At 35.0% G+C, this 101,106-nt stretch overlaps 8 protein-coding genes and 1 long non-coding RNA gene across 12 annotated transcripts; 5 read left to right on the top strand and 4 right to left on the bottom strand.

Annotated features, from left to right (window-relative positions):
* Window positions 1-15,819: 15,819 nt before the first annotated feature.
* Window positions 15,820-21,060, top strand: LOC121268202 (homeobox-leucine zipper protein MERISTEM L1-like). 2 transcript variants are annotated; one of them, XM_041172352.1, is made up of 12 exons: window positions 15,820-16,518; window positions 17,148-17,416; window positions 17,513-17,630; window positions 17,793-17,981; window positions 18,082-18,522; window positions 18,608-18,709; window positions 18,849-19,049; window positions 19,142-19,316; window positions 19,424-19,695; window positions 19,838-19,933; window positions 20,074-20,458; window positions 20,622-21,060. In XM_041172352.1, exons 2-11 carry the CDS (start codon window positions 17,187-17,189, stop codon window positions 20,437-20,439), a joined length of 2,190 nt encoding a protein of 729 aa, XP_041028286.1. In that variant the 5' UTR covers window positions 15,820-16,518; window positions 17,148-17,186; the 3' UTR covers window positions 20,440-20,458; window positions 20,622-21,060. The 2 variants fall into 2 exon arrangements, with proteins under 2 accessions (XP_041028286.1, XP_041028288.1); XM_041172354.1 differs by having other exon boundaries at window positions 15,821-16,517; window positions 17,143-17,416.
* A 12,803-nt stretch (window positions 21,061-33,863) lies between these two features.
* Window positions 33,864-38,417, top strand: LOC121268203 (tryptophan synthase beta chain 1-like). The gene is made up of 5 exons (XM_041172355.1): window positions 33,864-34,335; window positions 36,746-37,102; window positions 37,250-37,683; window positions 37,837-37,932; window positions 38,042-38,417. Exons 1-5 carry the CDS (start codon window positions 34,156-34,158, stop codon window positions 38,220-38,222), a joined length of 1,248 nt encoding a protein of 415 aa, XP_041028289.1. The 5' UTR covers window positions 33,864-34,155; the 3' UTR covers window positions 38,223-38,417.
* Window positions 38,418-39,656: 1,239 nt separating this feature from the next.
* LOC121268204 (polyadenylation and cleavage factor homolog 4) lies at window positions 39,657-48,346 on the bottom strand. Its single transcript, XM_041172356.1, is given in 9 exon segments — window positions 39,657-39,889; window positions 40,112-40,660; window positions 40,773-40,960; window positions 40,963-41,731; window positions 42,733-43,292; window positions 43,407-43,551; window positions 46,205-46,459; window positions 46,549-46,650; window positions 47,812-48,346. Coding segments are annotated over 9 exon segments (2,955 nt in total). The 5' UTR covers window positions 48,151-48,346; the 3' UTR covers window positions 39,657-39,841.
* Window positions 48,347-55,712: 7,366 nt separating this feature from the next.
* On the top strand, window positions 55,713-57,794 carry LOC121267036 (glucose-6-phosphate/phosphate translocator 2, chloroplastic-like). Its single transcript, XM_041170918.1, has 5 exons — window positions 55,713-56,228; window positions 56,498-56,723; window positions 56,850-57,072; window positions 57,298-57,511; window positions 57,783-57,794. Exons 1-5 carry the CDS (start codon window positions 55,713-55,715, stop codon window positions 57,792-57,794), a joined length of 1,191 nt encoding a protein of 396 aa, XP_041026852.1.
* Window positions 57,795-58,147: 353 nt separating this feature from the next.
* LOC121268205 (RNA pseudouridine synthase 6, chloroplastic-like) lies at window positions 58,148-62,592 on the bottom strand. Of its 2 annotated transcripts, XR_005941130.1 has the most exons (10): window positions 62,287-62,592; window positions 61,623-61,751; window positions 61,261-61,515; window positions 60,869-60,950; window positions 60,416-60,531; window positions 60,278-60,332; window positions 59,932-60,043; window positions 59,200-59,369; window positions 58,888-59,087; window positions 58,497-58,637 (listed from the first exon to the last, which is right to left on the bottom strand). XR_005941130.1 is itself a non-coding variant. In XM_041172357.1 (9 exons), the coding sequence occupies exons 1-9, from the start codon at window positions 62,571-62,573 to the stop codon at window positions 58,353-58,355; spliced, it is 1,491 nt and encodes a 496-aa protein (XP_041028291.1). In that variant the 5' UTR covers window positions 62,574-62,587; the 3' UTR covers window positions 58,148-58,352. The 2 variants fall into 2 exon arrangements, 1 of the variants encoding a protein (XP_041028291.1); XM_041172357.1 differs by lacking the exon at window positions 58,888-59,087 and having other exon boundaries at window positions 58,148-58,637; window positions 62,287-62,587.
* A 2,215-nt stretch (window positions 62,593-64,807) lies between these two features.
* Window positions 64,808-67,895, top strand: LOC121268206 (N6-mAMP deaminase). Its single transcript, XM_041172358.1, has 11 exons — window positions 64,808-64,989; window positions 65,104-65,174; window positions 65,492-65,583; window positions 65,671-65,730; window positions 65,837-66,070; window positions 66,155-66,231; window positions 66,338-66,407; window positions 66,487-66,600; window positions 67,088-67,154; window positions 67,346-67,450; window positions 67,545-67,895. Exons 1-11 carry the CDS (start codon window positions 64,913-64,915, stop codon window positions 67,667-67,669), a joined length of 1,092 nt encoding a protein of 363 aa, XP_041028292.1. The 5' UTR covers window positions 64,808-64,912; the 3' UTR covers window positions 67,670-67,895.
* A 9,755-nt stretch (window positions 67,896-77,650) lies between these two features.
* On the top strand, window positions 77,651-89,839 carry LOC121268207 (phospholipase A I-like). Its single transcript, XM_041172359.1, is given in 22 exon segments — window positions 77,651-78,470; window positions 79,337-79,484; window positions 79,648-79,726; window positions 79,872-80,025; window positions 80,125-80,334; window positions 80,416-80,661; window positions 80,752-80,905; window positions 80,978-81,238; window positions 81,330-81,451; window positions 81,957-82,118; window positions 82,309-82,501; window positions 82,654-82,703; window positions 82,705-82,791; window positions 83,308-83,446; window positions 84,298-84,504; window positions 84,603-84,944; window positions 84,947-85,073; window positions 85,168-85,384; window positions 85,487-85,576; window positions 87,171-87,285; window positions 87,288-87,567; window positions 88,453-89,839. Coding segments are annotated over 22 exon segments (3,930 nt in total). The 5' UTR covers window positions 77,651-77,936; the 3' UTR covers window positions 88,466-89,839.
* LOC121268208 lies at window positions 87,445-91,773 on the bottom strand. 2 transcript variants are annotated; one of them, XR_005941132.1, is made up of 3 exons: window positions 91,236-91,773; window positions 89,031-90,068; window positions 87,445-87,580 (listed from the first exon to the last, which is right to left on the bottom strand). It is a non-coding gene; the product is annotated as an uncharacterized LOC121268208 (long non-coding RNA). The 2 variants fall into 2 exon arrangements; XR_005941131.1 differs by having other exon boundaries at window positions 91,244-91,772.
* A 1,483-nt stretch (window positions 91,774-93,256) lies between these two features.
* On the bottom strand, window positions 93,257-94,890 carry LOC121268210 (pentatricopeptide repeat-containing protein At1g61870, mitochondrial). The gene has a single exon (XM_041172360.1). The coding sequence runs from the start codon at window positions 94,815-94,817 to the stop codon at window positions 93,606-93,608; it is 1,212 nt and encodes a 403-aa protein (XP_041028294.1). The 5' UTR covers window positions 94,818-94,890; the 3' UTR covers window positions 93,257-93,605.
* Window positions 94,891-101,106: the final 6,216 nt, after the last annotated feature.

The raw sequence follows: 101,106 nt of genomic DNA on the forward strand, positions 1-101,106 counted from the left end.
GCCCAAAAGTTTTTGAGTATTAATGATAGACACCAGTTTTTAAATAATAGGAAAGAGTTTTAGGATTTGTAAGTTCTGTACAATATTTCTTTTAAAAAAGTAGAGTATATTATTAAAAAATAATTTTTTTATTTAGATTCTAAATTTATTCATTTTTTAAAAAAAGTGTACAAAACTTACACGTGTTAGGACTACAAATATAATTTATCTTTAAATAAATAATATTTTTATAAAATGATTATACTCTTATAAATTTAATTTATTAATTGTAATATATTTATCTAAAATAAATTAGAAAATGATTATACAAAATTACTTCTTTACCATTTTTCAAATCTTTTAAAATATCTTAAAGAGAAAGGAAAGAGTGGTGCAAAGGACAAAATCTTTCCGATGGTGATCTCCATGCAGATGAGTGTCGAGTATTTTAATTAATACAAAAGGCCGATATAACAGTAGTAGATGATATTCGCAATTTCTAGCTGCACATGCACGGCCATATATATATATATATATATATATATATATATATATATATATATATCAATTGGGAAATATTTTAAATACAAAAAAATTATATAAAAATAAATTTATAAATTAATTTGATTTGATATAGTACGTCAGATTGTAAAGTTACTTTTATTATAAAATATATCTAACAGATTTTATAAAATTATATCAATTTGTAAATTTATTTTTATATAATTTATTTGTGTATGAGTTCTCATATCAATTTATACTTCCCTTTCAGGGCCGGCTCAATGGTAAGGCCATTTAGACCATTGCCTAAATCTCCCACCACGTGTAAGGCCACCAAAAATAAATAAATAAAAATGAGATTTTTTTTAAATTTTTTTTAAAAAATAAAAACCATTTCATTAAATAAAATTTTAAATAATTTTTATAATTTTCAATGTGTGCAACGTCCTATAATACTAAATTTAATATTTAATACAATAAATTTTTTTTATAAGTAATACAATGAATTATTTTTATTTTAAATAATTTTTTAAGATCTTGTTAAATTGAGGACACAAAATCTACATTGAGACCTCATTTTAAGTTGTTGTTGTAAATATAAATTCACAAAAATTTTATTTAAGGATTTTAAATAAAATCTCATTTTATTGAAAAGTTTACAAATATTTTATTATATTATAATTATAAATAACTCGCTTAAATTTTGAGGTACACCTCAATTTATATTGAGCCGCCGTTGTTCCCTTCGGTATGAAACGCCAATGCCCATATATGGTCCCTGATTTGCAGAGTTAATTATGCAGCATGCAGCTAGCGCCTCTCTCTGCGGCCCGTGACAGCGCCATAACATGTTTTTGGACATAAAGTACCGAAACGAAAAAAATGTAACATTCATGTTTTGAGTGGATCAAGGGTGGAAGTAATTAACTTCCTTTGAAACAGTAAAGATTTTAGTTTGTCGTGTTAACAAAGGGACTTGTAAATTAATATTTATTAACTTGTATAATAATCGAGAAATAATGAGAGAGATTAAAACACGTACGGATAATGTTTGGGTAATGTAATTCACTATTATTTTTATTATTAAAATATATATTATTATTTTTACTGATCATATCAATGATCATTTAAATGCAATATCATGAATAGAAAAAAGCAATAGAAATTATCCAATTAATCATCAATATTAAGAACTCAGCATAAAGAATAGTACAATCTATCATTATAATTAAGGAAAAAATTACTTTACTTTCCAAGTTGTACAGCTATATATATTTAATCGCTTAGATTTTTTTTTATTTTTTTATTTAATAATTAAGGAAATAATTTTAAGTGTATTGATATATATTTTTTTTATTTTTTTAAAAATATTTAAATATATTAAAAAATATGAAAAAAAAAATATAAAAATAACAAGCGGTGAAAGTGATCGGAAGAGTAGTCGACTCAGTAATTAATGTGCGCGGCGTGCATGCTTGTTGAAAGGGACCGCAATATGTCTATAATTGCATGCTATAGCAATTGTTGATTTTTGGAAAGGACTAGTACACTCAAGCTCACTACACTTTACAAATGGAGTACTGCTAGCTATTACGGCGATCGAGCTGGATGCATGCATGGATGGTGATCGATCGATCGAAGTAGTAAATTAGTAATTAAGTACATGTACACTACAGGCTACAGCTGGTAGGTCTGAGATAGCTAGAAGCCAATATAAAGAGGTCCAACGTATTGCATTGACATTAATCTCAGATGCAGTGTTATAAAATATAAGTTCCGCGCATTATTTTTCAAAAAGAAATAAAATTTATTATTAAAAAAATAATTTTTTTATGTGAATTTAAGATTTATCTACTTTCTTTAAATAAAATGCATGAAATTTACATATGACCTCGACCTATAAATATCGTTTTTTTTTTCTGTTCACTAGGCAGCTTGCTAGCTTTCCTTACTAGTAATATTGCATGCGTGCTATATATATATATCCTAAATTTTGTACAAGTTATTTTTTTTTTAATAAAAGAAAATATGTGGTTAAAATGCATGTAAGAATATCTTTGGGGTTGGTTTCACTTTTCTTTTAAAAGGTTTGCACAGACGAGAATTAACTAATTTCATAGTTTTGGACTTGCAGAAATTATTATTTTTCTTGAATACATATGTCCTGTGACAATTAAAGGAAATTCAATTCTTAACATTAATAGTTTTGTTCATTTAATTTTTTGTTTCTCTACTTTATACATGCATGCATTTTGTAAATTTAAACCATTGATGAACTCGTCTTTCTTATATATATATATATAAGAGAAACAAATTAAGTTGTTTAATAGTTAGCCGCAAAAAGTACCTTTTCAAATTATCATGAACATGATTATATATATGAAGAATATACAGTGAGTACTAACTAATCTTAAAAGAGATATGTTGTTATTTATTTTACATTTTATCATTTTCGCTCGTATTTGTAATGTGATATATATATTAAGTGATTGATACATAAAATATTATACTTTAAAATTTGTCTAAAAAATTAATGTGACCAATAATAACGAAATTTAGGATGAAAAGTAGTACTATTATTATTTTAAAAAACATAACAAGCTCTTAAGTTCGTCTGATTTGGATGTTGAGATGAGATGAGATGAGATGAAAAATCTATAAATAATAGTTAAATAGTTTGTGTATAATAGTGAAATAATTAAGTTGAGTTAATATCTTATTTTATGGAGTTTTAAGAAAAGAGAGAAAAAAAAATTAAATAAAAATATTATAAAGTTATTACTTGAGAGAGTGTGACAGAAATAAATCATAAAATCATGTATCTTACATCATTTATTACTCATGATTTAATATTGTCCAAACAGTTATACCGACAACAATAAATATTTTAGGATCCATTTGATCACGTCCGTGTCTTTCTCCCTCTCTCACTTGAGGCGTAAATCAAAGTGGACTAAAAATATGAGAAATCTGTTTTCCTCATTAAGTAGTCTTATAATCTACAATAAATTGTCATAAAATTTTACATTTGGCATCCAATGATAACATGCAAACACCATCATATATAATATATATATATACATATGTATGTATGTGTATGTCCATATTTCGGACCGGAGTACTGCCTTAGCTAAAAATTGACCAACATGTTAAATAAGAGATCTCTGTATATGATTTCTTTGTCCCCTGAAGAGAAATTATGTACGTAGCTAATTCAAACTTCAAAAGCTAGCTTGTTTTAGAATTGGGCGATTTTAAGTTAAAACTTTTAACCCCAATCATATTATAATTTCAACAAGCACTACAATATAATTTTTTTTTAGTGACGGTTAGGAAATTATGACAGTCCTCAAACCGTTACTAAAAAATATTTTCTGGAAACCGTCACTAAAAACAGAGGAGTTTTTTTTTTTTTTTTTACGTTCGAACGGAGAGTAAATTTACGTTCGAATGTCACATATACGTTTGAACATTGTGGCTACTTACGTATGAATGTGAAATGTTTTGCCGCCAACGTTCGAATGTTAGTAAGTAACGTTAGAACATTAATTGTAAATTTAAATTAAATATGACTCTAATTTAAAATTTATGTACTTTTTATAGTGCATAATTTGTGAACAAGTCTAAAAAGTTGTAATATATATATTTATATACACACAATTTGTAAAATATAATTATAAAAATTATATATACATATATAAAAATATATTTATGTTTATATATATTTGAAGTGTAGTGATTTAGTATTAAAGTTGAAAAATCTAACATTAAAAAATATTGAGAATTGAAATTAAAAAACAATAGATATATTAAATAATATTGATCCTTATATATATTAAAAGCAAAATACAAAATATAATAGAATTTCGTAAACAACACACAGATGAACGCGTTGTTCACGAAATTCTTACTCCGTATTTTCTCAATCAAGCTATCAACTTTCTCGTTGAGGATACCTACACGATGGGCTATCTCGGCGACATACTCTTCTACAACCATGATTTGTCGATCGATATGCACAGTCAATTGTGAGATCATCGCATCAACCCAAACAGGCTGCGGCCGCGCATCTCCCGCTGATGTACTCGTCGGCTACTGACTACTACTCCCCACACCTGGCTCTGGCTACGTCGGAGGAACTAGAATCGCTACAGGGGGTGGCTGACGTTGATGATACCCCGCGCCTGTCCAATGTTACATCGATGCATGCTTATGTCGAGGGGGCTTGTATGATATGTGACCCGCTCCTGCGGCTGGAGTGGCACTCTTCAAGCAAGTAATAGCCGGCTAATGATGACTTCGTATGGGAGGTTGTCCGTGGAGACGATGCTCACCTCATAATGGATCCTCTCAAAGATGCATAGTGGCAAATCGATGGGATCTCCACATGCCACACGTATCAAAAACTGTGCCCGAGTTTGACTAAATGTGGTCTTATGTGCCACAAGATCCAGATTTGTTGAAACAATAAACTGCAACATGCGGAAGAGAGGTAGCAGATGTATTTGGTTTAAGGCGTTCTTCCTCTCGTTCTTACTTTTAAATGGTCTTGTATTTTTAATTGGGCATAGTCTCGTTTTTATTATAGTACAAGAAATATTTTTACAGAAATATTACGGTTTATAATTATGTTGTTTAATATTAATTTTATAGTTAGATTTTGGTAATAAATAAATTAGGACTTAATTAGTCAGAGATTTTAAGTGAATATCGAGGTATTTAAGAATTTATAATATTTTAAGGTTTCGAGAAATTTAGATTTTTTTTTGGGAAATAGGTATTTTAGAAGCTTAGGTTTAAATATTTTAAATATGTGTTCGATTGGAAATTTATGGAATTTACGTGATTATGTTATAGGTGACGATTAACATTTGTTCGACATTTTTTAGGAAAATTCTTAAAAGCTAAGAAGTCCAGGTAAACAGGGTTCCCATGCTAGACTTTGCATAAAAAATAAAATGGATTGAGGTCAATTTTGAAAATATGCATGTTCGTTTTGAAAAAAAATCTGAAAACGACCTCAATTATTTGTTCTATATCACGCATGAAATTCTATATAAAAATAAATTATTTTCTGTCATGACTGGTGGAGATATGGGCTAAATTTTGTGCATTCTGTTTTTGAATCATGCAAAAGAGTGAATTTGAATTTTTGGTGCATAAAAAATATTTCATAAACTGATTTCTATTTTGTTCTAAAAAATATTCTGTAATCTGTTTGATAAGATGTGGTGACTGAAAAAGTCTTTGGCATGACTATCTAGTTCTGTATCTGATTTTGTTACTGCTCTGTTTAGTATGAGACCCTACCATGGGGTTAAACATGGTCTCTGTTTCTGATGTGATATGATATGGCCCTACTACGGGTAAGAATAGTAGCATTCTGTTTCAATGATGATATGTATCTGTTCTGTTATTCGCAAATGCGCAACCCTTCCACGAGGGTTAAACATGGACTCTGTTATGATAAGATGCTTTGATATGATGATGATGATGAACCAGATATGTTATGCTAAAGTATTTTTGGAAGCTTGATTTCTGTTATGTTTGGTTCTAAAAATATTTTTGTACTCTGATATGATGTGAAATGATTTCTAAAACCTCTGGCATGTTATTCTGTTTCTATTCCGTTCTGACCTCACCACTAGTGTAAAACTGTGGGCATTATTCAGATTTGGTGCCAACATTTTTTTTGGTGCACTCACTTTGAAAACAAAGTGATTTTTCTGCATGGCATTTTCTGTGTGCACACTCAGGGCACCGAGAATAATAAAGGGAAGTGTCCACATTCTGTTTCTGCTCGGTTGGCTGCCGGAGTTTGCATAATCCTACCATGGGGGTTAAACATGAAATTTCTGATGTGATGTAATTTGTTCAGTTATGCTATACTAAAGGAATTTTTTATAAGGTTATTTTCTGAAAGCTTCACTCTGATATTTTTGATAAACTGTTCTGATTCAGCATTTTGAAATAAAAATATTTTGTTCTACATTCTGAAATCTGTAAATGTTCATGTTTGCACGCTGTTATATGTTATTTGCTTACTAAGTTGTTGATAACTCACCCCTTATCTCCACAATATTTTCAAATGATTATGATGGCCCTGTTGGCGAGTAAGAGTAGGCTATGTTAGAGGAGTTGTGAAGTTCATAAAGGAATATGTATCCGAGAGTACAAGTATTTATTTGAGAGTATTTTTAGTTGATTTATGATTTTATATTATTTGTGGTATTGTAAGTCGTAGAAATTTTGAGATTGTGTATTTTGATGGAATATTAGAGTGTATACATCTGTTATGGAATACATTGTTTAGGTTACAAGAGGTAACTATCCGGGACCCTCAGATGCGGGGCATTACATCCTGTGTACTTGGGCTTATGTCTATTCTTGTGCATACTTCAACCATTACAAAAGTATATTTGGACAAGTTACCAACATTTTACAACTTTGAAGTAGAACCTTGATTTGATATTTTTCAGATATTATATGTTTTGATATGGAAGTGTTTTTAAAATGAAATCAATAGTTTGGTTATCATGTGTAAATAACTTGATATGCTAGGGGGTGGAATGAATATGTTTGGATTAAAAACACCTAGTACCAGACTTATCATTAGGGTGTGGAATGAATACATGAATATGTTGGAAAGACATAGGCAGATATAGCATTAATCCCTATCAAGTCACATCTTTCCATCCTTGCTATCATATTATGTTCTTTTATTGTGACAAATTATGTACTCCATCTTTAGAATAAATAATGTTGTCCATTATTGAACAAGTTTTGGCAGACTGATATTTCTTCATTCCAAATAGTAGTGATCGTCCAAAACTTAAAAGGAGGAAAAATATCAAAAGTTCATTTTTTTTTTTCTGGTATTAGACTATTTCTTTTGAGTATTTTTGTCTCAGTATCATTTACTTGCTTTTTAAAAAAAAAAAAAAAAAAATCTGAAAAAGCAAGAAGAACCTACATGCATTGTGAGTTTTCTATTTTCCTCATATCGAGTTCTATCTCTATTTTGACTTGTGATTTTGATGTGATTTTTGACTTGCCACTTGTGGGCGTTTTCATGATGGAAGAACTGAAGTAAATAGTTCTGAAAATATAAATTTGAAATAGTTCTTTTTCCACTTGAATGTTCTTATTAGTATCAAAGCACTAAACTCTTTATTGCTCTTGAGCTTTCATTAGGAGTTTTTCTTTAAAACATGTTAGCACAATTTTACTTCTTTTTTTGAAATTGTTATTAGTGTCAATTTGAATCTCCAAGATTTGTATATAATTTTTTAGCCTATGTTAGACAATTTTTGATGATCATATTTGGCTCATTCCCATCTTTTTTTGCTTTTACAATTATTTTTTTTCCTTAATTTTTTTAGCATTTGCTGCGAAAACAACTCGCGGCAATACTTTTTTATTTATTTTGTTGGAAGACGTTTTTTCCACCGAATGTTCTAGTGGGTAACACTAATACCCACCAGTACCTCTCACGGTAATTGCTTCTATTCCCACAAGTATAGACGAAAATAGATGTGCTTTTACGGTGAACTTCATTAGCTCTTGCCGCGAGAAGTGTCATGGGAAAAGATAGGTATTGATCACGATTTAAAGTTTAAACCTTTCGTGGGCTATAATAATTTTTCCGGCGAGTTTTATCCCACGAGCTTCGAACGACAAAATTTTTTGGGAATATGATTTTTCCCACAAAAAATCTGCTTTTTGCCACAAAACTTCTTCATGGGAAATTGCAGTTTCTATTGTAGTGGGGTGGAGTGTTGATACGGCGTTCTCGCGTTCTTCCACGACAGTAAATAATAAGTGAAATATATAAATAAAAAAAAAGAACAAATAGATTTACATAATTTGACAAAAAAACTACGTCCACGAGATATTTGGAGGGCAGTTCATCCATTATAGGCAAATCCATTATAATGGATGGTTTGCATAGTCTCTCATGACCTCTTATATCTTATAGTATAGTGGAGGTTGAGGACCCTCTTGCCTAGAGGAAGAAGATAACTTCTCTGGAGTCCAATGTGAAGGTAGAAAAAGCATTCCGAGAGCCCCCTTGTCTTTAACAGGGAAACCCCTTTTATTGAGGTCTTTTAAGAGTGGTCGGCGAGATGATAGTTTTATGTCCCTTCCACCTTCCCCTTTATGTGTCCACCTTTACCTTCCGTTCTAGCTAGCTCTTGTCTTGTCTTGTCTTGCCTCTCTCTTATTTTTTCTCGTACTTTTAATGAAGGTCACCTAGTGGGCTCTAGAAGATTTTATGCCTAACATTTTCACTTTCCATCCATGACAGGATGAACCCAATAGACATTGAAGAAAGGTTTGATCCAAGGCTTGAGAAAAATGGTTTGATTAAGTCTGATTCAAATTGAATTGATAATAAACCAAATTGATTTTAATGAATTTTTTGAATCATTCATTAAACTGCTTTAATCGATCAATTTAGGTTGATTCTAGCCGATTTTAGACCAATTCAAAATTGTTGTATCTATTTTTAAGTTGTCTAACAAGGATTTTTTTTTTTTTTTAATTTCTTGTACCAAAATATGATAGAAATAAACATACATTAACTTTTCCATCATCGTATTCAATAAGAATTAAGAATTGCAAAAAGATTGAATGATAAAACATATGGTTCTTAATTTTCTTTTAATTGAATAAAAAATTAAAAGATGAAAAAGTATTTTGTATAAATATGTGAATGTGCATAAAATATTACATTTACCATGTATTTATAACTTAATGATATCTTCTTTGGATATAAGGCAAAAAATGCCAACAATTGAGGTTAAATACATAAATTATATATTTATTGAAATTATTTAGATTCATATATATTATATTTTTATTGAAACTAGTCAATAATTTATATTTTATAATATTCTATACATGATATTAAATACATGAAAGACATTATATATAATTTTCTAGTATTTTTTATCAGTATTAAAATAACCGATTCAAAATTATCATGAATTACACAATTCATTAAATTGGTCATCATCTGATTTGGAACCCGATTTTAATTTTTGGAGCCATAGTTTAATCTATAAAATCAAGGAAAATATCGTATTTTAAATTTTTTTCAAACAAGTGAATATATTATATTTTTAGTTACACTACAACAAAATTGACCTTTAGGGATGAAATTATTTAGGGACGAAATAAATTCCATCCCTAAAAGTCATTTTTTGGGATGAAATTTAAATTTCATCCCAAAAAATTGATGACTTTACAAAACCGTTCAAATTGTAAAATATCCATTCAAACAATATTTTTTGTGACTTAAAGCGTCTCAAAAATTTTTTTACCGTTCGAATGGAAAAAATACGTTTGAACAAAAAAAACTCTTAGCGGGAAAGTAATTTATTATGCTGGAGAAAGTTCAAAACTGTTCGAACGGAAAATATTTGGTGGCAAAACCTGGCAGAAAGGTTTCCAAATCGTTCAAATGGAATATATTTAGTTCGAATATATTTAAGCACCACATTTATACATTCGAACATATAATATTAATCTCGGTACGCAACTCAAAATATAAAAAATATATATCATATATACAAATTCGTTAATTAATTTTATGTAATTAATTTAAAAATATTTTAATGATTTCTTTTATTAAGATTTTTAGTTAAATAAATATTATCAGCCATACACTATATAATATAAATCAATAATTATTCAAGAAAAGATAAAATATTTAATTTACAACTAAAGCAAATTATCAAAACACCATATATACTGTCCATAACTATAACAAAAAAAATATAAATAAAAAATAGAAACTACTGTGATGCGAGGTCTTTGCACACATCCTCGACTGTAGCTAATTGTCTCTCTACCTATGCAAATCGAGTACTAAGCGTGACCTGAGTTGCATTATTGACATTAATCTATGTACGTAGTTCATTAACCTCTGTATGTAACTCAGAGACGCTAGCCATAATCTCTGTACGCAACTCAGTTATGGCAGTATGCACTGCATCGATCACCGTTGATGTGTGTATGCCGATCTCAGCACGCAGTATGTCAGTCATCTCCTCGTGAGTAGATGTGCATGATGCCTCGGCCTATGTAGATGCCTCACTAGCCGATACTTCAGTATCTCCAGGCTGTGCATCTCTCTAAATATTAGCCCTGTCGTCAGAAACAGGTCCATGAAAACGAAATCTCGAGTGCCCCGTGCTCCGTAACAGGTGGTGCTGTTGATCGGTTCCATCGGCTGCCGTGAACGCTCGGCAACATTTGCCACGATCCCAGAATGTAGCAAAAATCGAGTGATCAAGATCCCAAATGGTAGTATATCTGTCGTAATGTACGGAGCCTCTGATCGGATCCTCTCAAATATATATCCCATGAGGTCGATCAGAATGTCACGAGCGACCTGTATCATAAATCTCGCTCGATCCATGCTAACCTCGATCTTGTGCTGCCGAGTGTCAATATTATTAGCGATGATCAAATTCAGGATCTTGAAGAAAGAAGATAAATCTGTCTGCCTAATGCTTTTCGTCCTATCTACACTGGAGCATCTGGACCAACATGATCCGCAAGTGTATCGATCTCATCTGTGTACGATGGGATATCGTCCCGAGACATCTCTGCATCACCTAAAGGATCAGACTCTCTAGGCAGCAGGTTCGAATAGGCATCGACCAGCCTAGGAATACCGAGATATGCAGTGAGTCTGTCCGCTAAAAATATAACAGGAGCTCCTCGGACACAGATCCTGTATGCCCCTCCATCGTCTGGGCTAGCACCATCGAGCTCTTTATAGAACTCAGCAACGATCTCAATGCAAAAAATGAGCTCCATTCATTCTTCTCACTGATCTAAGATTGGTGCCTAACCACGATCATTGAATACTGATGGGAGAGAATGACACTCCTTTATAAGAGCCATAAAATCAGACAGTTTTACCTGCTGCTCAAGTAAAACAGTCCACTCTCAAACTATTTGGATGGAAGGTTCCCTTGATTTACCACGTTTATGGCCCTTATAAGACATTATTATGAATATGAGATTTTAAAAATAAAATATATATTCAGCATTAGTGATAAAATCTAATATGAGAAAAGATTTACAAAATTATATACTAATAGCAATTTAATAAATTAATTGATAGAACAATTTAATGAAAAAAAAAGTGTTCAATTAATAGCAATATAAAAAAAGTGTTCAATTGATAGAACAATATAAATTAATTAATTGCAATTTTACATTCGAACGATAAAAAAGTGTCGAACAGAAAATTGTACAAGCCGTTCGAACATTTAAAAGTGTTCGAACGGCAGGGTTAAACTCGTTTGAATGCGTTCAAACAAAAAACAGATCGAGCTCGCCCATGGCTGAGTCAACTCAGCGGCCATGAAAACACTTAAAAATGCATCGATTCTGTGGGTTTCTTTGACAAAACACATACTACTCTTCATTTCTAAACATTCTACAGTGGATTTGTCGTGTTTTACGGTGACTATTGATGAAAAAATACAATTTTTCTATAGAAAACGAATAAAACCATAAAACCATATAAAAAATAACTGTAAAATAACTTTTAAAGTGCATACCTTCACTTAGAGGAAGAGTGTTCGACATAGGTGGTGATTACGGCGGCAGACGGCGGCGATTGATGGGCGTTCAAACGGTGAATCTCGTTTTCAAACAGTGGGGACGGCGGCGTTCGAGAAAGTTCTGCCCGCGATAACTTATATGTGCATAACCGTTTGAATGTTATATTTAACCATTCGAATAGTTTTAAATTAATGTTCGAACGTTATTATTTACCGTTCGAATGGTATTTGTTTCAAGTTTAGTAAAAATTTATATTATAGTATATTATATTTATAATCATATAATTTAATACAATATATATACTATTATAGTAGATTATATATACTGTAATATATATGTAATATTATAGTTATAGTATGAAATAATGTATATATATTATGATAGTATAATACTTTAAATGAAAACATAATAACTTATATATATTTTCTTATAGTATAATAGTAATATATTATAATACTTTACTACCAAACTATTATATATGATAATAGATATATATGATAGTATATAGTACTATATACTATGAGTTTATACTTAACTAATATATATCATACTATATATTCTATTATACTTTACTATATATGTTATATATGATACTATACAACATATATATATATATAGAGAGAGAGAGAGAGTATAGATTACTAATATACTATCATCTTATAAATTTCTCTATACTTTACTATATGATCTTAGTATATTTGAGGCTATACATATGTGAGTATATATTACTAATACATATGCTCTTATATTTTCCTTTATACTTTAGTATAGTATTAAGTATATGATACTATGTATATGATATATAGTATACATTACTATATATCACACAGTATAAATTACTAATATATATCATCTTACATTTTCCTTTATACTTTAGTATAGTATAATATATATATGATACTATATATATGATATATAATATATATTACTAATATATATGATAGTATATATTACTAATAGATATCATCTTACATTTTTATAGTATACTTTGTATAGTGTAATATACTATGATACTATATATATGATAGTATATCTTACTATATATATGATAGTTTATATTACTAATACATATGATCTTATAGTTTTCATATAATGATAAAAATAAATATATTTAAACATTAAGATGATGTGTTCGAACGGTATCCGTAAACCGTTCGAAGGCTTTATTTACGTTTGAATGTACGAAAAAAACATTCGAACGGTTCATTGAAGTGGTGGGAAAATATCCCACCAATAATGACTCATGGATTACCGTCGAATGACATTTATAATAGTTCGAACAATTTATTGCAGTGGTGGGAAAATATCCCGCAAATTAAATATTCATGGATTACCGTTCGAATGAAATTTTTCCGTTCGAACGTAATTGAAGAAATTTGTGCAGGCAGGAAAATTGGCGCGCTAAAATTTTTTCGCGTTCGACCGCAATTTATTTATGTTCGAACGGTTAGTGACAACTTATATTGTTCTTGCACGCCGTCAGTCCCTCATTTTTCTCTCCTCTTTTCTTTTCTTCTCTGTTTTCTCTCCAAAATCTTCAATTTTCTTTACACAATCATTCATTCTATCATCTTACAAAGAGGAATACACACTTATTTTGCTTAAATGTATGATTTTCTTTTTCGTTTTACTTCCAAATCTATTATTGATTCTATTTATATATATATATATATATATTATATTGTATAGATGTTTATTGGAGAAATCTATACTTTAATATAGTTATTTATTGATTTTATAGTATATATATATATATTGTGTAGGTGTTTATTAGATTAAACACAAAATATATTTGTTAGAGAGTTGTTATTCGAAGTATATATATTGTATGTTTGTAGTGTGTTCTGAATATGAGTTTGTGATATTTTGTAAGATTGTGTCTTGTATGAACTAATTGGTGTTTGGAATCTGGGTTGAAACTGTTCGAATGCGGTAATATTCCGTTCGAACGCATAAAAGAGTTTGAACAGTCATTTAAGTGTTCGAACAGTTGTGCTCATGAGTTATAATATAAATAACTTAAAAATAATAAACATAGAATTATTAATACTTAAACTCATATTAATACTTTAATAGATAATAGTTGTAAAAACTATCTTACAATTAACTTCAAAATTAATAAAATTAAATTATAAATAACTTAAAAATAATAAACATAAGAATTAATAATACTTCAACTCATATTAATACTTAAAATATAATAGTTGTAAAAACTATCTTACAATTAACTTAAAAATTAATAAAATTAAATTATAAATAACTTAAAAATAATAAGCATAAGAATTAATAATATTTAAACTCATATTAATACTTAAAAGATAATAGTTGTAAAAATTATTAATACTTAAATTCATCTTTATATTTAAAAGATAATTAATTAAAAACTATGAGTACTAACTTAACAAATAATAAAATTAAATTTTAATTAATACTTAAAAATAACTATAATGTATAATTAATCAAATAAGTATCGATGATATATTTAGGATACTTAAAATACCCATGATATATATAGATACTTAAAATAGTTTGATAATTAAAATTTTTGCTTAAGATTTGGGGATTCTCGTATATTCTATTCTTGTATAATCTTGATGGCAAAACAGAAGGAGTTAGAAGTTCAATTGACGAAACAAACAGACATGAATATGCGCATAAAACAACAAGAAGATCAACAAAGAGAGATGCAACTCTAAATGCAAGAACAACAAAGACAGATACAGCTTCAAATGCATATGCTTATGTAACAATTCAGGCCTCCAAACAATTGATTTTCATTATAAGTGTTTTTGCATATTAAACAATTATATATCATATATTGATAATTTTATTAGTATTATTAGTATTTTATTTATTTAGTTCTGACTTATTAGATTAGTTTTATTTATATTGAACAATTTGTAATTTATTTTTAAAATATAAATATCTATTTGGTTTTAAATTAGTATTGTCCAAGAAAATAATAATCGTTCGAACTCTCATCAAATATTTGAACATATATAAATCGGACACAACCGTTCGAACATCACAAATTAGACTTCTAACGGTAAAAAATTGCACACCGTTCGAACAGACAATTCATTATTAGCGTACGATCATCAATTTTTTTTGTTCGAACGTTTCTTCATATATATTTGGTCGAACGAACTGATATTAATCAACCGACCATGAAATATTCGTTTGAACAGTTCATCATTGTTTGAACGTTATTTACAACATTAGAAAAAATTTTTTAGACGAATTTAAATCGTCTAAAAAAAAATCCGTTCGATCATAGCTTAATTTTGTTCCAAACAATATTTTTTGAGATAAATTTATAATCTTTTAGGACAGTTTTATTGAAATGAACTTGAGACATTTTTTTTCGTCTCAAGATATATTTTGGGTCAAAATATCAATCTTTTGAAACGAGAAGACCTTATTTATTATAGTGTTAATTTTATATATGATTTACAATAATAATATTAAAGAAGGATTATCGTTGCTCTAAAAAAGGGGCAGTATAGAGTTTGAAAACCGTAATTTCACCGCATACTTCGGGCTCTCTCTCTCTCTGTCTCGCAATTACACCACCCTCCCTCCATAAATGCTTATTACATCTTCTCGAGACGCTGTGCATGCATTAACTCCATGCTGCCAAATACTCTCCCACCTGTTGCCCTTTCTTGTTCCCTTCTCTCACGTGCATCAAGGCTCTCTCTCTCTCTCTCTCTCTCTCTCTCTCTCGATTTTATCTGTGCGCGTTGTCCTCGTCCATTTCTTTCCCTCCGTACGTGTCTATTTTTCTCTCTCATCTTCCTCACAGAGTTGTTCTTAAACACTGTTTACATTAAGTACCGATTAGTATTTCATGCCCCCAGCTTAAAACATTGAAAACGGATCTGGCCCTTCTCCATCGTTCTTTCCTCGCAACTTCTAAAGGTTTTGGTGCTTCAAGCTCATAAAAACCAATATCGAATATATTTGTTGTATCTCTAAGCACTTTACGTTACTTTTAAAATAGGAGGGAGATAGAGATAGAGTGAGAGGGTGCTTGGATGGGACGTTCACCGTGATCTTGTATGCGTTATAACTCTAGTTTTTATTGTTTGAAATTTGGAGTGTCAAAGACCTCCTGAGGGTGTCAACTTTTCCTGCCATGACTTTCGGTTAAAAATTTTCTTTTGGCACGTAAGAACACAAAGGTTGAAGACTTTTGGAAGCCCACAGCCGTAGTCATTTTTAGTCCTTCTGCAACATGTACTATTCCTATTAGATTTCCTGAAACAGTGTCAGATACTCTATTAAATGCAAGAAACCAAACTTCAACCTTCACAGAGAGAGAGAGAGAGAGAGGGTCAGTGTAGAACTAGAGAGATATGCTAGCCGGAAAATGCTCCCGGTGAATTACTTAAAGGGAACACAAAAGCTAGCTGCTGAGCTTCTGCATCTTTGTGACGAAGCAGCAATCAGGTGAGGGTTTTTCTTTTTTCTTGTTTTTCTTTTCAAGAAAAATCCTTCATCTTTTCATTCGCCCATGCATGAGATGATCAAGATCTTTCCCAGGACTGCTTAAGATTAAGTGTTTTTGTATATACGTTCTTGCTCGTTTAGTATTTCTCACGTATGGATGAGCGAGGGATTATATCAGCTAGCTAGCTAGACAAACTTGGAACCAACCAGATTAGTAGCAATATCTAACTTATAAGGATATTAATTAATATTATCTCAAAGAGACATTTCTCTTTATGGAAATAGCAGAGAGAATAGTAAAGAGAATTTGCATATATGGTTTGCAAGTTTACTTCCTTGCCTTGTACGTGCATGTATATTTTGACATGAGCGGGATACAGATTTGCTTGTCGACCTAGACTTATTTACCATATATTATTCACATATTTTATTCGTAGTTTTCTGTCGCCCGGGGTGTGGAGGGGGAATAAGCTAGGGGTGGTGACCGTATATTGATCCTTTTCACTGTTCTAGAAATTTGCTTTGTTGTATAAACTCAGCGCTCAACTGCGTTCACATAATCTTCTAATTCACTTGAGTCCTTAACTCGATCGCTTCTATTTCCCTTTCAGATGATCAAAAGGCGCTAGCACACAGTCCAAGTCGATCGTACGTAGAGAGTTGTAGAAATGTTTCAGCCAAACATTTTCGATGCTGATCACCATCACATGCTGGATATGACCCCTAATTCCCCCGAAAATGAATTTGGAAAGATCATTAGAGAAGACGATTTCGAGGCTAGATCAGGCGCCGAAACCATTTTAGAAGCTCCCTCCGGTGAAGACCAAGACCCCAATCAACGCTCCAAAAGGAAGCGCTACCATCGCCATACCCAGAGTCAAATCCAGGAAATGGAAGCGTAAGCGTTCATGCGCACTATTACATGAAGAGATCGAGATGTCCACTTTTGCTAGCTCTTTGATATTTTTTTAGTGGTTTAAACTTTGTTTCTCAGATTCTTCAAGGAGTGCCCTCACCCAGATGACAAGCAAAGGAAAGAACTGAGCCGTCATCTAGGGCTAGAGCCTCTACAAGTCAAATTTTGGTTCCAAAATAAGCGAACGCAAATGAAGGTAGGAACGCCTTATACACATATAAAGATTATGCAGTTCAGACGATCTATAAATATATACGTACTGTACATTCCAAAAACATCTTTAGTTCAAAATGTTCAGGTGTCTTGTCTTTCCTAATGTTGCTCCTGCTCTATAACTGACATTTCTTCCATCATATAGGCCCAACATGAGCGCCATGAGAATGCAATTTTGAAGGCAGAAAACGAAAACCTTCGTGCAGAGAACACGAGGTTCAAGGAAGCCCTGGGGAATGCATCATGCCCCAACTGTGGAGGTCCAGCAGCTCTTGGTGAGATGTCTTTCGACGAACAGCATTTGAGGATCGAGAATGTTCGTTTAAGAGAAGAGGTGACGGAAACGATTATGCCTTTAGCAATATTCTGTTATTGTTGCAGTAGATTAAGGAATAGTATTGTGATTTTCAATGCTGCATGTTTTCGGGTCACAGATTGATAGGCTATCTGGGATTGTGGCTAAATATGTTGGCAAGCCTTTGTCTTCGTATTCTCAGCTTTCGACTCATGTGCCTTCCCGCTCCCTTGATCTTGGGGCTGGGAACTTTGGGGCACAGTCAGGATTTGTAGGGGAGATGTATGGAGGGTCGAATGATCTCCTCAGGTCAATTTCAGGGCCTACAGAGGCTGATAAGCCAATGATTGTTGAGCTCGCGGTGGCAGCAATGGAAGAACTGATAAGGATGGCTCAGGGTGGAGAGCCTTTATGGGTTTCCTGTGACAACTCTGCTGAGATACTGAATGAAGAAGAATACTTGAGGACTTTCCCTAGGGGTATAGGCCCCAAACCATTGGGGTTAAAATCAGAAGCTTCAAGGGAATCTGTGGTAGTTATTATGAATCACATGAACCTTGTTGAGATTCTCATGGATGTGGTAGGTACTTCTCCTATACATTGATATGAGTATCCGCTTATTATGTATATACTTAAAATCATTCTTCAACTAATGCTGTTTTCAGAAACGATGGTCAAGTGTGTTTTGTGGTATTGTTTCAAGAGCAATGACTTTAGATGTCCTATCAACCGGAGTGGCAGGGAACTATAATGGAGCCTTGCAAGTGGTATTCAAGGAGTCTTTCTACTCTTTAAATTTGTTGAGGATATGAATCTAACTAGCTTTCCTTGGCAAGAACATGAGATAGTTCTTGTAGCAGGAAAATCCAACACATGGACCTAACTATGTTCTTCAAATATCTACAGATGACAGCTGAGTTCCAAGTCCCTTCACCGCTTGTTCCAACTCGTGAAAATTACTTTGTAAGGTATTGTAAACAGCATGTCGATGGGACTTGGGCAGTTGTTGATGTTTCCTTGGACAACTTACGCCCTGGTATGATTTCAAGGAGTCGAAGAAGGCCATCAGGTTGTTTGATCCAAGAATTGCCAAATGGTTACTCAAAAGTACGTAATGAAAATTCTCCTTTAATTAAGTCAACCTTGTATATGTTAATTAATTTAGTCGATTAATCTGCCATACTTTCACTATTCCTTAGGTTGTATGGGTCGAACATGTAGAAGTAGATGATAGAGCTGTCCACAGTATGTACAGACCATTGCTGAATTCAGGTCTAGCTTTTGGAGCAAAACGTTGGGTGGCTACATTAGATCGTCAATGTGAACGTCTTGCAAGTTCAATGGCCAGTAACATTCCAGCAGGAGATCTATGTGGTATGAGTATTATTTCAATTGTTTTCCCTCCTTGCTAAAACTTATATATGTTCCAATTAAGGACACAGAAACTCTCTTTCTAATTCATCATCAACTGAAATGTTCAGTGATAACAAGCACAGAAGGGAGAAAGAGTATGTTGAAGCTCGCAGAAAGAATGGTGATGAGCTTTTGTACTGGTGTGGGTGCTTCTACTGCTCACGCATGGACAACATTATCAGCAACAGGTTCGGATGATGTAAGGGTTATGACCAGAAAGAGTATGGATGATCCAGGCAGGCCACCGGGTATTGTACTAAGTGCTGCAACTTCCTTCTGGATTCCAGTTCCAGCAAAAAGGATTTTCGATTTCCTTCGCGATGAGAACTCTCGACGTGAGGTACAAAATGAATTAGCATTTAATCTAAGGAACTTGCAGCATATAATATTCGCGTTCTCATATTATATATATCATGGCCTTTTAAATCATTTTATTAAGGCAAAATTTAGACTTTTGTTCTAAAGGGTTTTGAGCTTTACAGTGGGATATCCTTTCGAATGGTGGCCTAGTTCAAGAAATGGCACACATAGCCAATGGTCGCGACCCAGGCAACTGTGTCTCTTTGCTGCGAGTAAACGTAAGTTTCAGCGTGTGCTCTACCAACACACACACACACAAGTTCCTGCTTAATATAACTGAGTTTTTTTTTATGCATGGGAACTAGTCTTATATATCTCATTATTTAAACAAAATGGTCTCTGTCAAATCGAACTGCAGAGTGCGAATTCAAGTCAGAGCAATATGCTGATACTACAAGAGAGTTGCACTGATTCTATCGGCTCATACGTAATTTATGCACCAGTTGATATCGTTGCAATGAATGTGGTTTTAAGCGGCGGGGATCCAGATTATGTTGCTCTTCTACCATCTGGTTTTGCTATACTGCCTGATGGGCCTGGCCTCAATGGTGGGGGCATTCATGAGGTGGGATCTTGTGGCTCTCTATTGACAGTAGCATTTCAGATCTTAGTTGATTCAGTCCCATCGGCAAAACTCTCTCTCGGATCAGTGGCTACAGTAAACAGTCTTATAAAGTGCACGGTTGAAAGGATCAAGTCTGCAATAATGTGTGAGAGTTCATAATTCACAAGACTTATTTATGGTGAGCGAAATCTTTGCACTCCGTTTTAAATTTGAATCATGCAGCATATACCGACGAAAATTTAATATTCCGAATACGTTATCATTCATGTTGCCGTTAATGGTTATATATAGATCACAGAAAGGGCCTAACTTTATTTTGCTCTTAAAAATGATCAATGCAGCAAGAAGATCAAAAGAAGGGAAAATTCCAAAACAGAGCAAAGAAGTCAAGAACGCACCTTATAATATCCTTGCCTCGTGGTGTTTGTTAGGGGCAGAGAAAGCTAGAGAAGAGCAAATCACCACCCTGAAAGGGTAATAGGTTCGGGTATTGACTTCACCTTAATTACGAAGACGAAAGTAAAACCAGACGTTGTTAATGTTGTTGCCTGTTGTAGTAGTACTAATCCCCATTGATCAGCTTTTGTTAATTTCCTGTTAGGTTTATGATCGATTAGGTACTGTTCTTGGAGTGGTTATCTTAAAATTCCCAATCTTTTTCAAATTATCATGGTGCGTCTTGAAAGAAGTATTAGTAGCTAGCTCAGTCCCTAACAAACATTGGTTTTTTCTTCCCTCATCGTGTATTAGTATTTTTTAGAATGAATAAGTTCTTCGTTATGTGCAATTATCATAATGTATCAGATGGGATCTAGTATACAGCAATTATACTTGTAATTCAGTGTAGAGGGCATACCAGCCTCTACATCGCCTACAGGACATAATTTAATTTTCAAGATAATTTAATTTTAAATTTTTCTTATAAATTGACTATTCTTGTTAAGTATGCAGTGTAGAGATGAATTCTCCACATCGACTTATAAATAGAAATACTTATATATATATATATATATATATATATATATATATATTGAGTTAGGTATTGGAAACAATGCTAGGAGATCAACACATGATCATTAATAAATATATGGAAATTCAGGGAAGTGCAATGATCATAAATTAAATCAGATACAACATTAATTTAAACTTTGCATAGTTATATCCAGCTATCGAAAATACACAGGAAATTTTGAAAGCCAAGTACTAATATTATTTTTCACAACTAATTGTTGCGAAACCGATGGCAATAAAGCAGAAGTAAACAAGAAATAATTAAACAATCAATCATACAATATAAATTTACGTAGTTTGGAAACGTGCCTACGTCTATAAAGCTGCGGATGATTTTATTATGTTGAGGAATCACAATATACATTTTTAGGATAATTTTCACTATTCAAAATGATCGTACTGTACAAAATAAACATATTTATAGAGTTACATGACAAAACTCTAATTTTCAATTTTCTACGACATTCGCTCTAGTAGAATGTTGAGCACGCATGGAGCGAACTCTTTGTCTGGGCTTCGCTCAAGCCTACTATCGAGGGAGACTCGAGCAAACTTTCTGTATGATCTTTGCTCGAACTGAAAGTCGAGTGAGCGTTAAGCTAGCGAACTTTCTGTCTTGGCGCTTCTTGAGTAAAAAATAATGCCTATCGGCCCAAGCATACGCTCCATGGCACAAGCCTCATTAAAAATCTACTAAAAAATCGTAACGAATCAGTGTTGAATTGGATCATTAAGTCAAGGCGCCGTAACAATAAACCAAACTCCACAAACTCAACACCAATGACAACGTTATACGTACATTATTTCCTAGTTTTCCTCGCCCAAAATCTCAAATTAATTGCAAATTAGAAGCTAGCTAGGGATATATTTCTGCATCATGTAACCTCAGTTTGCACCAGGTAGCTAGCTAGATCCTAAACTTAAAAAGGGTTTCAAGCTGCTTTCAACAGAGAATATTGCACGCAAGCTATGGGCAATATTGATTAGTGTCTGTTGCTCCTGTATTTGCTCAGTAGGCTAGCCATTATTATATATGGATGCCACCGAGGAGCTAGCGCGCGCAAACAAACATGTATATATATATATATATAGAAAATAATACTTATAAGCTAGCTCCATGGATTCGTCTCTCAAAATTATCGGTATTTTAATTTTTTTTTAATAGTTAAGAAAGTCATGAATATTAGTGAAGTTGTCATTTTTTTCTTAATATCAAGAATGTTTAAAAAATATTTGAATGAAAATTAAAAAAAAAGTACAATTTGCACTAGTGATAACTTAATTTGAAGAAATAAATCCATGAGACTGAGTAGCAGCACATTATATATATATATATATATATAGATAGATATAAGATAGATATATAGTTTCATCGGATGCAGCATATATGCCTCCTATCTAATTATTTTGATCCAAATAAAGCAACAACCTAGCTACCATTACCTACCACTGATCTCCCAGCTTGCAATACTGAAACTTCTTGGACTTTAGACTTCTTCGAAGAAAACATGTCCCTCATGTGAGCTGTTATGAACTAATTATGAGACATGCAGTACGTACGTACGTACGCGTTTCTCTTTCAAGAGGAGGGGCGGAACTATGTTGTAGGTTGGGGGCGGTAGAATTTTAAAAATTAGTCTTATATATAATATAATTTTAATTTTAAGTGTAAATATTCTTAAAATATTTAAAATTTCTCCCAACACTCAAACACAAAGTATATCACTCAAATATCTTTAAGTCCATTAATATAATAGTCTTGATTTGACATATCTATCTCTCTTTATTTACCTTTGGTATATATTGTGTGGTTTGTTTAGTTTCATATCAATGATAATATATAAGTTTTTATTGTCTTTCTAAGCATACATATATAGTTACATATTTTTTTATTTTTTATTTTTCATTCGGATCATTCTCGACTTCATTAAATTTCTTATCTATCACTTGTACATAATCTTCCTTTACAACCTTTGAAATGTTTTTAACCACATATTAATCAGTTAATTAGCTAGAAGTTTCAAAAGAGTTTATATAATAGTTAAAACAAATCTGGAAGATTCTTGCATATTAGAGGTAGCAAATTTATCTAGTTAGATGATTGATGAGACGTTTCTAGAGAGATAGAGAGTATGTGAAGAATTTATTTTCTTTTGTGAAGAATTTATTAGTTATTCAAATGCTTTTTTTTATTCACTTATTAATAGTAATACAATTATACAATAAAAAAATCTAATGACTTTTATATTATTAGATACTTTTTCAGGTTTATTCTTAATTTATAAATTTTCTTAAAATTTAGAAAAATATGAGTAAATCGAGAAAAATTATATAATTTTATGACGTATGATTGTTTTTTTATATAATCACATGCAAAAAGTATATATTACTTATGTTGACACATACTGCACACTTTACCGATCGCCCTCCCAGACATCAAATCCTAGTTCCGCCCCTGTTCAAGAGGTCCAAGTTCTCCAACAAAAAATGGGACTGAATCCAAATCCTTAATTGGCTACGTACTGATAATACTTGTCATTGTAGTTGTACCCCCTGATCTTAATTTCTCTCCTCTCAGCTCATAATTACTGAAATCCTCCTCTCAAGTACCCCCTGGCAGCCCGATCGACGTACAGATTAAGCCTGATTAGAGGAATAATTAATTATATGTATGAAAATATTAATTGGTCGTAAGAACTCCCCGATCACTACACGTTGGTTTCTTCTGTTCTTTTAAATTATAGTTTTCGCAAGGCTTTCTTGTATTGCTGCGAAAAATTTTTGAGACGGATTAATACCGACCATCTCATTTTTCACTTTTTTGCGGTGATTTAAATCGCGGCAAAAACATGGTTATGTTGTACTAGTGCAAGTTCTGTACTCATGGATCGGAGTAGGATTTTTTATTCTGTTCAGAACAATAATCAGCTTATACTTTATGTATTGATCAATTATATATATATATATATATATATATATATATATGCGGTTGTCCAGGCCAGTTAATTATCTATCTCAAACCATAATCAGGGACGTAAATCATTAGGTGATCAAATACTAGATCAAATATTCGATATCAAGATCATAGATTCAAGCTTTTAGGCTGGACCCAGATTTAAAAATATATATATATATATATATATATATATATATATATATATATAATAGAAATTGAGAATATTGAGAAAAGAGATCAAGGAGAACGAGGAAGCTGGGGTCAAACGTCTTTTAGGGTTGTATCTTTACCATTCCCATGCAATTGTGATTGAATATAAAGTATATTTGTAAAGAAATTACGTAGAGATGAAATAAGCTGGTCGTAAATATGTTGATCATAATAAAAATCAAATATCTTAATTTGATATTATGAAAATCAAAATATTTAACTAGGATAATATTATATCAAATTAATTTTTTATTGAAAGTATCTCTGATTCTCTATATATATAACAATACCCTTTTGATTGGATAGTATGCTAGCTCTGAGACAGATGACTACCACTGATGACTCGCAATTTTAATTGCAATAAAAATGCTTTGCAGCACAGGAGTCTCTCATTTAAATAGTACTGAACCCTCGTATGATCAACGTGCCATGCACTTCAGACCGCGTTGAGTGATATTAGATAAGTACTCCAGTTTTTTCTTTCTTTTGATCTCTCACTTGAATATACTGATCATGATCTACAGGCTACAGCTAGCCCTAGCTATATATATATTATATGCGCGCGCGTGTATTAACATGATATTATGGGATTAATAAAGTGCTGAAGGAAGTTTACAAATTCATGAAGAATATTGGCGTGAAAGTTTATATGTATTGATTTGGTCTGAATCCCGTTCAGGCTTTTTCAGCTGATGATGATGATCTGCTTCCAATTTAATCCGCGATAGTACTACTCATGTGCATGCCTCAGTTCAGCTTTAGAGCACTATCATGATTCATCCGGCTACCTAGCCGGTTGCCATAAATATTAATGGCCGTCATGTACGTACTATACATTTAAAGTTAATTACATTAATATTATTGGCTAAATTAAGAATAGATTAGGTACGGTTACAAATTTATATATATATATATATATATATATATATATTTGGCTACAACTCATGCTCATCATTACCCAATGATCAATGAATATAAGTACCGAGTAATTAAAAACGTACGTGCAGCATCTTTCAACTAAAACGATAAATTAAAGATCTTATAATTTTAATTAAAAATGTTTAAGTTACGTATAATAAGAATATATATATATATATATATATATTCTTCTTATCACTCATTATTCACCATCTCATACCTTATAAAAAACACTCTTACATCTTATAAAAAAATTATAAGTGTAGAGTGTGGAAATAAGTAGTGGATGATGCATAACATTCCTCATATATATATATATATATTAGCAAAGTAAAAAGATGGAAAACGATTGGATCTTAAATATTTTAATACACATTTGAGAAATATGACAGTAGTAGTAGTACTTGGGAAATGATGAACTTTTAAAAAATTAAAATGATTGTTGGAAAAAATTATTAGGGAATAATTAAAGAAATAAGAAAAGATAAAATATTTAAATTGAATAGTGAAAATAGACTGCTAAAACATATAATGTGGGGATAGCTAAAATGGAGAATTAAATGTATCCTTTAAATTAGTAAACTTTAGCTAAATATTTATCCAAACGTGTTCGTGAATGCTCTTATAGGATCCATGCATGCATGATCGATATATATATATATATATATATACACGTTGAGTTCGTGATCTTATCTAAAAATTACCCCCATTTTCTTCAAATTAAGGGACAACATCATGATTAAAATGAATTGTATTTCAAATAGAAATTACGAAAGTTTTTCAAACTATCTAATTAGTACTAATTTGAGCTCAAAAATTGATCAACTTAAAATTAAAGAGGATATTGATATGTTTATTAACTTTTTAAAGAGGACACATCTAAATATAAAATAAAGAACTAATTAACAATTAATGTGGAACATCATGAACAGATCATGATCATCGAAGTATGATCATATTCTCTATAGAGTAATAATGCTAGATACAAGCTGTTTTAAATAAATAAATCTCGCGTAAACTTTTTGTAAAAGTGTCGATCTTGCTAAAAAAGAAAATATTTTTTTACAAAGAAATTACTTAGTACTTGTATATTTAGGATTTGTAGAAATAATTTATCTTTCCTATAGTGCAGATCATCACCCTTATCCCGCACGGTTTACAATGAATATTCATTGATTCGGAGCCTACGCCCAACGACAGTTATAAGTAGTTGTCATTGTAAATATTAATGCAGCAGACACTTATGCATGCAGCTACCTAGCTCTAATTAATTATAAGGAACGTTGTGAATTGCAGAAAGCCATTAATTTTGTGGAAGAAACTTACCGGCCCCCCAGAGTTCATAACCTGTCGGCGAAACTAATGTTCTATACTTCAAAAGAAAACGTGCGAAAATAAAATATAAATGCATGCAGCGTTTTTAATCATGGATCAGAAGACATAACGAGATCAGAGCTAGCAAATATATATGCAATATTTATGGCTTTTGCCAGAGTTTTCACTACACCATATGCATTCATATGTGGTTTCGCAGGCATTTATATATACTAATTTCTGATCAGCTGGCTAGCTGAGCGCTGCATGCATGCTGCTTCATTTAATTTGTTTCTTGTTCTTCATAATCATCTCCATAAATATATACATATATATATATATATATATATCTTAATTTCTCATCCTCGTCATCTCTGGACCATGTCTCTTACACGAAACGCATGCAGGCATGCACGAAGGCAGAGAGATCGATAATAGATATCGGTGGTTGAATATACCGCTGCGCTTTTATTGACTTCTTCAGAGAAATGAAGGCGTGGTCAGTTTTCCTTAACTTTTATCAATGACATGATAGATTGATTTCAGGATATACAAGCCATGTTAGTGTGCCGGCACTGCGGGACGTGCCCACTTGTACAAAAAACAAGATTCATTAATGTAAAATGTTAGTTTTTTAAGTGCTTCTAACTTTTTTTGTTTTTTCAAAACACATACAGGAATATTGTAGACTTGCACAAATCATTTTTTATTTTTTAAATTCAACTAAAAATTAGAAAAGTCATTTCTAAATCATGAAATTTTAAAAGAAAAATATCTGTCTCAACTCGAGAATACAGATCAGTGAAAGAAAGATAGACACATAAAGTGATTCATACAACATTGATCAAGAAAATATTCTCCAAACCTTATGTTTCGATGAAATTGATGGAAAAGTTAAACAAAATCTTGTCCATTCATTTGTATTAAATATATCATCACATTTTCGAGCATAAATTAAAAGAGGCATTCAAATGGAGGGGGGGAAACCCATGGAAGCATACATTAATTGGAGCTTGGGTTCGGTTGCATTTTATGATGCCTCAACAGAGGCCCAGTCCCAAATACGGGCAGGTTGGGTTTGCTATCCTCAAGTGAAATCCATTTAAAATAAACAATGACAAGAGATTTAATTGCTCACAATCTGCGTTGAGCATGAGTTGGGCTAGAATTGGGCCTACTCTATTTTAATCTCTGATTAGGCCCAATGAAAATAACAGTATAGATGTACACATCCAAACCTTTTTTTTTTTTTTTTTTGAGTTGAGGAAGGGGGTTTCAAACTCCAAATCTCTATTTTGAAAGCTGCGAATTATGCCAATTAGGTTGCTGGCTCCAGATAGATGTATTTCTTGGTTTAATTTTGCAAGTTTGAGCTCGAGCTCTTATCTATATAAAAATCAATACCGATGATTTGCGTTGGGAATGGGGAACAAAATCATCTTATCTCAAGTGATTGAGATTAAAAAGAAGAGATATTTTGATCATTTCACTTATCAGTATAACATGAAATGATTAAATTTATAAATAAATATTATCTATTTCACTGAAGAATGATTTGTCATAGTATTGATAAAAGAAAAATGCTTTAAGACATTAAGTTCGTGTAAATGATAGAATGGTACTTGTCACTTGTGAATGGCCATGGGTCGATCTAGGGACGCCACGACCCATTTGAACAATAATTTAAATGTTACTTGGCAAAATTGAGTTGTCCCCTTCCTTATTTTTTTTTAGGTAGTCTATATATACCATGTGAAAAATGTGTTATTTTGAAAAAGACGAAATAAAAAAGTTGATATTGACGGACAGACCCAACGAGAACGTCTTTCTATTTGCTTTGACAAAAGGGTTTTAGTTCAAATCCAAATCTTAAAGTTCTTTCACCTCAAAAGTCTTTTTTGATACCACTTCAGCACATTATATATCCCAATCACCAACATGCAGTTAGAACTTGTTCGATTATCAAACACATTTTCAACATTTCTGACTGCCGGCTTCATCTACATGCATGAGAATGTAATCTCTCGAGCATAAAACGTGGGAATTGCATGTATGCTTCTAGAATATATTATGCATTTTCCCACACATTTAATTTAGTCAGATTTTCAGAGGAAGATTCAATCTTCTGTTTCAAATCATTATAAATCATCAGTTATCAACTAATTAAAATTTTGTATATATTGAGCAAGAATAATATATAAAATTACTCATTTAATCGATATTCTAAAATTTAATATTGTTTTTCTTATCATTTCTAATTTTATTGCAATTACTTCCCCAAAAGAAAATATTCTAACAATTATTTTGCACGTCCTAATTATACTTTTGGAAAAAAAAAAAAGTTTATTCATTATTTATAAATAAAAAATAAAAGAGAATTCGAAGAAATTGATTAGCTTTAATTCATATTCAAGTAAATAGTCGGCATGCAGCTGTGGTGTTCACCCGATCACATGGTCACAGCTAGACCCACAATTCGGTCATGTTTTTTTAAAGACGCTGCATGTATGTCAACGATCGGTACTACTGTCTGCACTGACAAGCTATTTTTGTTGTTTCCGTTATTTTATATGGAAAATGATATAACCTAATTTTGAAACTTCTTATATTTTAATTCTTTTTATTTAATAGTTAAGAAAATAATTATTAGTATATTAATTTTTTTTTTATATTTTTAAAAATGATAAAAAAATGTGATTAAAAAATTTTAAAAAATAAATAAATAAATAATAAAATTAATTTATGCTAAACTACATGTCCCGCGGTCAATGTTGGGCGATAGCCTAACAACGTGAACATACGAGGAAAAAAATAGTGGTCCATTGGAAACGAGCTTCTTGCTATAGATGTCAATTGCTATGTCGTTTTGGGTCGAAGACCGGGGTACCGCTGCTCTTTTAGATGTCAATTGTTGTAAAAAATTATCTAATATATATAATATTTTACGTACATACAAAAGTCTTTATTGTTTTGTCAAGGAAAAATCTACAAAACTTCTTATTATTTACTTAATTTTTATTCATCATATTTTTTTTAATTTTCTTAATTTTTTTCTTTTATCAAATATTTAATATATGAATAATAAATAGAAGAATTGAATTAATTTAAAAAGAATAAATTCAAAAAAAATTTAAAAATTTAAAAATTTAACAAATTGTGACGTGGGCAGGTCGGAGAAGTTGCCTAGCATTACTTTTTGCCAAACCATTTCGAAAGTGGTCCAGAAAAATTTTGCATGAACCAGATTTCAGCAATATTTGTCAAAAAAAGATCACGAAAGGCGTAAAGAGATTAATTGCCAATGGACATGACATGACATCTAGCTTCTACCTATATGCATCCTGCCACTATATATGCCATAAATTAGTATGTAATAGCTGGTGATCAGATTATCACCAGTAACTCCAACACATCGATCGAGTTAGGTAAAATGCATCCAAAACTACTAAATATATCAATATCAAAATCAATGTCAAATAACAAAAAACATTCAAATATTAAAACATTCAAACTAAAAAAAAAAAAAATCCCGGATCGTAAACTCGAGTTCCGGACTTAAAACTTGAATTTATCTAAATTTTGGTCCGAGTCTAACCCGAGCTAACCTGGTCAGGATTCCGATTCGAATTTAAAACCCGAGTTCTAGTTTGGATATACTCGAGTTCCTGGATCGGAACTCGAATGAATAGTCCTATAATAAAATGCACTAATCAGAAGAATTTCTCAATAGCTATAGTGCTACCCTATTTTATATATATTACGAATTCTTATTATACGATAAAATAATTTATAATTTAACATATCATATCAATATATAAAATAAATTATATCATTTTTTTATATATCTAGTATATATAAAAATGGGTGGAACCATGCACATATATATCGTTGGTTGGAGGGCATGACCCCCAAAAAATTTTAAAAACCTTGTTCTTTGTTTGTTCATGAGTTTTTTATGCCATTTCTTTGTTTTTTATTCCATTTATTTTTTTATCTCTAAATTTCTTTTAATTTCTTAATAATTTTTTCATACTTGCACCTTTTTTATCATTAATAAAATTTCAAATTCTCATCATAATTTCTTTTTTTCACATTTCATCAGCCAAGAAGATTTGTTGGTCTCTTTTTACAACATTTTTTTTTATTCTTTTTCTTTGGTGCCTATGCAAGTATATACACTTTCAAGGAAAAAAAACTATCTAATAAATTTACAATGTCATTTCTCCAAATTTTTTTTTTTTATACTTTTCCTTTCAAGTCTTCCACTAGCTTATGTCGGCTGATTTTGTTAGTTACATAGGTCACTATTAAGTTAACAATTAGAGTGAAGGCAACAAATCTTTAGTGGTTAATATATATATATATATATATATATTTATGGTTATTCCTAATCTATATTATATATAGGATTTACAACATTCAATCTCAACATTCAACAAAGAAATTTATTTTTTGTTCTCTTAATTTTGATCTTCACTTGTACAAAATTCATGAGATGGATTTATGGAACATTGTTGGGGTTTTTATTAATTTGATCAACTTTGAATGAGTTTAGTAATGACTTTTTACCTAAAGCTTTTTGAATATATGATCTTTAATAATGTGCATATACTCATATAAAGGGAGACTACATAAATTTGCTACTTTTGAATTTATCTCGATTTGGATCCCTAATAAAAAAAATTCTAATTTCGCCCTTGGTTGGAGGGTACAAGTTAATTAGGACTGTTCATCCAAGTTTTGGCCCTGAAACCCGAGTAGACCCAGACTAGAACTCAGATTTCAAACCCAGGCCAGAACCCAAAACGAGTTAGCTCGGTCGGGACAAAACCCGGATCAGAACCAGGATTTACAACTCGGAACCCTTTTTTTTTTCTTTTAGTTTGAATGTTTTGATGTTTGAATACTTTTTGTTATTAGATTTTGAAATATTTAGTAGTTTTGGATACATTTTACCTAACTCGATCGATGTGGTGGAGTTTCTGGTGATAATCTGATCACCATGTATAGTGATAGGATGCCTATCAAAGCATTCACATTAGCTTGGCCAAATAGGAAAGTTATCTAAAATTTACATAATTGATCATGTCAAAAATACCCCCACATTGGAATTTGGATTGGCCAAATCTAAAATAAGATGGACTTCTGCTATAGTGGTTGGCCAAAGATGGAGAACCACAATTGATTCATCAAATATTAAAATACTAATTTCTCACTCCAAGCAAACATTAAAATATTAGTTTCTCACTCCAAGCAAAAATACTATTTGGTTTGTAATTAAGAAATTTATATAGAATTTTAGATGAGTTTAATCAAATATTTTTTGTTATTAGCATTAAATATCTTTTGAAAATATGATTTTTTTTAATATTAATTTAATTAGAATATCATTATTATTAATATTAAATTGGTAGAATTATAAAATGTGATACAAATCAATTAAATAAAAAATTATTAATTTAATAATATTTTATTATTATATATAGAGTGAATAGCTACTCCAATGTGGGGATTGAATTTAAATAGAATAGGCAAATGTAAAAAAGTGTAATATTAGCTAAATTTTGAAAATGCATTTGGCCAAGCCAATGAGAATGCTCTCATATCATGCATCCAAATCGTTGCAAAAAGTTACTTATTGCGGCAATTTTATTTGTAACAAAATAAAGATCGCCGCAATAGATCATTTTTCTTCATGTAGTGCTAGCTATTACGCACTAATTTATACCATATATAGTGGTAGGATGCCTATCATATCATGCATATAGGTAGAAATTGGATGTCATGTCATGTTCATGGGCAATTAATCATCTTTTACGCCCTTAGTGATCTGTTTTGACCAAATATTGCTGAAATCTGGTGCATGCAAAAATTATATATATTTGATAATTTCTTATAGCAATTGTCATCTAAACAGAGAAACGGGACCCCGGTCTTCGACCCAAAATGACAGTGGCGGAACAACAATTTTTTTTAAGGGGGCCAAAATCTCTAGTGTGTGATACATTGAAATTTGCAAATCATAAAAATATAACTATATATAAAATTAGATCTTGATAATTTGTAATATACATGTAGGAAAAAAAATTCTAAAAATACAACGTCCTAATATATATTTCAGATTTTTTATGATAATGTTTCATGAAATAATATTCATCTATTATCATTTTTGTAATGAAATATTTAAAATTTATTTGTTTCATAGAAACTATCAAGTGATCTTTTAGAATGTCATCTTTCATTCTAGTATCTAAACTAGTTTATTAAATTTCATGTAACTTTAGATATTTTCGTGTCACATTAAGCATATAATACTATAATAGAGACTTTAAATAAGTTTTTTCTTGCTTAATGAAGTCTAGAGAATAAAACCTCTCAACTATTTTCCATATAGATCACCAAGCTTAAATGATTTTTCTTATATTTTTATTTTAGACTCCATATTAAGAAACCTAATATTGTATAACAAAAAATTTTGAGATTTATATATATTAATAAGTTTGAAATTTTATAAAATTTTCCAGAACATATGGGGATTATAAATTTTTTTTTTTTGAGGGGGGTATTTTCTATATTTATAAAATTATGATTAAAAACTAGGGTAAAAAATTGGGGGGCCAGATACACCTAGATCCGCCACTGCATAGGAATTGACATCTATAACAGAGAAGCTCGTTTCCATTGGACCAACTATCTTTTTCCCTGCATGTTCTCAGTCATTTTTGAAGAAAAAAGAAAAATATAAGCATTCAAACATAAAAATATTCAAAAAAAAAAAAAACCGGATTCTAGATTTTAAACCCGGTATCTTAACTGAGTGTATCCGAGTTTTGCAACTTAGGTTCCAGACCAGGCTGGAAAAAATTCGATCCGAATGAACAATCTTAGGTGTAATTAATTAACTAGCTAGCTTTGATGCATGCCATGGAATGACATTGATATATATAACGTTTGTATGTCCACTCACATATCTATCATGTGATGATGACCTTCGATCGATTATTGATCGCTAGGTTGCTTATCCAGCTCGTGGCTTTAATAATTCGTTTCATGACATTGACCGCATGCATGCATGTGTTCCTCGTTCGCTGATCTAGACGTACGTACGACGTATGACTATTATTATAAGAACCTCAGCATCGAAGGCCTTTCGGCACCACAAGAAGGAAAAAAGAAAACCTTAATTCTAAGCTGCCAAGTTCGCCAACCCCACCCCAAGTTTTTATTAATAATATTACGACTTGTAACATGAGAAGCAGTACCCATCTTCTTACTGCCAAAATTATATGTCCTGCATCCAGCACAGACGTTAGGAGATCAAGAAATGGCAATATTTCCTCAAAGCTGCTGGTTCGTGCAGCAGTACTTAGTACCGTTGATCACAAGACTACTTTGGTTAAGGAGGTTCCGGTGGGTTGAGTGATTTGATCCTGAGGAGGAGGAGGAGGAGGATCAGGACATTGACAATGCCACAAGTTGTCGAAACAGTAGACGATGAAGATCATGATGAAATTAGAAAAGTCGGGAGGAATAATGAAGGAAGGTTTGGGAGGTTTGGAGGCAAGTACGTGCCTGAGATATTGATGGCTTCTTTGAGCGAGCTTCAATCCCAATTCAACTTCATCTTACGTGACCCCGAGTTTCAGGTAATAATTAATTAATTAGTTCCTTCATCAAAAGAGGAATGCTATTTATTGTCATTTTATTTAGCATTCTCTCATTCTTCCATAATATGGTATTATATAAGTGAAAAATATATTTTATATCAATCATTTGATGCTACATCAATTAATGTTGAGTGGATGATCGTTAAAATGATGGTGAATAATATTTATGAATTATATTGTACAAATTTAAATCATACATCTTTTAGCTGTAAGCTCTCTCTCCCTTTTCTCTCCAAAGAGTCACCCCAGCAAAAACCCAACCCGAGTGAAACGCCAATCTGCAATTTTCCAAAACCCAACGACCAATACGTGCCCCTCCGCAGGATTCCCAAGATGCCGATCCTTCGAACAGCCGAAAGCTTTCGTTGAATGGAATGGCATGTGAGTTACACAAGCGGGTTATAGCAGCGCGTGAGATTCACGTGCCACCGTACCAGAAAGCTTCTACTATCGCCACGCGTGGTGTTTCTGGGACTAGGGATCTCAGTTTCTTCAAACTCGACTAGGCGTCACACTCCTAGTGTGGTGCATGTCCCTCACGCTCCACCACAGTCTCTTTGTTTCTTGTATTTTGCTTTCCTTCAAACTGAAAATTCGAATCTACAGTTGTAATCCGTCATTTTCACATATATCTTTATGTTTATTGTTATTGCCTTCTGTTTAGGCAAAAATAAAATTAAAATTAAAATGAAAGTCTCTTGGACATTTTGTCCATAGAGTAGTGAAAGTCCTCTCCTCCTCTGGAGGTAGAGTTTGAAATCCCTGCTTTAAGCAGAGTGTGATCTCTCATATGGTTTGTCTTTAGAGAATTATAGAAGTTAAAACCATACCAATCACAAAGAAATTTGTGTACTGGTGGAACTCCAACTGTGAGTAGTTGGCTTGTAATCTGATATTTTTTTTTTTTTGTATGTATCAAGTCACAATTATAACTTCATTTTCATGAATGAATGAAGTCTATTTTCTATAATAATAATAAAAAAATCATACATCTTCAATATAATAAATATTTGTTTCACATATCTTTTAATTTTAATTTTTTAAATCATGATATGTCAATATGTAGAATAATAAAGTTTAGGGTTCATTGGTTTTCACTATTTTATAAAGGTCTAAATATCTCCACCAATCTTTTATTAAGAAATGAACGAAAAGATTGTGACGTGATATTAGCATGCGGTTGTCAACTTTTGAATCGCTGACATGGTATATATTGATGTCGTATGTTAGTCAATTAAAAACTAGCAAATGGCCTTCCGTTAACCTTTTAACGAGAGATTGATAAATATGAGTATTATCGATCTTTTATTACTCTTCTATTATTTTTTTTAATTTTTAATTTTTTTTAAAAAAAAATTATTTTCTTTAATGATTAAGAAAGTAACTGAAATTATATATTTTTAAAATTTTTCTTAATAATTAAAGATAATAAAAGAATACTTAAAAAAACAAAAATAAATAGACTAAAAATAATAAAGTGGTAATAAAAAGCGATAAATATGTTATATACCTAATTGCAAATTCTTTTAATTTTAATTTTTTTTATAAAATTAAATATTAATTTTTTTATTGTCAGAAGCATCGTCTGGTACCATGGTCCATGAGGTCAAAGCCAATTTTCTTTTGTTGCATATTCATTGTGTTGTCTATTGAATCGTCCTAGAGATATTAAATTCTATGGATCCCATCATTTTCAAGGTACGAGAATGAATGTTCGTTCAGATTACATTATAAAAAATTCTTTGTTATTCTTGCACCATACAAAATAAATAAATAAATAAAATAAAATAAAAATTATTCTATTTATTATTTTTATACTATTCATCTGTTAAAAAAATATTTTCTTTTAACAAGAATATAACGTAGAGATAATGAGTAAAATTTTAAAAAAATAAAGATTCATGTTAAAATTGTGTGATATAAGTTTACTGAATAGAATAACTCTCATGTCTAATGGATAATAATAAGTTTATTATCCTCTTACTATTATTTGACTACTCTATAATATATTTGAAATTTTTATTTTTTATTTTTTATTGTTTTTTTTTAATTATTTTTTTAACATCTTTAATCATTACGAAGAAATTTTAAAAAAATATATACAACTTTATTAATAGTTAATTTTTTAATCATTAAATAAAAAAATAAAATGAGCAGTAAATAGATGGTTTGAGGTAGTAAGCCTATAATTATCAATTTCTTAATATATACAATTAAAATGACATAAATACCCTCCATTAAGAAGATTTTAGAAAAAAAGCGACCGAGTTCCGACATGGGAAGCTCAATCCTGGCTATGGCTCCTCCATCGGCCTCAGCGCCCATCACCACGGGAACTCTGAAAAATAATGGAAAGTTTCATTCTTATATATGAATGTATTAATTGCAGGCAGAGCTCGCAAAAGCACTAAGAGACTATGTTGGGAGGGAGACACCTCTCTACTTCGCTGAGCGGCTCTCAAATCACTACAAGAACAATGAAGGAGAAGGGCCAGATATATATCTGAAACGAGAAGATCTCACCCATGGTGGAGCACACAAGATCAACAACGCTATCGCACAGGCGATGATTGCCAAACGCATGGGCCGGAAACGCGTGGTGGCAGCCACTGGTGCTGGACAGCATGGTGTGGCAACAGCTGCTGCTTGTGCCAAACTTTCTTTGGAGTGCACCATCTTTACGGGCACCAAAGACATGGAGAAACAGTCTTCTAATTTGCTCTTGATGAAATTGCTGGGTGCCCAGGTATTATAATTACACTTCTTCTTTTAGCTCCAAACTCTTCTACATTTATGCAATTCAGTTAATCTTTCCATTAACGAAGATCAGTATAATACGTGTCTCCAACTACAAAGTAAACTTCATTGTTTCTATATGGCCATACTGTCGTAGGTTAAATCCGTGGAGGGGAGTTTTAAGGAAGCAACCTCGGATGCAATTCGGGAATGGGTGGGAGACATGGAAACCAGTTATTACTTGCCTGGCACAGTCGTGGGGCCTCATCCATGTCCAAGCATGGTCCGAGAATTTCAGTCAGTGATTGGAAAGGAAACAAGAAGGCAAGCAATGGAGAAATGGGGTGGCAAACCAGATGTATTGCTTGCCTGTGTAGGGACTGGTTCTAATGCATTGGGGTTGTTCCATGAATTTATTGAAGATAAAGATGTGAGGTTGATTGGAGTTGAGGGTGCTGGGCTTGGCTTAGAAAGTGGTAGGCACTCTGCAACTCTGGCTAGAGGTGATGTGGGTGTTTTTCATGGAGCCATGAGCTATTTGTTGCAAGATGAGGAAGGCCAGATCTTAGAACCATACTCAATTGCTGTGGGGTAAGTTAAAAAAAAAAAAGAAAAAAGCATCAGGTTTTTAATGCATGAAATTTGTACCAACTGGCTATGGAGACTTTGTCTCTGAATCTAATATTTGAAAATGTTAATTGGTAGCTGTGATACATGTGAGCCGAATCCACTAATTAAATGCAGGTTGCAGTACCCTGGGGTTGGCCCGGAGCTGAGCTTTCTCAAAGATACAGGACGTGCTGAGTTTTACACTGCCACAGACCGGGAAGCCATTGATGCTATACAACGAGCTATCAACTCATGTACTTTCAAGAAAAAAAGTATACTTTTTTATGTATTTTCCTAAATTGAAACCATTAATTTGGTTCTCTATTGTTGGCATTGCAGCATGTCAATTGTTATGCAGATTGGAAGGTATAATTCCTTCATTGGAGGCCTCTCATGCATTGGCATTTCTAGACAAACTTTGCCCTACTTTACCTGCTGCCACGAAGGTTGTAGTAAATTGTAGTGGGTGTGGAGATAAGGATGTTGCCACACTTTTCAACCACAAACATCACTCAATGTAGCAACGGTTGCGTTTCTTTCTGCTTGTAAACACATGATTTAAAGCACAAAAACAAAGATGCAATACCCTTTTTTAAGTGTTGGCAAGGCCTAACTTAGAAAATCAGAAATAGTTAAGGGAAGTGCCTACAATAAACGGGTTGTACACGACTAAGAGGAAATCCTTTGCGATTGGATGATACAGATGGTTTTACTTACAAGTACTGCAGGTTATTTTTGTTTCTTTTTTCTGATGATACAGATGGTTTTACTTACAAGTACTGCAGGTTATTTTTGTTTCTTTTTTCTTTTCTTCCCCCCATCTTTAGTCGAAGAGGTATATGGATTTAAAGAAATGATAGTTGCAATTGTGAGTATGCAAACGCCACACAATCACTTTGAAAAAAGTGAATATATACGGAATCAACATGAAAAAATTAATTAATTTTTTAATAATAAACTTCACTCTTTTTCAAAATAACTGTATAGTACTTACACACTCCACGACTATATGTAACATTGCTCGATGTTTGTTAACATCTATGTCACAAAATTACTAGGAAGTAACGCCTAAATAATGAGGCTGAAATATCGAACTGCTGCTAAGTTTCTCAATCTACTGAAAAAGATTCAGTCATTCTCTTGATTCAGAAGAAAAGCAGAATGCATGTGATAAATTCATAAGCAGAGTTGTATAGAGTGAATGTAGCATCGTTTCCAAACTTGCAGAGAAAATTCCGCAGAACACAAATATGTTGAGAGAGAGAGGCAAACAGGCATGATCTTTTGTTGTCAAGGTATACATACACATTGCAACCATGAAAGGCAGGCAAGAAAGGCCAAAGGTTCAAGGAGATAAATGCATTCAACTTAATCAAAGAGCAAGTACACACCAGTTAAAATCGGAAGAGAACAAGCACTTCAAATAGGAAAGTAAACAGTAGTGCTATTACAAAATATGAAAAATAGAACAGTACCATCTGAAAACAAGAGTCTTAAAGCTTACACAAACCCACCACCTTTGAGAATAATTCTTAATTACATTATAAATGAACCCAAAACAATCTAAAAAGGAAAGAGGCTCCAAGCCTATTTGTAATTTCAACTGCAATTGGTTTCGCTCCCATCGAACCTTGACTTTGATGAGAAATAAGCACGGGAACCCTTTGCTTAAAGTTACAACTTCTCATCCTTCACCCTGCATAATGTTTAGAGAAAAGAGGTGCAGAGAAAAAAGTGGATCTAATACTCCGGCATGCCCCACCCTCTATTTTCCTTTTTTCTATTGCCTTTTTTATGGTGTCGTCGTTTTTTTTATATTGTTCCATGGTGAATGATACCCATTCCCTTTCAAGATGTTTAAAGTATCCTTAAGAATACCTGTTTGATGAACATGAAAAATGTATTCAATGTCCTTGATGTTTTGAGTGAGAGAGAGGAAAAGCACACCAGAAAGGTAACCTGGGAATTTGTAACCTCTGCTGCAAGATAATGTCGTATGATACAATCCAACTATACACGTACAACGTTCTGGCATGAAGCCAAGGTACCGGAAGCTCTGATGCTACTGTAGAAGTAAGTTAAGAGCATGCCCAAAAAATAAACAAAATCATATTAAGTTACAGACAACAATGAAGAGGGTCTAACTAAGCCGCATTCGTTTGCTTTGACTACCCTCTGCAGTAATTCCCTGCGTATGACAATTGTAAACAATGAATATAGAAAATAAAAGTAGAGCTTTAGGCATAAGAATTCGATATACACATATACATATAGCTCATTGTTCCCATACATGAATGAATGGCAAAGACCAACAAAATACTAATGAAAGTGACAGTCTTAACAAAGTCAGACTTTCTGCAGCATGTAAATAAATAAAAACAATGAAAGGTTCGTCGAGAGAAATGCATACCATTTCATCTTGTCTAAAATCTTCTGGGGAAACCACACTAGATTCAGACCGGCACTTAGCATGCACTATAGGACCTAACTGAGATCTATCCATGCCTGCTGTCAAGCCGCTGGGCATATTTAAGTAGACAGCCCCCTTATACATCCACTCTTCTGTCTCATCACTGTAAAAATCATCAAAAGGCTCCCCACATAATGCACATGCATTCTGGTCGTCATCAGCAGGCACAGCCATTTCTTCATCATCCTTCTTTTCTACAATGACCTCAGTAGGCAAAAACCCAGGAACTGCTTCACTTCCCAATGCCTCTGCACCACTGAGCCACATGCTCGCACTTACAAACCACTTACGAGAAGGTTTCTGCTTCCGGTTCTTAGACATTCGATTCTTGGTTACATGCCAATCCATATGACTACTGTGCTCTTCTTGGCATTTGAATCGGAGGCCACAGGTTGTGCATTGTCTTGCGAGATCAGTATATAGGGCACTTATTGCAGACTCATGGCGCACCTTAAGAAGGTCAGCATCAAATTCAACTCCCACAGAATCCTATATATTGAATGACTTGGCTTAGAAACAATCTAACAATTGCATTTTAAGGGGGAAGAAACCAATCTTTCAACATCTAAATCATACAGAGAAACATCAATGCAGTAGATACCTGTACAGGGGTGGGTCTGGTCAATGAGATCAAACCCTGAGCCATGAGAGAACCGATCAATCCAGAAATGCTTGTCTGCTGATTAGCGGCAACTGGAACTGCATTTTGTGTGAGAGGTATCATTTGCGATGAAGTGGGAGGGACACCTGGAGGTAGTGGCAAGGTTCCCCCTGTAAATGTAGTGAGCTATTTGGGATATTTTGAACAGGTAACACAAACTGAGCACCAGTTACGGGTTTTGACAGAACTAAGCTAACAGCAGCACCATGCATTTGTGGGTTGTATCCATGATTCAAACGTGGTGCCACTAAATGAGGTGGCACTACAGCTGCTGAAGATGGATGTGCCCCCTGGGATGGAAGAAATTGTGGCTGTAAAGGAGTGACTTGAACCTGGTTTCGCTGATTCAGAGAAATTAGTCCTGCATGCTGATTAGGTAATTGTGACAGTTTCGTAGCGCTCAGCTCCTTGTTTCCAAAACCATCCAACTGCTGATCAGGCATATATAAATACCCATTTGGACCACGATTATTGACATTGTTGCTAGCATTTATCGAGTAAAATTGGCTCCTCATCTGTTTCTTCTGTGAAAAAATAGGCTGCTGGGGTAGTGGGTGAGAATTGTGCACATTTAGCGGAGGCCTTACCCCCACATATGCTGGTACAACTGTCGGTTGCACCTCAACACTACTAGAGTCAAGATTGGAAGAACCAAATCTTGATATAATAGATCGAGGTCCGTGAATTTTTGAATCAGCATCAGGAAGCTTGTCAACAAGAGATTTTTCACCATCTGATGAAGACATACCACTTGCCAGTAAGGGCAAATGGAAATTCCTTCCTCTTCCTTTGGCGAGATGGGGAGGCATATTCCAGGCCTCCTGTGGATAGCGAGAATCCAGAATGTGATTTCTCTCAGCTCGGAACCCCGGTATCTTCCCCATTGATCCACGACCAAACTGCAGTAAAAATATCAGAACTTCAAACATTAAGGTTAGGTTCATTTCTCTCTTATAAGTATAATTCCCAGAACATATTAACGGTTTCCACAATAAAATAAAATAGTGACCTCAAAAATGTGAAATGAGGTTGGACAGCACTATGGAGGATGTCTACCATGACTAAATTAATGGGTAAAGGTTAGGAAAAATCAATGGTTTCGGGTTTGTGAAACAGAAAGAAGAGTTGTACAGTTTGAGTTTTAAAGTTGGTTTAATTAGGGGGAAAAGCTCTGGTATTCCTAAACAGCACTAATTATAGCCAATAAACATATGCTGGGCTGATAGGGAAATGTGATCCATGACAGCAGGAGACATACGAGAGATTATTAAGTAAATGAGTGTCCACTTGAACCTCCAAGATAAGGGTGCATGAACGGGCATGCTGCTTATGAGATCAATGAGATTGATATTCAAATATTTTCTTCTTACTTCAGAAAACAGACGCTCTTACCTCTGTTGACATTTTGGGGTACTGGTGTTTGATGGAAGAATGAGCAACAATTTCTAATTATTGTTTAAAGGCCAAGCCAAAAGAAATGGAAAGCGTGGAAGGAAAGAAAGAAAGAAAGAAACTAATTTGACTGAGATCACAACTTCAAAGAGTGCTGCCACCAATCACTAAAAGAAAACATTGTTTCTAATATGCTTGATCAGGTTATAAGAACTGAAAGAAAAACATAAGAAACTACTCAATTTGAGACTCTGAAATCATAGATTTTTCCCCTTTTAGATCGGTGACCCTGAAATATGTAGATATACATTGCAAATGGCTGAAAAGGACCAGGGAGAGATTGTAAAACCTTATAGTCTAAAGGAAAGCACTAGTCAAACCATAAGTAGGGAAAAGATTAGACTAGTATAACTAAGGAATACGCTGCAAGCAATGAATTCCATATTATCTAACAAAGCTGCCCAAAAAGACAAAAAGTATGGCCCAGCAAACAAGTTGAGAAGCCTACACTTAGTAAGGGGACTGCATCTTCAGCAATCATAGAAGAATTGTCCAGTGCAGGAAGCTGAGCCTGATTAGCCTCTAGAGGGGAAGCTCTTTGTACTCCAAAGGCAGGCCTAACACTGATTCTTCCAAAAGGTGGAACAGATGTTGACAAGAAATCATTGCTCCTGCTACGGTCTACTAAAGGGCGGCTCAGATCTTCCCAATCAAACTCTTCCTCTTCAGTATTCTGCCATGATGGTGTAACAACCTTATTGTCTATACCATTTATGTCATGGCGCTGATCAAGCAGAGGCTTATCGTTAAAAGATCTCTTCCCAGTGTCATTTCCATAAGCATCAATCAAAGCTCTTGGTTGTAGGTGCTCATGTCCATTACTGACATTGTATGTGGTTTTAGTTTCAAAGCAGGTATGATTACTACCGGCATAGTGTTTTCCATGCAGGCTACTCGTTTCCTCATCACCACCAGTTGCTCTACCTAGGCCATACTTGAATTTAAGATGAGCTGTAGAGCTCCTATCAGCAAGCCTTCTAGAAGAGTGATCTGCGGCAAATTCTTCAACTGCCAATGATAAATTCCTATCAGGACCAGGTCTTGATGGTGAAGAGGGTCTCCCACGTCTGACAATTGAAGGTGGATACACCTTATTAACCCCAAAAGCAAAAGGTGCATTACCTGCATTTCCTGTTGAGCTAAATCTTGGGTCTCCGGCCCGCGAGGATACAAGCTCTGCCTGACCCAAATCAACTTCATCATACCCAATGAAAGGTTTTTGACCATACATTTTTAAAGCTGAAGTTCCCCTAGCTTGCTGAATATTCTGCAAGGTTACAAATTACAAATTTGAGCGAAGTAGTCCACCTTAACAACAATTGATAACAAAATTAAGCATTTTTCATCTTGGCAGGTTCTTTAGCTTAAGGTACTATGAGATAATACAAAATAATTATATAGACATGAAAAACATGTAAAACAGCACATTAGTCTTCCTACGTTTACAAAAAGAATTGAAAAAAAAAAAAAAAAAAACAGGGAATAATCCATGCAGACCAAAAAAATGCACGCAACTACACAGGTAGAACAAGTGTAGACAGAAGGACATATTCAGATTTGATTAACATCTAGAATCAAAATATTTGAGGATATCGACGGGCAACCAGGTACATGCCCTCCCCCACCCAAAAAAGGGTTCTTAATTGGACCATTGTTTTTCAGCACACTGAAGCACTTTTTCACCTTACCACTTCAACCTCAACCCCATTCTCAAGCAGGGTGGAGGTACCTTCTGAGCTAAAGCTCGTTGACAGTTTGTTTCAAGTATAATTCAAAAGTCTATCATCATGAATGGGACAATTATAAAATGGAAACATATCTCTCTCTAGCAGAAGACAGAATCATTCTTGAACTTTCATAAAATGCTACTATTTCAAGCTTCTTATTATGAAGATTACAAAAGAAAAAGTGACGGATGAGGCCTGTCAAATTTCAAGGACAACAAATCATGCCCCAAGAAAATGCCAGATTGCTAAACTGCGCCAGATCCTGCAAATATCTCAGTTATGAGTACTACATGACGGCATACCAAAAACAATCATTTGGCACTGTTCCAGCTAGAGAAATAGTCCTCAAGGGATATAGGCATGACCAGTTGTGAACTCAGCAAAACTCCCATAAGCAATTTGTGGAGGAGAAGAATCTGTAGGCCTGATCATTAAATCACATTCACTCCATGTTTAGGCATCTCTTCTTTGACCATCTCCTAAAGTAATCTTCTTTTTTCTCCACCACAATGAAGAAAATTCATAAGAAAAACACTACTATGCCGCCTCAAATGTACCGCTCGGTTTGACTGCTCGGTGAATTTTTTTTTTATTTTTTTTACTTAATGATGAAGGAAGTGATTTTAAATGTATTGATGTATTTTTTTTATTTTTTAAAAATATTTGAATACATTACAAAAATGTGAATAGAAAAATGAAAAAAAAATTGCTTTTGCAACTAACGGTAACATCGAGCGGTGCTACTCGGGCAGCAGAGTAGCACCGCTCAATTCCTAAATATTCCAATTAACTACTAGCAAACTTAGTTTATTTTAACCAAGATTTTTTTTTTTTTTTTTTTATAAGTAGTTTATTTTAACCAAGAATTATAAGTCAAAGAGGAATGAAAGTGAACCTGCCGCCTAGTGTGCATGATATCTATATTCTTTTCATTTTCCTATCAACTAAGGCATATTTTATTTGAAGTGCAAAAGGGCGCAATCCAAGTACATTGGAAGTACACAATATCAAACACCCATCTCTATAGGGATGAAGAAAAAGAACAAAACTGCATTAAATCTAGGAATTATAGGAACTGAAACTATTTTGCACCGCCATCCATACACAAAGGGAATTGTTAGCGCTCTCCTCTCACAATCTCCAAAAGTTCAAGCATTGTGTTCCCACCAAAGACACCACATTAGACACAAGGGCTCTATGTTCACAAGGCAAGAACCTTGCTAACCTTTCCACGGAAATACTAAAAGTATTATCACCAACTCAAAATGCCATATATCATAACCACCCAAGGAAGAACCAAGCCACATTTGGGCTCATACTCCAACAAGACTAGCCAATATTACAATTGGAGCCCCTTGGAATCATTATAACAGGCATGAACTTCTTATTCACAAGCAATGTGGAATCTCATTCACCGCCTTTTACTCGATCCAGGATATTACAGTCTCCCTCTTAAATTCCCGATGTCCTCATAAAGCCATTACATCATATGTGACAAGGTTGAAACTCCTCACTTCTGGTTGGACTTGACTCTATTATCATTGTGACAACCTAAGGAAGGCCAAGTCATATCTTGGCCCGTACTCTAAAAAGACAAAGCATGAACTTCTCTTTCCCAAGCAATGTAGGATCTCATTCACCACCTTACTTCTACTCAATCTGAGGTATTACATATATTATAAGGCCATGTTCCTCACTCAAAGGTCAGATGTACACACAAGTTGTCAAGCTTTCTTTTTTTGTGGAAGGTAGGAAGAGGGGATGTCCAACTCCGTTTAAGATCAATTGACCTCTTTTTTTTCCATTGTCAACCTCCAGATATCAAATTAATTATACCAAACTATGATATCCAAATAAATATTTCCATATAAATCAACAATTTCTAGCCACAAGTCCCACAAAAAATTGGGATATCTGACTTGCATGACTTTATAAAAATCAAAGATACAGATATTAGTATATTCCTATAAGATAAACTCTGGTAACACATACAGAGGCTTTTACTAGTCCAGAAAGAGGGTCACTAGAATATGCAGCACAGCATTTTAGAACGGATATCTCAATGCAAGCCTTAATTAAGTATAACATCTTGATGAGTAAGCAGAATTTCTGTACTAAACTAATAAAAGAAGTCTAATCCTTGTCTTCAGATTAAAAAACAGAGGAAGCGAGAGAATTCAACAGATAACATACACCATCCACAGTTGAATGTTCCAACTGACGCAGATACTTTGGATTGACATGTATGCCATGGGTGGGTCGAGGAGATTCAGAAGCTCTCGAGGGAGTTAAACCAGATGATTGATGGTTCGCTGAAGGAGAGAATTGCAGTTGTGCCTCAATCTTACGAAGGACAGAAGGTGGAAATACTGCTGACCAGGTGCCAAAGAGATGCCGCATGGCATTATGCTGATTAGGGTGTACTTGCCTGTATGCCTCACAAAAAACCTTTCAAATGTTCAAGTAAAAAAACTATCAGAATCTTGATTTGCAAACTAATGAGTTATAAAAGCACATGCAGATAATGCAAAACTCACCTCTGGCAGACAAGAAGAGAAGTATGTAATGTACTCTCGGCCAATATTCTTGACAATACTGTCTAAGAGATATAATGAAGGCAGTTTTTGTTCAACTGGGGCCTGCAGAATCAAGTACAAAATTATGAAGGAGGTAAGGACATCACATGACAAATAAAAATTCCCCCTACTTTCCAAAAAAATAGGATCATCCAAAACCCTACCAAGAAAGTTAAAATTTTGGCGAATGCACTTGAGGGTTAGATAAAGGGGGCATCCCAGACACAAACAATAGTTAATTTGTGCTGAATCCCAACAGTATTAAAAAGAAGGAAAAAACTGAACATTTAAATTTTTATTAGAGAGATGACTTGGTATGCTGCAAGTTTTGTTTGCAAATGCCCCGCAAAAACTGTAGGGTTCATACCCCACCCCCCAAACCCTCAAGTTTCACAGATCCATCAAAGCTTTGGGAGAACTTCAATTAATAGCATAATATGTACGTTTACATAGAAATTCTCCTTTCAACAAGTTTTCAGAAGAAAGTCAAGAATCAGAGATGTTAGAAACGGTAACCATTTTACTTTTCTAACTCCTGCCAAAATCGACTTTGGTCAAACTCAGAAGCAATCATATACAGATCAAATAGTATTCATAATCATATCGATATCTACTTCCAAGCCGCGTCCTAATAGGATACGGACTATAAATCCTGTTAATATGGAAATCCTATAAGCAGCATTGACTACTTTTGAGGCAGAAATCACGGATTTGTTCGTGTCCGACTACAGTCAAATCTTTCATTAGATACGGAAATCACTTCTTTCAATTTTCAGAGTGCCCGTACAAGCCCGTGTCGCTTCTTAGAAATCTATCACAACATTAGAGGCATTGCGCTGCCCGTGCACCACAAACCATTTCTGAATATTAACTTTCTGAAAACAAAATGTACTCCAGCAACCAACCAGAGGATAAACGAAAAGGGACGGGAAAATTTAAAGTCCAAGAGCATTTCAATTCAATGTAATCGAGGCTATAGTCTATAAGAACCAACATATAACCAAGTATCGAAACTCAAAATTTCTCCATGTTCTCCCCAAACCCTCTTGCTCTTGGAAACCAAACAAGTACCAAATTTCAACATTCACACTTCTCAAAAGCCAAGAATTACATCAAACTAAGTTGCGTACACGAGATATACGAAAACCCTAAAATCCCATGACTATACAAATTCAGCGAAAACCTTCTCCCACTCCCCAGGATTCCACAAGCACCCAAACGAACCTCGAGAATCCGAGCGCAAATGCCTTCGGCAATGCCCTTTCCGTGCTCCTTCTGGTCGCCAGCAATTATGGTGAGATCCGTGATAATGGGCTTCGAGTTTAATGTTAACTCCGACAACAATAGATCGTAAAAATGCACGATTTCCTCTGCGCTCGGCGGCGTGACAGTGTCGACTTCGGCCGAACCCCTAAGCTCGTCGTCGCGCTGCCTCAGCAGAGCCTTGAACCGGTCAAGAATAGTCAGCGTTGGTTTCTGAGGCGGGAGCTCAGTGGCCACCACCTTCGTCGCCGTGACTAGGTTTCTTGGGTTTTCTCGGTTCTCTGAGCCCGTGGATGCCATCAGAGAATAACAGGACCGTAGTTAAGGGCTAGGGTTTTGTCCCACCACTTGAGGGCGAGAATCGAATTAATACTTCCCACCATAGAAGAACTTACACAGAGATTAGAACTAACGAGCGAGCGACGGAACGTCTGAAGGAAGATATTTCTTTCCTTATCGGTGCGGCTTTCGGCGGCTTCCTTTTTCGAGGATTTTATTAAAATAATAATAATAATAATAATATATACAAATCTCAAATATAAATTTCGTATAAATCTTTATAAAAAAATGAATTTTACATTAACAAATTTAAAAAAATTATTTTTTATTAGTGAAACCTGCTTTTTACAAATAATTTATATGAGATTTATTTATTTAAGATTTGTATCTAACATTACTCTTAAAAATAAATAAATAATAGAATTTAGAGAAAAAAATCATTTAATAATAGAACAGAAAGGTATTTTTAATTTAAATTTTTTCAATTGTGATATTTGAGATATTATTTTAAAAAAAATATTCGACAAAATAAATTAAAAATTTTCAAGTTATTCGTTTTAAATAATTTAAATGTGTTACCACAATTTTCCCTGATATTAAATATACTATTCTTCTTATTTTGGTCGTAAGACTTCTAACATAATGTGTTACAGAATGCTGCATATTTATCACAATACCCCAATCCTTATTAGACTTTCAGCAAAAATCCACGAATCTAGTCGGTTTTCTATTAAACAATGTAGTATTCTTCTTCAGCAATATGATGCCTTGCTTAGTGAGAGAGAGAAACAAAACATACCAGCATCAGCCATGCAGGTCTCTTTACTTTGGCTCTAACGTATGAATCATAACTCCCCCTTCACTGTCTCTACAATCTTTATCATCATGCATCTTTTCCGTCTTGATGATGATCTTAGCATACCGCTTATCACAATACCATATGAAGTATAACCCGGTTTTTTTTATTTTTGCGGATGAGATGAGTTAAGATTAAAATTAAAAATTGAATAAAATATTATTAAAATATATTTTTTAATATTATTTTTATTTTAAAATTTTAAAAAAATTAAATTATTTATTTTATTTTATGTAAAAATTTAAAAAATTATAATAAATACATTAGATGAATTGAGATGAATAATAATTGAGGAGGTCGGTCTTCATGTAGATTGGCAGGGCCGCAGGAAGATGATCGGATAGGATACTATAACCGGTGCCTCCGTGTTTTTCATGCTCAAGAATGCAGTGGTCTTTGGACCAAGAATACTTAATTTGGAGTAGTTTGCAGGGTACTTAGAGTTGGCAAGAGAAGGTTTGTGAGTATCAGAGCTCCCTAATTAGTAAAGGCCAAAGGGTCAAAACGATATAAGGTACTTATCATTTCATTATGAGAAATGTTTTATCCAAAAAAAAAAATTATAAAAGTAAATTTATAAATTAGCGTTGCTTGTTACAGTATGTTAGATTTTAAAATTATTTTTATTATAAAGTAGATCTAACATATCATATAAAATCATATTAGTGTGTGAATTTATTTTTGTTGAATTTTTTATAGTTGTAACACTTCTATTTTATTATACCTTGGACTTGAAAGAATTGCAGCTAATATTTTGAATATTGTACCGAAAGTCGTACCGGTCAAGGCATTGAAACGAAATATTTCGATACCAGTACCGTTTCGGAATAATATTTCAGTACCAATACCGTTTCAGTACCAGTACCGTTTTGTATATCATTTCGGAATAATTTATACTTGGATAAATTATATATATACAAGCATTAACTGTATTCTAAAATAACAACAAAATAAGTCATAAACTCAATACTTCTCAATACAAGTCTTAAGTTTTAAGTTACAACTAACATAAAGTTATAAACACCAACATTATCATGATAAAATCATTAACGTCACCACGTCATCAAAAATATTCATCCTCATCAAAAAGACAATAAGGATCAGGATTCAATATGTTAATCAAAATATTTTCATCACCGTCATCAACATTAACACCAACATTATCATTGTCTTCCTCATTTAGTGAGGCTAATGGCTCCTCAATACTTGCCTAATCCAAATCTTCTCCATCAAGAAGTTCAAATTCTTCACCCACTCATTCTTCCATCAAATCAATGTTTTCAAGATTGATTGGATCTAAAGCATCTCTTCCATTTTTATGCTCCTGTCAAAATAAAATCAAACATAAGTAAAAATGTTATATATTTTTCAACAGTGAAAACATTAGTATTAAAAAAAATTTACCTCTCTCTCAGCTTCAAGTTATAATGAACAAATACTAAGTCATTCAAATGTTTATACACTAATCTATTTCTCTTCTTCGAATGAATAAAATTAAATGTGCTCCAGTTTCTCTCACATCCAGTTGTACTACAACATTGATTTAGTGCTCGAATAACAAACATTTGAAGCGTTGGAACCTCGCAACCAAATTGGGTCCACAATGCAACTATAACAATAATGCAATTATAAATTATTAATTAAATACAAATAAAAATAAAATAAAATTTAAAGTACAAAGTCATACTATTTAACAAATGATATTGATAAATGATAATATCTGGATTAATCTTATCACGCTGGCGGATTGCTAAAGAATGTCCAAACTCACCTACTGCATTCTTATACAAGTCAAGTTCTGCAATGATCTTGTTTTGATTATCGGGATCAAGTTTCATCTTCAAAACACAGCTGTTGAAGCCTTTCACAACATCATTTTTATTTTTAAAGTTGGGGCTATAGTAAATTTCAGGGTTAAGAAAACAACCCGCCGCATGTAATAGACTGTGAAGCTGCCTATCTCATCTAGAATCAATGATCCTGGTGAATGGACTAAATAAACTAACTTTGTTATTGCATCTTGCTTTTATGTTCTCTTTGGCTCTTTCCATTGCATCATACAAGTATCCCATTGTAGGCTTCTCATCCCCGTCAACAAGTCGTAGAACACGAATTAAAGGCTCACTAACTTTAACAAAAAATTGACATTGAGCCCAAAACTCGTTATCTTCTAAAATGATCTCAGTTATCTCATTCTCTATGTTGCTCTTAGAATGACTTAATGCAATCCATTTATCACAAGTATACATTTGTTTAAGTTCTTTCTTAAACAAGAGCAAACATTGGATACTTAAAAAATTTGTCTCAAACCTTGTAATTGCAGGACAACACAAATCATGACATTTGGTAAAGTCTTTTCCCATCAATACCAAAACCCAACCATGTTTATAGATTAACAGTTATCTTTTTTGTCTTTTTTATAGTGTTATCAATAAGGGGAAAATATCTTGGATCAGAAAAATTCTCCAACATTAAGTCTATGCAATGAGCTGCACATGGGGACCAGTAGAAAGAGCCATACTTCTGTTGTAACTTTTTTCCTGCAGCTTTATAACTTGCATTATTGTCCGTTATGAACTGCACAAGATTCTCAGCTCCAATTTCTTGAACAACCTCATCAAATATATTAAATAATGTTTCAACATCTTTTCTAAGGCCAGCTGTATCAATAGACTTCAAGAACAGTGTACATTTCGGACAATAAACTAGAAAGTTGATTATTGATTGTTGTTTCTGGTTTGTCCAACCATCTGCCATTAGTGAACAATCGGTCTCATTCCAAACCTTCTTAATTTGTTGCAAATAATCTTGAACCTCATCCACAACCATCTTTAACAAATTTCCTCTCAACTCATATAAAGATGGGCCCTTAAATCCTGACCTGATGGCAATCATGGCATCGATAACTGGTTAATAAAACTTGGATTAAGCCGTATTGAAAGGTAGATTAGCATTATACTACCAGCATGCTACAACCATCTTTGCTCTTACAATCATCTCATTTGAACACATAGAACTCTTAATTAAAGGTTGGGCTTCAGGTGTTGTTCTTGGAGCAAAAAATCTACTCAATTTCCCCACTGACTTTCCAGTTCCAGATTTTTCCGACTTCCCCTTACCTTTTGAAAGCTGAGACTGTCCCTCCATACTATTACTATCATCAATATCATCAGATGTTAAATCTATATCACTTCCAATCTCTGAACTTATTTTTCTTTTCTTTTCTTTACTTTTTTTCATTTCATCAAGCAACTCTTTCATTTGCCATTTGACATCTTCGGATACCTTTTTACATGCTTCTACATTGCTTGGAATCCCAGCTAGATGATACTTCAACCGAGTGATCCCGTCACATCTAATTACTTTATTACAATATAAACATTCAGTATTATTTATTACTCCTGACACTGCACGTGCATGGGCCCATGCTAGATCTTCTGATCTTACAGGAGCAAGGATTGGAGTTGAAGTCATACAACCGGTTGATTGACAACTAGACATTTTTAACTATTAAAGTATAAAAAATTAACACTTATAAGTTATAAGTAAGCAAAAGTTATAGATAGTATACAATGTAGAAAGTAGTAACTATTTAAAACTAAGCTTCACAAATGAATAATTTAAAACGAATCAAAATTCAACATGTTGTACAAAAATCCCTAACCAAGATTTCAAAAAATTCATAAACTAAGCTTCACAATAAGTGGCCAATGAATTAAAGCAGTAACTATTTACAAAAATTAGATTGTATGATACTAAATTAGACTATTTATAACTTCATATTTACCCAATTCGTTCTATCAAAAAAATTAAAAAGCCTATCAAAATACTAAAACAGCAATGGCTCAACTGATAATCCATTGATTTTCCAGATCAATTTGATTTTCTATAATTTTATCAGTTGTAAACTGACAAAAACATAGCCAAATAAACACAACCCAACATATTCACAGACAAAACAATAGATCAGTTTCACTGGAATCACAACCAAATTACCAATAAATTGCTTTCAAAGAATCACAAACAATAGATTAGTTTCATATAATCACAGATTCACAACCAATAGATCAGTAAAAAAAAAAAACTTACTCTTCCTTGATATTGAGAGAGGGACAGAGAGATGCGAGTCAGCCATAGGGAAAAAATTCAAGATTCCAAGAGACCAACTTCGATTTCGAAACCCTGTATAATCTTCAGAGAAAATAAAACATCAGATTCAAAACAAGAGAGAGAGAGAGAGAGAGAGAGAGAGATAAGAGGCGACGGGAGAAGAGAGATGTTCAAAAGAGGGAGTTGAGAGGAGCTGACGGAGACGCTGCGGCTGGGCACAACGGCGACGTGCGACGAGACGATGGCTACGTGTGGCGAGACGGACGGCGCTGTGCAACGAATGGGTGAAGGTCTGGGCGAGGGAGACGATGTTGCTGCTGCTGAGCTGGGGAAGAAAGGAAAACTGAAATGAAAAAAAAAACCCTCAGTTATGAAATAATGAAAGTCTGAAATAGCCCTTGCATATTTACATAAATTACGAAAATGCCATCACTCCAAACCGGCTGCTGAACTACTGAAGAACCTGTACCGGCCGAAATACCAAATACCGGCCAATACATATGTGTACCGGCCGGTACAACCGATATCTTGGGCGGTACAAAACAGAGAACTTACTTGTATCAACTACTGTTCTGGTACGACATGTACCTGTCGGTACGGTACGATACCAAAAACACTGATTGCAGCTCTTTCTAACCTTCACTTTATACACAGTTATACCTAGGTAACTTGCTATATGGATTGAAGAATAAGGCTTCGTTTGGTTCCCAAATTTAGCTGAGCTCAGTTGAGTTCAGTCTAATTTTAAGCTGAATCTAACATCCAAACGTCCAATTCTCAAATTACTAAAATTATTCCAACTCAAAACCTTCTTACACGTGGGATCTACAACCTTTTTCAATTTAAAACATTTTTATACATGGGACCCACAACCTTTTTCAATTTTCCATAAAATGTATTAAACTCATCGTAACATCCAAACGTATTTTAAACTCAGTTTAGATAGGCTCCACATAACTCTCTCCACTACTCAACTCATTACTATTCATAAAGAACTCAACTCAAAGTACAAACGGTACATAAATCCTTCCACCTATGAGCTGTCACAGATAAGGAATCTTCAGTTCTTCAGACAATCAGTCATATGATGGCAATTGATCCCCAGATGAAGATCTTCCTATAAACTCCCGAGAGTTGCTCTCAAACTTTTGTAATCTTTATCATATGTAATATGTGTTGATAACTCTTGTATATATGTTTTAATTTACTTATACAGTATACATATATACATCAATGGAAACAACTGTTTTGGTTATGAAACCAAAATAGACTTTCCAAACTTTAAAATGGTATCATAGCCTTTAGAGACTAACCCACAATGGCTGATCATAGCCTTTGAAATGGTTCTTCACCATTCAGCTGTATTTTCTTTACCGAACCTTGCTCAGCTGTACCCATCAAACTCGATGGTACAGAATATCTGGCATGAGCTGTTCACTTTTTTACCTATCCTTCAGAGTCATGAACTCATGGGGATTATGGATTGTTCCCAACCATCAACACCTTCCTGAGGTTGTTTTCTTTGCTATCGGCATACAAACAAAATCTGTGTAGAGAGTTCACGTGCCCTAAATCAGAATCAAACACACCCCACCTAGCATGAAAGTGACCTAAAAAAACATTGGTGTCCCCCACATGCAACGTTGGATTCACAACTCAAACAAATGCCCTATATATAAGATCAGAGCTTTTCTTCAATTTCAAATGAAAAAGACACCCTTCTCAACTCGAAACATAGTGTTAATTATAAGTAACAACTAAACCAACTCAATTCACAACTTGCACCAGCCCTCGAATAATCGTCTGAAACTTGAAATCTTTCTTTATCCGTCCAATATAAAAAACATGAAAATTACTTTTAAATACTTGCCATCTGGGGAAACATTGGAAATCAGCATCAACGTGTACCTACTTGGGAAACAACTTGGCATGTGTTTCATGCCAAACAAATTCCAGGTTTCTGTATGTCTCTGTCTTTCTCCATGAGCCTTAGGTGGCTTGAATGAAGAAACTGGTTTGGGAAAGACCAAAAAAAAAGAGGATTCGTGGGGTAGGAGGAGAGAAGTATAGAATAAAAGAATATTTCTCTCGCCCAGCAAATCTGAATTGATCCACCAAGTGGGGAAGAAACTTTGGCAGGAAAAACTGACCAAGATCTGGAAAATTTTGTCAATGAAGTTCTCAAGTAGTCCATAGTAAATAAAATCTTCCAAAGCACAAAAACAATGATAATAGTAATAATAATAATAATAATGTCGAAAATTTGAAATTCCCAACGGCTCCTCGGCTAGCCTATATATGTACTTCTTCTGCCTCCAACTTTGTCCAAGACGGTTCAAAAACTCACATCCATATCCTACTTTCCCTCACTTTCTCGTTGATTTTCTCACTTTCTAAATCAAGCTCAACGAGTTCTTACTCGTCCAACTCATGTTTCCTAGTCATCTTCTTTAATCTGTCGGAATTCCCTCAAAGCTCTAACGTTTTCTTAGTTTTCCCACAAGTATCAGCCAACCAATCCCAAGAAAATGTTTCTTGAACCTCTCCTTTGCTTCCGGTGTATTCAGAGTCCAATCTAAATTTCGGTATCGAGTTTAGTTTTGCATACACGGACATCATGATCTCTTCGGTGAAGTTGACAGCCTCATCCTTCACGGCGTTAGATTTGACAACCCGAAAGCTTCCTTTTTCGAAGCCTCGGTTTCCTTCCCAACCCACCACTCAGAATGCGAAACAGAGCCTTAACCGCTCTTTCTCTTCCCAGAAACCCATTTACATTTCTTCCATCGAGAATTTCGCATTGCCAACGGTGACCCAAAAGCGCGGAACAGAGTGCAATGCCTACGAAGACGACCGGTCTCGGCCACTTGAGATTAACATCGAGTTTCCGGACGAGCTGACCCGATTTGAGGCGGCTCAGAGGCTCAAGATTAGAATATATTTCGCCACCTGGTGGGCTCTTAATGTGGTTTTCAATATATACAACAAGAAGGTTCTGAATGCTTTTTCATACCCGTGGCTCATTTCCACGCTTTCGCTCGCAACTGGGTCGCTCATGATGCTGATTTCGTGGGCCACGAGGATTGCCGAAGTTCCCAATACAGATTTGGAGTTCTGGAAGAGACTTTTTCCGGTAAGAAAGCTAGTAACTCTTCAATCAGTTAAATATATCCCGGTTTTCTCTGTTTGTGTGAATATAGGGCGAAAGAAAAAACATAAACGAAATGAAATCGTGAATATCAAGTAGAACATGGCAAATTAAGAACTTTCGCTTGTCGGATTAGTGTAACAAACATGACAACATTTTTTCTGTTCTTCTATGATTTTTCTTAGTTTTCTTGGCAACAAACAGAGCATTTTGTGGTTTTGGGACTCTGATTTTATATTTCCGGAATGGTGTAGGTTGCGGTGGCACACACCGTTGGGCATGTTGCAGCGACTGTGAGCATGTGGAAAGTTGCAGTTTCGTTCACCCACATCATCAAGAGTGGCGAGCCTGCTTTCAGCGTCTTGGTTTCAAGGTTTTTGCTTGGTGAGATGTTTCCGGTGCCGGTTTATCTGTCACTCTTGCCAATTATCGGAGGATGCACCCTTGCCGCAGTGACCGAGCTCAATTTCAACATGACTGGTAAGAAAGCCTACTCAATTACAGATAGGAATTTAATGTCTGTCGATGTATTGCAATGTTTTTAAACTAATGTGGTCTTCCTGATGTTGGTGTTTTGGGATTGAATATGTCTCGCAATATGTGCAGGGTTTATGGGCGCCATGATATCAAATTTAGCCTTTGTGTTTCGCAACATATTCTCCAAGAAAGGGATGAAGGGGAAGTCTATTAGTGGGATGAACTACTATGCTTGTCTGTCTATGTTGTCTCTTTTGATTCTTACACCTTTTGCCATTGCCGTGGAGGGCCCCAAGATGTGGGCGGTTGGCTGGGAAAAAGCCATCTCTCAGAGTGGACCACATTTCATATGGTAATCTCATTTGTATAAGACATCGAATTTTAGCCATTTGTATAATATCAGTGTTCTGATTTTCTATTTGCTCTAAAATCCGAGTACAATTACTTGAACGACAGTCAGTCAATTTCCTTTTGCTTCAGTTTTTCGTTTGATTACAATATATTTGTAAGTATTTTTTCTTTTAGGTCAACTTGCTGGTTTAACCTGAGAGATGTGTGTGGCTTGGAATTTTTGCAGGTGGGTGGCAGCGCAGAGTGTCTTCTATCACTTGTATAACCAAGTTTCATACATGTCTCTCGATCAGATTTCTCCATTGACTTTTAGCATAGGAAACACAATGAAGCGGATATCTGTTATAGTCTCATCTATCATAATCTTTCACACACCAGTCCAACCCATCAATGCTATTGGAGCTGCCATTGCAATTCTTGGCACCTTCCTCTACTCACAGGTAACAACATCTCATCTCCTTGTAGATTTAGGTTTGATAGTTCAGGTTTCTTTCAGATTTCTCTTGGGACCAAGATGCATAATGATTTCTATGGACAAAGTTGCTTTTTGTTTTTAATCTTCATGTGCAACTTGCTTGTATGGCGACAAAAACACTACAGGATAGCCTTTCCATCTCCCATAGGGCCATTAAACAATTGGGTAAGAAGTAGGCATATCATCTTATTAATCGTCTGCTTATGCTGACAACCTTTCATCCTATTTTTGAGCAGGCCAAGCAGTGAGATGTTTAAGGATTTCCTTGTAATATAGTGAGAGGAGAGGATTGAGCATCGGCTGAAGCTGTGCACACGATGTCGATAACGGTTGATTAAGAGTCATTGACATTATAACTGACAAAGTTTCCTCTTCAAGATCATATAAATGACAAATCAGAACATATTACAACGAGGCTGGCTGTAGAAGATAGTTTTCCTTTTCCTCTGTCACAAGTTGAGATAATTATTGTAGCAGACAAGATCAATGGATGAGAGCTTTATGTTTTCAAGAAACGGTATTGATAACTATGGCTTTGTTTATTATCAATTTATCTTTTCATGGGGTTGAGAATATAAGATTATGAGGAAAAGATGCAACATGTTAAATTTCTCAGGCGATGTGGTTCTGGTGCCTCTGGACAATGTTGGGGTTTTTGTCTTTAGCTGTTTTCAGCTGAGGACTAACCAAGTTCTCTTTTCTTCTTACAACCCTATCAAAATTGTTTCCATGAGATGAAGTGAACCACACAGCATGGACCATTTAGTTTTCATCCTTCCTTTGATCCTTATCCACAAGTATCTATTCTAAGCTATTTCACATCTCCACCAAGGAGATCCAGCCTTATATGTGTGTGCACCATTATCCCATGAGATCTGACATGCCTGAAGACCAATAGCAATCTTTGGTTCCTTCCCATGCAGTGCAATCCATTCTGTAACAGCCGTTGAGTTATCTGTCTCACTTGTATAACCTTTCTTGCATTTGCCAAATGGGTTAAGCCCAGGATTATTCATCTCTGCAATTGCAGCTGGCATGTACATCAAGTCACCCACTAACGGTGCACCAGAGGCAGCCAGCTGTGCTCGAATCTGCAACATGACTTCAGTTATTTTCATAGTAGTAGATCTAGTCTTCTCTCACATATATGACAAAAGTATCTGAAAACTCTATGATCCTTTGACTCCTCTCCTTTATATAGTATCTAATACCATAACAAAGCTATATGTGGATAATAAACTGCCATAAAGTCTGGCTCCATATTGACTTTCTAATAGCTTCATTATTTGAACCAAAGAACAATAAAACTGGTAAGAACAAAGTTTAGAACAGCAGGCCTACCAACAAGAAGTAATTTTATCAAGCAAACGTCATCAGATATTCTGAGTCAAATCACTGAAATTTCAAAATCCATCAGACTAGATATCCTCAGAATCTAAAGCCCTATTCCCCATGAAATCTTCTGCTTTAGAGGGAAATTTCAACTTTTTCTTCAGAATCAAACGGCAATTGCTTCATAGGCAACACTAGAAGAAGCACATCTTTGGGAGTGCAGGAAAGTTGCAGAAGCAATCATTATCTGTTGTCTCCACAGGAATGAGGCTAAAAATGGAAAAAAAAGGAAGAAAAAGAAAACATAGGACAGGTGAGAACCTGATGAGTCCGACCAGTCAGAAGGTTGATTTTACACTCATATGCAACATCTTTGGAGGGCCAGCCGCAATCTTCGATACAATATTTATTTTCAATGACAGCATTCGGCCACGGAACCTCCTTGCATTCCAAGACCTCAAGTTGACAAAAGTTCCATCCTTCAATGAAATCTGAATGCCACAAAAGCTTTGCGGTCAATCCACACCGTAAACCCATAAAAAACAGAGATTACTTACTTAACCGTATAAATTGCAGAAATAGATTTAAGAATGGACTTGCCAAAAAATTAGAGTAAGAGAAGAAAATGCATAAAAAACTGGAGTTGTGAAGAAAGTATCCTCACAAATTTAGCGATCATGTTACAGGGGGCAAGAGTCAAGCATGCATGAAGGAGTCAAATGCTTCGTTTTATTCTTTAATTGGCACAATCAGACCATCTTGGAACTCACCAAGATGTAAATCATCTGGCTTATGGTCCAACCAGTTGATTGATAATCTATAGATCCCTTTTGGGGAGAAATTCATTTTTCCCTAACGCGAACTAGCCAAAAAGTTTAGACCCCATGCCTTTGCATGCCTCTTGGATGCTCCAGCATCAAAGTCTTAATTGAGCAGTACATACCTCTCCTGTCCATGTCTGTCGTCCTCAAGATAAAAAAAAAAAAAATGCAACTCATCAAAGGTTTAATTCAATTTGCCATAATCACTGTGAGGCTTGACCAAGATGGCTACCTTCTGAAATGAGTCTTGGCGCCATGCTTGTTGGACGCATGTAGTGCGTAATAATCCCAATTGGCACAGGAGCAGCAACAAGAGCAAGATAAAGTTTCTTCACCTTTTTCTCCTGTTGACAGGAAGAATCATATGGTTAAGAATAAATTACCTATTAATTAAAAATATGGTGAATCGAAAATACATATACATTCAGTATTGTAAATTTGCTCAGTGTGGAGGGTCCCTCACAGAGTGGAGCACACCATGTGAGGGGCCCTTGCAGCTCCAGGGGAATTGGAGTCTTCGGTAAGTAGGACAAGCTGAGTCCAGAGCATGCACCTAGAAAGGATATTAAATAACTTACTCTGATTTTTCCATGAAAAACTGAACAGTAATCCTTTGTCCTTGCTAACAAAACACTGCAAGAAAATTACTTGCCATTACTCATTATCAACCAACGATAATAGTTCTATATGATAATAAATACTACAAGCTACGGTACCAGCCTTCTGTGCAATTATCAATCTGGTGGGTGGTCAACAAAGGGGTTGTTAAACCAAGGGCACGGGTAGCAAAGGTTGCACAAGTTTCTTCAATATTGTTCGTAGTTCCGCCCACCTAATCAAAACTGACATAGAATCAACAAGCCATAGGCAATCAATTAACTAATCACAAACATTCCGAAATTTCATATGAAAGATATCGAGCAACTCAAATATCATAAAGAATGTCAATCTTCTTTAGAGTGAAATAATAATGTCAATTAATCATTGTTTTGGACTTTCTTTACTTGGGAGAGAGAGGCCAAAACACAAGTACAGAAACAATAACGTAACCATGCAGCTCTAGGATTTACAATCATGTAAATATTGACATAGAAGATCCATTCATTTGAGGCACAAGCTATGAGATGTCTCGTAAACACAATGGAGAGATTCATGGATTGGTTACATACTGATGTACCCGAAGGTTTGTCCAAAACCACGTAGGATTCAGCCACAGCTATGATCCTTGAGTTCCAGTCAATTTCATAGCACCTGATTAGGATTCAAATTTCAACAGGTATCATGCTAGTACATAGAGAATTGTTACAATTTTATGTTGTATAGAATAACCATTTGTTTTGGCTTAGTATGAATAGTAGTACATGTTATTGATTAGTTTACAATTTTCATAAAGCTTGGTTTTGGGATTTTTATAACCCTTAAGCTTTCTATTTGCAAAAGGTATCGCTGCCAAAAGTGAGGGTAATAAATAAAATTTGGAGATACCGTCTCTCTTCTTTTAAAGAAAAAAAAAATCATGCTAGTACATATGATAGTAATCTCAGAAAAATCTATGCTTTACCTTGGAAAGCGTCTTGGGTGCACATACACCCGTAAGTATGATCCGGCTTCAAGGAACTGATCTACATGAGTTACCCTAAAAGTCTTTTGTGCCGCTTGTATTGTTTTCCCTTTGATGGAAGCTCTCTTTCTTAGTACTGATGGTGCTGTAACAACTTCAAATATCCTAAGTTGCTCTGGGGTGGCACTTGGAGGAGGCTTTGGACATACAAGGGCATAATATACAGCTCCAAAACGAATGAGATCTGCAACGAACCTTCAAATAATAAAATTCATCATATATTTTCAATTCATCCTGATTAGTAACACAAAATGACGTCTCATACAACATAATGTCGACTCTGGAGTGATGAAAAGACTTACAGAGGAGGAAGATCCAGAGTTTTACAGATATATTCCAGAACAGGCCCTTCTTCTGAAACAACCAAGTGTTCAACTCTGGGCGGGCCCTTGTGTGTGGTACACGGAAGCAAGCGATGATATTCGGGGCCGCTTAAACAAAAGCATACGTCTTATTGTCAGCAATCCAATGGACGGGAAATATAAAGGAACTAAAAAACACAACCTATGAAATTCACTCCGATCCGAAATAAAAGTAAGAGCAAGAAGGTTCGTCAAAAGCAAATAAAATCACCGAACATGTGGGGTATGGCGAGAGAGAAATAATGTTCAAAACTTCATTTCTCAAGCCTTTTCTAAGTTTTCTCATCAACAAATAAAATAAAAACAAAACTTACGATATTTTAGCTAAAATTCTATCGTCAACTAAGAAACAAGCCAAAATTACAGACACCTAACAAAGTATAAGCAGTAAGTATGGGAAACTAATATTAATGCAGTTTATGAAATAGAAACAGTTGAAAGTTGAAAGTTGAAACTTCATATTCCGGAGCTTTCCTCTGTTTTATCAGCAACCAATCAAAGTGAAAGCAAAAAATTCATTGCAAGTTTGCAACCCACAAAATGTAAGTTGTAACCTAAAATTACATGAACACATAATTTAACAATAAAATCATGCTCTACGTACCATACAACAGGAGTTATGGCGGTAACGTCTGGACTCGAGGATTCACATGCAAACGTTCTGCCATTGCTTTGTGGAGACCCAGAAGTCGAAGACCAAGCAACCAAGTGATTGTCGTTGTAGTGCTTACAGAGCGGAGCGTTGGTGGTTGCTAACGTGCGCACGAAAGCCACTGGCGAACTGAAACTCTGCCAGCCATTGGCTAAGACTGAAGCAAAACTCGCGGAACCCATCTTGATTGGGGTCCCCCTTGCACTGGGTTCGATGTGATGACAAGATATTTTGACCATCGATGCCAGATTTTGGGTTATGGATCGGGTTTATGTTTGGGGATGGGCTTTTGATACGATCGGCCACGATGACTGGGCCTTGTAAAAGATCCAGGACAGGCATTGAAAATTTTTTAGCCCTTTTCGTGATTCGAGCTCTTTCATTAATAACATGAGAAATAACGTCACACTTGTAATATTAAATTAAATAGAAAAATAATTTATATAAATTTTAAATAGATAAATCTCATATAAATCATTATAAAAAAATAGATTTTATCTAAAAAAAAGCGTAAAAAAAATTATTTTTTATTAGTAAAATCTACTTTTTTTACAAAAGATTGAGATTAAATTTATCTATTAATATGGATGGTATACAACATTCTCTAAACGCCATATCGGTTACACACACTTAAAAGAAAGTTCAATGAAACGTTTAGATAATGAGATAAGATTAAAATTTTGTTAATAATTATGAAATAATTTGTGAAATACAATGGTTTGAAGTTAATTTTTTATTAAATTTTGAAAAATTAAAAAATAATTAAAATATCATAAATTAAAAAATAATATTATCTTCTTAAAGAATTTCTCATCTTATATAAATCCAAACAAGCCAATAATGACGGAGTAAGACAAAATGACACATTGGGTAGGAAAAGTAGTTGATTGTAGAAATGAATGTGGTGGGTGTCTAATAAGTGGCACAATCAGTGACATCTGTGGCGCATTGATTGCTTCTTCCAAAAAGACAAAATACACATCATATGAGAGCCGATCACGTCACACATTTTTGTGGTAACATAAAGGCCTTATTTGTAACTTGCAGCCGGTTCTCTTAGGCCATCTATAGGATAAGTCTAGAGATTAAAAATTGATATGATTATTACCCTCTTATTATTTATTTTATATTTTTTTAAAATTTTTTATTTTATTTAATAATTAAAGAAGTGACTATCAATAAAATTATATATTTTTTTAATTTTTTCTTAATGATTAAGGATATTAAAAAAAACTTAAAAAATGATAAAAAAAAATAAAAAACTTGAAATGAACTATAAATAATAAATAGATAGTAATAGAATAGTAACCTTATCACTACCCTTTAAAAAAACAAATCATCTTAATTTATATGCCGTAGATGATTAATTGGTATGCATGTAATATGGAGTATGAAACTTATTCACATATCTGAATGAAGATTTTTCACATTTTTTTTTTATCTTAAACATTTTCTATAATTTGGAAAAGATATAAATTCAACACAGATTTCAAATATTAAATATCGATAGATTCATATGTTATGTCTGTCCCTCTTCAAATTATAAAAAAATGTTGTAAAAAAAATTGTATTGAATTATCATTAGCATCTATATAACCCTCTTTTATTAATTATTCCATTTTTTCTATAATTGGGAGGGCAATGCTTGGTGAAGTTTGCATTCCCATGGAAGAGTTTGGTAGGTAGTGTGCACAAATAGGTGTGTCCCTATAATAGATAGATCCATTAAACTCTTTATAATTATAACGGTCTACTAATCAAACTCATCTTGCATCTATATTCACGTATGTAGTAGTGTTCTATTTGAAAAATTCTTGATATCTTATAAAAATGAATTTATAAATTGATATGATTTTACGTAAGATTGTAAAAAAAAAAATTAGAATAAAATATATCTAATGTCTCACGTCAATCGTTAATTTATAAATACATTTTTAGAAGATATTTTTTTAACTGTTCATGGAAAATATTGCCAAGCTGCTCTAATGGTATTTGCAGTAGGAGCAGGAAGGAAGTGGAGATGAATAAATAATCTCACATTATTGTAGATAAGGTCTTTGACATATTTATAAGAAATTGACAATCTTTTCTTATAGAATCTGTTTTATGAGATGAATTAGGCTCATGAATTCCTTCATGGTATCAGAGTCTATTACAGGACGAATGTGGGTCACACTACTTATCCCTTGACAAGAACCAGAAAAAATACTGACCTGTACTTGAGAGAAGGTGTTGAGAAATAATTTTATATTATCTGTAGATAAAATTTTGAACATATTTATAAAAAATAAACAATTACTTTTTGAACTGATTTCATTATATAAGTTAGATCAAAAGAACACAAAAGAATATGGAGGAGACGCAGAAAATAGTCTTGATGACGTAGGAGCCAGCCCGCTATTTTGTTTATGGGGGCCTAGGTGAGAATCTTGGCCCAAAAGACAAAAGAGTCAACCGAACACAAAATGCTATGCTATATCATCTAATTGGCAAAAAATTGGTAGTACAAGCAAACCGGGGCGATAAGAACACCAGGCAGAGAAGAGAAAGTAAGGGAGGAAGCAAAAGAGGGAGAAAAATGGAGTGGTTTGCTTCAATACCAAAGGTGGAACTACACGCTCACCTCAATGGATCCATTAGAGACTCCACACTGCTGTAATCTCTCTCTGTATCTGTCTATTCTTCGTGGCTAAAATGTTTAAGCTTTTGCTCTAGTTGCGGAGCTTAGTGCAATATGTCTCCATATACTGAGGTTTTCTTTTGCTACAGTGAACTTGCTAAAGATCTGGGTGAAAAGGGTGTCATAGTTTTCTCAGATGTGGAGCATGTAATCTTGAAAAGTATGCCCATTGCCCTTTATTCTAATTGTTTGGCGAGAAAACTTAGGAAAGAACAGAACTTGAACTTTTCTCTATTTTTTTTTTTTTTTTTTTTTGGTATCCCTTGAAATGGAAAGCGTCAACTCAACTGTGCCAAGCACCGCCCAGTTGGCTTAGTTGAGTTGGGTTTCATTTCTAAGATACCAAAAAGTGTAAGATTATTATTTTTCTCTTTGCCTCCTTTGTTTTAGTTGCTTGACTTTTCAGTTGTCTCACTTGAAAGAGTTACCTTATATCATTATATTCTTGACACTGAAACTCTATATTCTTCAATTCAGATGACCGTTCTTTAACCGAGGTGTTCAAATTGTTTGACCTGATCCACATTATTACTACCGATCACGCAACCGTTAAAAGAATTACCAAAGAAGTATGACAACTTCCCTATGCATTCAAGACCTTCATTTCAATGCTTTTACATTGATATGTTTTTTTTTTTTTCCTTCGTTATTATCAGGTTATTGAAGATTTTGCCTCTGAAAATGTTGTATACCTGGAATTAAGAACGACTCCAAAGGTAATTAGATATATAAAAAAAACTCGCAAAATCTTGTGATATATTCCTGTAAATATGACAAGTACATACGATTAATTAAGAAAATCATGGATTTTGTTTTACACAGAGAAATGATTCGAAAGGAATGACTAAACGCTCTTACATGGAAGCAGTAATGGAAGGTGTAAGGGCTGTTAGTACAGTTGATGTGGTTTTTCCACATAACAATGTGGATGCTGGAAGTCATATAATATCTGTACCTGTAAATGATATGTGTAATGGAACAGCAAGAAAAAAGATATATGTTCGGCTCCTTTTGAGTATTGACCGTCGGGAGTCCACTGCAGCTGCAATGGAAACTGTATGTCTAGATATATTGTCTGACAATCTTGTTAAGCTACGTTGTGACAGGCGGGTTTTTAACTGTATTTTTCACCTATTATAGGTTAAGCTTGCTCTGGAAATGAGAGATTTAGGAGTAGTTGGTATTGACCTTTCTGGAAATCCTGTTGTGGGTGAATGGTACATACTCACACGTCATTTAGGCAGAGTTTTCTCTAGTAGATTAGCATTGTGTTTTATTGGTTACAAAAATGTCATCATCCAGTTCACTTTGTATCTGAGACAGGATCACATTTTTGCCGGCATTAAAGTTTGCTAGAGAACATGGTCTTGATATAACTCTTCACTGTGGAGAGGTATGTTTTCTTTCTGATGCTACATCTGTTACTTTTGTAGATACCCGACTAGCTTATTTTCCTGACTTAGTGCATATAGGTACCTAATCCAAAAGAGATACAAGCAATGCTAGACTTTATTCCCCAGAGGGTTGGCCATGCCTGTTACTTTGGAGAGGATGATTGGAAGAAGTTGAAATCCTATAATATCCCGGTTAGTTGTCTGTGAAAGTTATTCTTATCTTGATGATGACCTTCACTGCCCTGGGATGGTAGGGAATATCTTCTTGTGACTTCTGTGGGATGGATGCCACGGGAGAAGAGGCAAAAGCCTGATTAGTTTGATTATTTTGCCAGTGTAATTTGAAAACACTTTGCAGGTATTAATCGTATGAGATTAAATCAATGAGAGGTGAAACTTAAAAGAGTTCTAGTTGATGACAAGTCCGGATGTCCTTGGTTCATCATTATTTTTTCGGCAAAAAGGATTTTAAACTGATTATATCTTAAAAAATTGTTTTTTTTTTTAAATATATGTGAATAAAACTCACTCATATGAGATTGAGCCAGTGGTCTCGCCCTCCATCTCCCTATGGATAGAGGGGATGCCATTTGATTCAAAGATCATTGTCAAATTTGATGGTCTTCAATCATTGGGCTGGCTAACTTATTTAGTCTATGTGTCTGTTCAATTTTTTCAGGTTGAAATTTGTCTGACTTCCAACATCACGACTGCATCAGTTTCCTCACTAGATGTTCACCATTTTGGTTAGGTCTTCTCTTCTGCTTCTTGTTTAAATTAAAGATTTAAAACCAAAAGGAAAACTAAGCCGACTAAAAATGCACACTTGACTACCTCTTCTGGATAAACCTTATTCTTAAGTAATTAAAGCATCTGTACTACTTTGCTACGATAGACTTGAAATCTCTCTGTTGTAACACTGCATTCAACCATGCAGCTGACCTATACAAGGCAAAACATCCATTAGTCCTCTGCACTGATGATTCTGGGGTGTTCTCCACCAGTCTTTCCAAAGAGTATAATCTTGCTGCTGCTGCATATGGTAGATATTATTAATGTAGTGGTGCTGGTAAAGAGAGTTCGATCGAATAGCTATCATTACTGAACGATTTTGTTTTCATTTATTAACTACCCAGGTCTTGGAAAAAGGGAAATGTTTGAGCTGGCAAGAAATGCAATTGAATTTTTATTTGAAAATGATGAAGTTAAGCAAGATTTGAGAAGCATTTTCGATTTGGCAGCTAAGAAGCTGGATTTGTGATTACATTGCAGTTGGGGGCATATTTACAACCTGATGATGTGGGTAGCGAGGTTTTAGAACTCTTTTATTCAGTTTAAGCTGTAAAGACGATTAATTTGTAGCTGGATTTAGACTAGCTGTTCTTTGAAGGTTTCCTAGCTTGGTCTGTCAAGCAGTTGTTCCTTGTCTCTGGATGATTTCTCAGATATTTAATGGGATCATGAGTAGCTGTATGATTAACATGCAACTTCAGTGACTCAGAAGTGCCATGCATCTATAGGGTCAAGATGCTTAAAAGAATGAATGATCTTAATTTTTTTTTTTTTTTTAACTCATGCTGTGAAATGATCTCAAGGAGTAACGTTTGGTGCTATTCCAGAAAAAACAAATTTCATCAGAAAAAGCAGGAAGTTGGAATGATAAAATTTTCCTAATGCATTATTAGTCAGCATGGCAACCAATGATGCGTCTTTCGAAATGAGCAAACTCGCAGAAGTCAAAAGGGAAGCGTTAAATCTATACTGAGATTTTACACAACGATGACGAAGTTTAATGTTTTTTTTTTTTTTTTTAATATTTTAAGGAGGACGGAGCCTCTAAAACTTTACTAACCCACTTTATTAACGTTCACTTAAGGCGTAGAAAAATCTTCAAATAAACAACCTAATCCACCTTCACAAAAAAATCAACCTCACCCAACAAACAGAAAAAACATAAAAAATAAAAATCTAACACTTCACCATCTACGACTAACATAAGTCATGCCCATTTTGTCTAATCTATACAAACCTCTCAAAGAACGTGGAAGTCGAGAAACATCCGTGAACAAATTATCCTCCCCCAACGCACCACGCCTAGCCAAAGCATCTACTACTTTATTTTTTTCTCTGCATAAGTGTTTAATAGAGAAGTCAAAACCTTCCAACAAGCCCATCAACTGGTCCCAAGAATCCCAAAGATACCACACTGTATAGTCTTTATCCACAAGCCATGAAACCACCACCAAAGAATCACAATCTATATCGATTAAAAAATGACCCAATTATTGACAAATCTTTATTCCCTCTATAACCGCCCGAAGCTCAGCTTCGTTATTGGAACATGTACAAAAATGATGAGAAAAAGCAAAGACAAGATTCCCTACATGATCTCGTAAGATACGCCCTCCTCCACTAGGCCCTGGGTTGCCAAGACTGCTACTGTCTAGATTTAATTTTAACCTCATTGGGCTCAGTTTCAACCAATGGACAGCTTGCACCTTCATAGTTCTTTGTTCCACAACCAAAACCTCCAACAAGTTTTCGTCTCTGCCTTCCATCCTCACTGCACAGCGTCCAAGCCAAAGTCTCCATGCCACAATGCAAGGAATCAAACCCATTAATGTCCCAAGCTGTGACTGCCTAGATGCCATGTTAAACCAAGCCTGGACCCTCTCTCGCCAACTCTGTTGAGCTACAAACGGGATCCTCACCTCTCCTGAAACCTTCTTACAGACGGCCATGGCAAACTCTCTTTTACAAAGCACATGCTCCAAGTCTTCCACATGCCCCGCCATACAACAATTACAACAAGATACTAACGAAATCCCCAACTTACGTGCCTGCTCATCCACACTTAAGCAATTAAAAGCCGCTTTCCACATCCATATAGAGATCTTTTTTTGGCAACAGATTATTCCATATCTACTTTGTCCAAGCAAACCTCAACATTTTAATTCTAATAAAATTCCACGCCGACTTTGTTTTAGAAATTTTCCTTCTTCTCTGGTAACTAGATTAATACGTCCTTCGCATCCCTCAACGCACCAACCTTAGCCACCACATCGCTAGCCTTCTACGCCCCCAATAGCATGTAGTCTCTCAATATCCCACCAATCATTAACAACGAGCTCTTGAAGTCTAATGTTCAGTTCTTCAATCACTTCCACTCCTTCACATAGAGGGTCATGGCCTATAAAATTATCAAACCATAGCAAAACATGACCCTCTCGAACCTTCCATCTTGAATTTTGCAGTAGCTCAGGCAACCCCTCAATAACTCTCTTCCAAAATGCCGAACCTGTATTGCCACCAACCCTTAAAGAGATATTTTAATATATTTTGCCGGAAAAACCTTGCCCATAATGAATTCTGCGTCAATAACTACCACCCAAACTTAAAAAACAAAGATCTTTGCACTTCTACAAGGTCTTGCACCCCAATTCCCGCTTCCTCCACCGGAACACACATCTTCTTCCATGATATCTATTTCCTCTTACTTCTGCCATTTTGCTCTCCCTAGAAAAAATTAGCAAACAACCCATTTAATTTTTTAATCACAGCCTTAGGGTTTTGAAGCACATATAGTAAGTGAATTGGCAAGCTCGAAAGCACATGTATCAACAAACGACTCTTCCAACTTGACAACTTTTTTCCAACTTGTTCAAGCAACAACTCAAAGTGTCTAATCTTCAACCTACCATCTACAATCGGAACACCCAAATATGTAATGGGAATTGACCCTCTGTGAAACCAGTGTCCAACAACATCTCCCTAGTTCTACTATAAGCCAAATTTTTAGAGAAAAAAATAAAAATGGCCGACTTATCATAGTTCACCTGTTGGCCTGTCCAACTCTCATATTCCCTCAAGACCTCCATTAAACACAGAATCAAGCCTTTACTCACATTAGCAAAAACCACCACATCATCAGCATATAACAGATGAGAAACTCTGGGAACATTTACAGGATGAGAAAATGGCAAAATCCTCCCCTCAAAAATTTTCTTATTTATCATCCTTGACGACACTTTTTCCATAATTATAAATAAATACAACGACAACGGATCACCCTGCCGCAGACCCCTTTTAGGCTTAAAAAACCTCTATATGTATCATTTATCATAACAAAAAACCACGATGTCGAGACACAATTGTTCATCAATTTTTACAAAAACAATTAGGAAATCCAGGAGTACGTAAAGCATGATCCAAGAAACACCAATCCATCCTATCGTACCCCTTCCTCATATCAATTTTCAGCATAATATTACCACCCCTAGTCTTCCAATGCAACATCTTCATCATCTCTTGAGTAAGAGAAATATTCTCAAATATATTTCTACCCTTCACAAAAGCTCACTGTTCAGGCGAAATAATATTTTCAAGCAGCAAAGATAGTCTAGATACCAAAAGTTTGGAGAACCTTATAAATAACGTTGCAAAGACTTATCGGCTGGAACTTGTCAAAACATTGGCGGATGATTCACCTTTGGAATAAGAACAATGAACGAGGACGAATAAAATCTGGGAAGATCATTTACCTTTAAAGAACTCTTTCACTGCCTCCATCACGTCAACTTTAACCATATGCCAGCTAGCCAAATAAAAAGCTGACCCAAAACCATTCAGCCCCGGGCTACTGTCCGCCACAATAGAAGAAAGCGCCACAAGCACTTCTTTCTCCAAAGGCTCCGCCCTCAAGCTCCTAACCTCACTATCCAAAACAACATGCTAAAATAAATGATCCAGATTCGGCAACAAACTCATCCCTTCTTAAGAAAGAAACCCCTCAAAATACCGCACAGCCTCGGTTTATCTACTACTGGGTTTCCCTGTATCTCCCATTGTTTATCCTTTAACTTCAATTGAGTCCCAACATCGTCAACATGCATCGCTAAGCTCTACTGATTTTCTTTACGACCAACTTCCTTCCAAACTTTTTTCCTTTCCTTCCTTCCTTAACACTCTCGGCCCATCCTTCCTTAACAATTTTATCTTAGCCCTATCACCAGACCTGCATATCACCGCTGTATGATCTTGTCGAAAACATTTGTTACAATAAAAACCTCTTTTCTCATCAACTACGTCATGCCACAAATGGTTCTTTTGTCCCATCACCATCGGAAAACTAGAAATTGGCTCATCTTGAAGATCAACCTCTTCCATGCACAACCTCGCTCTCGTGGCCCTCATTCTATACAATGTAGCGTAATCCGTGCCCATAAACTTGCCAAACTGAGATGAAAGAATTTGCAAGCAATCCAACCTATACAGATGCAACGACAACCCTAGCCAAAAAACCCATTGTGGTGCAATGGACGGCTCCTTCTTCACGTCAAAATCCACAGACCAATTAAACAACCGAAATTGGCACCCTGCCACCACCCTACCCTCTCTCGCCATGCATGTAGATAATCCTTCTCATTAGCCAGATGAAGCAACACATGGAATTCATCCATAAAGCTAATCATCAGGACCTCAGCGAAACCCTAGATCTTAATTATCTGAAGCACCAACACATCGATTGACGGCCTCAACGACAGAAACTTCAACACTAAAGTGTATTTGAGGTCTTCCGCCACCTTATCCATCTCAAAATTAGAAAACTCTCCATTAATATGTTCTAGTTTCCTCAGAGTTAGTCGAAACTTGGCTACAGGCAAAAGCCTGTGAAGCACTTGAACGAACGTACGTCGATCACCCCAAAATCCATTCACCGTGCAAGTCACCTCCTTCTCAACCCTCTCTTCATCGTTTTCGTCCACCGAGACTCTAACACCACCTTCAGAGAACCTTTGACAGAACCCAAACCAAACCTGCCAGCAATGTTGGCGATCGGAGGGCCTCCCAGCATGGGTATAGGCCAAACCCTAGCACACGCACAAAAAACTCACACAAACCCTAGCAGAGGAAAAAAATCGCCCTGCCACGTCAGCTCCCAAAAATTGCGACCCACTTACATATGTTATGTATACTTTACAACAAAAATAAAAATGTTTTACAGTATGAGATATCACATCAAGATATGTTAGTTTGTCAGTTTAGTTTCGTATGATTTATGTCTAGATCAAGCATCTCTTTTTGCATTAAACACCCATCTCTATTCATTTCATGGTCCCTTGGATTGTCACTACAAAGAGTTAAAGCAATGTCACTCGTTTTCTTTGTCATTTAGAAGAAATTAAATTTTACTACTCATCATCTCCATACACTACACTTTTTTTTATTATTTTTTTAATTTTATTTTTCCTAAAATAATTGAATTCTTCAACTCATCATCCATATACTACGCATTTAATAAGAGAAAAAATAAGAAAATTATGTGTGGTGTGTAGTGTATGGTGTAAGGATGATGAATATAATTTTTTCATTGATTAATATACTATTTATCACGTGGATCAATCATAGAGTACTATGTGATAAGATTTTTTTTATTTAAAAAATAATTTTTTTTTCAAAAAATAATAAAATATATTGTTATAATTAAAATCGCGGATAGCCAGCTTCGGCCGCCCGTGTGGCCAATCTTTACCATTTTTGTTTTGTTTTTTCAAAAAACAAAATCTAAAATCTGATATAAAATTTAGATTTTTAATTATAAAAATAATTTTTTGAAAATATTATTTTATATAAAAAAATAACTTACCTCGCGGCACTGCCACTATGTGATTGATCCACATAGTTTTCTGTTAACAGTGATGGAGGTCATATTTTTAAGAGTAATGTTACACAACCTCTCCAACCTCCACACACCACATTTTTTTAAATTTCTTTTTGAGTTTATTCTTTTTAAATTAATTCAATTCTTCTATTCATTATTCATATATTAAATATTTGATATAAGAAAAAAAATAAAAATTAAAAAAAATGTTGTGTGTGGAAATTGTGTGAATAGTAAGAGATTGTGCAGATTTTTTCTATTTTTAATAAACACTTAATACATAGATTTATTATCAAAAAAATACACAAAGGGCAAGATCAAAATAGATTTAAGAAAAGGGTGTCCATCAAGATTTCTTTATAAATTATTAAATATCAATGAAGTAAGAAAAAATCTAATTGTAAACGATTTTGTATACTAATACGCGCACTCATTCAATATGATTGGTCAGAAAGTAGATTTTATTGAAAACAGTGCTAATTTAAATTTAGAATATAAAAGCAACAATATTAGTACGCAAATTGATACGCAAACTTGTTTGTACATAGCAAAACTCAGTAAGGAATGACGATTACAATGAAGTTAAGGGAAACTATGATAATATCCCATATGTGTGTGTGTTTTTTCTTCTTCTTTTTTTTAACAAATCAATGCGAATTGTGACTAGGAATTTAATTTCAAATTTAACAAAACTCAAATCTTAAGTTAAAAAACAAAAAAAGGGAGAGAACACAAAAGTATGATTATAATTCGTAAAATTAAATCTACACCCTAAAAAAAGAGTAATGCTAGATAGCTTCGTTTAGATAGTGATATGAGATGAAATGCTTTAAAATGAATTGAAAATTGAATAAAATACTGTTATAATATTATTTTTTAATATTATTATTTTTTGAAATTTGAAAAAGTTGAATTGTTTATTATATTTTGTGTGAGAATTTGAAAAAATTATAATGATAAGATGAGATGAGATGAAACCATTTATGCATCCAAATGGAGCCATAATCTTAGAGTATGCAAGTCTCATGTACTCCATTTGAGAAAAAGTGAGTTCACCATTAAAAAAATTATTTTTTACATAGATTCCAAAGTTACTAATTTTGTTTTAAAAAAATATGCGAAACTTACATACCTAAAACTGCAAATATAATTTCTCCTTAAAAAACCATAAATAAAAAGGACCTCTCTTATTTTTCAATGGATTAGAATATAATAAAGGGTTGTCATTGTAGCCGATGCCTGTCGTGATCTCTTTTGTTCTTTTCTATCTTTGATGTTAGTATGAGTGATATTAGTGCCTAATAATCTAAAATTTTACTTTTTGACACACAAGAAGATCTTACTTACAAAATTTCTTTTTTAAAAAAGATATTACTAAATCATGATCTTTTTATATAGTTTTTTTTATTTTTTTATTTAGAGATAATCTTTAAACCAATCCGTCTATCATTTACTAAAAAATAGTCCACCAATAAGTAAAGGCCACGTAGGCGATTCATTGGAACACCAATGTAACTGCATTGTAGGAGATAGCCTCGTAACCCCTTCTAGTTTGCGTCACAAACCCTCTTATGAGTCATCTCCCTTCATTGGCAAACCCTTCATCTTTGTGAGCCAACGAACGGAAGCATCCGCACCTCATCTTTGTGAGCCATGAGCTCATTATCCATAGAAAACTCATCCAATTTTTGGTCTTCAATCTTAGCGCTTCACAACCACAACTTTTCTCAATCAAAAATAAAACTATAAAATACAAGAAATACAAACCTTGACCAACAAATCTAGAATACAAATCACAACACCCAAGTCGAGAGTCAATTTTCCTTTTTCTTTCTTGTATTTACTTTTACACTACAATCCCAACTCCAAAACCGAAAATTCAGTTTTTTAACGTAGACAGTGTCCAATAATAATTGTGTGGAATCTCCTCAGGAGGGAACTTTCATGTGATGATCCTCATTTCTGAAGTAGACGTCTAGATAGATAGAAACCTGATCTCATTTCTTCAATGGAACCTCCTCAGGAGGGAACCGAGAAGAACGAGAGAGCTTATCTATGGATTTCGGCAAAATGTAGAAAAACAAAGAAGCTGGTAAAAGTGGTGCAGATGGGAATTTTTCAACCTAAATTATGAGAATTCTCACTTGTCATGTATCATTTCAGAACTCTAGAGAGATTTTTATTTTTATTTTTATAAAATTATTTGAATTGGTCCATTGTTAACTCTTTCTCCTTTACCATATGAAAACATTTTTCTTCACTAGTTTAACACCATTAGTTTTATTTTTTTTTAAAAAATCATTTTTAGAGAAATTTGGCTAGCAATCCCTATGTTGGCTAGTTTGAGATTTTCTCTTTATATATATATATATATATATATATATATTTTTTTTTTTTTTTTAAAAAAATCATTTTTAGAGAAATTTGGCTAGCAATCCCTATGTTGGCTAGTTTGAGATTTTCTCTTTATATATATATATATATATATATATATATATATTAAAGAATAACAGTCAACTTATGACAAGTTCTCGATCAGTCCCTTTATTACAAATAAATTGGGAAATGAAAATACTCTAATCATAAAGAGATTATTTAAAAATAATCTTACAAATTAATGTGACTTGATGTGGTTTATCAAATTATAAAATTATTTTTATTGTAAAATCAATCAAACGGATTAGATAAAGGCACGTTAATTTATAAAATTATTTTTACATAATTTATTTGTGAATGTAGAAATACTGAGCATATTCCTTAGGGCCTGTTTTTCTGTTGGACTGGTTTTATTTGCTTTAGACTGTTGCTAATTACATTGTATTTGGGACTGCCCATGCCCTCTATTGCTTGCTTTCGGTTGTATTGCCCGACAATATATATACTGAAAGCTAAGTATTGTAAGAATGATTTTGGAATGATATTTTCTCAAAATCTCTTCAATCTTCTTCTTCTTCTTCTGTCATACAGAAGTGCTCCCTTGAAGTGAGCTGTTATCTGAATTTTTTTTTATCAACCGTTGGGCTGCGTTACATCCATTCAAAGTTTGGTGGTCTAGCGAGGAGGGGAGAATCACGTCATTCTTTCTTCTGTTTTTTTATGTTGTTTTAAATAAATTATAAAAAAAAAATCATTAAATTGAATTTTTTAAATAAGAATAAATAGCTTTTTATGTGGTAGCTCATGAAATTACAACGTAGTAACTTGGTCCAAAATTTATCACAACACAACGTGTTATTTCAAAAAAGGAAAGTACTACTCTTACTGAGATGTCCACCAACTAGGGCTGTACAAAAATCCATCGCATTGGCGGTTACCGATGCGAACCGATCAAAATCAACATAAAACCAATCGGCCAGCGACAGAAAAATAAAAAAACCAACATCGGTCAATTCGGTCTCAGTTTGAACTTAGTCCAAATCGTTAAACCGGCCGACTATATATATATTATACATATAGAAAACGACGTCCTTTCACTCACGACATCATTTCACTTAATGAGTGAAATGACGTCATTTTAGTTCTAACATTTATAAAAAAAAATTATATGAAACAGTGTTGTTTCGACGTAGAGCTTAATAACCCCACCCCTCCCCTCCCCTTCCCTTATTTTTCTTCTTCTCTCTTATTCTTTCTTCAGAATCACTCTACTCTCTCATACACAGCCCCGTAGCGCCACACCCTCCGCTCCCCTCCTCCTTCGTAGCTCCATTGATGGGAAAGCAAAGAATTGACCGAAATCACGTCGGCGACGAGGCTGTTAGTTTGCTCCCCCCTAATTGGCCGATTCTAAACATTTAAAAAATGTCGGTTCAGCGTCAGTTTTGGATTGAAATCACACCAACGACGTCATTTTTCACCCCTACCACCGACATCTTATACCGATTTTTTATTATTATTATTATGGACACTACTATTATGCCGTCCAGATTTAACCGATGGGCGTGCCCTCTAGTATAAATTATATATATATTTTTTTTCATTTTTCTTTTTCATAATTTTTAAACATGTTTAAATATTTTTTAAAAAAAAAATACACAAGTACACTAATAGTTACTTTCTTAACCTTCAAGTAAAAAGAAAAATTAAAAAAAATTAAATACATAAAATGTCAAAATGAGAAGGCAAATCTATGGGGCATACTATCATTTTTATTCTATTATTATTATTTTACTTAATGATTAAGAAAATATTTTTTAATAAATTTGTGTTTTTTTAATGTTTAATGGGTTTAAAAAATATTTGAAAAACAAAATTACACAATCGGTGGGTCAATCTCGTAGTATGATCCTTCAAAATAAGATGTACAGTACTTATATCTCGAATAATGTTATATAGTAGTAGAGTATATAAACGTTGTATAATTATTTTAAAAATAGTGAGATTCATTATTAAAAAAATAATTTTTTGTCATACAAGTATCGCATTTACTTATTTTTATAAAAAAAATTAAATAAAACTTACAATTATAAATATTATTTCTTTTAAAACTCGGCCTAACTAAAATAAAAAAGTAATGACCAGTTTTCTTGTGGGAAAAGTGAAAAAGAAGTAAAATCAATACGACGACGCTTCACAAACCATCCATAAGTAACAGCAATACAGATTACAGACCTTCGGTTTGTTTCCGTTGCAAACTTCAACATCGGCGTTTCTCTCCCGCCATTGATGTCATCGTCTTCCTCTCAAATTCCTCGCCCTAATTTCCATTCCTAGGATTGCGAATTTATTTATTTTTTTCTCTCAGACATAGAATGTCATCGCGATGTTATGTTAGTATTTCCCAAATGCCAGTCCATCTCAATCCGCGGCCCTCCAATCAGACCGTCTGGAACAGTGGAACCCCTAATCTAGGATATTATTAACAACAATGTCTTGGGGATTGGGCTGGAAGCGACCCTCCGAGACCTTCCACCTCAGGCTGAACTACGGCAATGAAGAGTCTCAGGAGAATCCTGACCGTACGTCGTCGGCATCTTCGTCGAGCTCGTCTTCTTCGTCTTCGGCATCGATCATGTCGAAAGATCAAGAGCTAGGGTTTCGGATCGAATTGGACTGGTCTGCCGCGGATGACGAGGATCAGGTGGCTTTGAGGCTCCAGTCGCAGCTGATGGTGGTGCTGCCGATGCCGCAGGACTCAGTGGAAGTGGAGTTAAGGCCCGAGGAGGAGGAGGCAGTGGGGGAGCCAAATGTGAGGGTGGTGCAACGGAGGGAGGATCTAAGGTCCGTGACGATGACTAAGTCAGCCGGGTCGGGGCAGCAGAACGATGGGACCGGGGTGTTGACGCGCTTGTTAAGGTCGAATCTTGCCCCGCTGATGCCGGGGGTTGCCGACGGTGTCTCCGACTGTGGTGAGCATTGGAAGAGCGTCACTGTGCTCAGTCTCTGTGGTTGCGGCTTGTCGGCGAGTTCTAAGTGGGAACATCAATTTCTGTTCTTTTTATTTTTCGCCGCACTGATCGTTCACACGAGATGATTTGATATGCTTACTGCTTAGGGTGCAAGGAAAAAAAAAAAACAAAAACAAAATAAAAACCGGCTTCCGCTCAACTGGCTTACATGAACGATATGGCTTATGGGTTACATGAGCTATATGGCTCTAATCGATCTGAGATCGTTATTGACTCGAGCTTGACTCAAAATTAGAGCTCCAGGTCGGAGCTCATAGAGCTGAACTTGAGCTAATCAAATTACGAACTCGAGCTGAGTTGAGTTATTTTTCGCCCTTTATTCATATTCTTTAACGAGCTCAAGCCAAGTTGTTTATCCAACATTGCTCGTGCTCTTTTAAAATAATTCTATTTATTTTTTAATGAAATTAATTATATGCAACTACAGACCATAGACCAATTATAAGCATTTTAATTATGTTAGTGGTGAAAAGTATCTGTAACTCATTCTGTTATCTCTCTCATTAAGTGAATTGGCAATATGGAATTAAGTTCTTGTTTAATATTTAAACTTTGGTGCAACTGTAATTGGCTGGTGCTTGATACTGTCTGCTCTTAATTGCTCTTGCCTATTCTTATGATCAATAAAATCTTCTTTACCGATAAAAATAATACCTTCTTAATTGAATCATTATGCTTCTAGTAATAGTAACTGAACAAAGCACAGACTGCATAATTTAGAGAGTGACATTTTCAAATTAAAAGGTGGCAAATGTTGCGGAGGTCAACCTGTATAATTTTGGCCCATATTGGTTTGTTGGGCTGGGACGGTCGTTCAAGTTAAGCATATTACAACCTATGTGTTGTCTACTATTGACAGGCATTCCCTATAGAGGTAACTCGTTTGCCTCATCTTGAGAAGCTTTCCTTTGATAACAACAAGCTTACGCTTTTGCCACCGGAGCTTGGTGAGCTGAAAAGCTTAAAAGTGCTTAGGGTTGATTACAACATGCTGGTTTCAGTACCTGGTAAGCATGTAATCATTTTGTATATCTAACTAGTATCCTTTAATGACTTGTTTAATTATGTTGTTTGCATGTTGAATATACAAAATTAACCCATGCTTATAGAGGTCAAGCTAGTAACGATGGAACTTTCCGTTTGTCTGTTTTTGGTTGGAATTCTAAGCAGTGGAACTAAGACAATGTGTTGGACTAGTGGAATTATCATTGGAGCATAACAAGCTTGTTCGGCCTCTCCTTGACTTCAGGTCATTTTATAACTAATTCAGCATTTGTAGTCTATTCTTTGTTCTCCTTTCTAGTCCACAAAGGTGGTGAAGTCCAAAATTTTTCTACATTAGTGTTTTATTATTATTATTATTATTACTACTACTACTACTACTTTTATGTTAGGGCAATGGCCGAGTTACAGATTCTAAGACTCTTCGGTAATCCTCTTGAATTCCTTCCTGAAATTTTGCCATTGCACAAACTTCGCCATTTGTCTCTTGCAAATATCAGAATTGTAGCTGATGAAAATTTAAGATCAGTGCATGTGCAAATAGAGGTATTGATGATACAGATCTAATGGCAGTTTTTCGCTTTATCTTTTGAGTGCAGATAACATATGGAGTTGAATATATATATCTTCTTTTGGTAATTGCAGATGGAAAACAGTTCTTATTTTGTTGCATCTAGGCATAAGCTAAGTGCCTTCTTCTCTCTTATATTCCGTTTTTCTTCTTGTCATCACCCTTTACTAGCATCTGCACTAGCAAAGATAATGCAAGACCAAGGAAACCGGGTAGTTGTTGGTAAAGATGAGAATGCAGTGCGTCAGCTTATAAGTATGATCAGCAGTGACAACCATCATGTGGTATGTATGATAGTTCTTGCTCTTGTAAGTACAATATTATTTGTTTCTGTTGCTATTTTGGGTAATAATTGCTTCCTACAGGTTGAACAAGCATGCTCTGCTCTTTCGGCTCTTGCTGCTGATGTTTCTGTCGCAATGCATTTGATGAGAGCTGATATCATGCAACCCATTGAAACAGTGCTGAAATCTGTTGGTCAGGAAGAAGTAATATCTGTATTGCAAGTCGTGGTGAAGTTAGCTTTTGCATCTGACACTGTAGCTCAGAAGATGTTGACAAAGGATGTATTGAAATCCTTAAAATTTTTATGTGCCAATAAAAAACCTGAGGCAAGTTCTCTACTTCTCATAATATATTGAGTCTAATTGGTTCCATTCTATTGCATGGTGAAGTAATATTTAAGGTTTATCTTTAATTAGATACAAAGGCTGGCTTTATTAGCAGTTGGAAATTTGGTGGAGAACAGTCGTATTCTGGTAACATCTGAAAGTTTGCGGGAACTGCTCTTGCGTTTGACAGCTGCCCCTGAACCACGTGTGAATAAAGCTGCAGCTCGTGCTTTGGCAATTCTTGGTCTGTTTCTTGATCTAGGTTATCTGTTTTGAGCTTGTTTAACCTGATAGATCTTTTGTTGTGTCCTTTTAGGGGAGAATGAAAATCTACGACGTGCGATAAATGGTAGACCAATAACAAAGCAAGGACTACGCATCCTCTCAATGGATGGTGGTGGCATGAAAGGTATGGCAACCGTGCAGATTCTTAAAGAAATTGAGAAGGGAACTGGAAAGCGGATACATGAGATGTTTGACCTTATATGTGGAACATCAACGGGTGGCATGCTTGCTGTTGCCCTTGGTGTCAAGCTAATGACCTTGGAACGGTGTGAAGAAATATACAAAAACCTTGGTGAATATGCTAAAGTCAGAAACATAGTACACATGATTTTTTTTTACTTGTTCTGCAAATTATTTATCTCACTGAATTGTTGGAATCTTAGGAAAACTCGTCTTTGCTGATCCTGTGCCAAAGGACAATGAAGCTGCAACTTGGATTGAAAAGTTGGATCAACTTTATAAGAGTTCATCACAAAGTTTTAGAGTTGTTGTACATGGATCAAAAGTATGGGTTACTTCTCTCATTTGTGCTCTTTTTTTTTTTTGACATATATATTTTCATTTTAATATGCCTTTTCTTCCTTTATTCCTCATAAGTTTCTTGATAATAAATAATTCTTACTTCTAAAAAAACATTTCCTGATATTATTGTTATGTGGAGGTGTGCATAGGTTAATTGTTCTTGAAAGAAAAATAATATCCTTCAGTTTTTCTTTTGCTTTGACAAGATATTTTCTCCTTTCTGGGTGGGGGAGGGCATAGGAGAATGACTTGACAAGAAAAATACTTCCGAAAATTGCTAACTCTCTAAATAATTTGCACCTTGTATTATAACTGTGATTGTTTTATCTTTCATGAAGCACCTGTGATTCTCATGAGTTTGGAATTTTACTCGATGAAGGAAAGTCGTTATTTTATACAAGCAAGTCCACTGCTTATACAAAAGTTTTTTGTTTTATCTTTACCACTCCCTGTTCATTAGTAAAAGACACTAACACATTATCTTGCAGCACAGCGCAGATCGGTTTCAGAGGTTGTTAAAGGAAATATGTGCGGATGATGATGGGGACCTTCTAATAGAGTCTGCAGTGAAAAACATTCCCAAAGTATTTGTTGTATCAACCTTGGTGAGCATGGTACCGGCTCAGCCTTTTATATTTCGTAATTATCAGGTTTGATACCAAGAGTTCCTGTTGTTATTACATTTGGACATATTATTACTTTTTTAAATTTTGCAATGCATCATAGAATTATGTTGCATAGGTATACAACAGTTGTGGTAATTATGATAACTGTTGGTGGTTCCATGGTTTTTGTTTGTGGTAATTTCTCTGAATAATATTTTTTCCTCTCAAATTGCAGTATCCTGCTGGAACACTAGAGGTGCCTCTTGCAATCTCAGAAAGTTCAGGAATTACTATGCAAGGATTGCCTCCTACAGATGATCAAGTTGGCTATAAGCGCAGTGCTTTTATTGGAAGTTGTAAGCACGAAGTATGGCAAGCTATAAGAGCATCTTCCGCTGCTCCATATTATCTTGATGATTTCTCAGATGGTATTCTTTACCTGTACTGTACTTGTTTAAATTGGATCATCCTTTGGCTGTTGTCACCATTTTTCTCGACTAAGTTCAGCATGGTAGGCATTTTCCCTTTTTCTCGTTCTATTGTCTCTTGATCATAGAATTTTTCCTGCTAATTTCCGTAGATGTGCTACGCTGGCAAGATGGTGCAATAGTGGCAAACAATCCAACTATTTTTTTCCATAAGAGAAGCCCGACTTCTTTGGCCTGACACAAGAATTGACTGCTTAGTTTCCATTGGCTGTGGTTCTGTTCCAACAAAGGTAATTGCTCACGGCTTCTTTTTGTTTTTAAGGTCCCGTTATAAAACTCCTACTTTATTGGTTAAATCTCAACTTTTTCAAAGTAGTCATAATAATTTGGTGAACTTGAAAAAGGGAGAATATTTTACCTTGGGATGTCTTAAATCCAAACCCAAACATGGCCTAGATCTCCATGTTTCTTTTACCGTCCCTGATAGTGAGAACCTGAACTTGACGACCCATGCTCTCTTGGCAATTCATCATGAATGCATAATTTATTTTTGGTAAGTCAATTGATGCATAAAATTTAGGGGATGAGGACTACTGTTATGTTATCTCAGAAGTACTAGGTTTTCCAGATATCTTCCGGTGTATACAGAGTAGTCATCTCTCTCTCTCTCTCACTTGGGGCAAAGACATTGAAAAAAAAATAGTCAGTAGAAACCATGTTGAAACTTTGTCAAAGAATTACAGGGATTGTGAAGTTGCTTTCATGTGAATCCTAGTGATTGGTCTCTAAAATCTCTGCTGTTGCAGGTGCGGAAAGGTGGTTGGCGTTATCTGGATACTGGGCAAGTGTTGATTGAGAGTGCATGCTCTGTAGATCGGGTAGAGGAAGCTTTAAGCACACTGCTGCCTATGCTCCCTGAAATACAATATTTTCGATTTAATCCAGGTACAGTGATGTCTTTGGAATTCTATACAAGCTAAAAAGGGCGGGCTTGTAAATGGGCTTGGTGTGACTGGAGCCTCAGTTGGCTTAGACATTTATAGAATAAGCCAAGCTCAAGCCATATCTGACTCAGCTCATTTGTTCATGAGCCTCCGTGGAATGGTAATTTTGTAGCACTTGCAGCTAGATGTCTGTATTGAGAAGCTCGTTATGCCTGCTGTGTCCTTGGTCTACATATTAGTCTATTGATTTGAATTAACACGAGAAAGAAAATGAAAAAAGACATGTTATGCAGTCCTTTATTAGAGTAATGTTATATGCAGTCGTAAAGTGCGCAAGCGCCGTGCAATCGTTTTGAAAAAGAGTGGGGTCTACTATTAAAAAATTAGTTTTTTTTTCATGTGGTTTCAGCATTAACTCACTTTTTCCAAAGAAATTGAGCGGCGCTTGCATACTTCACGACTGCAAATATCATTTCTCTTTTTATTATGTCCTTTCCAGACTCCATAGATATTTAGAGGTCATCCTGAGAGTTGACACTTGGGTTCACAGTGATCATTTTTGTGAGCATCCCTAACTTGCCTATTGAGCTGAGTCATAAAAGCTAGTGATTCTGTTAGTTTATTCTGAGCACACATGAGCTAGAATTTTATGGCTTTTAGTCAAGTTGGAACTGAGCTTGAGCTCTCTCAATTTTCACTGAGCTAAGCTTGACCTGTCAGGTACCCAGGACTGCTCTGGTGCAGCCTATACATGAATGTAAAAGATCTCCTTTGTTCGATTCCTTAAATAGTCTTTTAGTGAAATCTCTGAATCTTGAGTCAGTATTCTACATGGTCTGGTCTTCCTCACAGTTGATGAACGTTGTGATATGGAACTGGATGAGACTGATCCAGCTGTCTGGCTGAAGTTGGAAGCCGCAGTTGAGAAATACACCCGAAATAATTCTCAAACCTTCAAGAATGTCTGTGAGAGACTGCTTCTTCCTTACCAAAATGATGAGAAATGGTCAGAGAATATGAGAACTCAGCATTACCCCAAGGTGAAGGGGTCTAGTGTAGGTACTAGTGCTGCTATTTCTATTATTGGTTTTAGTAGGAAATCATCTTGGTACTTGTTTCTCTGGACCTTTACTTCTTCTGGTCTTCTACTGTGCTAGATGTCAGTGGACCTTCTCTGGGGTGGAGGCATAATGTACTACTTGTTGAAGCTTCACATAATCCAGATTCAGGCAGAACTGTGTGCCATGCTCGAGCACTCGAGTCATTTTGCTCCCGCACTGGAATATGGCTATCCCTTATTCAAGGGATTTCAGGGATAGTGAAGACTGCGCCAGCAGCAACATTTCCAACACCATTTGCATCACCTCTGTCCACTGGAAGCTTCCCATCAAGCCCATTTCTTTACAGTTCTGATTTTGGCCCACAGAGGCTTGGCAGAATTGATGCGGTCCCACATTTAAGCTTGGATGGTGAATCTGGAAAGGCAGCTGCATCTCCCCAATATCTCCTCCAGGGCCCAGAAAGCTTTCTTTACCTGTTCGATCACTGCATGAGAAATTGCAGAACTCACCACAAGTGGGCATCATACATTTGTCCCTTCAAAATGACTCTTTTGGCTCAATATTAAGGTATACAAGCCCCTGTTGTTTCAGTTGCCATTTTGTGCTTGTTGACGTTGCTTGAGTCTATTATTCCTAATCTGCTGGTTACTTATTGCTCTAGTTGGCAGAATAATGTCTTTGTGGTGGCTGAACCTGGAGAGCTTGCAGATAAATTTGTGCAGTGTGTTAAATTTAACTTGTTTTCAGTTATGTGGAGACGTCGCAAAAAGGAGGCATCACTTCTTAGCAATATTTCAACTGTTGCTGATTTGGTTGCATTAAGACCACAGTTCCAAATTGGAAGCATTGTACATCGTTATATAGGGCGGCAAACCCAAGTAGGTGCCCCTTAATTTTCTTTCTCGGTATTTTCTTATGTTACTAGTTGGAACTTGTCAAAATACTGAATTTGGTCTGATCTTTGTTTGACATTTTTGAAGGTTATGGAAGATGACCAAGAGATTGGGGCATATATGTTTCGGAGAACAGTCCCTTCTATGCACTTAACTCCTGGTGACATTCGTTGGATGGTATGTTATGTTCTTGGCCATCACTTACTCCCAAATAGTTTGCCCTTTTCTTCTAAATCATGTGGAGCTTTAGAAGGTATTATTCTTCCAATGATCATAGTACCAAGTACTTCTTGGCAAGCTCTTATACGATCAAACTGATATGTAGTAACATGAGTCCCTCTAATGTAACGATCCAAGGAAAGCACTAGTTACATATTTGCTTATACTCCAAAAGGATTAGGCAAAGTTACTGTAAGAGCTATTTGGAGTTATTATAAGCCGAACCACCTAGAAAATAACTAATACGGCCGTTGGCTCATATCGAACTTTAGTGCCCAAGCGCTGATGGTGTTACTAGGCCTGCTCTAATACCATTTGTAATGGTGGAAAGAAGACGCTAGCCATATTCATGCTCATACTCCAAAGGAGTAGACAAGGTTACCATTGGAGCTATTTGGATTATTATAAATCTAATTCCACATAACAAGTAACCGTTGTGGGACTTGAAATCCACATAACATTCATAATTCACTCACTCAATGTGGAATTTGAGGTGTTACACTCTAGAGTCTGCACCTCCATTGCTCCTACCTGTTGTCCTCCTTGCTTAGCCTGACATTTCAGTTATTGTTGCTGGGTTAGCTGTTGGTCTTGCTTCTTTTGGACCTGGGGTTGGTCAAGATACTATTGCAGGTCAACTGTAGAAGTAACCGTGAGACAGCCCAAGGCAAACTAACAACAATCCTTTGGAAACCAAAGAGAATGATTTAAGGCCCAGTTTGTATTCGCAAGTCATCTCAACTCATTTCAACTCATCTCAACTCATCTCACTACTATTTATTATTATTCATCAATTTTAACTCACAAATCGCACTATTATTCACAACTCATCTTACTACTATTCGCAACCCATCTCAACTCATCTCAACTCATCTTCGAATCCAAACGATACCTTATTCTAGTTGTGGAACTTTATGAAATCTGTGTACTTGGCTTGCCTATTTACTTGATTCAGTAAAATATTATTTTACTTATAAAAAAAAGTAGGTTTGGATGTGGTCCTTCGTATCATTGCAACAGCAAAATTATGAATAACAAGGGCAGCTTATGGTGTTGTATGCTGTGCTTCGTTATTACTCCTATTAGGTCTTTGCTGGGCTTATAAACAAGATCTAGAGAGTTTTTGCTTTGACTTAAAAGGGGAAGTGACAGATAGAAAAGTCGTAGTTCACTAATAGGAATAAAGCAGTTCACATTGTCAAATCTCATATTTTTACATAAAAAGTGTTGAGATGCGATACAAAGGTGTTGATTTTGATAATTATCCCTCATAAAAATAAAAAATAATAAAAAACAAAGAATTAAGTTTCAAGTCTCTTCATTTCCTGTACTTCGCTTATAATCTTTGTGGACACTCCCTTCTGCCTGGAGAGAGAATTGCTCCTTGAAGGCACATTGCTTGTTGTTTGAAGTGCTCTCTTTTATATAGCTCTGCAAATGTTGCTCTAAATGTAGTCAAATAAAGTTTTACTCTTACCTATAAAAAAAAGGTTGCTCTAATGTTCCTCTTTTTCATTGATGTGGCCAATGCCTTTGTCTTGAATAATTGTAGGTTGGAGCTTGGAAGGATAGTATCATAATTTGCACGGGAACATATGGGCTTAATCCAACTCTGATTAAGGCCTTTCTTGACTCTGGTGCTAAAGCTGTTGTATGTTCTTCCACTGAACCCCTGAAACGCAGCTGACAAACTTTCATGGATCAGGGGAGTTTAATATTGTTGAAAATGTCAAGTTTGAGATTGGGGAGGACGAGGTAGAAGATGAAGAAGCTGAACCTGCCAGTTCAATGAGTGACCCTGAGAAAATTGGAGACTGTTCCACTTGTTGGGATGAAGATGAGGAGGAACTGTCAAAGTTTGTCTGTGAATTGTATGACTCATTGTTCCGGGATGGTGCGAGTGTTGATGTTGCTCTGAAACATGCTCTAGCCTCCCATCGAAGGTTAAGGTATTCATGTCATCTTCCCAGTAGACAATAGTTTGTTAACCAAATATCATACATATAAATAAAAAGTCATTGGCAACAAAAGAGAAAATAAAACAAGAATGAGCACAGGAGCATGTGTAATATACTGTAGACGTATACAAGAAAATAACAATTTTGAGGCTTAAGAAAAACTTTCTTGTCTGTAACTGATTTTTTCATGAAGGTGAGTATTACAATCTTCATTTTGAACGGTACAGACCATATGTAGACAGTATGGGATTGAGTTCCCCAATTTCTTTTTAACTCATTTTTGTGCAAGCCTTTGATCTCTTATTCCAAAGAGTAGTGCTATATAGCATCCACGGTAGTGGTGCACACAATGCACACACTACAATCCACTAACTTCTTCTGCCCAGATGGATGGTTGGGATGATGCCACACAGGGTGTGCAAAGTGGCTGCTCTCAAACAGTGGCTTCTCTCAAGATTATTTCTATTCCAAATGGTCATGATTTCAATGATGCAATGCGATTTTTTTAGTAGAAATAATGTGTTGACAATGGTATCACAATTAGAGAGTACCTGACTGATTCCTCATTTGCATTCACAATTCCTCTCAATTCATCTCATCTCATTTCATCTAATCATTACAACTTTTTCAAATTCTCACACAAAATAAAATAAACAATTTAACTTTTTCAAATCTCAAAACAAAAATAATATTAAAAAAATATATTTTAACAATATTTGATTCAACTTTTAACTTCAATCTCATCTCATCTACAAAAACAAACGAGACCAGTTAACAAATGAGCGTCTATTTCAAGGAACCTAAAGCTCATTGACATAACCAATGGCTTCCTTGGCCTTAAATAATTGTGTCTCATTTAACTTTTTTTGACTTTAGATTGCAATCTTGAACACAATGGGACCTATTCAAAAGGCAAAAGAATGGAAGAGATATATCAACAACAGTTGGACCCCATACTTAACAAGCACTCAAGCAAGACAACGAAATCAGAAAGGAAAAGAAGCAGTAAGAGAAAAGAAGTTTACCAAACACATATGATGACTAAAGAATCAAAAGCACAAGGAATTTAATTTTGTCAATACATGATGGCTTAGCACAGAACAGAGTATAAACTTTCAGAAAACTTGCCTCATTCGTACCAGAGAAATGATCAATCATTAACAAAAGTATACAGCCCCAAAGGTTGCTCAAACGAAAAACTTGATTGCATGGTCGAAGAAGTCAAAAGGGTTAAAGATTTATCCGGAAAATACGCATGCTTTCATTGCAATGTCCCTACATAGAAATTCAATTATGCAAAATTTCATGGTGTCACACTTAAAAGATAAAGCAGTTGAATGAGTGTCTGTTTGGGGGATTAAAGCGGAGATGCTCCAACTATATTCAAAGCAATTCCCCACCTTGATAAAGACCAAGGACCTAACTTTCTTCATCCACAAGCCTCCATAATATACCTTACAAAATGCAGTATAAAGCCAATACCAATTCCACCAAGTTTCCCGAGAAAATGGCTGCAATTGCTCCGGTTTCGATAGGCACACGGGGCACCGTCGGATCACTTGTCAGAAAGGAAATTGAGTACTTCGGGAAGCTCGAAATAGACCCATGTGGAAGCTCACAAAAACCTCAGGGACAAATTGTGGACATGGCTTCCACCAGCGGTCACTCCAGGCCTAGTTTCTGGCTCTTGCTAATGACATGGAAAAGGAAGAAGGGGAGAAGAGCCACTGGTTCTCACCTGCCAAACATGTGCTCTGTTGTTGAAGTTTCAGAAAGGAATCGGCTGAACAGAATTCCTGGTTACAATTACAGAACCCTCAAGAATAACTTGCACATTTAGATGATGCTCCCAAGCTTTCTGAGCCAGTTTGTTCTATGGCTCAACAATGCCTTTTTCCTATGATGATAAGATTACTCTTGTCAGGTTCCCCTATGTTGTGCATAAGGATCCATTATGCAGCTTTTTTTTAACATTGTGCTGTTTCTGGTGCTTCCCGATTGCTTCATCTGATAATAATCTTCGTAATTCTGCTTTCTTCGAGAAATGCCTTGGAGTTGGGGAACACAGAACTCAGCAGTCTCTCTCTCCATCTCTCAGCCGAAACTTCTCACACAAGAAAGAAGGATTGATCAATGTAGATAAAAGTCTGTGAACTTCTAATACATAATTGACACTACAGTCTACTCTTGTACTTATTTGATCTGTACAATGTTTTCATGTACCCGAAAAAGAAAGACAAATAGAAGTAGAGATTTTCTTTTAGTTGTATTTTATTTGGATGAATCTGTAATACCTTTCTCATCATTTCTCAGCTTGTCTAGATACTCAAGAGTGGTTACAACATCACCCATCAATGGTCGGGTGCCAGCATCGTCTTGGAGACGTGTTGCAGCAACTGCTAGAGCTTGATAGAGGCCCTTAACATGGAACTTTCCTCTTAGCATGGGGTCATTAATGTGAACTTTTTTCTGTGTTTAAACAGTGGCTTTGCCTGCAAGTGAAAATGAGCATTACATGTTTATCAAGCTCTTGTTCAACAACGAACTACCTCAAAAGCCTAAGAACTGCAAGGATCTTGACATTTCATTCAACGTTCAAAATACACACACACGTATTTTGATAGAGAGAGTTGATAGAGGCTGTTCTTGCAGAAACGGGCGTCGTGTACTTGTGACAGACGTTCATCATTCTCCCCAAAACCCCTAAAAAAAAACACACAAGAGAAATGGTGGGTTTCAGGTACTGGAGCATATGGAGTGCAACACATGCAGAAAAGATCTGCCATGATCAGTAGGAAATCTTAATTTGGATTTCTAGTTTGCAAAGAACTAATGAAAGTTGAAACACCATCAGGTCTGGGATATTTTGATGGGCAGAAGCGTTTAAAGATAAAAAAGAGTAATGGTGGCATTAAGCTTGTGGTGTCTCCACACAGAAGACGGGGATCAAGGAGTTAAAACTTTTCCATAAGGACATCTTTTACAAGTTTCACATCTGTCGGAGATTATCACAATCGTTGGAATTGCAAGCAAGCTGCAAGCCGAAGTTGGCAAAACTTGGTCAAGCAGTGAGGAGTGATTGCAAAGGCCCTTTGAAGCCATCCAGTTAAACTATATTTCTATCGATCTTTTATATAAATCCTGACCAGACGGGCAGCAAGAGTTAAGACTTTTCGGTTTAAAGTTGCTGTATCCCTGAATCTTCCATTATTAAGAATTATTAGCAAGTCAGCAAGGGTGCAAACAGTTTTGATGGCCACATCTTATGGTAAAAGTCGATAATTTACCTTATCCGTATGACGTATTTATATTGTACTAGTTATATTGTACTAGTTCGAAATTAACCAACTAAAAGGTATGTGTTTGCATGGTGCATTGTATCACCTCAGCACTTGTTTAAGCTGGATATCAATAGAGAAGCGTTTATTTGAAAGAAATTCAGGATTATATAAAAGTAAACTCACAAACTGATATGACTTGATGTAGTATGTCAGATTGTAAAGTTATTTTTATTATAAAGTAGATCTAACGGATTTCATGAAGTCGCGTCAGTTTGTGAATTTATTTTATATAATCTCTTCTTGTCTATAACAGTTCTCTTATTTGAAACCCAGATAATGCATCTGGTGTTAAAACCAAAGGATGATTTGAGTCCTAACTAGCATACTCTTTGCTCTTTCACCAAGTCCTGTTGAATAGAGTGCAAGAAGTCCAAATCAGCCTCTCTTTTATCTTCTGACCAGATAAGATGCAATTGTCACAAGAGACAAGGGTTGAAAGCTTCAACTGAAATTAGATTCAACCGGAAAACAAAACTGGCGTAGCCCTAATCGGCTGGCCAGAAGTATATAAGAGATGCACAAAAAGAAAGAAAAAACAATTAAGATATACATACAATTACAAACTTCTAAAAAGAGACCATAAAATAACCAAAACTCCCAGTCACCCTCATCCAATTGATAAGTGATCTTAGATAATCGCAATTCGAACTAGAAAAAGCACATGCAACAAATAAATGAGATACATTTCAGCAGTACATTTTGAAAAAGCCATGATGATACCAGAGTGTCTGAAATCAAAATTCAGTCTAGCAGGGGATAAAAACTAACTTGTGGATGTCCAACCGCAACCAAACAAAATTTCGTGTTCAGAGGAAAGGTCCAGATGTAATCACAAAAGTACTCTTAATGGCCATTTAATAAAATATCAGACTTGCCCCGGATACTGAGATAAGTTTCATTCTATTTCATCTCAGCACACGAACACCATTTAAAAACAAAAATTTTCAATTTCACATTTTCAACTTTTCACTTAATCATTACAATTTTTCCAAACTTCTAAACAAAATACAAAAAATAATTTAATTTTTTCAAATCTCAAAATAAAAATAATATTCTTATAATATTTCAACTTTATAATATTTTTATTTAATTTTCTCTCTCCTTTTTCAAAATCTCATAAAATATTTTAATTCAAACCATTTCACTACTATTTATAAATTATTTTATTACTATTCATAAATTTCTCATCTCATCGAAACATCCAAACGAGACCTAAAAATCTCTCAATATGCCAAAGTGCATGGAACCTGCCAGAGCAATGTCCTAAGGGAACAACCTCTTACAGTAACATTACTTGAGATGCAACTTAAAAGTTCAAATCGAATCTCGATACAGAGTTTTTCTCAGAGTAAATAAAGGATCTCGCAGATAGATGGCAGCCACAAATCCTGCCACTGATCGGTTATCAAGATCAAATATACCCCAACAGACATGTTACTAAATCAGAATCCACAAAAATCTCATTGCAGCAGCTCTGTTTCCACCAACCTATCTGTACATAAACCTGAACACGTTTCTCATTGAGAGTAGACAAGACACTCAGCTCAGAATGCTACTTTCTTCTTCGGGCAATATACCAAAATATTAGAAAGTGTTCACTGAATAAATACAAGAACAGATTGGATCAACTTAACTCCACCTTCGCAAGACGGAGGGTTACTAGTCTAAGTTGCTCCAACAACTTTCACTCCAGAGGCAGAGAGCAGATTGGATCAACAGTGCTCCACCATCATAAGACACAGCAGGGTTACTAATCCAAAGATTCAGCCATACTCCACTGACGTCTCTGACATGTGACATCAACACTGAAGTTCGTAATGGCAACCCAAATGTCTAACCTTTAGCTTCCTAGTTGGTGAGCAGAAATCCGATAGTTAACATATAAGCTCAGTGCCCACCACCATAAAAATGCAGACTTCAATATATATTCAAGGCCGATTATAATACAAAAGGTTCCTCCCAGTCATATTCTCCCTAGCATTGAGATGATATTTCATCACTAGTGACGCTTGTGTCAATTCTATTCTCATCTTAAGTTTACACTATTATCCACATGCTAGAGATTGCAGGCATTTTACAATGAACGGTACAAAGTGTGTGACTCTTTACAGGAAGACGACAAAGAAATGCCCCATGTCAACTCCCTTGTTCATAAAATAAAATGATCAGGATTACACGCAAGCAGCACCAAATTGCTCCATGAGGTGGTCAAAGCAACTTTATTGCCAACCACTACCCAGTCCAAAGATATCGAAACATTCTGATCAGTTGAATTAAGAATGCTAAGATGGCTGGCAAAGGTTCGTTCACATAAACAATGAAGAAAATAGGTGTTGAAATATAGCAACGATAGTACAGCATGGTTGTCATAAACGAGCCTCTGCAGTACAAAGGTTAACTGCCATGACCATTATAAAAGCGGCTTAGCCATCAAAGCTTATGATCTTTTACAAAAGAACCAAATGCACAGCAAAGAGATCAAGATTGTGCTTTCCCATTACAGAACAACCGAACGGGTGAACAAGGTGTGTTCAACAAACACCATGAAAAATCCATATTCAGTAATAAGAGATGTAACCCAATAACTCAAGGTAAATGAAAGTCAAAAAAACATCTCTAGACTACGGAGAGTGCGTCGATCATGGATTTGACCCCAAGGTCTCATCCAGCATGCATACCAAGGACTCCTCATTGCGGCAAGCCGGCTTCGACTTCATCCCACATGTTAACATTCTTATTGACTTTCTCCTTGATTTGCTTAATAAGCTCCCGTGCCTCTTCAAGTTTGGAAATGCCCACAAGTCCCTCCACAAGCGATTTCATCGTCGAGAATTGCGGGATCCAACCCTTCTCCATACTCTCCTTAGAGAGCAATAACGCGGACTCGAAATCACCACCTTGGCATAGGAAGTAAACCAGAGTAAAATAGCAGTTGCTATCCGGTTTGCAACCCTTACTCACCATGGTCTTAAAGAGCTTCTTCGCCTGATCCAAATTCCCTTCTTTACAAAATCCATGAATCAAATGCGAATACGTGACCGCATTCGGCTTCATCCCCCTCGACATCATTCCATCAAGCAAAGCCTTGGCCTCCGACGACTTCTTCAGCTTACACAAGCTCTGAATCCTTATGTTATAGGTACCTATACCAGGGTGCACCCCTTGGTCCTGCATCAACTTCATAACTTTCCCAACGTCCTCGAACTTTTCCTCCTTGTAAAACCCAGCAATCAAGTTCCCATAGCTTGTCGCGTTCGGCTTCACAGATTTCCTCTCCATCTCGGCCAACACCGAGTACCCGGAACTCGTAGAATCTGAATCCGAAAACGCCTTGATCACCGTGTTGTATGTATCCAAATCCGGCTGGATGGAATAAATCTTAGGGAACTCGAGGTAAATCCGTTTCAGCTCCTTGTAATCCTTGGAAAGAAGACAAGCGAAGAGCAACGCATTGAGGGATTTGACGGAGCGGTCGATGCCCAGTCGGTCCATCTGCTGAAAAGTCTCGACGGCCTGTTGGAGCATTTTGGCCTGGCCGTAGAGTACAATGGCGTGGGATGCAAAACGCTCGGTTTTGAGGTCGGGGCGGGACTTGAGCTCCTCTTCGAGGAATTGGCGGATGACGTCGAAATGGTTGGCGCTAGAGAGCTTGGAGACGGCGACGGAGAAGGCGATGCGGTCGAGGTGGGAGTCGGGAGTGAGGGAAGCGGCGCGGCAAATCTCAAGGATTTTGTGGGGGTTTTGCTCGGACTTGAGGAGGGAGAGGGCGGCACGGGTTTTCTCCTTAGAGGTGAGTGGGGTGGTGGAGTTAGGGGATAGGACCGACGACGTGGAGAAGTGGTAGCGTTGGGCGATGCGGCTTGATGCGAGAGCTTGCCGGATTCTATATAAAAGAGACATGGCTGTTTCGGGGTTTAGGGTTTAGACCGGAGATGAATGGAGAGGGTGGCTGGATGTCTGCAATCAGTGAGAGCGACAGTGAGTGAATTTAAGGTAAAAAAAAAAACCCGGTCCGATTTAACACTTAACCCGATATGAATCGAACTTTTAGATGGGAAATAAGAATAATATTAGACATAAGTCTCCGGAACCGCTTCTGGCCGGTGTCTCCTATAAAGTGGTCTTATCGGAGACCAATAAGAAACTGCCACGTAAGGATTCCTCAATTGTTACAGTGAAAACGCATACCAGGGGAAACCTCGACTCTCTCTCTCTCTCTCTCTCTCTCCTTCGATCTCTCATGGAAACCTATCACGAAATCGCTCGACTCTCTCGCTCTCTCCCTTGATCTCTCACGGGAAACCTGTCACAAAATTGCTCCTTCGATCTCTCACAAGAAATCCATCCCGAAATCGCTCGACTCTCTCTCTCTCTCTCTCTCTCTCTCTCTCCCCTTCCCTCTTTCTCCTTCGATGTCTCCCATGAAATCCCTCTGTTAAACCCTAGCACGATGACTCTGTTGGGCAAAGCAGTGGATAGAAGGACTAGTGAAAATGTATCTCCAGTTTTACATAAAAGAGAAAGGCGACAGAGTCTATACTACTAAGAAAGAATCACCACTTAAACTGGCAACACAATCTGCTCATCCAGTCATTATGTAGGGAATCAAGCTTTAAGAAGTTCTAAGGGCTGAAAACTGTTCTACATTCTCCAGAGCCAAGTTTGAAAAATCAAGGCAAGGGAGTGCAAGAATAACCCCATTTTCATCAAAGAAACTCAAGTGGAGAGATTGCAATCCGAAGTTGCAAAGGCTGAGCTTTCATTACGAGCTTGATTTCTAGTGTTTCTCTTAAGCAAAGAGTGAGGATAAATGATCTAGCAAAGGGTGGTGGTATAGAATGTGAGAGATGGACCACGCTTTTAGGGCTCGTGCCTTGGGAAATTTGATGTCTCCTACCTTAGTAACTCAGCCACCAAGATGGCCGTTTTTCTCTACATGTGTATTGTCACTTGGTCTGAAGTCATCCCCATTCCCATTTCTTGCCAAGGCTAGTTCTATCGCTCGTGGTTGGGTTTGGGTTTCCCATCTCAACGGGTGCGACAGCAGAGAGAGTGGTTTCGGTTTTCTCTAGAGGCTTCGATCTCCTTTCGAGAGACAGAGAGAGTGAGAGAGCAGAAAGAGATCCCTTGTGTAAGCAGTAGGGCTGTACAGAAAATTGTAAAACCGGCCGAGACCGACTCAGACCGACCGTCGGAGTTCGGAACCGGCCGAAACCGGTAGGGAACCGGTCGGCCGTCGGTGATAAATCATCAAAACCGGCGTCGGCCGGTTCGGTTGCGGTTTGAACCGACCAAAAACTGAAAAACCGGCCGACGTCGTATATATATATATATATATATTTTTTTAAATATATTAATTTATTAAACGACGCCGTTTTACTTAAATAAGTGAAACGACATCGTTTAATTCTTAAAGTTAGAAAAAAAAATTAAACGGAACGGCGCCGTTCAGTCCTAAGGCATATTTTGTCCCCGTCGCCCCCAACCCCCAGACTCTCACAGACTCACTCTCACTCTCTTTCCGCCTCCCTCTCTCTCTCTCTCTCTCTCTCTCTCTCTCTCTCTCTCTCTCTCTCTCTCTCTCTCTCTCTCTCTCTCTCTCTCAGCTAACGATTTCGTGGCTTCGCCGTTTCGGACCTTCGGTTTCAACGACTTCAACGACTTCGAGCCGTGACGCCGCATTGCCACGACGCCATCCACGACTCCAGCCACTCAAGGCTCACCGACGCCCAGCAGTCCACCGTCCAGCAGCGGCGAGACTTCCTCCGGCAAACCATAGGGAACCCGAGATCGACTCTCCATTGTTGTTTTTAGGTATGATTTTCAGATTTATTTATTTATAAGTATTTTTTATTTTTTTATTTAGAATCCGAGGATCAATTTTTGGATTAGGGTTTTTGTTTTCTGATTTGGTATTTCAATCTAGGGTTAGGGATTGTGTTTGCTTTGTTTGAGATGATTGAAATAGTGAATATCATTTTGATGAAGAATTTTGATTGATTTTCGCAGTGTGCATTGCCATTCACGGATTGGAATTTGGATGTAATTTTGTTGAAAAAAAATAATTTGTGATGTTTATTGAAAGTAAAATTTATGAATGTTTATGTTATAAATAATTTGTGATGTTTATTGAAAGTAAAATTTATGAATTTTATGTTATAAATAATTTGTGATGTTTATTGAAAGTAAAATAATTTGTGAGATTTATGATCGATCTAAAATGTAGATTAGAATCTTAGATTTGTGATGTTTGCCACGTTGCAAACTAGCTGCTGTGTAATTAACAATTGGGGTGATTTTTTGTTCTTTCTTGTTTTTACATGTTAGATGGATTCTTCGTCAAGTCCAATTGATCTTGATTCGAACTCCCAAATACCAAAACTCTCGACTTCAAGTGCTCCTAATAGTAGTAATTGTCCACTTCCTAAGAAACGGAAGGGAAGGATCCGTCAATTGTTTGGGATCATTTTACAAAAGTTGATGGTTGTTCCGTAAATGATCCTAAGGCCAAGTGCAATTATTGTGGCAAGATATACGCTTGCCACTCGAAGAGGAACGGAATTTCAACTATGCAAAACCATCTACCTTCATGTCTCAAAAATCCTCATAAGCGTGGGCCTTTAGATAAATACCAAACAATATTGGCAGGTGAGGTATCCTCGGAGGGGTTTGGAGTTCTTTAAGAAATCTTGTAACTCATAAATATAGTGAGGAGGCTGTGAGGATGGCGCTTGCAGAGATGGTAATTCTCGATGAATTACCATTTAGAATTGTTGAAGGGCAAGGATTTAAGAAGATGGTTTGGTTGCTTGAACCTAGATTTAAAGTGCCATGTCGAGTGACGGTTGCAAGAGATTGTATGAAACTATTTGCATCTAGAAAAGCCAAACTTAAAAAGTTATTCAAAGATGGGGGAATGAGGATTTCATTAACTACCGATACGTGGACATCGGTACAAAATCTTAATTATATGTGTTTAACTACCCATTTCATTGATAGTGATTGGAAATTACAGAAGAAAATTATAAATTTTTGTTTAATCCCTAATCATCGAGGGAATACCATTGGAAAATATGTTGAATCGTGCCTCCTTCATTGGGGCATTGATAAGATATTTACTGTTACTGTTGATAATGCTAGCTCAAATGATACTGCAATTGCATATTTGAGACATTTTTTAACGGAGAATATGTTGGAAGGGAAGTATATGCACATGAGATGTTGTGCTCATATTCTAAATCTTGTCGTGAATGAGGGTCTTAAGGAGTGTGATGATGCCATTACAATGGTTAGAAATGCTGTTAGATATGTGCGCTCCTCCCCTGCAAGATTAGACAAGTTTAAGAGATGTGCAGAAAAGGAAAAAATTGATTGTAAAAAAATGTTGTGCCTTGATGTACAAACCAGATGGAATTCAACTTACATGATGTTGGAGGCTGCTGAGAAATTTGAAAAGGCTTTTAGGCGAATGGAGAGTGAGGACTACAATTTTCTTTCTTACTTTAAGGATGGAAACATTGGGCCTCCTAGAGCTGACGAGTGGGAGACAGTGCGGGTTTTTGTAAAATTTTTGAAAATGTTTTATGATGCCACTTGTCGATTTTCTGGTTCTTTACATGTCACGGCAAACACAAGTTTTTTGGAGATTTGTAGGCTCCAAAAAGAGTTGGTTAGACTGTGTGAGAGTCAGAATACTTGTTTGATGAGCATGGCCATAAGCATGAGAATGAAATTTGATAAGTATTGGGGTTCATTGGATAGACTGAATTTGTTGTTGTTGATTGTAGTTCTCCTTGATCCACGTAGTAAGTTGGGGCTTCTTACTTTTCACTTGAAAAAAATTTATGATCATAATTGGGCTGAAGATTTATTGTCGAGGGTGAGACAATTATTATCAGACATGTATGAGGAGTATAATGCTACGTTCGGTTCTTCCTCGAGTAGCAGAGAACATGTTTCCCCTCCGTCATCTGCACCTCCAGATGATGTTGAAGACAATCTTGAGTCACAACTTTTTTATGAGTGGTTGCAAGCATCGACTGCCTCTGGATCTACATCTACCAAAACAGAGATTGATCGGTATTTATCAAATGGTTGTGAGGCATTCAGTCAATCTTTTGATTTGTTGAATTGGTGGAAAGTGAATGAGCCTAACTATCCTATACTTGCGAGAATTGCACGAGACGTGTTAGCCATGCCTGTTTCCACGGTTGCATCAGAGTCCGCATTTAGTACGGGAGGTCGGGTACTTGATCCTTTTCGGAGTTCCTTGGCTCCAAAAACTGTTGAGGCACTTATTTGTACTCAGAATTGGTTGCGACATCCGTCAAAGCCAATTGATATTCGAGACTCCATAGATAATGTTGAGAGCTTTGTAGTAGAATCTGGTAATGTGTTTTTAACTTTTTCTCATTCAATTCCATATTCATTTATTTTTATTATTTAATTTAATTTGTTTTCATTATCCTAATTTATTAATATTGATAATTTGATTATTTGGTGTTTTCTTATAGAGTTAGGAGCATCATACATCACAACTATTGATGATTGAAGAGTCGAAGAGTCGAAGACTGCAGACTGAAGAATGAAGATTTTTTGAGTTTTATTAAAAAACAATTGTTATTTGTTGCTTAAGACAATTTAATTTTGTTTGTAATGTGTATTAAACATCTAGTGGAGTTTTTTTTATTTATCTAGTAATTAATAATTTAGTATATAAGATAATAAGACTATAAAATATAAGTAGTATATATGTAGTAGTTACTAGTTAATAGTTATTAGTTACTAATAATATATGCATGGCATGATTAAAATTAAAAAGAAATTGATTTAATTAATTAATTTTAAAAATTCTGGGAAAAAAAAAGTCTTTATAGTAGATGATTTTGAATAACAAAATGAACTGAAAAAGAGGTTGAATTGGGTCTTAAAATGGCCCAAACAGTGCCAAAACCGGCCCAAACACAGTGGCCAAAACCGGCCCAAACCCAACAAACCGACCGTGAACCGGCCGGTAACCGAACCGGTCGGTTTTCATACCCTCATTCGGTCGGTTTCGGCCGGTTTTAAGGCTCTAACAAACCGACCGGTCGGTCTCGGTTTGGGCCCAAAACCGAACCGACCGGTCAGTTTTTCAGCCCTAGTAAGCAGTCTCTAATTTCATTCATGTGCCCCTTATGCGGCAGCTCTCTATTAGATATATAAAGTTTATAAGAGCCTGTAGGAAGTTATTCTCCATAAGTCTCAAAGTAACAATCTCCATATCATTTCTTTATGAAAAGTGTATTTCACTGATAAAAAATATGTTTTTTACACTTTAATAGAGTATATTATTTTTACAAGAGTTTGTATAAAGTTTTATCTATTTAAGATTTGTATAAACCATTCAAGAATTGTTCATTTTAAGAGCATTAGACAATGTATTGCCTAAGTTTGCCTAACTATTCTAAAAATGATCTGTATTGGAATAATCAAATAACTTAGACTCTACATTTTTGCTACAGTAACACCATCTCTTTCTTCATATATATGGCTTGGTACTGTTCATCTCCATGAGATATATTTTATTCTGAAAATTTTGTTTCAAATCGCATCCCTTTACTACTTTTCAGTTCCTTTTCGTTTTACTCCTTTAATTAAAGATTCTAAAATAATAAAGAACTGAGTAGCATTGTTTGTAATTTTATGTGATTGGATCATGAGTATAAAAATCTAGAATTTGAAAAAAAAATAGTTAGAAAATAAAAATTAAATTATTAATTAATATATGGAGTGTATTTACAAAATATTAAACAAATATTTTTAAAAATTATTATTGAAATATATAATATTATATTATTATTTTGACTTTAAATAAATAGTTCAACGTGGATTAACATTTTTTCAATGACTTTGACTTGAACCAAAATCTCTACTTGTATCTCATTTGTATTCAAAACTCACATCAACTCATCTCATTTCATCATTACAACTTTCTCAAATTTTCACAAAAAATATAATCAATAATTTAACTTTTTCAAATCCCAAAATAACATTTTCAAATTTTCACACAAAATATAATAAACAATTTAATTTTTATTCTACCATTCACAAATCATTTCAATCTATCTCAACTTATTTCTGAATCCAAACCACTCTAAGTCAAATTTTGGCTTTGAACAATTGTCAATGCTCTAAGGTGGAGTCCAGT

Source organism: Juglans microcarpa x Juglans regia, chromosome 5S (genome assembly GCF_004785595.1).
Source record: "Juglans microcarpa x Juglans regia isolate MS1-56 chromosome 5S, Jm3101_v1.0, whole genome shotgun sequence".
Lineage (NCBI taxonomy): Eukaryota > Viridiplantae > Streptophyta > Magnoliopsida > Fagales > Juglandaceae > Juglans > Juglans microcarpa x Juglans regia.

Excerpts from the sequence above, each read along its gene's own strand:
- LOC121268202 (XM_041172352.1), top strand. The coding sequence starts at position 17,187 with ATGTTTCAGCCAAACATTTTCGATGCTGATCACCATCACATGCTGGAT. Across the intron at positions 17,982-18,081 it reads ATGTTCGTTTAAGAGAAGAG|ATTGATAGGCTATCTGGGAT; the intron begins GTGACGGAAACG and ends TTCGGGTCACAG. Across the intron at positions 19,696-19,837 it reads ATGAGAACTCTCGACGTGAG|TGGGATATCCTTTCGAATGG; the intron begins GTACAAAATGAA and ends TGAGCTTTACAG.
- LOC121268203 (XM_041172355.1), top strand. The coding sequence starts at position 34,156 with ATGCCACAAGTTGTCGAAACAGTAGACGATGAAGATCATGATGAAATT. Across the intron at positions 37,103-37,249 it reads TGAAATTGCTGGGTGCCCAG|GTTAAATCCGTGGAGGGGAG; the intron begins GTATTATAATTA and ends ATACTGTCGTAG. Across the intron at positions 37,933-38,041 it reads GACCGGGAAGCCATTGATGC|ATGTCAATTGTTATGCAGAT; the intron begins TATACAACGAGC and ends TGGCATTGCAGC.
- LOC121267036 (XM_041170918.1), top strand. The coding sequence starts at position 55,713 with ATGATCTCTTCGGTGAAGTTGACAGCCTCATCCTTCACGGCGTTAGAT. Across the intron at positions 56,724-56,849 it reads GCTCAATTTCAACATGACTG|GGTTTATGGGCGCCATGATA; the intron begins GTAAGAAAGCCT and ends CAATATGTGCAG. Across the intron at positions 57,073-57,297 it reads AGTGGACCACATTTCATATG|GTGGGTGGCAGCGCAGAGTG; the intron begins GTAATCTCATTT and ends GAATTTTTGCAG.
- LOC121268205 (XM_041172357.1), bottom strand. The coding sequence starts at position 62,573 with ATGGTCAAAATATCTTGTCATCACATCGAACCCAGTGCAAGGGGGACC. Across the intron at positions 60,951-61,260 it reads CACCCAAGACGCTTTCCAAG|GTGCTATGAAATTGACTGGA; the intron begins GTAAAGCATAGA and ends AATCCTAATCAG. Across the intron at positions 60,044-60,277 it reads TTTTTCATGGAAAAATCAGA|GAGAAAAAGGTGAAGAAACT; the intron begins GTAAGTTATTTA and ends TCCTGTCAACAG.
- LOC121268206 (XM_041172358.1), top strand. The coding sequence starts at position 64,913 with ATGGAGTGGTTTGCTTCAATACCAAAGGTGGAACTACACGCTCACCTC. Across the intron at positions 65,175-65,491 it reads GGAGCATGTAATCTTGAAAA|ATGACCGTTCTTTAACCGAG; the intron begins GTATGCCCATTG and ends TCTTCAATTCAG. Across the intron at positions 66,601-67,087 it reads TGAAATCCTATAATATCCCG|GTTGAAATTTGTCTGACTTC; the intron begins GTTAGTTGTCTG and ends CAATTTTTTCAG.
- LOC121268210 (XM_041172360.1), bottom strand. The coding sequence starts at position 94,817 with ATGTCTCTTTTATATAGAATCCGGCAAGCTCTCGCATCAAGCCGCATC.